Source organism: Labeo rohita, chromosome 8, assembly GCF_022985175.1.
Source record: "Labeo rohita strain BAU-BD-2019 chromosome 8, IGBB_LRoh.1.0, whole genome shotgun sequence".
Lineage (NCBI taxonomy): Eukaryota > Metazoa > Chordata > Actinopteri > Cypriniformes > Cyprinidae > Labeo > Labeo rohita.
Genome location: NC_066876.1, coordinates 2,041,995 through 2,165,500, shown reverse-complemented (window position 1 = coordinate 2,165,500; position 123,506 = coordinate 2,041,995). Strand labels below are relative to the sequence as shown.

Genomic DNA, 123,506 nt, shown 5'->3' with positions numbered 1-123,506 from the left:
GGAAGCAGTGGACTGAGTCTGGAGTAGAAACATCCAGAGCCACCGTGTACAGGCGTGTGCAGGAAATGGGCTACAGGTGCCGCATTCCCCAGGTCAAGCCACTTTTGAACCAGAAACAGCGGCAGAAGCGCCTGACCAGGGCTACAGAGAAGCAGCACTGGACTGTTGCTCAGTGGTCCAAAGTACTTTTTTCGGATGAAAGCAAATTTTGCATGTCATTCGGAAATCAAGGTGCCAGAGTCTGGAGGAAGACTGGGGAGAGGGAAATGCCAAAATGCCTGAAGTCCAGTGTCAAGTACCCACAGTCAGTGATGGTCTGGGGTGCCATGTCAGCTGCGGTCAATACAGCTAGCTATCAGGAGATTTTGGAGCACTTCATGCTTCCATATGCTGAAAAGCTTTATGGAGATGAAGATTTCATTTTTCAGCACGACCTGGCACCTGCTCACAGTGCCAAAACCACTGGTAAATGGTTTACTGACCATGGTATTACTGTGCTCAATTGGCCTGCCAACTCTCCTGACCTGAACCCCATAGAGAATCTGTGGGATATTGTGAAGAGAAAGTTGAGAGACGCAAGACCCAACACTCTGGGTGAGCTTAAGGCCGCTATCGAAGCATCCTGGGCCTCCATAACACCTCAGCAGTGCCACAGGCTGATTGCCTCCATGCCACGCCGCATTGAAGCAGTCATTTCTGCAAAAGGATTCCCGACCAAGTATTGAGTGCATAACTGAACATAATTATTTGAAGGTTGACTTTTTTTGTATTAAAAACACTTTTCTTTTATTGGTCGGATGAAATATGCTAATTTTTTGAGATAGGAATTTTGGGTTTTCATGAGCTGTATGCCAAAATCATCAATATTAAAACAATAAAAGGCTTGAACTACTTCAGTTGTGTGTAATGAATCTAAAATATATATAAGTCTAATGTTTATCAGTACATTACAGAAAATAATGAACTTTATCACAATATGCTAATTTTTTGAGAAGGACCTGTACATAGACAGATGTTGGGAGTAAAAGACGACCACTATGTTCATTATTACATCCACGACACAACACCTCAATCTGAGATATTCTTGTCGAACTTACATCCCTGCTACAGCATCGAACACACCTGTTTACTGTACAAACACAAAATTTTACTGTTTGCATTTCTAGTACAAACCTCTTTCTCTATCTTAAGTACACAAACCTTATTGCCACATGCACTGTGATATGTTTTATATTGAAAGCAAAATTTTCAAATGAAAATAGCAACATGATCGTTTTATCAAGCATGCATTCATACACGTTAAGGGCTACACAGGGGCCTAATGGTTAGTGAGTCGGGCTTGTAACCCAAAGATCGTTGGTTCGATTCCCGCACTGGCGGGAATTAAAGTTGGGGATTGTGAAGGAACAGTGCTCTTTCTGCCTTCAATCCCATGACTGAGGTGCCCTTGAGCAAGGCACCAAATCCCCAGTTGCTCCCCGGGTGCTGGAGCAATGGCTGCCCACTGCTCCGGGTGTGTGTTCAGAGTGTGTTTGTTCACTTCTCACTGCTGTGTGTGTGCACTTGTGATGGGTTAAATGCAGAGCACCAATTTCGAGTATGGGTCACCATACTTGACAATGCGTCATGACTTTCACTTTTCACTTTCATTTTCACTGGAGGAAACATCTGTGGTGTGATGAGGGATGAACGCAGTGAAAACTTTAGATGAAAACATTAGATGGGAAACGATTGTATTTATGTCAGAGATTATAACAATCTATCGATAAACACACCTTGTCCTCTTTCTCTGTGCCGCTGCGGTCTGCAGATGAAGAATGCACTAAAGGAGGAGTCGAAGTCTGTCACTGTTTCATATAAATTTAAAGGGGACTGAGGCGATCGCAAATTTGTGTACAGTTTATGGAGCTAATCCCAAAATGTAAAAAATGGCCTAGTGACGCCCATGGCCTCCAGATGAAACAGGGATGCCAGTTCTTCAGATAGGGACTGGCAATCTGTTTGAAGCTGATTTGTGTGTGTAGCAAATGGGTCCAGTACTTTCAGGAGATTTTCTAGCTTTGTTCATTCACTGGTCAGGAAAATGTCATGTTTGAGCCATTATCCATTTCAATGAGCAGTACCTTGCTCTCTGGAATATCCCATTCATTCAGGTGCTACTGATGCAATTAGCTATTGCTTCTCTGTTTTGTAAATGGCAAATGCGATGCAAATTTAGCAAAGCATGTTGTAACTGGTTCGATGGGCAATGGTAAAAGCATGCAGAGATACCCCCAAAAAAGTTGTCACACCTTTTTTGTTCCATCCGTCTACACATAGTGACTTTATGGGTGTCCATCAGTATTTCTTTCACACGCTGAGTTACAGTTTGCATTTTTAGTGCAATCAAGGAATTAATTTATGCAGTGCTGCGAGTGATGAATCTGTGGTCAAAAGCAGCAATAAGCACAATGTCAGAGTCTGCTGCTTGCCAAGTTGAATTTGAGAGCTAGCACTCTCACCGACTTTATCATTAGTAGTCTTCCTTTCCCAATCGTTTGCCACGAACAACTTGTACTCTTTGCGATGCTTGGTTTGGAGATTGTACTTTAAGGTTTCCCCCCTAATTTCAACACCGCAATGTGTATAATTGAGCAAAACAATGCATTTTCTTTTTCTAGTTTCAGAATTGAATCCGAAATAGTCCCAAACAGGGATCTCTCATTTACTACTGGCAGCCATCATTCATGTCCATCTTCTTTATCTATCAGTTAACTGATGTTTCTCGCTGTCAGCCTCAGCTGCATCATCTTTTGCCATTTACAGGTGACGCACGATTAAACAGCCTGTTGGTTTAAACCAAACAGACACATGTCAGATTTTCTGCAATTAATTACTAAAATTATTATTTATTTTTTTGCAAATATTATTTTCAGTTAGTTTGCTAGTTTCATTTAGTTTTATTTTTCATTCATTATTATTTTTTACATTTTATTTTAATTTATGAAAATGTTTTTAACCAAACGTTTTCATCTTAGTTTCAGTTTTTGTTTATGAAAATAGCCTTGCACAAAAACATCTGTGTGGAAATATGATTACTATTTACTAAATTAAACACTTGTACAATTATGCTGGAGGTACTGTATTTATTAACATTTTTATGCTTTTCTTTTTCATTTATAAAAGTTGTAACTTATTGAACTGTGCTTGAGACAGTCACACCATAGGACAATTTTGAGATTTTGAGAGGAGAACGATAGCAGCTATGACTGCTATTCTGTATTAGTTTTTCCACAACAGCTATATCACCTTGTCTTGTCATTAAAGTAATGGATATTTATATATGGAAAAAGCGTGAAATGCGAAATGTGAAGGCAAAAATAGTCTGTATTTGATCAAAACTCCAGAATCAACATCAAAACACTTAATGTGGGAGGACATTTCCAAAAGCACAATTTCCACATTTTTCAATAAAATCAGAAAGATCTAAATCATCCTTTATTACATGTTTTATTTATATTTGACATGCAAAATATAAACACCTATAGACTTGTAAATCCATCCAGCCCCACTGATGAGTTTTTAATTTAGGAAACTCTTCCTCAAGTAGAGTATGTTATTGGCTGTAGTCACTTATAAGATATGATATAAGTTACTGATATACTTCAAACATTCCTGCCATTATTACAGCTTCCCACTGTTACCCATTCAGTCCAATGAAAAAAAATCATTTTTTTTTTTCAAAGGTTTTTTTTTTTTTTTTTTTTTTTTACAGTACATATATATTTATGTAATTTATTTAAATACTTTAAAATAGTAACCATAAAAATAAACAAAACAGAACTGCTTGCTGAAAGAGCATTACTATCTATTTGTCTGCAGCAAACTCATTTTTACATCCCTCCTGGTTCCCACCTGTGCACACTCCACAGTCATCACACCTGAGTCTGCCATCAGCCCCATCAGATTTACACATCAGATTTACACATTTATGGTCCATGATAAACCTGCAAATTTTAAGCATTCAAAACTTTTGTGTGTGTGTGTAAAAACACAAAACTGCACATCTGTGAATTGTGTTTTGCGTTTGTAAATCATATTTTATGAATATATAATTTTGTGCATGTGAATGGGCTCTTATGATTTTTTTTTTTTTTTGTGTGTGTGTGCTTATGAATTAGATTTCATGCATGTGAATTTGACTGTGCATGTGTGCATTGCGTCTTTTGTGTGAATTATTACTGAGACTAATCTCACTCCACATGTTTGTGTTTGAGGAAGTGCTTAGACACGTTACATAACACTGCCATCTAGTGGCATATCTGGGTTTAGGAATGAGAAAAATCCAGTTTCATGATCAACAAATAATGCATTCTTTGTACAAATTAAGTACAGGGCTTTAAACAATAATAATAATAATAATAATAATATTTTTTATTGGAAGGAGTGCCTTCTTGATCTGACCATTCTTTACATGATCATTCTCACAACGTGGCATATTATTAAAGTAGGTATCCCATACCAAGTTAGAAAAAAAGTTATAAAAAATTGTGATAAAGCTGGATATTTAAATTGGATTAAATCTTTACATGTAACACAATGATGTTACAGGGGGGAGAAAATATAAATTATTATGTTTTTGTTTCTTTGTTAGTTTGTTTAAAACACAAGCGGAACGTTTCATTAAATATTTGGCCTGTTTCAAAGGATGTAAAGGAAAGCTGAAAAACAAACCTGTTTGCCCTGAAAGAGAAATTACGAGTATGTCAGCTTTATAACTGTCGATATGACTTGTGATAGCGGCGACAACAAAAATAGAAAGCGAAAGTGAAAGTGTAGTTAAAAAATCCTTCAGATGTTCGCGGAGCTCGTGTTTGTGTTATAATAACACTATATTCGATAAACTGACTGAGATAACTTAAGACAGGATGGACACGCGAACAGAGGATTCCGTTCGCTGCAGTAAAACGGTATGGATGATTTATTACGCACTGTAACACCAGTAGCACGTTGCAAGCTCTGTTGTATTCATCTGTTCTAGGGTTCAGAATGTGACTGCATAGTCTCTGAATTGGCAAAAAACGACACCACACAGAAACAGAACGTTAGTTAATGTTTTAGTAGTTTGTGTTATCTAAACTGTTTTATACTGACATACGAAGAGTTCAGATGCAAAACCAGCTAAAAGTCATCTCGGTCAAAAATGAGATAATGATACTGAGTGAATGCTCCTGACACATAGTACACGTCCATCAAATACTTTTACAAACTCGCTAAATTCCAGCCTCAGCCCAATCAGAAGTGACAGTACTTACATAGAAACCTATACAAAGTAGCCAGAAAGAAATGCTCATTTTAAAGAAATACGTCAGATGGATTTAGAGGCTTTTGCATCTGAACTCTTCATACGTTTTACATTTATGAGCGCTGCGCGTGGAAAGCAGATCTAATACACTTCAGTATTCCTTCCTGTTTATCTTCCAGCGAACAATAAAAATAAACATCAAAAGTGTGCTTAATGTCACTGCTTAAAAAACAAAATAGAGCCTGTTGTTATCAGGGTCATGACTAGACCATAGGCGGAGCCCACAAACGTGCTTTGAGTATCATGGCCCTGCAGCTGGTTTTAGGTCACAGTCCATAGTAATCTGCGCTCTGAGAACAGACTCCAGAAATACTGGATTAAAATACACCACCAGTCAAACGTTTTTGAACAGTACGATTTTTATTGTTTATTAAGAGGTCTTTTCTACTCACCAAGCCTGCATTTATTTGATTCAAAGTGCAGCAAACACAGTAAAATGTTTGAAATGTTGAAATATTTTTACTACTTAAAATAACTGTTCTCTAGAATATATTTTAAAATGTAATTTATTCCTGTGATTTTAAAACTTTTTTTTTAGCATCATTACTCCAGTCACATGATCCTTCAGAAATCATTCTAATATTCTGATCTGCTGCTAAAAAAAAATTAAAAAAATCCATAAGTACTGGAGCAATAAAGACAAAATTGCTCTGTTTGCTGTGGAGTCAAGAAATCTGTAAATATGATTAAAAGATGAATATGAGACAAAATTTTGAATGTCACATTTTATTATTGGGTGTTTCAACACACATGTTTTACCAACTAAGATGATTAGCACTTTTAGAGTTCATTCCACTATCCACTATGAAGTGAGCATAAGTTGCCTCACTGGTCGTTCTGAGTGATCAGCTGTGTCCTGTTGCATTATTTGTTCCGATATTAAAAGCAAGGAATGTGTCGTATCAGTTATATCCATTGCTTTTGCATTCTGAGTGTTGCATTCAATGACGACACACAAACCAGGATGAAGACGAGGGAGCTGACTCTGAGAGAAAAGCAAGAAATTTGATTGCTAAAAGAAAAGAGGATGTCAATTAGAGCTATAGAAAAAACAAAGGGCATGGAGAAATCAAGAGTTTGGAGACCACCAGCAGCCAACAACGACCTGATCAGCTGAGAAAAACAACAGGAGTTGATGACAGGCACATCACAAAAGCTGTGAAAATGAACCCTAAAATTCATGTCTGTAAAATCACCAACCACCTCCAGAAAGCTGGGCTGATGCTCTGACAATCTACTGTCCACAGGAGACTTTGACATAGAATTACTGAAGCTACACAGCAAGATACAAACCTTTGACCAGCACCAACAATAGAAAGGCAAGATTAGAGTTTGCAAAAGCCAGTAGAGTTTTGGAACAGAGTTCTATGGACAGATGAGACTAAGATGAACCTTTATCTAAGTGATGGAAAATCAAAAGTGTGGAGAGAAAAAGGGAAGTGCAAATGATTTTAAGCACACAACCTCATCTGTAAAGCATGGTGGAGGTGGTGTCATGGCGTGGGCATGCATGGCTGTCTCTGGAACAGGCCCTCTCAATTTTCATCATGAATTAATGTATGATGGCAGCAGCAGAATGAATTTGGAAGGGTACAAAACCATCTTGGCTACCAGTATTCAAGAAAATTAATATGTTTAATGTTTATCAGGGTAAAAAAATGTAAAGTCTTAGAATACCCAAATCAATCTCTAGATTTAAATCCAATTGAACATGAATCTCACCAGCTGAAGTGGAGACTAAAGGCAGAGACTCGCCAAAACAAGCAACAGTTGTAATTGGCTGCATTAAAGGCTGGGAAAAGCATTTCAAAGCCAAGAGTCTGCTGATGTCTATGGGTAGCAGACTCACTTCTGTGATTGCACTCAAGGGATCTGCAACTAAATAATAGCTTTTAATCTTTTACATCTGCCTTAAGTTCAGCTGTCCCAATACTTCTGGTCACATCAAATAGTGGGATTAACTCTAAAAGTGCTGTCCTTTTTATTTGCTAAAACATGTATGTGTTGAAACAGCTAATAATAAAATGTAAATTTTGCAATTTTGTCTTTACTGTTCCAATACTTATGGAGGGCACTGTGTGTGTGTGTGTATATATATATATATATATATAGAGAGAGAGAGAGAGAGAAGTCTTGGAAGAGACTTTTAAAAAAAAAAAAAAAAAAAAAACTTACTGTTCAAAAACTTTTGACTGGTAGTGTATTTATTACAAATGTGCGTATTAGACTGCAATTATGTTAAGTCAGATTTATTTGTATATATTATATGTATTATTTGTAAATTCTGCATTGGTTTTTATTTTGGTCTTTCTAACCTGTCAATGAAGTAAAGTAAATGGAAAGTGGAGGGGAAATGTCATTATGAAATAAATGTTTTTCTCTAGTTCAGACTGGCCACAATTATTGGCACCCAATTATTTTTATCATTGTTTGCACCAAACCTATGGTGGGTTTGCTACCAAATAACTCTTTTTTGTTTTGTTTTGTTTTCTTTTCTTTTTTTGTTGCTTCGTCTGACCATAGAAGCCAGTCTTGTTTGAAGTTTCAGTAATGTTTGACAACTGAATATGCTGGAGTTTCATTTTGGATGAGCGAACATGTGGTGCTGTAGGGGCTGTTTATATTTTAAATATAAAACATATTTAATATATATATCACAGCCCCAAGGAAAACTGATCTTACTTAAAAAAAAAGAAAAAAAAAAGAACATGTTAAACTTGTAATTGCAAACAATTACATAAAATTGTATGTATATTAAAGTGGGCAGCATACTCTGATGTGAATGATGCGGCCATGATCCCCTCTGTCCCACACATGCATAAGGTACAACGGGGCTGAAGGCGCCCCCGGGTAAAAGGTGCCTTTAATATCATTTTCCTCTAAACTACCAGATGGCACAAAACATGGCGTAGCACTTTTCAAAACATTTGCTTTTCAAAATGCATGTGCAAATTTGTCCCTAATGTGATTGCAGGCAGCAGCAATGCTGGGTGCACACTTATGCTGGGTACACACTGAAAGATTTTTAAAGTCTTCTAAGATCTTCAGAATATGAGAGACCACAAACATGAGGTCAAAAAATCCTAGATTTAACCATTTTGCTCTTATAGTGTGTGGTGTGCCATGATGTGACAAAGACAGCACACCACACACCAACAGATTTTCAACCAGAGTCCCGACTGTGAACACGGGAAATCTCTCAAAAATTTCTGACACTTGAGAATAAACATGGTGGTTTAAAATGCAATTATACATTTTAGGTGCAGTGAACAGCATATTTTTTCTTAAGGTGTGTGTTTAGCCCCGTTGTACACTATAACATGCTGTAGTGTAGTTTGCATGATCAAAGTAATCTTAACTTTAAGATATACATGTAAACCATAGTTTTAATCATTTAAAAGAGGCTTTGAAATTTGTGCAAAAAACAAAACAAAAACAAAAACAAAAAACAAAAAAATTGAGAAAATCACCTTTAAAGTTGTTCAAATGAAGTTTTTAGCAATGGTAATACTTTTACTGATACTGCTTATTGATCCAGTATATTTATCGGTTTTAGGTTTATATATATACATATATATATAGGGTGAAAATGTGCTTTTCACTGTGCCCAAAGTGTATTAAACATTTATGGAGCAACAGATTTTGAGTAAAAATATTACATAAAAAGTTGTTTATTTTGTTTAAAAATCTTATAAATGTATGAAGTGGCAAGGGGGGCCTTTTACCCCACAGACGGGGGGTGTTGACACAGACTTTCATGAGATTATGTTGACACATTGGATTTTATCCAAGACATAAACTGAGTTTAAGTGAATACTCTTCAAGACAGCCACTTTGACATATTTGTGTGTGTAATGTTTGGACGCACACTTAAATCCCAAAGTGTAATTTGCTTGTCCGTTTTGGAGCATGCATCCGTGCTACACAAGCCTGGGGAACAGCATCTTTCACCTGGATTATTATGATTCAACATTTTATCAAACATGTACTGGAATTCAGAAACAGTAAAGACTGAATTCTGAAACAGATTCTGAATTTTGTGCTGACTCTGGTATCAGGGAGGAATGATGTGAAGGCGAAGAAGTTGAAGGAATAGTTTTACCTCATATCTTCTATTTTATGATCCTTGGAAGCCAACATCGAAATCAACAGTAATATTGGCTTAATGCAGCCACAGGCCTAAAGTGTAAGCAGAAGTTTGATTGTTTAATTCTGTCCTCTGTCATCACAGTTAAACAGGGCTTTATGTTGTGCACTTTCTAGATGCCTAGATAGAAGTTTCCCTCTTGCATTTTTACAAAAAAATTCAAGTATACACAACTGCCAAAAAATGGAATAAGTGCAGCCTGGAGATCTCCAAATGGGGGCGGGAACTCCGAAACGGGGTGGGAGCTCTAAAATATGGTGTGGCTTCCTCCCATTGACGTACGGGCACATGACACGCATGCGCAAATATTCCCCCCATTCCACTTCAGCGCAAACTCTGCCCCACAGCTGATTCTAAAGGTTTTATTGGTTGTGTTGATTTCCTACACTATGCTACAAACAATGCTAACCACTAAACCTACCCCACACCTGACCCTAACCTTAACCAGTGAAATTGACTGCACAGTGGGATTGGGGCTGAATAGCGTGGTGGATAAACAGTTAATAAGATTATGCGATATAAGATTGACGGCTGTTCTGTAAACTCCACAAACGGACCTCACCGAACAATGGGACCTTTTTAGTTACACTCAGCATCACTACATCCTCACTACATCCTCCTACCCTGTGAATTTCAAGTCCCAGGTTGTCCCCGTTTCTTTAAACAAAGCGATAGAGTAAAACCTTTCCCCTGAGCTGCGCTGGGACAGCTCGTGGGTGATTCCCGTTTACATCATTAAGCAGAGGCTCTAACTCCAGTCCAAACACCACTGGCCACAAGCTTTGAGCTCTGCTCTCACTGAGCATATTTATTTATGTAGCATATTTAGCTTTATTTTAAAACAAACAGAAACAATGTTTAATTTATAAAGTTTTATTTTGAAATGTAAATCAATAACAACTGGCTGAAGCCAGAGCCAATGGTGAAAGTCTTTGCGCGACGAGACCCCGCCCCATTTTGAGGGTATGCCCACTTTTAGAGTTCCCACCCCCATTTGGAGATCTCCGGTCTGCAGTTATACATACTTGAAAAATGCTGTAACTGCCAAAAACGCTGTATTACGTATGCCAGGTGAGTAGTTGGCGCTGTCACCTTGTAAGTAAACAGTACCTGTAGGGAAGTAAAATTGACACATAGGCCCTTTCCCAAATGGAACACTTCATGTGCATTTGCGGTCTTACGGACTTACAATGTCTGTTAAGTCCACAAGACCATAGGGTGTCCCATTCATCATTTTAGCGCTCAGAAGGGTGCTCCTGAGTACCCCCTTTGTGGCCGCTATGCGCCCTCGATGCGCACTTCTGCTGAGCCCACACTTGTGCGAGCTCCGAGCAGACTTGTACCCGACAATCAAAGCGCCATTACATCACGAATGTGCAGACTCAGAGGAAGACCATGAGGGTTTAGGGTGCCATTTGGGACAGGGCCATACTCCGCATGTCTACATACCTAACATGTACTACGCATGCCCATGATGTCACTGTTTTCAAAGATTTCTGTATTGGGTGTTTAGACAGAAAGGATAACAATGGCATTTTCAAAAACTTGCACTTTGAAAATGATGTGTTTTCAGTCCACAAAACACACGTCATGTAAAGTAACAGGCAAAATGGATAAAAAGTTTCCAGTTTTTGGCTGAAAACGTTGTGTAGTAACGGCCCCTAAATGAACAAAATGCTGTCATTATATGCAATATACGCAAGTTCAGGCTATGTATGAAACTCATATACGTGAGCTGAAACCCAAGAGTTGATCGCAGCCACAGCTCATGTCCAGTTTCTTTAGGCACTTTATAGCAACCTGCGTAAGTGCCACTGGCCTAAATTCATTTAGTGCAGGGGTGCCCAACCCTGTTCCTGGAGATCGACTTCCCTGAAGACTTTAGTTCCGACCCCAATCAAACAAACCTGTCTTTAATTATCAAGTGCTCCTTGAGATCCTAATGAGCTGGTTCAGGTGTGTTGGTCAGGGTTGGAGCTGAACTCTGCAGGAAAGTCGATCTCCAGGACCAGGGTTGAGCACCCCTGTGATTTAGGGTCTGGTTTATTATGGAACGGTATGATAATGAAGGACTTAAATGAGTGTGGTACTATTGCTTGTGTAAGAGACACATTAAAGATGTGTGTATACACACCAGCCAGTTGTTCAGCGCAGGTCTTCAGGACTTTTGGGGAAACACCATCAGGTCCCACTTGCGGGGATTTACCTGTTTCAGTACTTGTATCACCTGCAGTGCCCCTGGTGTTACAGGGGGATTTTGAGACAGTGGCTCTTTTCAATCTGTTAAATCTAGCATAGACACTGTTGAGACTGTCTAGTAAGGCTGTGACTTGTGTGTGCTCTCCCCGTAGCTAGTGGCAGATTGTTATTTTGCAGATCAAAGATTTCAAGTTTGGGATATGCCCTTTTTTCATCTGATGGATGGATGTTTATAGCTCATATCAGGCCCACTTGTACTTTTTCCCTATTTCCTGACTTTTTTAATCTTTATGTGTATATTCGCATTAAACCAGGGATTTTGGTTTGGAAAAACACAAACTAGTCTGGAGGAATCACAGATAAAAGTGCACCAGTTGCTGTAATCTCTGACAGGCTCTGTGTAATCATTAATACTTTCTGTAGTGTCCTTAAAGATATTCATATCTGTGGCCTCCAAGGAACTCTGCAAGTTTGCTAGTGCACATCAGTCCATGTATTAACAGCTGTAATTGTGACTGGGTTAGCCTTCAGCTGTGTACTGTAGCAATGGTCCAGAGCAGGGGTGGTGAACTCCGGTCCTGGAGAGCCGCAGCTCTGCAGAGTTCAGCTCCAACCCTAATAAAAACTCACCTGCCTGTTGCTTTCTAGTAACCCTTCAGACCTTGATTAGCTTGTTCAGGTGCGTTTGATTAGGGTTAAAGCAAAACTATGCATGTTCGCCACCCCTGGTCCAGAGTACTGTTTACTCTGGTGGGAAAAGTCATGGACTGGTGAGTTGATTAATAAATAGAAATTATACAAATTGGAGGAGGTTTGTCAGTTTTTTTTTTTTTTTTTTTTGTCATGATTTGTGAGATATCAGATATGAGATAGCCTCTTTATTTTCTATTAATCAAAAATATAAAATAACATAACAAGAAAATAAATTAAATAAATATTTAAAATTTCAACCATAAATGATTAAAATGATTAAAAAATCATTTATGCATTTATTTTGTTTTCATTTAATCATTTGCAATGTGATGCTTCTCCATTCCAGTGCTGTGACTGGCTGCTGGCGACAAAATGGTCACACAGTGTGGCTCACCCTTCTTTTCCCCTGTCAATCTTATTTGCATAATCTAAAGCACACTGTTAATACCAGGGGTGCCCAAACTCTGTCCTGGAGGGCCAGTGTCCTGCAGAGTTTAGATTGCCTCAACACACCTGCCGGGGAGTTTCTAGTAAGAGCTTCATTAGCTGGTTCAGGTGTGTCTAATTGGGGTTGGAGCTAAACTCTGCAGGACACCGGCCCTCCAGGACCGAGTTTGAGCACCCCTGCTTACCCTGCTTTTTTTTTTTTCTCAGCAGGGTAATACTAATGCATTACTCAATTTCAAAACCATCACCAGAATACCTTTGGTAATGTTCTGAACACACATGGTCCAAACATGATGGAAATGTGTATTAAACTGCCGTGTATTTATTAATACCTATCAGTTGAATTTGTGTAAGATGCTGTACTACAAATGTCTCTGAGAATACTTATTTCTCTGAATAAATATGAAGTGTATGTGTTGTAGTTTTCCCATCAATCTTACGTTTCCAAACATAGTTATGAATGATTTGGATGGATTCTGGTGGCATCTCTTTGTTTCAGCCACTGATGCTGCATCCAGAGGCCCTACAGAATTTTTTATGATGATCACAGGCTTTAGGAATTAGAGTGCAAATCAATGCCAGATACTGTGTGAAATTACATTAAAACACATGTTCGTGAAATAAGTAGCAGAGTTTAATGTTAATGTCTTAATGTATCTACCTTAGTGTGGTTTTGTGCTTACTTGTTTATCCAACAATTATTTCAAACATATTATACTTTTTTTTTGTTTGTTTGTTTAGAGTGCTGACTTATCAGGTTAACTAAGGCTGCATTTTTGAAACTAGCATACTTCAGTTCATGATCATCAGTTGCATTTCTGATTCTGAATGTTATTTAAAACAGCTTTTTTTTATTTATTTATTTTATGTTTTTTAGAACAAGAAAAGACATATCCAGAGAATGAGAAGTCCCTTACGATACACCCGCCCATATCGGCCAAGGTTTGAGGGGAAAAACCTGCGTCCACGGTAAGATTATGTTCAAAAAAATAAGTAAATAAAAATCAAGGCTAAGGCTGAATACATGTCTGGGAATGTGCAAACCAGGGGTGTCCAAACCCTGCTGCTGCCCTCCAGAGTTTAGCTCAAACTCAAAAAAACTCAAACGACTTTTTGAACCAGGCTGTAAACATATTTTCTTCTGCTGTGAAGTTGGGCATTTTACCATGGGAAGTCTATGGGATTGACACCCTTTTGCAGCCAGTCTCTAGCGGCCAGTCGATGAATTGCAGTTTTAGTCACTTCCGTGTTGGCTTCAAGAGGGAGACCGGGAGGTTGCCGCTTGGTGGAAGTGGATTCTTCTTCACTCGTGTTTTGGAAATTCTGTACAGAAGATGTGAAATAGCGCCCCTAGCGTATAACAATGAAAACACGGATTCTCAGAGCACAAGTACATCTCAAATACTTTGACTTTTTCTAAGTATACATAAAGTATACATAAATGTCATTTTAAGTATATTTCTGAGAAGTATATAAAGCACATATCTGAAGTACATAAAAGTATACTGAAAGTATTTTTAGCTTAAAAGAAGTAAATAGCACACTTGAATAAACTTTTTCGTAAAGGTGGACCAGTTAAAGAAAGTCTTAACGATAACACAAAAATACATTAATAAATGACTCCTTGTCCGTTGGTGTTGTGCCAACAGCACTTAAAACTGCTGCAACTTTTGTCCAGTTCCATATCTTCCATTTACAGCTAAAATTTTAGGGTGTGTTGTTATGTCTCGATTGCATGAAGTTTAATAGTAATAATCTGTTTGAGCCCCTCCAATCTGGGTTTAAGAAACTGCTGAAACAGCTTTGGTTAAAGTCCTTAATGACTTATTATTAGCTTCTGATTCTGGCTCTCTGTCGATTCTCATCCTCTTCGATCTTAGTTCAGCCTTTGACACTGTTAACCATATGCTTGTACTTAACCGACTCAAAACTGTCTTTTGTCTATCTTCCATATTATTTTATGTTCTTATATAGGCTATTCCTTCAACAAATATTCATAATAAATTATTTAAATGTCATGCTGTCATGGAGAGGAACGCAGTATCAGTTATAATCTATTTTAGTTGTTATTCCTCATTCAAAATAAAATTTTAATATTGTAATAATTTTAGGGGATGAGTTAATATGTTGAATTTACAAGTTAAATGTCTCTTGGCCACAAGTAGCCAAACTGAACATGTCCACATCGTTCAGGGTTTAAGAAATGTGGCATGCAAAATTATTCACTGTAAAACTGTAGCTATTCAGATAAACACATATATGTGAATATAAGTGAATACTTTTTGTGCTTTAAACAAGTTCATAATGATCAGAGTTGATGGCTTGGTTTAGGAGCTATATGTGCGTTACCAAGCAGTAACCTGTCAGATATACAGTGCGTGAATTCATCCATTTCTTCTGAAAGACATGAAAGTGAGTGGCTGGTAAACCGGAAGAATAGAGTGAACTTTATATGTAGGCTACATACAAGCTTTTGATGAGAAAAAAAAAAATCTAATTATGTTTGAAAGATTTAGCCTATTATTAGGCTACTGCTGTTTCAGTATACATTCAGAGTTTCTTCTTAATCTTCTTCTTCTTCTTCTTATAATTGGTTTATAGTGATTATGTGCATTTTAAATGTCTAAAAGTTTAAATATTGTAAACACTATGTGGATGAAAACACTAAGAAGTGCTCACTTAGTGTCTTTGTCTCAGTGCCAAAAGCTGCGCTAATCATACCAGTGTGATCATATGCTTCAGTAACCAGCCTACTGATCAGAAACGTTTTTTTTTTAAATTATTATTATTAAATATAAGGTAAGTCATAAAGACTTGCTGAGTCACAGGGCTCAAGTCCAAGTCAAGTCTCGAGTCATTGTTGTCAAAGTCGAGTCACAAGTTTTTCTTTATTATGTCAAGTCAAGTCACAAGTCCTCAAATTTGGGACTCGAGTCTGAGTCGACATGTACAGTTTTTGGGGACAGGTATAAGAAGCTATACCTTAAGTGACGAATGTGTGATGAAAACACACAACACATTAATTTGGGGGCCCCCCCATAACAACCACTAAATTATTACCACTGCTACTGATTTTTTTGTAGCAGTCACAATTTAAACCTTAACAATGTGCTTCAAGAAGGCCAGTTTGGTCATAAGAAACCACATGTGGACCACTGAGTCTCTACTTTCCAGGAGACTTTTGGGGTATTCTTATTGCCCTCTAAGAGTTGCCTGGCAGTTGTCCGAGCAGACTTATCTGATGACATTTGTTTTTGATTGTCAACCAAGACACTGTCAAAATGTACCAAGCTTTTCTCCACTGTGACAGCCAGAGTGGGACCCCACCATTAAACTTTACAGCAGTCATCAAAAGTTAGCTATGAAAATGAATAAATGAATGAATGATTTGAACAAATAGACAAATCAACAAACAAATGGAGAACAGCTTTGTGCAAAGCAACATTCTAATGAACCCCTTAAGCTTAAACAGCAGGAATCATCTCATATCAAGTGTTAGGACACTGGAATGGGTTAAAGGAGAAATCCACTTCCAGAACAACAATTTACAAATAATGTACTCACCCCCTTGTCATCCAAGATGTTCATGTCTTTCTGTCTTCAGTCGTAAAAAATTATGGTTTTTGATGAAAACATATCAGGATTTCTCTCCATGTAGTGGACTTCATTGGTGCCCCGATTTTGAAAATGCAGTTTAAATGCAGCTTCAAAGGCTCTAAATGATCCCAGCTGAGGAAGAGGGTCTTATCTAGCGAAATGATCAGCCATTTTTTTTTTTTTTGAAAAATAAAAATTTGTATACTTTTTAAGCACAGGCTCTGGGATGCGTGTCCATGGAAAAAAAAAAAAAAAAAAAAAAAAAACCTGTGTAGATGGAAGGTAATAAATAGCTGTTAATATATAACTGTTAGCAACCTGAGTTTAAAACAATTCCAAAATGACTAGACATTGTGAGGAAGCCTAATTTGATTGCTAATTGGATTTGGTTAATTAAATAGGTACATTTATTTTGGTGCTTGTTAAGGTTCTGTATTAAAATGTTTAGTCAGACTTACTTGCATATAACTGTTACCTGCATGTAATCTAGTTGTGGTTTGTTATATTGTCTGTTCAGTTTCTTATGATTAAATGTATTATGACAAATTTCCTATTTTCTTAATTTCAGGTTTTTCAGGACTATGGAGGAACGTTTTTTACGGCGCCCAAATTTTGCACTGAGGTACCAGAGGCATCATACAGGTCAGTGGTCCAGCCTAAAGCTAAGTCGTAAGACCAGAGCCTCTTCTCCTCCCAACCAGCAGTTCGACAAAGGCCTGAACAAGAATAGCCCCACAGCACATACCAAACCCAGCAGCACAGGTTAGTTGTATTGTGCTATATCTGTATGTTAGCATTTTTGTTGCAGATTGGGTTGAACTGAATTTTTTGCAGTTCATGATTAGACTGCCTCTTAACACTAGGTGGCAGTGTCAGTTTACACATTTCACTGTCACTCCATGAGAATTCTGCATTTTCCTAATTGCACCTTTACAAAATTTCACTTAATGTTCACTCAGTAATCATTTAATCAAATAATCGTAGAAATTAAATAAAATAAAAATCCAAAATAATATTTTGTTCTCCTCCATTATTCAATTTCAAATGCATTTTCTGCTCCACAATAAAACTAATAAATTGTAATAATATTTCACATATTTTATGTATAGCATGTTTGGCATTTTCTGAGGGAACATTTTTCCTTGAATAATTAGATAATGATAACTGAAAAAGAATCCAGGGGGTCCATTTTGGTGCATAATATCTGAAAAGACAGTAATGCAAATTTTGCTATGCTATATATGGTTATATATAATTATTTGCATTTACCATTGTTTTCCCTGCTGTGCACAAAACAACCTGTTAGAACAGATATGTGGCCCAAAGACCTGTGTGCATGATTTATGACATTTATGGGTAATTCATACTGATTAATGAAATCTGCTTTTTAAAAATGCACATATAGCATATGAGTGTCTTTCAGTCTTGTTCTGCTGCCTTAAATCGTCACATTTAAATGACAATTCTGCATCCTGTTTATCACCTCAATTAAAATTCAGGAATTCTCATTTTAATTCTCAATTATGCATGTGCATGCAGATATGCGTGCGTGCGTGTTTTTTTTTTTTTTTTTTTTTTTTTTAGTTGGCTAAAAATCAGATGTGGCAAGTTGAAAAGATTTTCCTCCCCCTCCATCTCACAGTTATGTGCTTGGTGACTCACTGCTTTTGTGTATGTGTTGCTTAAAAGAGAGATATAATGAGAAATGTGTGTGTGTGTGTGTGTGTGTGTGCGTGTGTGTGTCAGAGAGCTGAAGGTGTTCTTGTATGTATGTGAGAGTGGAGAGAGAGTAAGAGAGACTGGTCATGTTTATATTCATGTAAGCATATAGGCACACCACCAGAAAATATCACGAAAACATAAATGTTGTGAGGCAGATTTTACAAATGACACTACACAGATTTTCTTAAAGAAACCTCACTCTAATTTCTGTGTCTGTTTCCTCTTTGTCTTGTCCTTTTTATAGACATTCCTAGGCTATCCTCTGGAGACAGATCATCACTGTCATTCACAGTAAGAGACCAGAAACTCCTTGCTTTGTATCATTATGATTATTCTCAAAGGAATGTTTTGGGTCAGTATAAGTTAAACTCTATTATAAAATATGTAATTTGTGTGTGTGTGTGTGTGTGTTTAATATGATTGATTGAGCAAAATGCCAAGAGTGCTGATGCTTAGTCCAATAGCCATAGAACCTTGTTTTTATCACACTGCTTGTCTGTGTTTGCTCGTTCCACACCATAACATAGAAGTAGCTGACAACTACAGTGCGGTCCATTTACAGCACTGAGTTTATTCAGGCAAAAGCAAAAACAGCATCATAACACAGGCAAAGCTGGATAGTAGGAACACTGTATCATACACGGACAAGACGGAGCAAGAATCAACGTGAAGGAACAATTGAATTTGAAACACCAAAAAAAAATTAACTATTGTGACACAATCACTGTTCTTGTCTGTGCAAAACTATAAATTCTGTCTTGAGTATATAAAGTCTGTAAACAACTTTAAGACTGATTGCAACTGTTAGAACATTACTGAGCATTACTTTTATTATTTTTTTTTTTTCAAATTTAAAGTTAAAGTTTTAGATTGAAAGATTGATTATGCCTTTTGTGGTGATCTCCACAGGTGTCACAGAACTCCAGCAACAGAGATGCTCTCTCATCTGTGACCTGTGCTGGGGCACGAAGCAGAGCTATACAGAAGAAACAAGAGCAGATAGAGGAGGTAAATTTGTCTCTGTTTGTTGTGTGAAGGATCAGTTTACACAGTATAATAATTAAAGGCAGATTGATATTGGATGTTACCAATAACAATAAGAAAAGCACACATGCAACAGAACACAGTTGCCAGTCCTGTTTTTGAGTACTTAGTATAATTAATTTCATAGACAGTTTGGTCCTTTAGAAAGGCTACCACATTGTTTCCAAGAGCCACTATAATGTGTACTGTGGGTTTTCATGTGTGGTTTTTGTAACTTACAGAGACATGAATGTATAATCTGAAGGTTTTTTGTGTGTGTGTTTGTTTGTTTGTTTGTTTGTTTGTTTGTTTGTTTGTTTGTTTGTTTTTTTGCTATTGATGAAGAAAACGATCAGTCCCATTCGAAGTATTCACTGTCCACACACTTTCTTCCTCACTCCCCCATACCATTCTCTGAAAGAGGCATATAATAATCATTCAGTGTTATTTCTGCCCAAACATAAATCATGTTTTACCACTATCAACAGAACTATTCTAGTGTTTTCTATTCTAGTCTGCTCACTGCAACACTTATTTAGTTTAACTGTAAAGTCCCCATTTCCTCGTTACCTGCAAAACTATTCAGGGAAACGATAGGAGTGGTTAAATTAGAATGGCACAGAGACAAAACAACTTATCTCCAAAAAATATAGGCATTTCATGCCTGGCAAAATGATGTGTAGCAAGGCCTAAAGGGCGGCTCACGCTAGACCCAAGGAGGATGTCCAGAGAAGGGAAAGAAGGTCCAGAGAGTTAAAGAACTCTTGGTGGACAGAAAAGGCTCTGGAAATCCAGAGACTTGCAGACTCAGCCTTTAGAGTCCCATCAGACATGAGGGAACCTCTAAAATTTTATATCAGAGAAACTAATTATTGTTAAGCACGTTATAATCATCGATGAGTGGAGTGCTTCTTTGTTTACAGGCGTTACAGGGGAAATCACTATATTTCTGATGTTCTAAATGTGCCTCCTACTGGCAGAGATTGAATGTGCATTTTCAATGATCCCATCTATACTTTTTGTTCAGACCAATTTAAAAATCCACCCACAGAACCCCATTTTAAATTATAATCATTTATACTTCTGGCTCATCCCATTACTTAAAAATGGTTTAAAGGCTGAATTGTAAGGTTTATCATTTAAGAATTTGTTTTTTGTGAAAACCTGTATCTCAACTGTTAATCAATTGCTATTTTGTGGTCTACAACATGAAAGAAAGAAAAATTATGAAATGTAAAATGAAAAATGTAGAAACACTGGACACAACTATGGGGCACCACACTCTATAAAAAAATAAAGGCGCTTTAAAAGGCTCTTCAAAGAGATGCCACTGAAGAACCATTTTTGGTTCCATAAAGAACCATTCACTTAAAGGCTCTTTAAAGAACCATCTCTTTTTTAAATCGAAAAAACCTTCTTTCTCCACAAAGAACCTTTTGTGAAACAGAAAGTTTCTTCAGATGTTAAGGATTCTTTATGGAACCATTTAGACAAAAAAAGGTTATTCTATGGCATAGTGATGCACCTTTATTTTTAAGAGTGCATTGTGCAGCAACCCAATCACAACAATAAGGAACCTCAAGGTTGCAAATGTGTGCAAATGTATAGGGCCCCATTCCTAATATTTTGCCTGGGGCCCCCAATTCACTAAATCTGCCCCTGATGTGGGCATTTACAGATTTGCATGGCTCACATGGATTATTACCATATGAATAGCATTTGCTGTGCGTAGGTGTACCCACATTACAGATAGTGAGCTCAGGCGGGAAAGACTGTACCTCATGTGTGGACTACTTTATCAGAGAACATCTCGGTTACGCATGTAACCCTCGTTCCCTGAAGGTCATGGGGTCTCACTTGGGAGCCCAATAACCTCTGAGCTTAAGAAGAAAAGGCCAATGAGAATTGGTGAGTGGAATTTTCATGCTAAGCCACTGCCCCGTACATACGGGTATATAAAATGGCGGCGTGCATCCACTCATTCAGGTTTGTGCTGAGGAGACCAAAGAGGCATCTCAGCATTCAGCGTGGTTCAAGATTGTGGCATGATAGACATAACATCTCCATTCCCTCCTTTAGGGAACGAGGGTTACATACGTAACCAAGATGTTTCCTTTCAGTCAGTCACATTCAACATTGCGTCAGCTGACATCATGGGGTCCCTATAGAAAACACCACAACCTGAACTGTGTTATGTAATTGAGGTACAAATGCTGACAGGAAAGCGTGTCAGGACAAATGAAGCTCAATACATAACCTTCCCAATGCCCTGTAAGCCAGATAATGGGCCCACCAGGGGTGTCAGGGTCAACAGAGAACCCAGAGTTCACCGAGAGAGAACAACTAGGAGAAAGCGCACGGATCCAAGGGGAATGCAAGCCGACACCGAGCCAGCCTCCCACAGATTACCTGATGTTACCCATCACACGGGAGGGCTCCACGCAAAGATTGTAAAGTTTTGCGAAGGTGTTAGGTGTCACCCAGCCCGCAGCTCTGCATATGTCTGCAAGAGTGGGTGCCGTGCGCTGACGCCCAGGAGGAGCCAACACTCCAAGCCCTCACTCCCAGGGGGCACAGCTCACCTTGGCACTGGTATGCCATGGTAATGGCATCCACCACCCAATGAGCCACTGTTTGGAGAGAGCATTCCCCTTCTACTGACCTCCAAAGCAGACAAAGAACTGCTCGGAGTGTCTGAAGCACTGGGTGTGTTCCACGTAAATGTGCAAGGTGCGAACGGAACATAACAACACAAAAGCCGGGTCTGCCTCCTCCAGGAGCAGCACTTGCAAGTTCACCACCTGATCTTGAAAAAGAGTGTTGGGAACCTAGGGCACATAACCTGGCCGGGGTCTCAAGAAAACATGAGAATCAGCCGGCCCAAACTCTAGGCATGATTAGTTGACCAAGAATGCGTGCAGGTCCCCCACCCTCTTGATGGAATTGAGCGCAATCACGAGTAAAGTCTTGAGAGACAGATATTTTAGCTTGACTGAATCAAGTGGCTCAAAGTGATCCCTCCATAGTCCTAAGAGTTCCACGGAAAAATACCAAGAAGGGATGAGGTGCGACCTGGGAGGATTTAATCTCCTCGCACCTCTCAGGAACCTGACAATCAGGTGATGCTTCCCCAGGGATGGACCATCCACTGCATCATGTTGGGCCGTGATGGCAGCGATGTACACCTTCAAAGTGGAGGGAGACAGCCTCTGCTCCAACTTTTCCTGCAGGAAGGAAAACACCACACCGACTGAGCATCTCTGAGGGTTGAACTACCAGATCCCACTTCAGTGTGTAGGCCTGCCTTGTAGAGGGGGCACTAGCAATCTACCATGGCCTGGGGAAGGCCATAGAGGTCTACTGTGTCCCGCCGAGAACCCAGACATGCAGGTTCCATAGACTGGGTCGCGGGGTGCCAGATTGTGCGTAGGGGAAGAGCTTGACCTTCTCCCAGTTGCCCTTAGGCCCCCGATGGCTGAGGTGCCAAAGCACCAAATCCCTGTGCTCGCACAACAGAACTTGTGAGTGAGCTAATATAAGCCAGTTGTTGAGATAGTTGAAGATCCGAATGCCCTTCTGCCAAAGTGGGGCCAGGGCACCCTCTCTGTTTGTTTTCTTCTACAAGAGACAAAAAGTAAGTAGATCTAGTGGTTTGTAAGGCTTTTTTGAAGGAGGAAGTACGTTGCCTCTATGCAATACAAAATACCTCTAGTTTTGTTTTCTAATTGTTGAGCATCAATTAAATTATTACCCTTCAACATTTTTTTTTGTTTGTTTTTGTTAGTTCATGGAACAGATACAGTCACTATATTATGAAAGCTAAGTGCATTAACCAGCACTTTTAAGTTTGCCAAGGTGTCAGGTGATATAGTCTATACTAAACATGTAGCAAGCAGTACAAGTGACAATAACACAAGAAGAAGCCATGACTATTTATTTAATGATTCCGAATTACCACAGTTGTTTGATAAATTTGTGAAAAGCAGAGCAAAAAAGAGAAAAGAAAGGGTAGGGGGCGAGTGACAAGCTAATGCAGGGGTGGTGAACGTCGGTCCTGGAAAGCCACGGCCCTGCAGAGTTTTGCTTCAACCCTAATCAAACACACCTGAACAAGCTAATCAAGGGTTACTAGAAAGCTACAGGCAGGTGAAGTTTTATTTGGGTTGGAGCTGAAATCTGCAGGGCTGTGGCTCTCCAGGACCGGAGTTCGCCACCCCTGGGCTAATGAAATGCTCTGCCCTGGGGATGTAGATTAAAACGTGAATGATGTCAATTTAGTTTGATAATCAATACCAGAAATATGGTGATATTAAGCTATATTTTAGTAATTTAAACAACAGAGAGTGATAGAGATTATAGCAGAAAAAAACAAAGCTACATGGAAATGTGCGTCCTGTGGCCTAAACCAGTGGTTTTCAAACTGGTCCTGGAAGCACCCTTGCCCTGCACATTTTGTAATAATTAGCAGAAATACAGTAAAACCATAGACTCAAATATAAATAGGTGAATCTGTAGCAGCAGAGTGATTTGATTAAAAATGCTTTTAGCATGGATTGGAATCCACTTTTCTCCACTCCAAACAAATACATTACTGGAAAGGGAAAAAGGGGCAGTGACTCAGACCACGTAGCCTCCCCCCGTACATGCCCGTTATGCATATGTTTAGGTTGTACATTCTAGCTATTGTAGAAAGTTAGCTGCATATTACATTCATACATAAATCTCATATACTTTACACAGCAAACATACAGTACAGCAGAAATCATAAGAGTAGTGTTATTTTGAATATTGTCTGTAAGTAAGTTAGTGTCTTTGGTGAGCTACACAAGGTGTCTAAGCTAAATCCACTTCTATTATAGTGTTTTCATTGCAATCATAGTCATTCCATCTATTTTCAAGAAACTGCACAGCAGAGCTCATGATGCGATGACTCAGATACATGCGGAGTGATAATTTAACCCCCCAGCGCACACACAGAGACACACCATCTCTATGGTTACCACGGATGAGGCAGTAGGTGCTATTTTGAAGTGATCTGGTAATAGCTAGCAGCTCAAACACACACATAGTTACCTATAGTAACTACAAGACAGACTGCAGTAATGATTTCAAGTCCTTTGATCACAGATGCCTGCTTCTCCACATATAAATAATAATAATAATGGTAATAATTTAAATTAGGGAACACTATTCACTATTAACTAGTTGCTTATTAGCATTCATGCCACTAGCATATTTTCTGTTTAATAGTCTTTATAAAGCAAATATTAATACTTCATTCTGCATGACCATATTCTAGATACATTAACCCTACACTGTAAAAAACAAAACAAAACAACCTAAACAAAATTACTACAACAACTACCTTACTTAGACCTACTGTCAGTGAATTCGGAGTTTACTGAAGAAAACTTAAAGAAGGAATAATTGACGACGGGGCGTTGTTAACACGCTTGTGAGAAATCTCAAGTAGTTATTAAGTTGTTAATCGTCAGAGCATCGCTAACACCATTTGTGCATATGTTAACGTGTGTGCAAACTGTATGTAAGGGAGAGAGAGTGGGAGAAACAGAGTATGTGCTTTCCATACATAATAAAACACTTTTCTTCAATCCATGAACGTTTGTCTCAGTTAATATAGGCAATCTCACAGTCTGAGGCGTCTCTCATAGCAAATCAACACACGCTGTCGTAAATAATTAGGCGAACTGTCTTCTCATAGGATAAGTACATGCAGCCTCAATAATTATGAGACACCAACGTGTCATCGATGTACTTTAGAGGGTATGCATTGACGTCACTTTCCCGACTGAGTGGCAAAAGAGCCTTCAGCGTGAATGGATTTAATAGGGAAGATGCGAAAACGCAAGTAAAACAATAATCAGTTTAAACTAAAGGGTACTGAACTCGATATGATGTTCCTAACAACTTCACAAATATCCAGTGGTCAATGCATATTGATGCAGCCAGAAATCGTGTTTTCTAACACTTATATGTGTCTGATTTTGACGCCGGGGAAAATAAATAAAGCGAATTTGCCTGTGAACTTGTTTTTTAAATACAAAATAGGTTGGTCTAAACCCCGGTGATCACTTATATCAATATTATATATATCGTCATATCGTCCAGCTGAAAAACGTATATAGGTTTTGTCAGTGTTTATTTAAAAACATCCAGTTATGCAGAATTTAAGATGGTAAATATTTAGTTGATGACTTGGCAATACGATATACTACAATACAATATATAGGATATGATTTGACTGCACAATTCAACATATTAATATGAAATGATAACTGCAAATCCATGTTTCGCTGCCTGGAGACCATTTGTTTCTTTGAATTGCAGCATTAATTTGCTTCTCTTTTCAGTAGCTTTCAGCAGTCTGTAAAAATATACGTCATGTTTCTTGTCAAATCTCTTTGTACAGTCAATTGCAAAGCTCGTTCTGGTTTTAGAGGTGTTTTGTGTGTTCTGTCGCAGCATTCGTGTTGAAACCAATGTTGCCACTCAGTCTTTTTGGCACTCAGTGAGCGGAGCCGCAGCCATTCCAGCTGACAGTGACGTCACATGCATACCCTCTATATGCCACGGTTGCCACGTCACAAACTGTGACGTCAGCACATTGTAGATTTTAAACCCCTAAAATGAAAATAGCGCAAAAAAGCTCAAAATTAACCAGTTTTCTCCAAAAATTAAAATTAACGGATGCTAACATTGTCATCTATGATGTGCAACACAAATACCTCTGCTAAAATCTTAGAAAAAGTACTCTGGGGTTTCATGAACCTTTTACAGTGTTTAGCACGAAAGGCTCAAATGACAAAATGGGATTAAAAATAACGCCCAGATTTTTTAAATTTACTTTGTAACTCCAGAGCAACTCCATCGAAAGATCTAGCTTTAGAGATCTAATTTATTTGGAAAGCAGAATAGTTCTGTTTTGGAACTATTGAAACACAAGAAATTTTCAGACATCCACAACTTAATCTCAGACAGTGTGAGAGATGAGAAATATTTACATCTTGGCCCGGATTAGAGTGGATGTAAATCTGTGTATCGTCATCTTAAAAAATGGTAGTTGAGTGCAAGAGATCTTAACAATTGCCCAAGAGGAAAAATCTAAATGCTAAAAAGCAAAGAACCAGATTTAAAATGCATTTATTTTCTACAAAGTATAGCTCTAGTCTATTAACATAATTACTGACATACCGCTCGAGACTTACTGATATAAAAATTGTAATTAAGCTTTATTTGGAGTACTACTTGTGCACAATGCACATTTGCTAATATTAAGCCTAAAATATGTTTTAATTTCACTATTGATGAGGATTGTGTGATCTTTAAATATTATCAGTCTTTAAATACAAAATATTTAAAGTGTACCTAAAGTATGTTTGCAATAATTTCACTTTAGCACAATTAAATATGCAGCTAAAGATAAATATGTCTTTAGTTGCACTTCAGCACTACTTCTGCACAATTAATGTGCAGTAAGTACAAAATTATTTGTTCCAATTTAGCAGACCAGTATATTAAGTATACCAGTTATTAAGTACATAATATGTAAATGTATATTTTCATACACAAAAGCACTGAATGCTAACAATATTTTATACTATTTGAACTGAACTGAGCTGGATGATGACACCATTGAATCCAATGATGAACTGCCTTTACCTGAAAACTGAGTGTTTACTGTTGCCCTTTTGCATTATTGATGCACCATTTCCTATCTAATACTGAACAGCCGCTTTGTCACAATTCTGTATTGTTAAATCGGTATATAAATAAAGGTGACTTGACTTGACTTGACTAACCATTAGGGTAACATACAGTAACACAGAAACTGGCACAGTTAAACAACCCTCCATTTCAGAAAGAACCTGGAAAGCTAGAGGATAAACGTTCAGAAAATAAAATCTGGCAAATGTGGGGAGATGTCAACCAGTGATGATCTTGTTAAGTTATAAACTTAAGATCTGGTTCACAGAAAACATCTGGAGTACTATAACATTTAGCATAGTTTTGGTATGTTGTACATTGAATTCTTTAAAGTGGCATGGAATACAGTGGAAATGCAGTGTATATATATATATATATATACATATATATATATATATATATGTATACTGTATGAAGAGTTCAGTTCAGACAGATGCAAAACCCCCTAAAAGCCATCTTGGTCAAAAATGAGATAATGATACTGAGTGAATGCTCTCGACACATATTATACGTCCATCAAAAACTTCAAACTCTCTAAAATCCCAGCCTCAGCCCATCAGAAATACCGGTACTTACATAAAAACCTATACATCTGAGCCTGATAAAAATGCATTTTTTAAAGAAAGACATCAGATGGCTTTTGCATCTGAACTCTTGGCTATATATATATATATATATATATATATATATATACACACACACTGCCCTCCAAAAGTTGCCCCCTGGCAAAGTGTGATTTTGGATGATATCAGCATGAATCCTTATCATTTTTTGGTGCAAATACATTAAAGTAACTTGATATTATCATTTAAAAACAGCAATAATAATTTTCATTTTGATCACATAATAATGGCAATATATACATGTCAAAGTCAGACATGCCCCTTTGCCAGCTGTGATGCCTGGTTACTGGTTTAAACTTGGCCCAGGTTTTTAAAAGATTTTTGGGTCAGCACACCTTAATAGCTTCAACAACTGATTGCCAATTAAGTTTAGAATACAATAAATTTAGGCCCAGATTATGCAGAGCTGTAATAGCTGCTAATGCTGGATTTTTTGATTAATCGAAAATTTAAGTTTTCTATGTAGAAACTGTTTATGTAATAAAATATGTCTTCATAGTTTGTGTTGTCCCTTATCAGTGCAAAATTATCACAAATTAAAAAGGATTCATGCCAATATTGTCCAAAACCCCACTTTTCAAGGGCGCTTCCAAACTTTTGGAGGCCAGTATATATACATACATATATATATATATATATATATATATATATATATATATATATATATACTTTAACAAACTTTAGTAGTATCACAGACAGTATTGTATATTTATGTATATATAGTCTACATGAATTAGACCATGTACCTTGTAGTGTGAAAAATATATTTCTATAAAGCAGGAAATTGAGAAAATGTACTATCCAAAAATGTTTTTTCTCATGAGCCATGAACTGCATGAAACTTTTTTTTTTTGAGTAGTTGTATATTTATATCTCTATAACAATGAGAATATTTCAGTTAGTTTGAAATTGCTCAAAAAATATATAAAATATTATATGTGTACTATATAATTACTGTACATTTAGTTTTTACATTACATGCATCAGTAGAAGAGTTTATCTGTGGTAGCATTTCTGTTATTATTGTTAATCCATTTTGTGTTATGTTTTGTGCATTTATTGTCAATAATCCATACAGGTTTATCGGCAGGACTGTGATACATTTGGCATGGTTGTGAAGATGTTGGTGGCCAAGGATCCATCTTTGGCGAAGCCAATTCAGCTGTCTCTGCGTGAAAACTTGAGAGACATTGGCCTGCGTTGCATCAAGGCCATGGAGCAGTTCATCCATGAGTATGATTCTCAAGAGCTAGACACTCCAGCCACCTCCCAGCTGCATTCCATCAAGTGAAGACTGCAAACACAAGGCTAATTCCAGCTACTTATTGGATAGCTACTTATTTACGCTATCCATTCAACTTTAACAGCTGTCCCACTTTATTAACACACATTTAGCTATATCAGTGTTTAAACAATTTGAAGCACCGACCATTTTCATATATAATTTTTTCATGATATCATTAACAAAATTACAAAATGTTTACAATTTTGTAAATCCAGAGTATGAATATAATATACATGTTTGCATTTTTATGTTTTCTGCCTGTATATTGCTTGCAGTCAGTAACTACGACATCTGTACCTTGTTGAGAAACGAATATTTATTCAATAAAAGTATTGGTGGTCATCAGGGTAAAGAACACTGATTTGTGTTGTGTATAAATCTAAAACACCGGTGACATTGTGAACTGTTAGTTATACTTGTTGTGATGCTGTCAATTTTATGTCTTGATAACACTTTATTTTGATAATCCACTTTCGACTGGCTATAATTAACTTTGCAACTACATGTCAACTAACTTTCATTATAGTAGATTGTTAGGTTACAGTTTGTATTAATAGAATAAGTTGACATACTTGCAAAGTTACTTATAGCCAGTATGTCTAATGTGGACAGTGAAAATAAAGTGTTGCCATAGTACATAAAGTGTATCTGTCTATATGTATTACAAATAAAATCTGTCTTTCATTAATCTGCAGAACTGCAATACATTTAAAATTAAGATGCCATACAAGATTGTCATTGAGGAGAATGTTATTCAAAACCTTATCCACAACCTTTTAAGGAAATATTAAGGAAAAGTTTATATTTAAAGGGATCATATAACATTGCTGAAAAATATTTTGTGTATTTGGTGTAATGCAAAACACATGAATTTCCACATACTGTACATTTTTGTTGCTCCTCTCTGCACCACCTTTCTGAAACGCGTAAATTTTTACAAAGCTCATTGTTTTGAAAAGCGCTGTGTGCTCTGATTAGTCAGCTATCCAGTGCGATGTCATTGACTGAATACCTCAAGCGCTTGACACGCTCCTTACTATGTTGTGAAGCCGTGACCTGACGCAATGACACAAAAACAATAAAAGCCATTATAAATGAGGCATTTGTTGCATCCAGTGGGGACATAATTACTGATTATAATGACTTATACTTTCTTTTAAGTGCTGTGTTGCATAAACATAAAACCATGCCTGCATTTGTGTTTGTAGAAATGGCAAACAAGAAGAGCTACTCTACGCTGCTCAAAACTCATGTTTGAATAATCAGTAGCAAATCCTTTAAATATGAAAACATACTTACAGGCTCTGAGTCAGAATCACCAGACTGTCCTTGCAAAGTTGGAATTGCCCCACTTTATAGAAACAGCCTTTGTGCACAGCCGGCATTGTGGGCTACTCTCCCAGGTTCAGGAAAAAATCCTCGGTAAAATGAGCTGTTGTAACCACTGATTTCTAGTTATGTATTCATTTGGAAGGTCAAAGTAGTAACACACAGCGTCTCCAAGATATGGCAGCAGCAACAACAATATTACAGTGACAATAAACGTTACGTTTCTTTGCATATACATTTGGGTGGTGTTATGCAAATCTTCCCACACAATGATGTAGATTAGAGGGGAGTGTTTGACCGAGCCATTTCAGGAAGGTGTGGCTAAATCTTAACTTTCTAAATAAGTATTTCTTTGGGTTTGATACTTTAATCTTTGCTACTTTATAGATATTGTATATGCACAACAGCTTGTAACACTCCAAAGACAAAGGAAAACATGAAATCGCATCATATGACCCCTTTAAAAAGGGGTCGTATTTCTGACTATATGTCCAGAAAATATAATATATAATATTCTTTTTAATGTATCACATCAATCTGAAACTTAATTAAAGGCGGTGTTTGTTTGTTGAAATAGTTATTTAATTCACATACAAGACATGAAACGGGGATACACATGCAGTCACCGTAGGTTTCTACACTCTACAATATGATACAAATAATGCATCTGAAGATACAAAATATAGAAATATTTAAGACAATATTTACAGAACTTTTACAATACTACATTATTTTTATATATAGTTTTTTATCATTAGGAAAACATTTAATTTTAAGATATTATTTGTAAATGGTATTTAAATGACTTTGGAAAAAAATACAGAATATTGCATTTAAAACCATAACCAACATTGCCCAACAAAATGATAAACATTTCAAAAAGTTTAATTTTAAAATGACATTAATAAAACAAGTTTAAAACCATGAAGAGCGTATACTAGGAATCTATTTAGAACAAATAACAGTAAGCAGCGTGGGGATTATAGTAAACTGTATTGCCACAAAATTCTACAAAAAATTAAAGGGGGGGGAGAGAAGACAATGTAACCTTGACTACAATTATAATTGCAACCAAAACAATCTGAATACAGATAAGATAATGGTTGTAATTATTATTATTATTATTTGAGTCATTTCTTGAGTGGTATACTCTGAGCAGTACTCCCAAATTCTTTTCAAGAGTAATGCAAATGAGCAATGATTTTAAGACATGTCAGTGTTAAAAATTCATATCCTAACTCTGAAGGTTAATTGCCCACTGTGTCTTCACTTCTTCTCCTGAAATGAAGTTATATCACAGATTGTTATTGCACAAATTTCTACACAAAAAAAAAAATAAAAAATCTTAGCAACAGATAAAATCCAATGTGCTGTTCAAATCAACAGAAGTTAATACTTTTGATCGTTGTGCAACCTCCAGTCACAGTAAACACATTATTTCAGATCAGAACACGATCTATTACATATGTAATGACTGAAACATGCTTGAATTGAATTTCAACCCATAGTTGGATATTTGAGAACAAACACATGCAGTACACAACAGAAATGAGCACACCCCTGTACAATATAAATGAAATGTCAAATGATTTAAAAAGAAAAAATTGTTAATGAATGCATTACTTTGACATTTAGCGTATTTCCTCTTATTATCAAAAAATATTACTTTAGAAAAGCTGTGTTAAAAACAGGCTCCTCAAAAACAAGTAAATAGGGTACAACAAGGCTAAAGGCACACCATATAGGGGTCATTGGATGCTAAGTTCACTTTTACATGTTGTTTGAACATTAATGTGTGTTGTCAGTGTATGTACACATCCACCCTATAATGATAAAAATCCATGCAGTGGTTTTTAATTAATCTGTAAAAATAATAATCCCCTTTTTCAAATCGAGCCATTCTCAGATGCCTGTCGTTGTGGCGTCACACCAACAGAGGCCACTCCCACAATCGTTGATTGACATGAGTGTTTTACCTCAGATCAGCTGTAACAGTCCGTCCTCTTTGTTTCGATGCTGGAGCAGGGATGTAAGTTAGACAAGAATATCTCCGATTGAGGTGTTGTGTTGCTGGATGTAATAATGAACGTAGTGGTCGTCATTTACTCCAGACATCTGAGCCGCTGAAGATGCAGTAGATTATGTTTGTTTATGAAGGGAATGCACCTCCCGATCTACATATATCCGTCTATGTTCGCGCGAATCATTCATGATCCAGCTTCACTTACAGCAGAAGTGAGTATAAGTGTTTTTTTATGAATCTTTGCGATCGCCTTTCTTAATAATGTGCTAGTTAGCAAGTTTAGCGGCTAAATGCGGCTAAAGTAAACAGGCTCGTCACTCCACAGAGAGAAGAGAGGGGCGGGGCGAGCAGAGCTCATTAACATTTAAAGCAGCCTCAACCAGAATGAGATAATTTTTGCAGAGCTGATTTTGACAAGGTAAAAAGAGCGTTCTTTTACACTACCATTGAGAATTTTTAACCAAAATATATTATAGACTTTTCATTAAGACCCTGAACAATCATATCAACTTGTGGAAAATGGGCATCCGATGACCCCTTTAAGACACACACACATCTACATATATAAAATAACACACACACACACACTATAAATGGATAGATAGATAGATAGATAGATAGATAAATAGATAGATAGATAGATAGATTGATAGATAGATATTTTTAAATATGTTTACATTATAAATGTGATTATCTCTAAGATGGACATCAAGCTTAATATATATTTATCATCTCTTGTTTTAATTATCTTTTACAAAACTGAAAAATACTTATCAAAATATAGTCAATGATTTAATTGATTACGATTTCATACATAAATTTACTAAATAAATAAATGAATTGATAAATAAATACATACATATATACACACATACATGCATACATACTTTTTTATTTATTTATTACATCAAAGTGGCCCAGAGTCAAATTGAAGGATCAGCCAAATTTTTATGTGCATAGTCAAACACAGTCGGTAAGGAAAGTGCTTAAGTGATTTTTTGTGCCATCTAGTGGTTAGGAGAATAAAGTCAAATGCACCTTTTACCCCAGTGTGCCTTTAGCCCTGCTGTGGAAAATATGTGGTCATTGAAACAAAACTGATTTTTCCAGTGAACCTAATCACTCGAACATGGTTATAAACTTTTCAGTTTTGGATCTATGGGTTGTGACCATCTGCATGTCTGTTTGTACTCACTTCTGTTGTATACTGTATGCCCACTCTCACATACACACACTCAGATACTCACTTTATCAATTGCTTATGATATGATGCAGTTCTTGCTCTTCCGCCGTTTGCGTGTATGTAGTTGACTGTGACCACCCATCACTGTAGGACTATAACGATGTCGCAATTCCTCATTGTCAAAGTATCGCAGCTGCACTGGCCGTGGAATGACTTCACCCAGAAGGTAACCGTCATCATCTGACCCCTCTGAAGAAGAGGAACAGGTGGAGCAAAACTGATCTTCATCCTCAACTGTTTCTCCAAACCTACCCATATACTGTCCAATTTGTGGACCTCCAGGATCCTGCAAGGTGAGGTCAGAGGTGGTTCGAGGGCAAGGCCTAAAGAATTGTTGACGATACCCATAATTTGCTCCAAAGAGATTCTGCGACACTCTTGATGAGGATGGTCGCTCAAAGTCATGGTGAAATCTGTGAATGGGATCCCCAGGGAAACTCTGATTATCTGTGGCTAAATGCAGGGCATTGTCTGAACGAGAGCGGCGGGAACGGTACTGATATTTGTGACCTTTGTGACCTTTGCGGTGGTGACGTTGACGCTGGCGCTGCTGTCTGGGTGAGTCTTGTGTCTGAGTGCGTCTTAGCCGCGGTGTCACTGCTTGGGCATTACCTTCCTGCATACAGGACATGCTTCCTGCAAGACCAATGCGACCTTTGACTGGATCCTCAAAACTTAGACCTCTAGGTGAATCCCAGTATAATGGAGGAGGGTACCTTACTCTGACAGGCATGCCAATATCAGCAAGAGGTCTTGGGACAGAGCTTAGGGATTCAGTGCTGCGGAACTGCATTGATGAGTTTAATGTACCCATGGTGCCTTTATCAGACACATTTACTCCAGAGTCTTTACTCAGGTCAGGCATAGAAAATCGAGAGAAGTGCTCCTGACGCCTGTTGGTCCCATCTAAAGAGTTTCCTGTTGAAAGCAAATAATGGACAGACATCAGAAATAGTTATACTATAAGAAATGTGTGACAGTTTGAATAATAGTTTCTTTTTTTGAACTTACCTGTAGTGTAGGAAAGAGCCAGTGAGTCAGCAGAACCTCTTGGCGTTTGTTCTAGTGGTGTAAGTTCACAAAAACTTGGTCCAAATTGGTGCCTGCTCCTCAGCAATGGAGGACGCATCTCTCTGGGGAAACCTTGCATGCTAATACTGCGCTTGTCCAAAAATCCAGAATTACGGCTTGATACCTCATTGAAGCTCATTTGTGTTTTGAGCTTAGGAGCATGAAATTCAGGTTCCTGGCCGTGGTGCATCCAGTTTTCATTGAAAGACTGCCCCCTCAGAGCAGCCATGACTGGAGGCTTTTTGGAATTACACCCAGGTTGTTCTTTGGACCAAGACTCTGCACTGCTCACTATCTTGGGTGGCTGATTGGGAGAAGTAGGGTAAGCGCTACGCATGCTACACTGGCTTCGTAGCTGATGGGGATTTGGAGATGTGGAGGAATCTCTTTGTTGAGACTCATAGGAATAAGGCTCATCCCTGTTCACCCAAACTGACTGCTCACGGCTTAGACTTGGAGACCGACTTGGGGTTCTGCTTGGGGTTCTCGTTGGTGTGCGGTGAGGTGTGCGGCTGGGAGCTGGGCTGGAAATGCTCAGCAAATCCATTTGAACAGCTAGAGGCTCTGCATCACCGACCAATGTTGTAGGGCCAGATGACGTTTGTCGTACGCATTCGCCTTTGCCTTTTGTCCCATCCTTGCCAATCTGAGCACTGTGGCGTGACTGACGGGAACGGGCACTCTGGAAAGCAGAGTCTGAGGAGTCTGACAACTCAGGTTCATCCCCTTGGCTGCAGAGACGGGAACAGTAGATCAAACCTTGTTTCGGCAAGAAGGGACGGCCCAGCAAAGACTGATTGCAGCGAGCACAGCTGAAGCACTCTTCAGTGGCATGCCAGTGTTGACCTTCATACGCCATCTGACCTTGGTCTATACCTAAAACATTACATAAAAATGACAGCAGACATCACATAACATTTTTGCATAAAGAACTGATTTTGCTGTTTAGTGTTACCTTCAAAGTAACATAGTTGTTCCTTAACTACCCATGAAAGGTGCATATTAGTACCTTAGAGTATTAATATGTATCCTTAAGGTACAAAGATGCCCCTTTAAGGGTACAGTTCCAGTGAGTCCCATCTGCTGTCCCTCTAAAAAAAATTTTGCAGTGTTGCAAAGCTTTGTGTGACAATGCATAAAATGAATTCAGTAAGTTTATTTCAACACATCCTTTATTACTGTAATGCTTAAAGGGACCATGTGGAGAATTCAGAAGCCCTTCTTATTTATGACACTGTTGGTCATTAAATGTACTGCAGCCAGCTACTTACTACTCATGCTGGTGCTTGTGCACACACTCTATAGTGATGTGAGTGAGCACTGTCAAAACTGTGATGTACTGTACGAAAGATGTAACATGATTCACCAGCCTCATGTCAACAGATAAGGTATAGCACTGTTACGATAGTTTGTCTATGCAAGGCTATAGCTTGAAATAATCTTTTTTTGAATGAGACATTGACTGCACTTATGTGATAACCTCTGCCAGTGTTAGCTAGTTAATAGGCTTTATTGGTAGATTCGATAGATGAGTTTGGTAGATGATAACACTGATTATTAGTCAAATTATAGTATTAACCTGATTCCATCACTTTAAATTGATGCACTAGAATATAGACTTTGTAATCATGTAACATTACAGTACACATTGACCCTAGTATTCCCTGAACTGAACATTGTTCATATTCCCACATGGCCAGACGGGATTCACTACATAAAACAAGCTGTTCATGTTCACACATTGCCAATAAAAACGCAATTCATATATGACAATTCTTACATATAGTAAATGTATTTCATAAATTAATTTAAATTATTACATGTATTGATATTATTTATATTTCAGCCCTATTTATATTACTAAATAAACCATTGTCCACATCCAGGTGCCAAATTGTGCTCTGCCCTTGAGAAAGAAGGTCATTCCTCAGGGAAATTCACCAACGAGGTCCTGTTACAAAGAGACAGTTGATATGCCAATGCAACTGGCAGTTGATATGCAATGCAACCGGGGCCCTATCCAGGGTCTAAAGGCTACATGCCCACTGCATTATTGTGACAAAAATACACTTGTTCTAAGGGAACCATTGAACCACGTTCTTGTGCAGGGCCCAATTCAACACTCACAGATCTATGGATCTAAGATCTAAGGGATGGATGGTACCTCTACCATTTCCATAGTAGCTCTCCTCCTCCTTGGGTCGCCCATTTGTTGGGATGGGAAGGAGGGTTCCACTCTAGCCCAAGTATGGCCGCCAACTCCTTACTGGCCTCAGTCTGAACAACCACACCAGATGGTCCTTGCATCAGAAGGCATAAGGCTGACCTCCAATGCTAAAATCAACAATTTATCTTCCTCTTGCAGTGAGCACATCCATGAATCCAGCTGGGGGAAACAAGTGTGGTGAGGAAATGGAGCTCTGCAGGGATTCACATGGTGGAAATGCTGCTATATTGCTGCATGTTCTCGTAATGAGAGCATGAGCCATCCACAAACCTTGCCTCGTATAAGCATCCTCAAGCATGTAAGCTAGAAGTTGTGGCCATCCAAAGAAGGAAGGTGTCGACCACATCCAGCATGGATGAAAACAAAAAGATGCTGTCTTACTATGCTTGCACTTTCAGAGGATCTTCTCTCTTTCAGCTGTTGAATTGCCTAGGGGAGGCCCCCAACTCACCACACTTATCTGTGCAAGAGCAGGAGAGGAAGCCACTGATTTTTTATTATTATTATTTTTTTTTTTCAGTCAAAAATTACAGAGAGCCAAGAGCTCTCCCTACTAAGGGGCTGTATGCATTCAAGTGGCAGCTACTTGCGTCATGGTGAAGAGAGTGCCATCTGGATTTGGTTCACTGCCCTGTTGGTTTAGTGCTGCCATTGCTTTAGGGGTGGGCGCTGCCCCAGTTACAGGCTAAGTGTATGTGGTGTTGATTGCTGCTGAACATGCACCAGTTTATAGGTTTATAAGTAGTCATGTTCATTTGCGAAGGGAATCGCTAAACAGGGACTTTTAAGTATGGCTCTCAGCAGTGGTACAGTCTACATGATATGCAGGTATATGCTGTATACCCACTAGGGATTAAGGATTTCTGTGTACCCACTTAAAAACGTGCAGCATTGAATTTGAATCACTGAAGGAGATGTGAAACGAAAGCAGATTCAAACTACAGTCTTTCGTTGTTTTCGTAAGCCTGCCCTAAAGCTGCTGCTGTTTCAGGTAACACTGCACTGTTGTGCTTGAATGGTTTGGGAGTTTGGTCAAACGATGGCAGTGATGCAGGGAATAGCTCTGCTAAATCAAAGACAGGGCTGTCCACGGAGCCATAGTGTATATGTGTACTAAAATTTTAGTGTCCTGGACCATGTCAGAAGCTGCAATTCTAAGAGAAAAAAAAAAAAAAATCAGCAGTTCTCCTCTTTCTCTCTCTCTCTTTTTTTCCCTTCTTATGTTAAAAGCTGTTAAATTATTAAGCACTGTCTAAAGTAGGTTTATTTCCTTGTATTTTATGTGGAGACCACTGGGGGAGCTCTGGATATATATTTTTTTCTTGGTTTTCTTCCCTGATGTGATGTATGTTGCAAAGGTAACATACGTTTGCTGCCTTTTAACAGGAAATACTTCCGTGTCTTTATTCAAAATAAACACTCATTTCATAAAGAACACAGCTTTCTCACATAATGCACTGAAGCAGACCCTGCATAGAGTGAATAATCCATTTTTGGATTAATAATCAACCAATTTTGCACCACCACCATGGACAGCACCTGGTAACATCACACGTAAGAAGGTATATCTTAAGCAGCCTCCTAAGGTATATTTTGAGGAAAACGCCTAGACAAGGTACACCTGTAGTTAAGATACACCTTTAGAGTCTTTGTAGCGCGCTAAGAGACAATGCTATCAGGAAACGCAGCCCTCGTCATGATTGAATATGTTAGCTTTGCTTGGCAGCATAAAGGAAAAGTATGCATTTATTTGTAAATTTAACTTTTTGAAAATGAAAGTAAATGAGGGGAGTTGAAATATTTCTTATCCTATGGCTCCATCTAGTGGACTGCAATTGTTCACTAGAAACTGCATTTTTGCTCAGCCAAAGCTAATCTACACTGTAAAAAATATTCACCAGTTTCAACTTAAAAACTTAAGTTCAGCAGCTGCCTTAAAATTTTAAGTTAGGGAATTTAAAAACAGGCACTCTTAAATGTGCATTAAAAATTGACAGTTAATAAAACCTGTGCTCCAGGAACGATATTCATATAACATCTAAGGATAAATGTACTGTAGCTCTAAGTGCAATTGGCTGAGTTAGATGATTAACACTACACACTAGAAAATCAGTCCAGTCTCCCCAGCTGTAAATGTCATTGGCTGGTAAAGTCTTGTGTTGCCTATAATAAATTGACATGTTTATATCACATAAGCAGTCTTTCAGAATGCTCTCAGTTACATGTAGATGCATACTGTATGCATTAGTAATGGTGGTGTTGCTTATGGGGTGTTGCTCTGGGAAGGTAAGCATGTCAGGTATAGTGTTCCAAAAGAGGAGGAATGATGGTGCATCCTTTTTTTTATTCACAAATAATGCCATGCCTCAGAGGGCAGCACTAGCGCCATCAGCGAATTGAATTGGCTTGATTCAGTACAGGCTTCAGACAATTATCACACCTGGAGAGTGTTAACATACCGTCAGGTTTTGACGCATGCATCCCTAACTCTACTCAGGGAACCAGGGTTTTATGCATAACCGAGATACTATGTTGTGGTACTTTTTGATTGTAGGAAATGTAACAGGATTCATTTGAAAATTCCCAGAAATTCCCAAAGATGAACAGTCTGATATATGAAATCTGTCACAAATGTTCTACTCAGAACAAGAGTGGTATGGTATGATGTTCCTAGTGAAAAATAAATGTACTTAATTGTATTTAAAATACATTTATTTAATGATAAGTATAATAAAATAGATTGACATGTCTATAGTAATTGAAAATACACTCTAAATGCAGTTATTTCATGCTTTTATCAAGCACAAACTTAGTGTACTGCAAATTAATTTGTAAAATAGTATACTTTTTACAAATGCATTTGGGGTAGGATGAAATATATATATATATATATTAAGAAAATGCACTGGCTAAGTTCTCAATTCCGTCTACAACATCTTTAAAACTTGTTAAAAGTTTCACGTGTTGCCTGAGCACAAAAAAAAAATACTTTAAATATGACCTACACACACATACCCATATAAATAACTGGATGAAACCTTTAAAAGAGAATGCCCACTTCATAACCCCAATGACATGTCCATGCTCACCCAGCCCAACAACTAGTCATGGTATGGGATGAATGAAGCAACTCATCTTATGATCCTGTGGATGTATGAAGGCCATATGAATGTATGTTAGAATTGTTTGTACTGTATGCTGTCATATCATTCTCACCGAAGACTATGGCACAAAAGACAATATCATATTGTGTGTATTGACATTTGTTTGTTCCTTTGCCTCTTTAAAGTGTCTTAAGTTTTTTAATAATGTGATTTTAACATCGGCCTAAATAGGCTACAGTATGTTCAGTGAAGGGGGCTTGATAAGTCAGTCTCTCCTCACCTTACTTTCATGAGCTGTGAAATTCACCAACAATTGGTTTTGCTAAACTTTTGCTAAACATCTGTACTCGGTAGAGTGCACACTATTGGGAATATCTGTTGCATATTTGGCACATTTTTCAGATAAATCCTTTAGAGTCTAGAAACTTATTGCAGCTAAAGACACAAGTCTCACCATGTATTTCAAATCTGTAAATGATGAAATTATTTTAACATGAGATTGATGATACCAATTTATAGTGTGCCACAAATATACTTAGTACATACAAATAAATTATACTGAAGTATACTATTTTTTAACTAGGGGTGTCAAAATGAAATAGAATTCATTTTAATAAGTGATAGTGTCTTGCAGACAGTAATCGGGTGCTCTGTTCTATTTCTGATGCACTTTGGCGGCTTGTGTCACTTCTGACAACAACACAAAAGGATTTGATGCATTCAGTGAGGACAGTCTCAAGCTATTGCAGCATGATGCCTTATGTGGTGCACCATTTGAAATGAGGCAGCCATTTTATAGTGGTGTTCAAAACTATATTGGACATTATCACGTTCATTCATTTCATCCCATACTGCATAGCAAAAACAAACATACAACTGATGTACACTAGCTGCTAGAGCAGGAGTCTCTAGTCCTGCTCCTGGAGAGGTGCATTCCTGCAGACTTCAGTTTCAACCCTGCATCAACACCTGCCTTTAATTTTTAAGTAACCCTCAACACCTTGATTAGCTGGTTCCAGTGTTGTGTGACCGGAGTTGGAGCTAAACTCTACAGAATAGTAGCTCTCCAGGAGCAGGGTTGATCACCCTGGGCTAGAAAACTCCTATGCACTGTGAAAATACACTACTTCCAGCACATTAAGTGACTACTGTCACTCACACATTTTCATTTACTCCATCAAGTGGACTTCATTAGTGGTCTAATGTATAGGGAATGTAGGGAACACTGATGAGAAGATAAGGGACTATGGTGATGGTAATATAATGCCACACCTATAATAATATTATTATAATATCAAATATTTATAATATACCACATGGATGCTGAATTCTGACAGTCTAGACAGTCTAAGGTGTGCTTGTTTTAAGTAAATGAATGTTTTTTTTAAATAAATGATTTAAAATTATTGTTAATTACTGTTTCTAGCACTTTTCAAACACACTCAAGCATGTGAGGTATCACATGTGGACCAAAATAGATCATTTTCACATAGTTAATTTTTTTTCACTGCCTTTAGACATCATGAACTAAACTACATTATATTTTTGTTAATGTTAAATAAATGTTAACAGGGTTTGTGTTGAATGTCGTAGACAACAATGTTAGCATCTGTTAATTTTAATTTTAATCTCTCCAGAAAGGGCAGGTCATCTGGGAAATTTTCACAGAATATTTTATGAATAGTGGACATTCAGACATAGTACTTATTTTACAGATCGCATTTACTCTTCTATATATTAGGGAGGTAGATGTATTCAGATGCAAGGTGACTCTCTGACACAAATGCAGTCCATCCATAGTGTAATTGGTAATTTTGAGAAAATTCTGTGTAATTTAGAGCTCTTTAAGTATAACTGATCAAACGGCTTATGTTTAATATAACAAAACAGTTTCACTATCATAAAGGCAAAAAGAAAAACAAGAGGAGGTCCTTCCTTACCTATGTGCTCTCCACAAGAGTCACAGTATTCTGCATAAAGTGACTCAAAGCAGTTGCAGCAATGAGGATGACCCTCACGCATGATGTAGCGCTGACCCCCTAGTGGGGCCTCACACTCATAACAGCAGAAATGTTTCATGTGCCAATGCTGCCCCTCTGCTTCTGTGCACTCATCTGCAAAGATAATCTAAAAAAAGAGAGACACAAAATATGTAAGGAATTTTACTGTACATTCTCAAGAAAATACTTTTTCAGTACTGACAACCCTTACCAAAAAGAAGTATACTTCAAGTTTATTTTAATTAAATTTAAGTAAGGTTCAAATATATTTTTAAGTATACTTTATGTAGTAAGTATCCAAATATCAGTGTATTATTAGTATACTTTTAAGTGTACTATTTCAATACTCCTTGGGACTAAATTGGCCCACTTTCTAGTATATAAACGAATACTTTTAAGTATACTTTAAGTATAACAGCAGTAAACTTTGTGTACACAACTAGTTTACATCTATGTTTTTAGTTTGTACTGCAAGTATACTGAAAGTAAACTTATAGGTACACTGATAGTTTACTAATTAAATACTTTTTAGTATAGTCTCGGTAAACTACTATTTTAGTAGTTTTACACTGGAAGTATACTCTGTATATAGATATACGAACAGACAAAACATCAATAAAAAGGACGGGGTATCTACTTTTAAACCAAAACATTTTATTCTATCTTCATGCATTCTTTTTATAAACACTTGAGTGTGGGTAAGTTTCATCAATAAAAAATAACTAAAAAACTTTTTTAAACAAAAAGCTAAAAAATATTATAATCAAAATGTAGATAAAGTTGATCAACACCCCAAAGCTTCATTATTGCCTCTTCATGGGTCAACATTTTATTCCATAACGTTACACAGTTTTACATATCTATGGTTTTGATGCTGTTTTATGTTTATGTCTGATGATCATGTTAGATTACAGGTGGAAGCATCTGTTGTTTCGGTTTCTTCTTCACTTGTGTTTTGGAAATTCAGTACAGAAGATGTGTAATAGCGCCTCCAACGTATAACAATGAAAACACCGATTTTCAGAGCACAAGTATAGCTCAAATACATTTAGGATTTTTCTAAGTATAAGTCAAGTATACTTAAATGTCATTTACTTCTATATAGAAGTATATAAAAAGTAGACTGAAAGTGTACTTTCCTATTTTTAGTTTAAAAGTATGCTAATAGCACACTTGAATAAACTTCTTTTTTGTAAGGGAGGCAACCTACAAGAAATGGTTAGGAATGTTAGGAATTTCAGGAGGTGGACAGAGCATTGGTCTTTACATTGTTGGCTTACCTCATCACATGCTGAGCAACGTGGCTTAAGTCGTTCAGCATGGTGGCGGCCACAGTAGATCTTGCCATCCAGGTGGAAGTAGATGAGATCTACCAGTAGCTCAGAACACACGCAGCACACAAAACAGTGAGGGTGCCAACACAGGCCATGGCCAACCCGTGAAGCAAACACTGCAATGTCACCACCGTTGATTTGGTCTCCACACTGTGTGAGAAGGACATGATGTCATTTGGCAGCCGATCTGCTTAATTTAACAATGCAATGTTTAATCATTACTAAGGTATAGTCTGAAACATTTTTACTGCATCTAGAGTTTGCATGGCTCTTTATTTTTACTAATCCAGCTCACTAGTCCAGAAAAGTAATTCACTGGTCGATCAATCAGTGTTTAACTTGACTGACAGTGGCCATGTAGAGATTATCAGTAAGATAAAGAGTGTGAGAAACAGAAGCTTGCATATCTCCACTAAAAGATTAATACTGCTTGCATTGTCATGAATTTGTGCTGGTTTCTAGGTTGGGGTAAAGCACAGGTGTACAGATATGTACCTGTTCACATATAGCTCCAGTTACAGTGAGTGGTAGAGGTCGGACAGTGCCTCTGCCTAGATTGTCTCGCTTTCGCTGGTTACTGAAGATCTTTAATTCCCGCTTTTCTTCTTCATCCAGTGAGGTACAGTACCGAACCTGACATCAGTTAGTATCATCAGTAAGTAAGCATCATCAACTACCGTAAATTCTGACTGGATGAGATTCATTCAATGGCATTATAAAATGCTGATGAACACACACCTGTGACTACACATTCAATATTAATACATCATAAACTAAAAATAAAGTCATAAACAGCTATATTAAGCATATATTAGTGCATTAAGCATTGCTACCTTTTTATAATACATATTTTTTTCTACTCCACTTGCCTAAGATTGCCCATAACTTGTGGTAAAATCATGCAGCCTTAACTGTTTTTTTGTTTGTTTGTTTTTTTTCTATGAAATAGCATAATTGTTACATGGATTTTGTTGTAGATCCTGGGATTACAGATGAATAAATCTGAAACCTGTAAATGGTTAAAACTGTACATTTAAAACTGCAAATGGAAATAATATGTTTAAAAAATCGAAAATATACAGTTAAATGTATGTAGTACGTACTATGTAGAGCAGGGAGCCTTAAATCTGGCCCAAGATCCATTTTTTGCAGGGTTTAGCTCTAAGCCTAATCAAACACACCTTAGCATGTTAATCAATATCTTCAGGATCATTAGAAACTCACAGATATTCACAGATATTAAAAAAGGTCCCATTCTCCTAAATCCACAAGTTATGAGCTACTTTTAGCCTTATGGTGTTCAGATGCAAAAGCCTCTAAATCCATCTGACGTATTTCTTTAAAACGAGCATTTCTTTCTGGCTACTTTGTATAGGTTTCTATGTAAGTACTGGTACTTCTGATTGGGCTGAGGCTGGAATTTAGCGAATTTGAAGTAAAAGTATTTGATGGACATATACTATGTGTCAGGAGCACTCACTCAGTATCATTATCTCATTTTTGACCGAGATGACTTTTAGCTGGTTTTACATCTGAATTCTTCATATATATATATATGAGACAAAAAAATTGTCTTGACAATATTCTGCCAACAATATATTATATAAACAGTTATGATGTATGACACGGTACGTAATTAAACATGGAGTCACTAGACTTCATTTTCACTTATACTCATACAAATGTTGAATTGCATATCGGTAGAGATTACTGAGTTCTGACCAGCAAATTTGTATATCAAACAAATAGTAATCTAACAGGGATCTAAACATCACTAATTGACCTTTTGATTTATTACGAAGAATGTGCGCTTCAAAGCTGCACAGTTTAAAGTGTTTGTGGAAAATTACTTTTCACTTCTAGTGTATGCAGAAAAAAAACTACATGGTTTTATTGAACACTGATGGAGCAACAGATTTTGTGTGAAAATAAATCATAAAAGTGGTTTGTTTTGTTTAAAAATTGTATAAATGTATGAAGTGGCAAGAGGAGACTTACCCCATGGGGCAAAAGGCACAAAAAAGGCACAAAATATTTATACAAATACTAACATAATATGTTTTGAATAAGTTAATTCTTGTTCAACCAAATCGCTTTAGCAAAGTTTGTACTACTTTCTTATTATTATCTTATATTATAAACAAATAAAACAATGTATTTTTGTTCAGTAAATATACTAAATTAAACTGTTAAATTAAAAAAATACATAAAATTATTTTTCGATTCTGAAAGTATTGAAGGAGATCCCATAATAATTTAATATATTCTAGCTTTAGAGCAGTAAAAATAAATGTGATATTTTATTTAGATTATTTATGACATATCATATTTTAATAGGCTTGTCAAAATCAATGGATTAATTGCACAATTTTCATTATTATTATTTTTTTTTAATAATTTAAAATATTTAGTGCAATTAATGCAGCAATCTTTTTTTTTTTCCTGGAATCATTTGACTAGTGTTGCAGTGGACTATATTAGCACGATATCAAGCATGATATGACTCAAAACATATGTTAATTTTGACACTGGCACGCTGTCTTTAAAGTGGCCTTCTGTGAGCACAGGCATCCGCAAGTGGCACCCAAGTGGCAAGTGACCTCGTAAACAGAAAAATGTGTAAAATGTTCCCAAAAATGTGGAATTAATTTGTTTGTTTTTAATCAGTTGATGGCACTAATTTTTAAATATGATGGTTTCATTATAAATATGTTGATTATCTCTAAGATGGACACCCAACTTAAATGATATTTTTCACCTGAATCTAACCATGTCAACTAATGGGAATCTCAGCCAGCTACTTATTATATTAATTATTGTGCCTTTAGCTCCAACAGCACATTCCTTGTGAAAAACTGCTGATTTAAATACCTTAAACAAAACTGAAAACATTAACAAGACATTTGTCTTAAAATATAGTCAGTAATTTGATCTGCTACATTAAATTGCTACATAAACCTACAACTTTAAATAATAATAATAATAATAATAATAGGTCAAAGTAGCACAGAATCAACTTCAGCATCAAGGATCAGTCAAACTTATGCATAGTCAAACGCAGTTGTTAAGGACAGTGCTGAGGTGAATTTATGTGCCGTCTAGTGGTTTAAAAGAGAATATAGTCAAATGGGGTTTTTACCAAGGTTTTGCCCGGTTGTACACTATATATAAGAATAGCATATCCTGTTGCCCAGTATTGATAAGAGTCTGAAATAATTGTGTATACCTGAATTTTTGTGTACAGGTCTTTAACCCTGCTCCTGGAGACCCACTTGCTAAGTTTAGTTTCAACCTGCTCTAAAGCTCCTGAGGAACTTGGTTAGCTAGTTCAGGCATGCTAGACTAGGGCTGGTGCTAAACTCTGCAGGACAGTGGGTTTTCTAGGACCAGGGTTGAATATCTTTGGTCTAGCGTTAAAATGCGTAGAGACAAGTTGAACTCAAGATGACATCAAAGAACATATCTATGTGTCTAGGACTGCTGCAGTTATCCATTTATGTATTAAAAACTTTGAGTCATGACCATACTAACAGACCTCATTGTCATGCGGTGGCAGCTGCTGAAGGAGTTGCTTGATCCGATGCTTTTCACCAATGCTGTTCACATAAGGAACCTTATCCTCTGGGAAAAAGCTGTAATACTGATGAACCTGTGATCACACAAACATAAATAGACAGATACAAATTGATGAAATAAACAAATTCATGTAAACAGCAAGGAACCATGTCAAAGTTTTGTCACAATAAAGACTACAGACATTGTGTATGTAGGGGAAGATGGGGGAAATGGCCATCTTAAGAACAATGTGGATTTACTTTTAAACTGTAACAAATTTTCATATAAATTTAGCATGCAAAATGTTTAGATTAAGTTTAGCATGTGCAGGATAATGCTTTAGCTAATGTGAAAATATTAAGTAACAGAAGATGAGATTAGATAAAATAAGTTTATATAAAGAAATATTTGCTAATTTAGTTATAGCAAAAATGCTAAAAGAGTGATAATAGCCCCTACTGGGTAAACCTTTAAAGAATGTATAAATAAAAGTTATGACTTTATACAGTGTCACATTTATGCTATTATGTGGACTCTTTTTTTGATATTCTGTTCCATTTCCATGAGTGCCTGTTTTTTTACGCTCAGTTTACTTTTGGTTTCCCGGGATTTAAATCATTGGTTTCTTTGGTTACATATGATTTACAGATGCTTCTCATTAAGTTCTACTATATACTCTTATAAAAACATGTGAATGTGGGTAAGTTGCATAAAAAAAAAAAAAAATTAAAAAAAAAAATTAAATAAACAACATTTTTAACAAAACGCAAAAAATACTAATTGTGATAATCAAAACGTAGATGGAGTTGATCAACGCCCCAAAGCTTGACAATCATTATTACCTCTTCATGGGTCGACATTTTATTTCATAACATTACACAGTTTTACATATCTATGGTTTTGATGCCCCTAACGTATAACAATGAAAACACAGATTCTCAGAGCACAAGTACATCTCAAATATACTTAGACTTTTTCTAAGTATAAATCAAGTATACTTAAATTTGATTTTAATGTATATTTCTGAGAAGCATATAAAGCACATATCTGAGAAGTACATAAAAGTATACTGAAAGTGTACTTTCCTATTTTTTAGTTTAAAAGAAGTATACTAATAGCGCACTTGAATAAACTTTTCTGTAAAGGATCACACAAGGAACTTTTTAGATCTGATGTGCCTTACTCATGACCCAAATCACTGATTTTCACTATGCTAGCCTCAGTAAGCAATCTAAGGCACACCTGCCAGGAGATGGTGTTCGGGGAAGTTTTACTGCATTTGTTGAGTGGGTGCTGATGTACAGTGCATCCCCATTCACTACTCCATTCACGGAGTGCAGATGGAAAGCCCCAGCCTGCCATGATGCATGAGGCAGAGCCTGAAAAGGCTTCCACTTTGAGTCTGACCAGGTGTGTGAGCCAGCAACATCACCCATTTCTGAGGGTGTCTTAGTGGAATTTGTGGGTATGGAAAGTACCCACTGGTCCTGTCCATCATGAAATCTCATGTGGTCCTGCTAGTCCCGTCCAGCATGAAATCTCGTGTCTCCACTGGTCCCGTCTACCACAAAAAAATTCCTTTCTCCAGAGATTCCTCCCAGTCTCTCTCTTCAGCCTCCTCTACTAAAATCAGCCAGTTCCTCAGCCCTGCCTCCGCTGGTTCCTGTCAGTCCTTCAGCTCACCCTTAGTCAGCTCCTTCCAGGTGTTCTTTGTTTTACCTTGGCCTTCCAGTTCGCAGCTTCGCCCTGGCATGAGGATCCTCTGTCTCCACCTCCAGCCACTAAGGCTACATGTGCCCCCATCTCATCTGTGACCTTCATTCCACCGGCTCCACCAGGATCCCTTGTCCCTCCAACTCTGCCTTGGTCAGCGTCACCCTGGTTCCACCTGGGTTCCTGGCCGCTGGCTGCACCTCTGCCCCCCATCCCTTTGACTCCCCGAGCTCAGCCTTCCCTCCAGCTCCAGCGTTGTCCTCAGTCACTCTGGCTCCACCGCTATCTTCCGGGTCCCCACTTTCTCCTTGGTTCCATGGGCCGTTCGCTCCACTATGGCCTTCCAGGGCTTTGATATTCTCATGAAATGACAAAATTAAAAATAGTAAAAAGTGATAAGATGGTATTTTGATCCATCCATGGTCAAGAGAAAAAGATGGGGGATCATCTAGTTCTGGAGGGCATCTTACTGCATCTTACCTTACTCAATGAGTGGTCTAATGATTGTTGCATAAACCACTTAAAAATTGGGCTTGATCCGTATGTAGGGCTTTAGGTCAATCATTAAACAACTTTCGTAAATTTGGCAAAGATGCATCAGTGCATTATTTAAAATGGTGGCCGTGAGTTAATATGTAAAAGCAAAAAAAATCAAATCAGAATTATATGCCATGTGCTTTTGCATTCTCTTGTCTATACTGATGTAGCGTTTGAATAGATTAAATTACCTACTCATGTAAATTTAATTTTTTAAATTAAGATTTTAAACTGTTATTTTCTCACTTTACTATATATATATATATATATATATATATGTCACGTTAGTCTTTGCAGCAGAACATAGCAGTCGTGGGGGCTTTCCTGGCTGGGTACTCAGTGACTGTGGCTTTCCTGGCCGGGGACTCAGTCGTTGCGGCCATCTTGGCTGGGAACGCAGGCATGGTGGCCATCTTGCCCTGGGACTCTGGCGTGGTGGCCATCTTGGCTGGGAACTCTGGCGAGATGATTCAGAGGATCCCTTCCATCCAGCTTATTCCTATGGTGTCTGGGAGGTCCACGGGGCCATTATAATTGGCCCCAATCTAGAACAGAGAACTGAGTATGGCATCGTCAGCTCTCTGTTTTGGATTGGTGCCAATTACAGTCGCCCTGTGGACCTCCCAGACAGGGTGGAGAAGCGAGCTGCGACTTCTATAGCCGTGGAGGGAGTTCTACAAAGAAGTGTCAGTTAATTTGTCTGTATGCATCTACATGGTGTCAGAAGTGAGCCTGTACTGACGATGGCACAAGGACTTTGCAAGATTGACCCCCTCGTCTTTGGCGAGAATATTGCGGACAACCGGACAAAGTTTAAGTGCGAGTGGCACAGCAACGCCGGTCTTTCAGCAGCAACTAAAAAAGTGCAAGCGTACACTTTCCTCAACCTCGCTGGTCCTGATGCCCAAGATAAATATGACACTTTCACTTTCGAGGAGGGTGAAGATCCGGAAAATAGAGATACTGGTAAAGAAGTTTGAGGAAATTTGCCTGCCTGTAAAGAATGTAATGATGGACAGACATGCATTTAATACAACGAATCAGAAGCAGCATGAAACAATCCAGTCATACGTTGCCACATTAAAAACACTAGCCAGAAAATGCGAGTTTGGCATGCTGCATGACAAACTGATAAGAGATTGATTGGTATGTGGCATTCACAATGACAATATCCGCACACAGATGCTAAAACAAAAAAATCTAACTCTAAACTCAGCTATATGCATGCTTCATGAGCAGTCTGAAAAGGAAAACAAATAAATAAAAAAAGAAGCTGGTACCAAAGAACTAAAGAACCAAAGTGAAGTTTGTGCTGTGCAGTATCCTCCATGCTCAAACTGTGGTGGCCAGCATTCATCTGACCACAGCAGCTGTCCAGCCTTCACCAAGCGCTGCAACGCGTGTGGAAAATGGAGCCACTTTTTTTTAAATGGTGCTGATCGAGCAAAACACGCACCTACAACAGACCGGGACAAGGTCCATCTCAGTCAAGCAGAGTACACCACACCATACGCAGGGGAGGACAGACACAAAGAATAAGTGAACTTGATGCACAGGTTGCATATGAACCAGCAGACCTGTTTTACTGTGAAAGTGTAGAGGTGCCAGCGGATGATAACATCATATCAGGAGAGATATTCACCATCCTGTCCATTTCCAACACAGGGAAGCAACTTAAGGTGAAGATTGACATTGGAGCCCGGTACAATGTACTCTCCAGAGGTGTTCTCCAGCAGGTCGACCCAGGCACTCATGTTGATCACAGCCATGTAGTCAACCTTGTGGCTTAGAGCGGTCAGATCATAAGGACTTTTAGGTGTTACTAATGTAAACTTCACATGCGGGACACGACAGTTCCATGTCGTTGACAGTGATGTAAAACCTCTATTGGGCCTCAGAGACAGTGTCAAACTAGGCATTGTTCAACTTGGCCCAAATGTGCAAGCTCTCCAGCAGGTAGCTTCTGAGCTCACAGAGTATAAAGATCTCTTTGACTGTAGCACTATAGGCAAACTGCCTGTAGTGTATAACATGCACCTTGACCCCTCTGTGCACCCAATATGTGCTCCCAGACGAGTGCCATTGGCAATGAAACACAAAATAATCGATGAACTGAACAGAATGACCAAACTGGGAGTCATTAAGCCAGTTCAGGAGCCCACTGAGTGGGTTTCTTCTATGGTGGCTGCATGCAAAAAAGATGGTGCCATAAGACTGTGTATTGACTCTGTCCACCTCAACAAAGCTCTCCTCAGACCGCATCATCCTATGAAAACAATAGAACAGGTGGTCGCTGACATGCCAGAAGCCAAGGTGTTCAGCATCCTTGATGCAAAGTGTGGATTCTGGCAGGTGCCACTCAGTGATGAGTCATCGAGGCTGACCACCTTCATGATCCCGGTGGGCCGATATGCCTTCCTCCGAATGCCCTATGGAATATCTACAGGAAGTGAAATCTTCCAAAGGTGTATGGAGCAGCTTTTTGAAGGGTAGCCATGTGCAATAGTTGTTGATGACATTCTCTTTTGGAGCAGCACAACAGAGGAGCATGATCTTTGCCTCCGGCAGGTCATGGACAGAATACGTGCTGTAAATCTTAAGCTGACCCTGACAATCTAAAGTGCCACTTTGCCACCCATGGAGCTCCTCAGCAGCTAATGACTGATAATGCAACATATTTCACAAGCAGGGAGTTCCAAGAATTTGCCCGCACATGGGACTTCTGCCATGTCACCAGCAGCCCCCACTACCCTCAATCAAATGGGCTAGCTGAGAGGGCTGTAAGCTCAGCCAAACACCTGCTAGAAAATGTGCACATAATGGAACAGATGTATATGCGGCACTGCTCAATCTACGCAGCATACCAAGAGATGGGCTGTCCTCACCAGCCCAGCGCTTGCTTTCTCGGTGCACCAAGACCCTTATTCCCATGTGCCAAAGGTAGAAACGCAGGTCCAGGCAGCTCTAACACGGACCAGACAGAGAGGAAAGGCACATCATGACAGGTCAGCCAAACGCTTGACCTCACTGCAAGCAGGGCAGACAGTGAGAATACAGACTGACAGAGGATATGATAGGAAGAGGGGAACAGTAATAGGAAGAGCACTACAGGGCGGAGATGCCACATATGTAAAAACAGGCACCACCTCCTACATACACCTGAAAAATACACCCTGCCTACAACAACAGAGGTCCCACTTAACACCAACAGTGAACTTCTGCCAGAACCCCAGCCCAATGTCGACCAGCCGCAGACAGAAAACAGACAGACCACCTGTGGTTGTCACCCGCCCAGGAAGAATATCAAAACCCAGCTCCCTATACAAAGACTATACTATATAAGCTCAGACTCTTCATACCACTCGCTTTGCAGCAGTCCTATTCTTTGTGATTGTTTAAAAAAAAAAAAAAAAAAAAAAAAAAAAGGTGGGAATAATGTTGCATTACGTTTTTGGTATGCATGTCCGGTTGTATGCTGTTGCTAGTTTCACTGTTCTTGTGCATTCACATAGCAGGTAAAGTTAAGTGTCAGCTTGTTATATGTATATATAGCTGTAAAAATGTTGTTGTTGTTGTTGATTCAACTTCAAGTTTATTTTTATGCTAAATATATTTAGGTATCCTATCCTTAAGAAGGGGGATATAGATTATATTGATGGTTGTTTGTTATCTCTCCTGTGCTGTCTATAAGAGATGACGTAGGAGGTCTGGGGGAGTTACGGGTGAGACAAGGAAATAGGATGCTGATGGTTGTGTGAATAAAAAAGCGATACCTCAGTTCTACAAAGAAGTGTCAGTTAATTTGTCTATACGCATCTACAGGAGACAAAGAAATCGCTTTGAACAGCATATATACACATAGGAGACATTGCATATAACATTGTAGACATGAGACCGGACAACACCCCAGGGAACAAACAGGAATTTATACACATAGGGTGATTAACAACAGGTGTGTGAAATCAATCAACTAAACAAGAACAGGAAACTGACCATATAAGGAAACTAAGGAACAAAGACAGGGGAAAACCCGGCAAACAAGTCCACAAAACTGACAATATAGGTATATTTAACTATTACATACATCTTAAAATTAATGCAATGCACCTATAGTGAACATGTGTTGTTCTTCTAAACTCTTACCAGATTCACATTTGCTGCTATTGAAGTTGTAAATTTAGGGGTGAGGTACCATCAACAGTGTAATATGAAATTATATGAAGGTACTTTAAATGTAAACACAATGTAACTGTCACAGTTGGGAGATTATCACATGCATGATGAAGAAGATGAAGAATAACAGTTTTCAATGATCTAACACAGAGCAACAGTCTATACACAACCTTATTGACGACACTAGACAACTGAACTGACAACACTGGACAGAACTAAACATTAATACACATGATAATGAGACACACACCTGAACTAAATGACTAATCAATTAATCAGTTAATCAAAGAGGCAAAAGACATTCCAAATCAGTTAATCAAAGAGGCAAAAGACATTCCAAACAGTAAATGAGTGTGACAGCAACAACATATTCGCTAGATGTAAACAACACTGGTCCAGAAGCACTTCCTGTTTTTTTTTTTTTTTATTTCATTTCACATATACAAATACATCTTAAAGGTGCTAATGTAACATTTTCATCCAGTCAAATGTTATGTTGGTTGTATTTTTTTGTGATGTTTGTGTAAAGTGTAAAGTAAAAAGTAAAAAAAAAAAAAAAACAGGAAGTGTATCGGGACCAGTATGTTTACATCTGACGAAATGGTCTATATATATATATATGTACACAATAATTAGCTTGTATGTTATCAAATAGGTGCATTGATTTCTTTAAATGTAGGTACACAGTAAAGTCAACAAATGTAAAATCGCTCCCATTATTATGTAAAACAAAAATAATCAGATTTACAGTATCTCACAATTGGGGAATATCCATCCCTTACTGTTGAATATCATTTTTTTGAATGGGTAAGCATGGGTACTGGAATATTTTTAACATTCACTCTGATTCACCTGAATACTGATCCATGAAAGACAAAGACAGAGGGACTTTGCATTAACTTATTACTAACAGTTAGTCATATGGCTAGTCAGCCTCTGCCTGAGATTAGCTCTCCCTATAAAACATAATTAATAGTATCTACTGATTATGTTTCCTGTACTGTTTCGGACCTTCTCAACTTTGGAGTGGTGGGGAACGTTGACTCTGGGCAACTCCATCACCGGTCCCGCCTCGAGACCATCCACTGTATCTTCAAACTTCCCATCCACTCCGTAGTTGAATGCCTCTTGGCAAGGGATTCAACACCCATCAAACCTCACCTATAAACTTTGAAATTGTTTGTACTCATAAAGAGCTAGGTTCATTTTTGGTTTGGGTGGGGTCTACCGCTGAAAACACCCTCGAACATTGCTGTTGGCAATAATATTCTACATGAATATCCTGGTCCACGGGGGAGATCCTAGCTGGGGGTGAGTGACATTTCATACATCGCCTTCTACTACACCAGCATCACCATTTGCAGACCACAGTGCATGTCTCCATCAACGCTACCACCATCATGAGTCCCACCTCCAGCAATTACGTTGACATACCAGCAGAATTACTACCTGGATATTTTCAGGCCAAAGAAGGCTTCACATCTTCCACTTCATTGACTGTGCTGCCACTAATATTCTGCTAGGTGCAACCTTGCCCAAGGGACAGAAGACCATGGAATAATATGTGGAGGAGGCCCTAAAACAGTTATATCCATCATTCAATTTCCCCTGTCCCTTTGAGCTTCTTCTTTGTGGCAAAAATAAGGAGGATTGAGGCCTTACATAGATTGCCATGCTCTAAATGACATCACAGTAAAGTTCAGATATCCCCTTCCCCTGGTTCCTTAGAGCAACTAAGAGGGGCTTAAGTCTTCTCAAAATGGGACGTACAAAGTGTGCACAGGTAAAATAATTATTTGCTTGCAGTGGCAGGCATACAAACCTTGGCAATTCTCTATTGAAAACCTTTTTTATTCTGAAAAAAAAAAAAAAAAAAAAAAACAAGCAGTGATGATGTTGTGCTTAACTGTAGTACAGGAATATCAGCTGCACACGCTGCTCACTCAGTTCTTACCTGTTCATCAGTCTCACAGGATGCAGCATTGTAAGAGGATATTAGTCACACTCTTGCACCAGTCCTGACAGCAACAGTGAATCACAACACAGCTTGAATCGGATGATGATTCCAAGTGATCTTTCTAGACCATCCATATCCATGTTACCAAGTGAGACATTTATTTAACCAAATTGTTACATGTTCTCTGTCTTGTCTAGGACTTCTATGTCATTTTTTGTTTCCCATGGGTTTTGCCTTTCCTTTTACGACCAAGGAGCCTGCTCTTCAACTCTCTGCCTCTGAAGTAATGATCACAAAGGTTGTCCATGAACTCTCTGTTTGTCTTGTTACAAACACTGAGGCTAGCACACCATGGTGGTCTCCAACCCCACCTTCACTGCCGTGGAGGTCACCAGCTCTGCCTGCCCTGCCTTGGTGGTCTTCTGCTCTGCCTACTTTGCCTTAGCCACGTGATCTGCCATCTCCACCCTGGTATCCTGCTGTGCCGGCCAAGCCCTGGTCTCCAGCTCTGCCCAGGCCACCTTATCCACTGGCTCCACCCTGGCTGCCTAACCCATTACACAAACCTCCTTCCCTATATTAATTGGTTCTTTGAGCCAGATCAGGTCATTAGATGGCAATCCCAGTGCCCAATATCTCATAGTCAGACCATGCTTCGTCTCACTGTCCATGCAGAGCAATTCAAAGGCCTGGTCACTTAGATGATTATGTGGTTAAGCTGGGAAACCATCAAGGCAGATTGTTAAATTTAAAGACAAGGAAATGGCGACCACCATTCAAGCACCATCCTCTTGAAACAACTGGTTAACCAGGTGAAACCATGCTATAAAGTGAGACTGCTGGTTAGAGTCAGGGCTTTCTGCCTGGCCACAGCCTGCTAAATTTCAACCCCCATTTGTCAAGGAGCTCCTAAGTACTGAGGAAAACCCAAATCAAAGACATTCATTTCCAATAGCCACCTCCTGTAAGCAGAGAGACTACCATGTGTAAAAAAAAAAAATGAGAAGAGGACGTAGAAGATCTCGATGACGATGTTTATTGCAGCACAGCAGTGGCAAAGCATATACAACAGAGTCGGAATGAACCCAGAACATCCTAAACTTAAACCTTTTATTATAATAAATAATATATAACTGTTGACTTTCTTTTTCTCTATAATAATTAAGCCATTTTGGGAAATGAGCATGATTAAACATATATTGTGGAGTGGAATCTGGGTCAAGGCAGACTATAGATTCTTACACCTGTCAACACACCAGCATGCTGCATCCCCTTGTCAGACATGAACTCAATTATACAAAAGAACAGAGCCCTAAAATAAACTATTGCCTCTTCTCCCCAAGCAGACCAAGCCAACCACGCAGCTCCCTTTCTAACAAGCTTAGCTGGGTTTATCCATCCCATATTTGGATCAGAGACTGAGCCACTCAGCCGTTACAGCCAGTTACAGCTAGTTACATCCTCTCAACTTAATGCTGATACTGGTACCCATCTTTCATCATATTGGTCCTCAACAGTAAGCCCATTTTAACAAAGAAAGAGCCCAGTGTGTGACCAGGCATTCAGTGCATTTCCCTCCAAGCTATAGTCAGCATGATCAATGCCCTAAAGAAGGATGGTGTTGAAGAAATACACAGTGGGTCATATGTAAAATGTATTATCAGTCAACTTCTCCATCCTCGTTTGCAGAGTGCACTGCAAAAAAATTAAACATAAAACAACAGTGAAATGCATGGCAGCACATGGTGCCAAACGCTTACCATTAATGGAAATAATGGTAAAAGACCATTTTTTAAAAAACAGTCAATGATTGGCAGAAGCAGCTTCACCTATATATTTTTTAAAATGTTATTCTACAGGTATCTTGAAACTTTCTCTATGAAATTAAAGCTCTTTTGCAATTAACCACTAACTAACAACAGCACACATGCAAAAATTAACTATCACTGCACCAGCCACTCCACAGTTACAGCCTTTAAATAAAATGACATGTAGCATAACATCAATATGTCAAGTCTTCTCCTGGACTAAAGCACACACTCTACTCTATAGCACAATGGTAACCCACAAAACTCAGACAACAGAAACCATTTAAATTCCAAAAAAAAAAACATTAACAGATCTCTCTAGGTCTCAGAATCTTCACTTAATACAAACCAGTCTGCCTTTGTTTCTTTCATACAAAACTTTGAGAATTATCTGAGGTTTAGATGTTGATGTTTAATTGAACTTAATAAAGTTTGAAGTCACCGTTGTGGAGATAAGCCTTTGCTTTAAATGGGCTCTTGACCCTTTTTTTTCCTTTTTTTTTTTTTTTTTTTTTTCTTGGTTGCTGTGACTGTTCGTTTCTAAAGCACATTTGTTACAGCAAAACCAACGAGAAAGGTTCTGAACAAATGAAGTTGGTTACATTCGTTGGATGATTTTGTTGTTGTATAGTGGATTGATTCACTAACCTCACTAGAAATATAATGCCTGAGCATGTTAATTAAAATTGCTAATTTTATTTTATTTAGTTTTAGATGTTCAACACACAAAATCTAAACCCGCTTTGGCATTTGGAAAGTTCGCATTTCATTTTGAAGAAACAGTTTAACAAAACCATATAGAGTAACAGACATCAAGATTCTGCATATGAATCTCAACAATGGTGACAATGGACAAACTTCATATTAGCCCTGATCATCACAAAACAAGCATTTGGTTGATTGTCACCATTGTTGAGATTCACGTGCTGATTCTTTGTTGTGCATCAAAAAACTTCCTTTCAAGACGCTTAATAATATGATAAACCATCATCAACAAATTAACAAGTTTAACTGATCAGATTTCTTCTACCAGTTTTTACTATAACAGAAACTCTTAACTATTGATGTCATAAAGTCAAGGGTCAAGATCCCAACTAAAGGAAATGTCTATCTCCACAATGGTGACTTCAAACTTTATTATTTTCAATAAAACATGAACATCTAAACATCTGTTAATTCTCAGTAAGAAGTTGGTATGAAAGAAATAAAGTCAGACTGGTTCGTAATAAGTGAAGATGTTGAGATCTAGAGAGAGATCTGTTAGTGTTTCATGTTCTGTTGCTGTCAGTCATGTGACATTTAAGTAATTAATTAATTAGTTAATGAGTTAATTTTACAGTGAAGGTGTTTGATTGTAATAATTTAGAAAATGCCTGTAAATTAACAGTGTTGTTAGCTTATTTATATAATTATATTGATTTGACTTTAATTTTAAAGTTTTTGATTGGCACCTTTTTTGCCTTTTGTTTTACAGTCAAGGTGCTTGATCATTAAATTCAGGAAATACCTGTAAAATAAGTGTTTGTCAGCTTATTTAAATAAGGAGATTTGTTGTTGTTGTTATTGTATTAATTACAGGGTTTGTAATTTGACATACATTTGTTTGTAATTTAAGAAAACAGAAAACATACTGTATAAAAATACAGTAGTTTTTCTGTACAAAAAATGTGAATTTCTGTAATTTGTCATTAATGTCATAATACTTAAAATAACAGCCAAGTAGTTAATTTAGAGATAATTTTACAGAGGTCTGACTGCAGTTCAAAATAAAAGAAAACAACCTGAATAAATCACAGTTATTTTCCGTAAAATTAAGTTTTTTTTTTTTTTTTTTTCACAGTGTGGATGTATGGAATTTGATCCGACTGACAAGGCAAGAACCACAAAGTAAGTTCAAAGTGCAGCGACTCCATTACAAACAAGGAAACCACTGTGTAGAAGACAGGAAGGTATAGAACCACAAACCAAATCCAGAGTAGTTCATGCCAAAGCACCTACCCAGCTAACAATTTTTTGTTTAACGAATGTTCAGAGAACATTATGCTATGTTCTGGTAATGTTTTCAGTGGCAAGTTTTATTTTAGTTCCCAGAATATTTTCATGGAAAGTAGGATAACATTCTCTAAAAACATTCTACAAATGTTTATTGATAACACTGTTAGAACATTATTCTCTAACATTCTAATAAAGATTTAATCAGGAAGCTTCCCATTGGACATTGGATGTGGACTCTAATGTTGCTCAGATGTCAAATTTTGATTGAAAGTAAAAACTCAGCCTTTGTTTGATGAAGCTTCAACTTCATTAAATAACTCCAAAAACAGCATTGCCAGCTACACTTATTGTAAAACAGACTATTTCTGTCATACATTTACGAAAGGTCTTATTGAGATTAACAGAGGTTTAGATGTTGATATCACCGTTATGGTGATAAGCGTTTGCTTTATTTGGGTAATTTGACTTATGTTTCAGATGTTTTTCTCTAGTTATTATGTCTGTTATAGTAAAAACAGCAAGAGAATGTGTCATCAAGTTGGCAACATGTTAATAGTTCAGATGTTATCATATAGTTATCTGTTTCCATTCAATCTAATCTATGCTGTTAATTTCTTATTATAGCAATGCTTCTATAGATAATTTCAAGGACTAAACAAAAAAAAAAAATGTTCATTTGGTTTTCACTCAGACATCAAGAATCAGTGTATGAATCTCAACAACTGTGACATGCTTCATGCTGCAATGTATTCTGGGTGCATCATACAAAACTCATCCAGGGCTTCCAGAATGCATTGCAGCATGAAGCATGTCAAATAAAATAAAACTTGCCGCTGAAAACATTCCCAGAATGTGAGCTTTGTTGCCAGCATGAGCTTTACTGCCAGGTATGTTTACACATACAAGGAATTTGTTGCAGTGATAGAAGCTCCACAGTGCAACAAAATGAGAGTGTAAAGACAAGACAAGACACAGATAATAAAATATAATATATTTTATGTATATATTATATACAAGACAAGCAATATACAAAATAAGCAATTTACAGGTATGTTAGGTGCAAATTTGAACGTAAGTAAGCAAATTAGATATAAGTATGTTTGAATAACTGAAAAAATGGATGTCACCAGTGCTGATTGCACAGGCTGTATGAGAATTTTCCCAGCCTCTCTAGCTGCTGCCTGTCTGTCAGGAAGCTGATGATTCACTGACAGACGGAGGTGGGCATGGAGAGTTAGTTTGGGCAGGAGGAGGTTTGGGATGATAGTGTTGAAGGCTGAACTGTTGAGTGTTGAGTCCACGAAGAGGATCCTCAAATAAGTCCCTGATTTTCCAGATTCTGTAGGATGAAGTACAGACCCATGTTTACTACATCATCCACGTACCTGTTTGCTTGGTAGAGAAACTGCAGGGGGTCCAGTAAGGCTCCAGTGATGCCCTTCAGATAAGATAAATCCAGTTTTTCAAATGACTTCATGACAACAGACGTTAGTCTATCTGCCACAGGTCTGTACTCATTCTGTCCTGTCCTGTAGTCCTGTTATCTTGGGTTTCTTTGGGACGGGGATGATGGTGGAGCATTTGAAGCAAGCAGGGACTTCACACAACTTCAGATATCTATTGAAGATATGTGAAAAGATGGGGGCCAGTTGGTCAGCACAGGTTTTCAGACACCATCACACCATCAGGGCCTGGTGCCTTTCTTCTTTTGTTCTTTCTGAAGACCTGGCGTACAGCATGTTCACTGATATGAAGTGCAGGAGGCGGGAGTTGTTGGAGGTGTTTGTAACCGCCTATAGTACAGTGACTGGGTTGTTGTCTTTTTTGATGTAGTTCCGCTACTGTGCTCCAAGGGGCACTGCGGCATATGTTCAGTTAGGGGATAAAATGGATATAGGGATACCCGTTTGGTTAAGGGAGAGCATGGCTTTCCCTTAATGTAATTTTACTGCAAATGGAGTTCAAGTTGAAAAACTACGGTTTTCTGCTCAGTCATAAGAACTCTTTTTGCATTTGTCTCTCTCTCCGTTTTTCATCTTAATTATGAATTACTCATCAATGGACTAAGGAACAGCTTCATCAAAACTGTCGCGGTACAAATCAACATCAAAGCATCAGTTGTTTGCGATTCTTTTTGATCCGCCCCCAAATTATTTTGAGATTTAGCCCTCTTGAGTGTTCTTTTGGTGATGGTTACAAATTGGCGCCTGAACAGGGACCCTCTCAACTGAAAACACACAGACATTCAGATTTGTGACATTCCTAAAACATTCAGATTTGTGAGCAGTCTAAGTTAATTACCACAGTCATCTGCTATGGATAGGGATGAGGGTGTCCCTAACATGGATTCTCATCAGAGACATTCACTACCAGAAGAGAACCGATGAGAGAACTGATAAACACATTTAGTGATTTATATATTGATTCTGATGAAGACAATGTACGAGTAGAAGATAACGTTCCTGTGGACGAATCACATCCCTCCTCTGCCACCACCAGTACAGGTGAATGAAGAAGTGGGCTCCACTCATGATACAACTTTGATGAAATGTCTTGCTGCAATGGAAAGCCAAGTAGCTAACATAGAGAGAAGGGTGAGTGGTCAAGTCTATTTTGATGTGTTTGATGTGCAGTGTTAAAAAAAATTGAAGAAAAGATTACTTTTCATGTCCAATGTGAATGTGAAAGAGTCAAGCAACAGATGGAGCTGATGATTAAGGACTTGGGTCAATCGATTGTTTATTGTTTAAAGAGAAGAGACCAGCAGTTAGAACAATGATTTCTGTTACTGAGCCCAAATTCATCAACCCCAAGAGTTCGTAAAACAAGTGCTCCAGTAAACATTTCCCAGTCTCCAATTCATAATACAACTAGTTGTGTTTCCATTCAAAATGGTCTTCCTACAGTTCAGTATAACCCACCAGTAAAGATGGAATTCCCCAGTTTTGCTAATGCTGTTGAGAATGATCCTGTTGTGTTTGTGGAACGCTGTGAAGAGTATTTCGCTGTTCGACCCCTCAGTGATGAAGAGGTAGTTGCGGCTCTCACTGCTAAGGATTGGTGGACGACAGAAAGGAAAAATGTAATGAGTTGGAAACAGTTCAAAGAGAAGTTTTTTATTTCATTTTTAAGTGAGGATTATTAGGATGTGGCTGCAAGAAAGCTTGCTGAAAGAAAACAAGGTCCAAAGGAATATTTGAGGGACATTATCGTGCCCTGTGTTTGAGGTGGAAAAAGGATACGACCAAGAAGGAATTGGTTCAAGCTATTTTAAGAAACTGCAATTCACATCTAGCTAGTCTGCTTCATAGGACTGTTAAAGATGTGGGAGGATTGGTGAAGCTTGGAACCCAAATTGAGAAGAATTTCGATGAGTCATAAAGGTACTGGAATCAAGTTAACAGTGAAGAGCAGAACAAGAAATCTCTTGTTGCTCCAGAGTTCCAACACAAATCTTCACAGGGTACCAGTCGAGTCATGCTGTTGGATCAGAGTTCAGACCCCCATGATTTTAAAAACATCACCATTCCTTTAATACTTTGGAACTGTTATATCATGGCCATAGTGGATACAGGCAGTACCTTTTCTTTAATCCAAAAGTCTTTGTGGAAGCAGCTAAGTGGCCATGAACGATATCAGCCTAGTGGAAATCAAACGTTCCTGTTAGCAAATGGACAGAGACAAAGTTTAGTGGGTAAGGTAAATTGGGATTGTGAAGTCCAAGGACAGAAAATGAATGTAGCTTTCTATATTATGCAAGAATATGCATAAGAAAGACAGAAGTTCTAGTTTTTGTGTTGATTATTGGGGTCTTAATGCTAAGACACATCTAGGCGCCTACCCAATGCCCCAAATTCAGGACATTTTGGAGTCTTCATATGGTGTCACTGTTTTTAGCACACTTTATTTAAAAAGTGGTTACTGGCAGATGGAAATAGAAGCGGACAGTATTGAGAAGTCAGCCTTCGTTACCTCCTCAGGGTTATATGAATTTCTTTGTGTTCCGTTTGGGCTAAAAACCTCAGCTGCACCATTCCAAAGACTCATGGAATATGTGCTAATTAAAGTCAAAGGAAAGTGCTGCATGGTTTATATTGACAACATTGTTGTTTGTTCTAGTAACATCACTGAACATTTCCAGCATCCAGCATTCCAGGTTTTCTGATGTCTTCAAGCAGGCCTCACCCTAAATCTTAAAAACTGTAACTTCATCCAAAGCTCACTTTCAATTCTTGGTCATATTGTGACACCAGAGGAAGTGAAAACTGATCCAGCCAAAGTCTCTGCCATTGAATCTTTTCCAGTACCTCAAAACATCAAAGATGCACAACGATTTTTAGGACTGGCCGGTTGGTATCATCGGTTTATCCCATGTTTCTCTGAAAGAGCAGCCCCATTATATGCGTTGAAACAAAAGAATGTCAAGTGGGAGTGGACTGAGCAATGTCAGCAAGCTTTTAATGATATTAAACATGCACTCATGCAAGCCCTCGTGTTGATCACTCCTGATTTTAGCCAGCCTTTCAGAGTTCAAACCGATGCAAGCGATATCGGCCACAGGATATTGAAGGGGAAGAGTGTGTTGTTGCTTTTGCATCACGTTTGTTAAGAGGCGCTGAAAGGTCCTATCAGAAAAAGAATGCTTGGCAGTTGTCTGGGGTTTAGAAAAATGGAGGCAGTATTTGGAAGGAAGAGAATTTAAAGTCGTCACTGACCACACCGCTTGACATGGGCATTCCAACACCCTAAGCCGCCTTCTTGTCTGATTCGTTGGACCATCAGGCTGCAAGGCTTCCATTTTACTGTAAGGTATCGAAAAGGACAGTGCAACATTGTTCCTGATGTTTTATGCACATAAGAGTCCTCTAAGTGGTCACTTAGAGAAGCTGACAACTTTACTTAGGCTACTGGAAATGGTATACTGGCCTAGTATTCGAAGTGATGTGTGGAAGTACTGTAAAGAATGCCAATTGTGTCAAAAGCACAAAGCTTCAACTGCCAAGGTTCCTGGACTTTTACAGAGCACTCCTGTTGTTAAACCAGGATATATGCTAGGTGTGGACATTATGGGACCTTTTCCCTGAAGCCCCAAGCAAAATGAATATCTACTTGTTGGTGGATTATTTTACCAAATGGCAATCATCGCAAGAATTCTGGTGGAGGAAGTTTTCATGAGATAGGGCACAGCAGCATATCTAGTTTCTGATAGAGGTACACAGCTCACCTCTCACCTTATAGACATTTCATGCAAACAATGGGGAGTAATGCAGAAACTTACCACTGCATATCATCCGCAGATAAACTTGACTGAGAGAGTCAACAGGAATTTAAAAATGATGGCTTCATACATAAAACAACACAAACAATGGGACAGAAGTATTACGACCAAAGACACAGATCATGTGAATTTCAAGTTGGAGACATAGTTTGGGTTCGTACCCATACTTTATCTAAAGCAGATGACGGCTTCATGGCAAAATTGTCACCTAAATGGAAAGGTCCAGCCGTAATTAAAAAGAAGTTAGGTCTGGTAAATTATAAAGTTTCTTATGGATGATCCTGACTCCGTAGACTCTTACCATGTGCAGAATTTTAAAATTTGTCATGGCTGGGACAAATTTTCCATCAAGGGCAGGAGTATGTAACCGGCTATAGTACGGTTACTGGGTTGTTGTCTTTTTTGATGTAGTTCCGCTATTGTGCTCCAGGGGACACTGCAAGATATGTTCGGTTAGGGGATAAAATGGAGATAGGCAGTAGAGTAAGAGATACCTGTTTGATTAAGGGAGAGCATGGCTTTCCCTTAATATAACTTTACTGCAAATGGAGTTCAGGTTGAGAAACTACAGTTTTCAGCTCAGTCATAAGAACTCTTTTTGTATCTCTCTCTCTTTCTGTTTTCACCTTAATTATGAATTACTTATCAATGGACTAAAGAACAGCTTCATTGAAACTATTGCAGTACAAATCAACATCAAAGAATTGCAATGCAAGCTATGTTTTGAGTAAACTCTGAGCATCGGTTGTTTGTGATACTTTTTGTTATGAGACTACTGGACTATTTTTCACCTTCTATCATCATCGAGAGTTTCAGTATTCAGAGTCAGTGTGGACTTTGGCTAAGAGATGAACGTTTATTCATACAGATAAGTTTTTTTTGTCTTTTATGTGGATTCTTTTTTCATATAGGCTGTGGTGAACTATAGATTGCCTTTATTTATATAAACACTTTGAAATGGCCTACTGTGTTCTGTGTTGTTTTCAGTGAGGGATCCTCCCCTAAATTATTTTGTGATTTAGCCCTCTTGAGTGTTATTTTGGGGATGGTTACATGTTAATGGTGTTTTTTCAAACCTGCATAAAACTCATTTAGATCGTCTGCCAGTTGTTAATTTTTCAGAGTGCTGGGGGATGGTGTCTTTTAGTTGGTGATGTCTTTCAGACCTTTCCACACTGATGAAGAGTCACTGGAAAAGAACTAATTCCTTAACTTTTCAGAATAATTCCTCTTTGCCACTTTGATCTCCTTTTCCAGTGTGTATTTGTCCTGTTTATACAAGACTTTGTCCCCATTCCGGTATAGCATCATTTAGCCAGGTTTCCTTGAAACACAGAGCAGCAGAGTGTGAAAAATCCAGGAGAGCAGAAGGAATTCGTCCGTGGGTAGAAAGCGGAGATTCGTCAGATGGATGCTAGGGAACGGCATTCGAAATCCACGCTGTCTAAGCGTGAGTACACCGGCTCGCTTTCTCCGTCTGCACGCCCTAACTACAACGTTCACCAAAACGTCCAAGTAATTGAAAACCGAAACCGAAGATTTTGTGGTGTGTTCTGCTGAATGTTCAGCAGTTCTTCCCTAGCAAAACTGATTGTGTTTAACAAAAACAATAAAACAACTAGAGAGCTTAGCACGAGGGCTGCCATGTGCGGCACCATCTTGACAGTAAAATAATGCACTTATTTAAATAAGAATTAATCTTTATATTCAGCCCAATATACATCACATATAGTATTAGATATAGTTGTTTAAAAGTAGCCTTCATTAAACCTCTTATCTAGAATGAACACCTAAATATTAACTAGACGCTTTATCTCTTGCGCAGTCGCACCCGTATTGCGTTGTTTCAGAGGTGAACAGCTTAAAAAGACAACAGACAAACATAGGTTGTGAATAAATGACTGTGTAGTGGACAGTACATTCCATGGCCCAGTTTATGGCAGGACCCCTCTCTGACCACAATAGTGGACAAAGGTTTGCTACATTTTGATTGGACCTCCATCAAAATTTTGGTACCAAGCCCAAGGACTATCTTAAAAATTCATATTTTCAAACTTTAAAAACTTTAAAACTGATGCACACTACAACATACACATATTATACTTATTCAAAGAAATTATTCTTAGTGACATAGAGAGATGTGTAGTGCACCATCTTACACAAACTCAGATGTTGATGGACAAATGAATGCATGCGTGGCATTTCAATCTTTTTCGATCATATTCGGACTTAATGCTAAATGTATTCTGGTTGTGGTTTGGAAAGTCGGAAATGCACCAGTAAAACTGTAGAGACACTTTTCTAACTTTGTGTTAGGACTTTGCAAATGAATTCCACAGAAGAAAAGAAGGGTGGGCCACACTGTGTTCCCTCACTCTGATAGAACCAGCCAAGAGAATAGAGAAATGCCATATTGCAATCTCCTCCTCATCAGAAAGGGATAAATGTACCCTTCCAAAAGACATTCCTTGTTCTGAGTCTCAGTCCTGTAAGGAGAAGACAGAAAAAGTTCAACCTTGTTCTGAGTCTGAGCCCTGCGAAGGAAGGGACACTGACAGATCAACAAAGTTCTGATCCTGCAGGCCACTACAGGGAAGGCAGAAACATCCATTTTAAGTCTTTCGTCCAGTGAGACTGTAACAGATACTTATTCTGAGTCTGAACCCCACAAGGGAGAGACAATAGCAGAAACACTGTCCCGGTGCTCTGTATGGTCTATACAGCCTTCTCTTGCTGAAAAGTCCTGAGACAGAACAGCAGAATCGCAATGGCGTGTGCCCAGTCCAGTCCTTTTCCTTGAAGCAAAGGCAATGTAAAGACAACAATGGAGCTGGAACTCTCAATAATGGCCAGATGAAATGTCAAGCTTTCTGAGAAGAACAAGATGCTGGTTTACTGTAACTAGAGAAGATAGGAGGGGTGCACAGATGGAGACAACTAAGCTGAAGAGGCCTACTGGTGCAGACGGCACAAGACCTCATCCATCACTACTGTTGGATCTGGTGGTGGTTTTCAGGTAAGATTGCAATGAGAAGAAATTCTTTTTTGGTTTTCAAAAATTGCAAGTAATATGCTCACCCATTTATCTGTTAAGTCAGATTGATTTCTTGCCACTAACAAACTGCTGAGTTCATTTTCACAGCCAAGACTGTGACTGTTTTTTTTTTTTTTTTTTTTTGACAGATCTTGTTTGAACTTAAGTTCAAAACCTAACAAACATACAAAACTGAGTAAGACAGCAATAATATCAAATTGAAATATATTCCAAATGTAAAAAAATAAATTAAAAACAATTAGATTATTTAGAAGTAGATAAACTCCTGTGCAGGTGTTAATCTTTCGATTTCATTATCTGTGCAGAAGGTGAGAACTTGGGAATAGCTTTGTACGGTAATATAAACATGTAACAATGCAGTGAATTCTGAAGAGTAGAGTATGTCATTCATGTTTTGTTAAAAAATTTTACAAAACAAAACATTTATAATACTATCTGTTGTTAGCATTTTTATGTAATCGTTTTATGAGTGACAAAGTGTGTTTGTTTTTTTTAGTTTATTAGGACAAGATGATATAGAATATGGTTATGGTGTCTATCAGTGCAAGTGAGTTTTAACTGTGATCATCAACAAAGTGGGACATTGTTAATTGAGATGAAAATCACCTCTGATTTTGAGAAAATTTGTGACAATAAAATATGATAGGTCTGTCTGCAAGGTTTGTCTGTTGGTTCCCCCGGTCCTTATGTTTTTGTCATGGTCACCACTGACACAAGCAAATCAAATGCCCTGTTGAAAAAACACTGTTGAAAAATCTCAATACAGCCAGCCTAAATTAGGAAACAGCCTTACATTAAGCATAACAACAAGCAGCTTAGTCTGGCGTTGACATGACATTCATTAAGTCTGTGGTCACTTGCTTTATTTATGAATGATGACAAATTTTGAAGTTGGTTTCAGAGAGATAGGTAGGTAGGTAGATAGATTTTTCTTTCGTTCACTGTTCCTAGCTGGTGAAATGACCTGCCTAACTCCATCTGGAGCTCTTAAGGACCTCTGGGTTATTGCTAAAGTGTTGTTATGTGGTTGCTAAGGTACCTGGGGTGGTTGCTAGGGTGTTGCTCTGCAGCTGTTAAGGTCCTTGGGGTTATTGCTAAGGTGCTGCTATGTGGTTACTAGGGTGTTGCTATACGGTTGCTAGGAAGCTTCTATGTGGCTGCTACTCGGAGTGGTTGCCAGGGAGTTTCTATGTGGTTGATAGGGTAGCTGGGGTGGCTACTACAGTGGTACTATGCAGTTGCTAGGGTTGCTCTGGGTGGTTGCTAGGTTGGTTTGGATGGTTGCTAGAGTGTTGGTATGAAGTTATACCAACTTCATACCAAGTTATAGTTTCAGATAGGTACTGTACTTTTTTTGTTTGTATAATTTTGTATTTCTTTTTTGTATTCTAACAAATAAGCTTATTATAACAACAGAATTGTAGATACCCATTTAATGTCACAAATAATCAAATTACAAACAATAGCACAAAAAGCAGGTTTCAGGTTTGTAGAGGTTAAGATGCAGAAACTGAAGAATCAAATGTAAAATAATGTTGCATAGTTGTCATTAAATATAAAAGCAACAAAAGTTATGCTGCCAAGAACTATTCTATTCATGTCTACTAACGTTCTTATTTTCTTTTTTTCTCTTGCTCCATTTGTTTTCCCCCCACTCCAATTTCTCAGTCAATCAATTAATCAATCAATCAATCAATCATTTATTTCTATAGCACATTTAAAAACAACACCAGTTGAACAAAGTGCTTTACAGACCCAAAATTAAGAAACACACACATACACCATAATGCACCACGAAACATTTAACAAACCCCATAAAAACTAAGAGCAATTAAAAGCAGCAGAGAACAGATGAGTCTTCAACATCGATATAAAACACTGAATCTATTTGCAGGGAGGCTATTCCGAAGATGTGGTGCTGCCACTGCAAATGCACAATCTCCCTTGGTTTTTAGCCAAGATTTTGGCACGTTTAAAAGGAAACCTGATGATTTAGGGGTCTTGAAGAACAATGATAGCAACCATCCAAACCAACCTAGCAACCACCCAGAGCAACCCTAGCAACTGCATAGTAGCACTGTAGTAGCCACCCCAGGTACTGGAGATACTGGTACTAGAGATACTGGAGCATTTCCTGGTGCCAAACAACAGTCTGGCCACTGCATTCTGCACCAGCTGTAACCATGAAAGCAAATTCTTAGACAACCCCAAATATAGAGAATTACAATAGTTCAATCTGGACTAAATAAATGCATGGATCACAGTTTCCATATCTTTAAAAGACAAAAAGCCTTTCAATTTGGCAATACCCCTAACTGAAAAAAGCTACCCTTTACCACAGCATTTTATTTGTTATTGGATTGCAATTCAAAATCGAAAATCACACAAGGTTCCTTACCTGAGTATTAAGATTGGAGGCTAAAGGGCCCAAAACATGTGACAGCTGTTTGGCTAAATTAGGCCAAAGATCACCACTTCAGATTTAGACTCGTTCAGCTGAAGGAAACTTGATACCATCCATGACTTTATTTTGTCCAAGCAAACCAGCAAAATTGACCATTCCGAGTTGTCTTTAGATGTCAGTGGATAATAGGGGGTGATATCAAGTGAACAATAAGCTGGTTTAAGCTGTTGGGTGATTTTCAAGTCAGAAGAAGTAATTGCTGCAAACAAACTTAACTGGCCAAAGGTAGGAGAGCCAAGAGGGGATTGAAGATGACTTTGAACCCAGGCAGAATTTGAGATGTTAGATCGAATAGCAGCTATAAGTTTGGATGGTTCCTAGGGTGTTGCTCTGATGTATCATCACCAGTGATGGAGTACTCGAGTCCTGGACTCGGACTCGAGTCCGACTCGAGTCACTATTCTTTGGACTCGAGTCCGACTCGAGAATCCACTCTCTGGACTTGTGACTCGACTTGGACTCGCGGATTGATGACTCGTACTTGGACTCGGACTCGAGGATATATACAATCGGACTTGAGCATTCATCACTTTGTTTTTGACTAAATATGTTATAAAAAAAACACTTTTCCTGTTTCGTGCCCAAGACCGGCCGCGATCTCCCTTCACAGACACTGCTACCTCTCGCTCTCTTTGCTTGACAACACACTCACTGACGTCACTCACTTTTACGCTCGTGCAATGCATGATGCATGATTTGCGGGCTAAATGTTCACATTTGTAAAATGCAGAAAGACGTACCCCGGATCGTGAAGTTCGGCTACGCGAATTTTGCTTCTAATGCTGGAAAGAGCAGCGCTAAATGTTGTGTGTGTAATCGCACAATTGAGGAAAAGACTGGGACAACCTCAAACTTTAACAGACACCTGTCACGGATCCACCCAGAAAAGTAAGTAAAAAGCTTTCCATTGCCTAACGTTAGCTTTTTTCAAAAAAATATTATTGACTAATGCATATATGATAACAAACAGAAGAAGCTAGGGTTAATGTATGTCTGGTTCAGATTACAGCATTTTTTTGTCTGTTGATAACTTAACGTTACTAGTCACTGTGCCAGATCAGATTTTTGCGATATTTGTCTGTTGCGATAGTCACTGTGTCAGATTAAACAGTCTCTCTCTCTCTCTCTGCATATCGTATTGATTTTTACGTTTTAAGTATCTTTAAAATACAGTGTCCTGTAAAATGCAGGTTTCTTTTTGATGAGGCCTCACCGTGCAAGATTGAGCAGTACCATGCTTTCAAATCTGATGCTTTTAAAATGCAACATGAAAATGCAGCATGATTAAACAAGCAATTTGTAAATTTTCTACGCTAGTTCTCAATCAGAAGTTCACAACAATGGAAGTAAACACATGCTTTTGATGGCGTCGTAAAGTTGCAAAGTGTGTTGCAAAGTGTATATGTCAAATCAGTAAATAAACTCCCTTTGCAATTGTGACAGTGGTGTCATTTTTGTTTAATGTAGAACCTCTTTAATACATTTTATCCGTTTTTTGAAGGTCCCAGAGTGGAGACATGTAGGCACTCTCAGACTCGAATACGGGACTCGAGACTCGACTCGGACTCGAACACTGGGGACTTGAGACTCGACTCGGACTCAAACTCTGGTAATGGTGACTCGACTTGGACTCGACTCGGACTCTTCTTTGGTGACTCGGACTTGGACTCGGATTCGAACACTGGGACTCGAGACTCGACTCGGACTTGACAGTTGGTGACTCGACTACAACACTGATCATCACATTGCTAGCATATTTCAGAAAGATAATACACTTTTTTGTTTTTATAATTTTGTATTCCTTTTTTGTATTCTAACAAATAAGCTTATTAAAACAACAAAATTGTAGATACCCATTAAATGTCACAAATAACCACATTAGAAGCAATAGCACAAAAAGCAGGTTTCAGGTTTGTAGGTGTTAATGTGCAGAAACTGAAGAATCAAATGTTGACTCTCCCAGAATTATTAAAAGCAGTGAGACAAGCAGTATTCAGAACTGTACTCAGAACAGGATTCAGACAAGCAGGTTTCAGAACTTAATCACACAAAATAAAACTTTAGGACTATGCTGATTATTTGAGAACTGAAAACTGAAAAATTCCAAGCCTTTTTTTGACACCATACAACCTTGAAGCATCCCATATGAGACCTGTAGTCTATCTTTTTTCCATTTCCTCTACGCCTGCCTCCATTTTTGTCTAAGCTGCCGACTGTTTTCATTAAGCAAGGACTGGGATACCATTTTTGATTTTAGCTGTCTCCAAGCATGACGGCCAGTTGACACAGGCCTCGAAGTGGGCCTGGAAAATGTAATATTAAACATAACAACAAAATGATCTGAGAGCCCCAAATTCTCAATAGTCAGCTCACCCACCGGGACACCCCAAGACAAAACCAAATCAAGAGTGTGACCCAGCTTGCGCACAGCGCCAACTACAGATTGCGTGAAAGAGTCCATCAATAACAAAAAAAATTGTACCAAGGGCTTCTCAGGAGAGCAAATGTGAATAGTAAAATCACCTAATATAACAAGTGGATCACAGCATGGAATCATAGATGATAAAAACTTATATTTAGGGGGTCTGTATATGAGTACAAAAATGACTGGGCTTGTAAAATCCACTTTAAATACTTGCACCTTAAAACTAACATACTTTTCAACAGATAACAATCTGCATTTTAAAACAATTCTTAAAAATAGTTGCAAAGCCCCCTGCCCCGAACCCCAGTCTTCAGAGAGTTCAGAGGCTTTAGTGAGGGAGTCCCGATTATAATCGCTGAGCCAAGTTTCAGTCATTAAGAAAAAGTCTAAATCTTGTGACGAGATAAGATCATTAATTAAAAATGACTTTTTACAGATGGAACTTATATTTAAGAAAGCCATCTTCGCAACAGTACAAGAAGCTGACTCACTTTGTATATATATGGTGACGGCACATACTCCGAGGGTTGAAGGTTATCAGGGTTAACACCCCTCTTCTTCAAACGGTGTCACAAAACTTTAATCCCACTTGACAACTCCCACAGCTGAGGAACAACCGTAACCATCCTGTTGATGCACTGCAACACAGCAGAGATATGGGTCGAAAACATCCACTGATGTGCTTACAAGCCTGGCCGGACCAGCAACTAGAGTATGTGTTTGTCTCTGTTTCACTAACACTTTCACTTGCCTCGTCTCCTGTTGCTCGACTCGAAAATGATGTTTGACTTTGCCAGTTGGAGATCAATAAAAATAATGTTAAAGAGGTGTGTGAACTTGCAAGTATGATATCAGAGACTAGGTGCGTTTCCATTACCCTTCAAGATGTGCAATTTTAAATTGCGAATTGAAAATACGCCTAATGGAAACGGGTCAACTTCGCAAAAACTCCCACATATTGCAAAAAAGTTTTTATGCTCGCATGTGGTGGTTTTTCAGGCAATTCGAAAAAGGAACATTTCGCAAAACTGCAATGGAAATGGCTTTTTCGTATTTACAGGTCACATGGCATATGTAAAAAGTCATGTGATCATTTTTTAATGTACTGATCCTTTTCCTATTTAGCGCCCAAGCTCTGGAACAATCTACCTAACATTGTTTGGAAGGCAGACACACTCAGCAGACACAGTTTAAATCTAGATTAAAGACCCATCTCTTTAACCTGTCTTACACATAACACACTTCTATTATTCAAATCCATTAAAGGATTGTTAGGCTTCATTAATTAGGTCAACCGGAACCGGGAACACTTCCCATAACACCCAATGTACTTGTTACATCGTAAAAAGACTGGCATCTACGCTAATATTAGTTTGTTTTCGTTTTTATTCCAAGATCACCGTAGCTACCCAGATCCAGTCTGTATCCAGATCAGATGGTCACTGCAGTCATCCGGTTCCAGTCCATATCCTGTCTAAGCATTAGATCAGGACCTAGAGATGACCTGCCCTGAATATCAGTGGAGACCACATCAACTATAGATGAGCACCAAAGACGAATCTCCAGTGAGGACTTCGTCATCTAGATGGCCACTGGCACAAGACCACAGGAACCAAATGAATCTTCTGCACAATCTGACTTTGCTGCAGCTTGGAATTAAACTGCTGGCCTGTCTGGCCAGAGAAGAACTGGCCCCCTGACTGAGCCCTGACGGAACCCAAGGTTTTTTTCTCCATTTCAGTCACCAATGTTTTTGGTTTTGGTTCCACCGAAGTTTTGGTTTCTTGCTGCTGTCGCCTCTGGCTTGCTTAGTTGGGGACAGTTCATTTCCAGCAATATCGTCGACTTGATTGCACAGACATTCTTTTAACTGAGCTGGATGATGACATCACTGAATTCAATGATGAGCTGGCTTTAACTGAAAATTTAATGTTTACTGTTGTCCTTTTTCATTATTGATACACTATTTTCCTATTTAATACTGCGAAGCTGCTTTAACACAATCTGTATTGTTAAAAACGCTATATAAATAAAGGTGACTTGACTTGACAAAAACAGATTCAGTATTCCTCAAAATGAATAAAAACAGTGAAATGTAAACTTAGAATAGGATGCAAACCTGCAATAATTCAATGTTAACACAAATATCCTTTATGTATTTAATCAATTACTTCATGAAATTAACCAATGTCTTTGCTGCCATCCTTCGATGATCTAATCAAACCATACTAATAAGCAAAAATGCCAAAACATGAAAAATATGACATTTGTTTCTTTTCTTTTTTTTTCTTTCTTTCTTTCTTTCTTTCTTTCAGAAAAGTGTTGGAATTTATTTTCCTGTATTCTATTCTTTATGCAATACGGAATGCCTGAGGCTTATTAATTTCATTTTTGGTGAAATGCCAAAAATATAACTTTTTTATATTAAAAATAAGCAAGTAAGCTCAGTTCAGATGAGAAAAAGTAACGCAAAAGTAACAGAACACATTACTTTTCATAAAAAGTATCAAAGTAATGCAATTAGATACTACTCAATGAAGAACCAAGAAACCAAAAAAAAACCAAGAAACCCAGAAAAAAATCAGTGAAGACACCAAACAGACTGACATGTTACAGTTCGCCCCCTCCCAGGAAGGCACATCCTCATGCCTCAAAAGGACAGTCCAACTGAGGTGGGTGGGGGCTCTGGAGGTAGGCGTGGAGCAGGAGAGAAGCATCCAAAAACAAAGTCCAAACATGGGGGAGTGGAGAGTGGGAGGTGCCAGGTGTTGAGCCAGAGGCCAGCCAGGATGAGGCCCCAGGGCGGATGGCCGATGGTTCCCGGTGGAGCCGAGGGAGGGAGGAGCCAAGGTGGAGCCAAAGTGTCGACAGGCCGAGGTGGAGCGGGGGCGCAGAGGCTGGAAGTGGAGACAGGGAATCCATGAGGCTGGATGAGGCTGCTGGCCTGCAGACACTTGGCACAACATTATTGATATGGGCTGCTGAGGGGCTGGAGGACAGCAGCTGACCTGGGGCTGAGGAACTGGCTGACTGAGGAGGTGGGAGAGGGAGGCTGTGCAGGCAGACAGGAGAAACAGGAGCTACTGGAGAGACAGGAGATGCTGGAGATACAGGGGCCATAGGAGTTATAAGGGGATTGGGCAAAGCCTCCTCAAAAATGTCCTTCAGTTCATCATAATAGCCAGTGACAGCAGCCATTACTACCACAGCGGTGGTATTGTGGGCGGGGCAGGGAAATTCTAACCAGTCCAACCACAAGTACTCCCTCAGTGACTATCTGTGGTGTAGCCGGCTCGTGTACCTGGTCAGACCCTTGATGTGAGGCGGGCTCTGGGGTGATGGTACCTTCCAACCTTATCCTTGGTCTAGATTCCTCCATCACGGCATGCTGACCTCCTCAGTCTGCGGTGGGCATGTGCAACACTCCCGTCGCGTCGATCACTGGTGGTGATTGGTTGGTCTCTGGCAGTGGAGTGGGACTCGTGGTGAAGGGCAGACGATTCATTGTGCACCAGCACCCACTCCATGTAAGCGGCGAAATTCTCTTTAGGACCGCCCGCTGGAACATGTGCCTTCAACACAGAGCGAGCGGTCCGGGTAATGAGTCCCATGTGTGGCTCTCCAGTGGACAGTCTCCCTGCTTCAGGCAGAGAAGTTGGACTAAGGGAAGGTCCATAAGGAAAGAGGGAGAAAAATCGAAAATAATCCAACCAAACAAGGAAAACGCTGCAAAACTATATCGGTCTTCTTCTGTCACAAGTAAGTGTATATCAGGAACAGGCAGGAGAATCAGAGTAGCATTTCAAACAAAGTAACTTTAATAATGAATTCACTGGAACATGGAGATGGACAAAACACACATTAGCTTAGATGAGAACTGACAAACACAAAGGGAGAACTGAGGACTTAAGTAACTGAGACAACAGATGCGAAGAATAAACATCACAACACATTCAAAACTAGGTCACAGGGAAGACTGACACAATGCAACTTTTTAGGGAGTAACGCAATATTGTAATGCATTACAGTAAAGTAACTTTCCCCAACACTGTCATAAACGAGTGATTTTTGCTTTTTCTATGGATTAACATTAATGACAGACAGCAGCTGGTAAATGCGGTCACTTTAATGTATGAATCCAATATAATGATCCACATCGATTTATTTCTCAATAGTTTATGTTTACTTGAAACATAATCGACTGTTTTGGATAATATTTGGCAAAATATCATGTATTTGACATGATCTTGTATTTATTTGTCTGTTTAAGCATGAAAGAGAACAGGCTTGAGGGTTCGTGCATTATCAGAGCCGCAACATGAGCCAAAACAGCTTTTGAGTACTGCATCCAGTTCTTTCCTGTCTTTTTGCACTTGAATGATGTAAAATTTTCAAATTGGCAAGGTGTATTTGTCCGTTCAGTGTCAGAAGAAGCGAAAGTGAACAAGCTTCAAGGACACGGCTCTCTGTGTCACACAAAACAGTTTGCAAGCAATGAAGCTCTTACATGTGATCTTGTGCTAGAATGGTGTTAAATCGCTTGAATGTTTTAACTGACAAAGACATAAAAACATGTGCAAATGGTAAACACAGCAGTGGCTGATCGGAGCAGTGATCTTTCACATTGGTCTCTGGCCATCAGGCAGTCATTATAGACTTAGTTTGCCAGTATAATTGAAATGTATGCATTTATTTGTAAATTCAACCGATTGAAAACGATGTAACATTCTTATCCTGAGGCTCCCTCTAGTGGATTGCAATTGTCCTCTAGAGGGGACATTTTTTCTGAGCCAATGTAAGTCTATGGGAAATTTTTGATTATTAATTACATGAAAGCCAGAAAGTTTTGTCTCAGAAGAACAACTAGTAGTAGTTCAATTAATATAACAGTATGTTGGCTTTTTCAAGCCAACATAAGTTTAAAACACATTTCAGTAGGTTGGTTTTCTCAAGCCAGTCTAATTAATTAATATTTTAATTTCACAGATTTACTTATTAAGATCCCCAATTTCATACTTCTATATTTAAACTGTAATTTACATTAATCTTATAGCATGATTTAGGCAGTTGAAATGGTATTGTAAATGTATTTTGATCAATGTTAAGATGGATTTTGTGATACTGATTTTATGTCATTCGTATAACTGTCCTATAGTGTAATTAAAGTCATTAAAACATGTTAATATGCAACTTTAATTTTTACAAATAATTATGAGAGGAGTGCCCTTTTTTTACTGGAGCACCTGCCCCCTAAAATGTGTGTGTGCGTGTGTGTGTGTGTGTGTGTGTGAGAGAGAGAGAGAGAGAGAGACTTACAGGTTCATTCTGTGACATGAGCCATTTCCCTTCCATCTGTTCAACCATGAAATGTTCATCAGCAAATCAGACATGCTCAGCGATCCTCGTCTATCTCTGTCTCTCTCACAAGCACAAATAATGATATCTAAAGCTCTATGAATGAATGTAATGAAACCTGTGGGAATATGGCATATTTCACTCTAAAATTTCAAGAGAAGCCTAATTACACTACACCAAAATAAACAAATAATGTAAAGCAAATAAATAATTATAGAATAATAATCAAATGTGATTACATCATTTTATATTATACTATAATTATAGTATAATAGTTATATATAATACCAAATTCATGATAGAACCAAAACCTGCCTTACATTTTTTTTGCCTTTAGGATTTTGCTTAAGGAATACCATCATCTTTCATTTGAAAAAGATACATACTGAGTAGCAAACACTGTTCTATGTTGACATGAACCTACCTGTTCAGGTTTAAGGCCAGGTGGCACCCAGGCGTACTCCTCTAGTGCACAGCCAGAGTCATCATCAGAAGTTGAGTTCCTCTGGAAGTCGAACATGATTTTAGAGACCGTCCTCTCCATATCCAAAGCCATATCACCACTTCATACCATTAATCACTGCAGAAAGTCACAGACACAGGATTGAGAAATGCAGATCTAGCACTTTACACACTTACAGATGCTGATATCACAGACACTTGCATGCATTTCATTTCACAAACACACATCACTGTTGATATTCAGTATGTGATGATTAAGTTGTTACAGTTTTGTTAAAGTTGTTGACCGATGCTCAATAAATGTGAGCACACTGTCAGAGTACTGAATTCAACACCCCAGCTGATAATACAATGTTGCTGTAAATGCAACAAAGTAACTCACTGAACGTAATTGAAACATAGCATTTAGACAGTTTAGACATAGTTTTAATTTAGACACATTATTTTGCTAAATAATGCTACTGATGGTCAGTTACCTCAATTCTATGTTAATGTAATTTATTCTAGATAAACTGCAAACATTTTTTTTTTTAATATTACAAAATTTCAAACTACACAGTGTTTGAAAAGACCATTTTGGGGAGTACTGAAGCTGTATACAAAACAAAGCCATCTGAATGCATCAAAATGTCTTTAAAAACATAAGCACACATTTGATGAATGGTGCTGAGAAAGTAAAAACAATGTTTTTAATACTGACATTATTATAAGCACATCTGCAGCAACATGTCAGCCATGCATAAAAATCAAATGTTAAATTCAAGATCATTAAAAATAACCCTTGATCATACAAGCGTCGGCAAGCTTTCTCGCACATTACTCTCACATTACACATTATACAATCTTATAACATACAAGACGTCATTATGACATCACACATCACTTGCACACAACATGAACCTTCATTTGGTCTTTAGAGTCAACAGGAAAAACAAGGAGAGAAAGAACGATTCTAAATATAATGATCAAAGAGGAGAAAACCAGACAGCTAAAATGATTTCCAATGTTGCTATTAGATCAAATCCATCAAAAGAATATCACTTCTTTACTAATCATACAGTAGAAACCATGTTTAAATAGGCATTGGAAACCTGTTTCGATAATATCACTGTAAAGATACAACACTCATCTGTTTGACAATTCAAATGAAAGACATACAGACCTGCATCTTCATATCTACATCCAAAAAATAACCCGAGGGCTGAGAGAACCAGAAATAGAGGGAAAAAAGAAAAGCGCAGTGCTAATGCAACGCGAAAATAAACGCTTTTCTCTTTTATGTGTCATGCCTCATCCTTCGCTCTCACTCTGCCTGTGGATTTGACTGTTTCTGTGTGGGTGTGTGAGAAAGAAAGAAAGAAAGGGAGGGAGGGAGGGAGAGAGAGAGAGAGAGGGAGGGAGGAACAAGAAAATTTCTTATTTGTGTAAAAGGCAACATTAAAGCAAGCTCTCAGCTGAAGAACTGATGTTGGCCTTCATGTCTTTTTATACTTTTTATTACAATACCGCAGTCATACAGCATATGTTTATTTTATATTTGTGTTATTAGCATGCATACATTTACCGTACGAGAAAAGATACAAACACACACGTACAGTAAACAGCAATCATGACCAAGAAGTGTATTTCTTGTCATATGAACATGGCGACACGCAGGGCAAGTTTGGTGAGCAATCAGGTTTAAGCAAATAAATTGCATCACTGTGTCAAAATTCCAACATTACATCAGAATAAACCTGTCTAGAGGTTTGAATATTTGCAGAGACACGCATGTAAAACATCTCTGCAAAGCAAATGGTATCCTTTCCATTTTTTATGTACCTCCTCTTCTGAGCATGGGAAAATGAAACACATTTCATTTTACATGTTAATGGGGACCTGTTATGCAAAAATCCCTTTTATAAGGTGCTTGAACACAGTTGTGTGGCCGCAATGTGTGAAAACAACCAGCCTATAATAAAAAAAAAACACTCACTCATTTTTTTTTATAATCACAATAAATCATAAGCAGGCTCTCAGTACAGGCAATTTTCTCCTTATGATGACATCGTCGTAGGGAAAAAGTCCCCCCCATTTGTGACGATCTCCGCCCTATTAGCATAGACATAGCCCTGAGTGAGAAGCAGCAGTCCCCCATTACTGTTTTCTCACAGTAGCTGCTGGAGATATACAATGTCAGTTACAAGTGTCGGTTGATGGGACGCACCAGCGAAATAGGAGTCTCCGTAAACTCCATCCAGCTGAGGACACTGTGGTTAAATTTAATTTTCGAAGGAAATGTCCCAGAAAAAAAGTCCCCTATACGTTTAGGGATCTTTACCAATGCTTTGTGCGCAAATGTCAGCTCCAGACATTCTAAGTATCATGTGTTTGTTTTCCAAATTGCCTTTCTGAAAGATGCCTTGCTGAAGATACCAGGATGATCGTAAACAAGAATGTGGTAGTTAAAAATTGCATACGAAAGCAACGTGAAGTTGACGGCATGGTCATAATCACAAGTGAGACTTATAAAGTTTGTGACAGCATAAGACCAGCTTTGTCATTATTTTTCATGCGCTGTGATTAACCGTGCATAAACACGCATTTATTATGCACAGTACAATCAGATGACTGACTTTTAAACGGATTCCAGTTTGAACATCTAAGACTGAACAATGCTGCTAAGAGTTGCTGACATTTTCAGTGCCTGAGATTGTCCTGTTTTGTTTTTGCTGGCTCCTGAAGCTCCGCCCTCTTCTGAAAAGTGGGCCGGGGACATCAGCTTATTTGCATTTTAGGGGACAAACACAAAAAGGGCGTGTTTGGGCCAATATCCTAAAAGTGGCCAATTTAACAAGCTAAAAACAAAATATCTGCTTGGTATTTTGAGCTAAACCTTATTTCACATACACACTCTGGGGACATCAGAGACTTATCTTAAAAGGGGGCATAATAGGTCACTCTTAAATCAATAAAACAATACAATACAAAAACAATACAAGGACTCACAATTATTGTAAATATACTGATTTCATAAAACAATTCAGTGAACTCCAGGGTCGATGACAAGGACACGAGCAAAACCATCTCTAAGCATTTCTGCCCTGAGCAAATAACTGTATATAGGCTTTCAGTGACGATGATGAAGATGAGAAAATAATTCAAACCCACACACTTGGCGTCAGTCAGTGACGGTGAGTGGGCTCTCGACACATGACAGCGCCTCATAATACAGCTGTAATTACTGCTGCTGCATTTGAGTTGATAATTAAGCCTCAGTGATGGCTACACGTCACTATGCGTTAATGACAAAATGATACGCACCGGGCTTACTTTATATGTGCCTGAAGGGTCCTTTTTTTCTGAAGATCACAGTTAATATTTAGCAGTCTTTAGTCCAATTAGTGGAAATACAGCTGAAATCTGGGATGTTCAGCTATGCTAAATACACCAATACTATTAAACAAGTTCATCTATGGAATATGTTGCTTTACAGTTGTAAGGTATTACTAATAAAGCAGAGCACAGTAGTTTCCCGTATGACCTCTAGTTTTAAGATATTTCAAATACGTGCACTGACAGAGGGTCTCAAACCATATCCACAGACAAAACATAGGGTTAGCATAATTTTAGACATCTTTTTATTGATTCTAAAGCACAAATAGCATTACAACAACCTTTACAGCCTCCTTGTCATTGTACAGGAACACACAAAGATGTTTGAGCATTTGGAGTGCTCTCACTGACCGTGAACACATTAATCATTCAAACTAACAGCAGGATGCTGGCTTTGTCTCTTTCCAGTGAACAGTGCTCGTGCTCTGGTCGCCATGGAGCTCTCTGCAGTGACAAGTCTCCGTGGAAACCTTGTGCAGATCCAAGAGCAAGAAAGCCATACCCGCAACAGATTTATGAGTGAGAGAGTGTAAACCCATGCACCTTAAATCATCACTCACAGTCCTCTTTCTTAGTCTTTCTGTTTTACCCACTTGCTTTCTTTGCATCAGATTTCAACTACTCTCTGTCTTATGCTTGTGGTCAAATCATTAATCCTAAACGAATCCTATTTTAGAACCATTAAGATTTTTGTGGCACTATGTAATATTTATTATGACATTATCATTATTTTTAGGCATTAATGGCAGGACAACCACAACCTTAAATAAATCGAGTCTGATTCTATAAATATGACCCTGGACCACAAAACCAGTCTTAAGTAGCACAGGTATATTTGTAGCAATAGACAAAAATACATTATATGGGTCAAAATGATCATTTTTTCTTTTATGGCAAAAATCATTAGGATATTAAGTAAAGATCATGTTCCATGAAGATATTTTGTACATTTCCTACTGTAAATATATCAAAACTTAATGTTTGATTAGTAATATGCATTGCTTTGAATTTCATTTGGACAAATTTAAAGGTGATTTAGAGATTTTTCTTTTTTTTTTTTTTTTTTTTCACTCAGATTCCAGGTTTCCAGGTCCAGATTCCTAACAAACCATACATCAATGGAAAGCTTATTTATTCAGCTTTTAGATGATGTATAAATCTCAATTTCAAAAATATGACTTTATGACTGGTTTTGTGGTCCAGGGTCACAAATAACTGATTAGAGAACATGGAGGCCAAAACAAGAAAAAAAAAAAAAAAAAAAAAAAAAAAAAACTTTTACTATGCATACAAAGAATATACTTGCATAAGTGCCATCCCATAAAGTAAGAGAAAGAGAAAAGAGAAAATATGCCTATCATACAAAGTTCAAAACATTGAAAGCAATAGAAAATGTATTGGGTAGAGTGGTAGAGTGGGGGGACACTGTTTTCCCCCAAATAACTACTAGATAAATCGAATGTTGTAACTATGGACTATGTTGATGAGAGTATTCACCACGAAACTTACACTGGTGATTTACTTGAAAGAAAATGGATTTCATAGTACATGATCTTATTTTCAGCAGTAAGAAAATGTAAGTGTTTTAAACCTTGCTGTTTTGTAGAACATCACAGTTATATATGATATGAGAATATTAAGGCCTGTAGATAGGGAGTACGTGTTTTTTAAGAACAATTTAATTCTATTTTCAGAAGTCTGTGGGGTAAAACGCCCCCAGGGGGCATGGCGTAATTACTGTAGTTACTCCATTCTAAACATCAAATCTTTTGTTTTTCAATCAAATGTATTGTAACTAGTTGATTGACTTAACATTTTTGGCCTTTATATTTAAAAATGACCTCAGTTAAGCATCAGCTAGCTAGTTAGCTAGCCAGTGAGAATTAACTATTTTTCAAATAGGCTATTATAATTTTGTAATTCATAATTCATAATATTATATATAAATTAAATTTTAAAATGAAACTTTTTTTTTTTTAAGCTAAGACTGGGGGGCATTTGTTCCCTGTGGGACAAATCTCTTCCTTAATATAAAATAAACTTTTTGTTAAAAATTGAATAACATGAAAACTCTGGTACTTGGTTTATAGTTTATGTTACAGTGTTTGTGCATATGTCATTCATTCATGTGTCATATCGTACAAGATTTAAATGATTTCAAAATACATATCAAATAGTAGAACGTGTATGATGTAGTATTTTAGTTGATTTACTCATGCCAAACTCTGATTTCTGAGAGAGACACGGACAGGCTATAGCAATGCGGCTAATTGATTTGCGCTTATTTCATTCTTGTTTACACTCATTCACTTCACACACTCACTATTGCGTAGTGATTTTAGAGGTTATGTCTAATATTGTGCTTTTCCCTAGATCACCTGTTATCCAGCAAACATGAGGAGTGACTGTGTCAGCCTCGGCCGAATATTATTTGGCATAATTATTCGTACATTGCAGAATAAGTGCTTTATAAGTACTAATGTATTAAGTATGTATTTGACAGGTTGTGTCAATTGTAGGTGTATGTGGAATTGTACTGTCATTGTTGCATGTAAGCGAGTCCAAAGATTAAGTATAACTAAACATAACTATAACTATAAAACTATAAAAATGCAACGTCAACTGATTTTTGTGCAATAATATCACTAATCAGAGTCACAGTGGCCATTCTCCTAAAACAACAACACAGACGGTGTGCTACTATTGTAGTTTAGCTCTAAAAAAAAAAAAGAAAGAAAAAAGAGGCTTAATGATTTGTTCAGATTAGAACCAATTTGTTCAGATCAAATAAGGTACAGCATGTTTTGCGTGAACGCGGCCAGGATTACCACAGTATATGCATAATCCCAACGGTGAAGCAAAGAGGTAGGAGTGTGATTACCTGTGGCCACATGAGTGCAAAAGTTGTGGAAGAGACAGCATTTATAGACTGCACCATGAATGCCTGTGGATGTACCAAAATACTGCTGACAAGATTACTTCCACTCTCTAGAAGCTTGGCAGAAGAAGAATATTCCATTATGATGATAATCCACAGCACACTGCCAAAACTGCACAAGAGTTTCTGAAGAGGAAAAGAAATTTGTAAACTATGACCTGGTGAAGAATCTTGCCTGACTTGATCTAACAGAACACATTTGGGGTATTAAAAGGAGGTAGAGCAAAAAATCTGTCTACAAATATCATGCAGAGGAGGACTGAGTCTACCATTAGATGTATGCTAAAGATTTTAATCTCACTGGCTGCATTCATACTGGCAAGTCTGATACATAAATCTGATCTTTAGACCATATCCGATTTTGTTTAATGATTTTTTTTTAAGTATGTTCATGCCATGCCAAGTCAAGTCTGTTTCAAGTCAAGTCATGTCTTTGTTTGTTTGGATTGCAGAGGAGAAACTGTGCAATCCCACAGCCCCCCCCATCCCCCCCGCACCAAAGCCTGTTCATGTCATGCCTGCTATTCCAGAGCCTACTCTGGTCATGTCTGCCAACCCAAAGCCTGCTCACACCATGCCTGTCATGCCAGAGTCTGCTCACCTCATGTCGGCTCAGCCACAGCCTGCTCACGTCATGCCTGCCAAGATAAAGTCTGCTAACTGATAACTGCTGATAACTGTTTGATAACAGTCTGATGGTGGTCATCTCTTCCACTGTGGGGATCTTTGCTCTGCCTGCTCAAAGACTATAGAATACCCAAGAACTGTCACTCGTATAGTTTTGAATGGGGAAAAATGCAACATTTACGAGGCAGTTCTTGTCACATTTCATTGGCGATTTCAAATATGAAATTTAATCGTAAGCTTGGTGAACAGTTTTGGAGAATTTGATGTTTGTCCATTCAAAGATAAAGGAGTTTCAAAAGTTTCAAAGATGGCCGCCGAGTGAAATGACTTGCCTTAAAGGGACTTTGGCCTGCTCCGCAATGGCTTCCTGCCCTGTCGGCTTCGCCATGGCTAAATACTCCTCTGGATCTGATCTGGTGGTCTGCTGCTCTTCTGTTCCACAGTCTGCCTCTGATCCATGGCCCAGGTCCTCCACCGTTCACAGTCTACCTCTGTTCTATGGCCCAGGACCTCCATTGTTCCACTGTCTGCCACTGCTCCAGGGCCTAGGTCCCCCAGTGCTTCACGGTCTAGGGCCACCTCTGCTTTATTGTCTAGACCTGCCTCTTCTCCAGTGTCCAGGTCTACCACTGCTCCATTCCATGACCCATCGTCTTGCCCATTCACAGTCCATGCCATGTTCCAAGTCCTGTTCCTCTTCATGGGCCTGGCCCTCCGTCCCACCCACTGTTTTGCCTCAGCTCCACCACCTTCCTGGACTTTGGGTTTTGGGTTTTGTTTGGGCATCTAAAGCCGCCCTTAGAGTGGGGACATTTAGCGTGGGGTTTGGGTTTATTTCATGTTCATGTATTGTTTTCATGTCTTTTATTTTTATATTTTGCCTTGTCATGGTTATTGTTCCTGTCATGTGATTTCCCTTATTCCTCTTGTATTCCTGCTATTGGCTCCTTGTCCTGCTATTGGTTCCTGTTTCAAGTCATGTCTTCCTTTGTTTGGATTTTGGATTACTTTTGAATAAAGCTGCAGTTGGGTTCATCACAACTCGCCTTTCAGTTGGACTGTTTGTTACACCCTGAATCATTTCATGGTAGTTTTTGATGGTTTACCGGTTATCTTTAAGTAATGAAACAGTCCATGATTAAGGAAATCATGGAATATTTCATTGATGAATGATTAGAAGACCATAGGTGCCAGTCCACATGGCATTACCTGTTACTCATAGCACCCCTTAGTTGTGATGAATGCTGTTCTCCATTCATCCACTTTTCTCATTCTAATGAGATTGTAAATCACTTCTTAAATTAAGCATGGTGTAAATGCATGCCTCCCAAAGCTGTTTACGAGCTGAAGTAATGAGTGGTAGTTGATACCCGTATTTTATGGTTACTGCATTTAATTCTGTAATGTATGCATGGTCGGAGGCCTCCATCCTTTTACTCAACAAAAAAGAAGTCTGGTATAGCTGGGAAGGTAGAGCACTTTGAATGTAGCTATTTTTGCTTGTTCTGACATACTAAACATGTATTTCCACTATAAATGAACATTTTTAACCATATTTAAAATTTACTGTTTATTGTCATAACTTAATAGATGTATCTGTTTTATTGTATTTTCCACTGTCCATTCAATTTTTAAAAAGAATTATATTTCTGTGAAATGACTAGCTAATACTGTAAATATATTATGGTATTAAAAGTAATTTTTTGCTTGGTCTTCATTTTCATTTTGTCAATTCAAAAACAAAAAAAAATAATATTTAACCAGCATTATTTAAAACAGGCTCAGGTATTATGCAATCTAATTTTAATAGAAAAAGTAGATATGTGTGTATGTGTGTGACAATTTGAAACACTAGTCCAGGTTAACAGACACAACTGTATTTTACCAAGCTTTCTTTTTTTTTTACTAGTCTCTACATGCTAGATGTCATGCCAAACTGCCTGCCAACTCTGTTCCCTATTGTGTTGATCTGAAAGCATGTTCCAGGTCGGATGACATTGAAGTGTGCCTTTGATTTCTTTTATGTCCCCTGGCAAATTAAAAACTGCGAAATTCATGACATTGAAGTCATACTGCCAGTAACGGCTAAACTGATAATCCAAAACTATTTTGTTCAATTTTATAATTCATTATAATTATTTATTTATTTATTTATTTATTTTTTATTTATTTTATTTTATTGTTATGTTTTTTAACATTTCATTATCATTATTGTACTTTCACATCTTGAAATACGTACTGGTTCTACTGGTTTAGCTTTCGAGAACATCCAATAATTCTGAATTATGTTAAGGGAGGTCTAATGATAATTCATGCATTCTGATTTATTTACACTGTAAAAGAGTTGAATTCTCATGCTAATTTAAAAAAACTCTGGACATATGACAGAGTATTTCTGTGCCAAATAAGGTTCTTGTAAAGTTTCTTTGAGTATGGCTCTGAGGGACCGAGCAGTCAAAGGCAAGGAATGCAGGATTTCCAAACAAAAAATTATTCATTAAATCCAAGGAAAGTTACAAATAAAATTGCTTAGAAAAATAAATGGAAATAAAGAAAATAAAGACAGGTCTGGGCCCATAATGGTCAACTGAACAAAACCAAACTTAACAATAATCAAAATGAGATGGAACACTTAAATACACTTATTTACACAAAGGACTAGTCCATTACACCTACACACACACTCTTAAAAATAAAGGTGCTTCACAATGCCACAGAAGAACTTTTAACATCTGAAGAACCTTTCTGTTTCACAAAAGGATCTTTGTGGGAAAGAAAGTTCTTCAGATTATAAAAAGGTAAGAAAGAGATGGTTCTTTAAAGAGCCTTTGACTGAATGGTTCTTTGTGGAACCAAAAATGGTTCCTCTATGGCATCACTGTGAAGAACCTTTTGAAGCACCTTTATTTTTAAAGTGCACAGACACACAGGGAATAATACAAATATTACTCAACACAATCAAGTAATTAACTTAAAAAAAGACTCTTTAGCTTTGCACTGCACGCCTCCAGGAGCTCGATTGTTTTTGAAGAGAAGCGTTATAGTTGTATCTGTCTTTTATAAATCTGATAAAACTAAAGACTTTGGATATATAAAGGATGCACTCCTACTGTCACGGTGTCATATGCGGGGAATGATCAGGATGAGCGAGGAGGTCCAAAACATAGAGTTTTATTTATAATATCCACAGGGAAACAGGAATAGACAGGAAACAGCAGGGAACCAGCAAACACAACGTAAACTGACGGAGTAACAATACATGAAGACAATATAATCACCGACACCAAACTTGAAACACAACCAAACTTATATACACTGACTAATCAGGGGAGGACAGGTGTAGATGATCAGACGATGACTTAACAAATTGAAAACGGAAACGGAAAGACCAAATAAGGGCATACGTTGGGGAAAAACACACAAAACAGTCCAAAAGGTCTGACATTAACCCCCCCCCTCCCATAAGGCGCCGTAACAAACACACTGGGGAGGGAGGGTGGGCGCCCTGGAGGCTCGTGCGGGGCAGACACAGGAGGGATAGGAGGTACGCCTCCAGGGCAGATCCGGGAGCTCAGGGAGCCAAGGTGGAGCACACAGTCCCGGGTGCCATGGCGGGTCAGGGAGCTCGGGGAGCCACAGCGGAGCACAGAGTCCATATGGCCATGGTGGGTCAGGGAGTTCAGGAAGCCATGGCTGAGTATACAGTCCATCTGGCCATGGCGGGTCAGGGAGCTCGGGGGAGCCACCCCCCCCCCAAAAGGCGCTGACACAGGAGGGCGATCGGGAGGCGCAGGCACAGGAGGGCGCTCGGGAGGTGCAGGCACAGGAGGGCGCTCGGGCGGCGCTGGCTCTGGAGGGTGCTCTGGAGAAAGCTCGGGCTCAGGAGAACGCTCTGGAGGGCGCGGTGTAAATGCATGCCTCCCAAAGCTGTTTACGAGCTGAAGTAACGAGTGGTAGTTGATACCCGTATTTTATGGTTACTGCATTTAATTCTGTAATGTATGCATGGTCGCTCTGGAGGGTGCACTGGAGGCAGCTCGGGCTCTGGAGGAATGAACGGGATTAGTGGAGGCTTTGGAGAGCTGGACGGGACCAGCGGAGAAGAAGGAGAGCTGGACGGAACCAGCGGAGACACAGGAGACAATAATTCATATAAATCCACATAATCCTTAATATATATTTGGCTTGCCATATTGCCAATAGTTAATCCAGAGCGCAGGGGTGTGGCAGGAGTCCGAGAGCTGGCCGCGGGCGCGGTGGGAGTCCGAGAGCTGGCCACAGGTGGCATCCGAGAGCTGGCCGCGGGCGGAGTCCGAGAGTGTACCGCGGGCGCGGCCGGAGTCCGAGAGCTGGCCGCAACTGCAGCTGGAGTCCGAGGGTCAGCCGCGGGCTCTGGGCTGAGGATGAGGGAGGAGCTATGGAGAACGGGGTAGAGCGAGGGAGGACCGGAGGGAGCGAGCTCGATGGAGCAGCACGTGGAGGACGCTGGCTGAGGGTGAGCTGGAGCGGCCGCGTGTTTACAAATGGGGGGGAAGATGAGAATCTTTCACATCGACAAAGAAATCAGAATGACAAAGGGAAAGGACATGGTTGATAAATTCCAATCGTCAGGAGTTATCGAATTGAACAATTTATCATTGTTTAGGCCCATCTGGAAACATGCGTTGATCGCGGCGTCGCTCCAACTCACCAGATGACAAACGCTCAGGAATTCCTCCACATATTGCTCCAACGGCCTCTCCGCCTGCTGGACGTTAGATAGAAAATCCTCTGCCCAGAGCATTTTGTTCGGTCGGTGATTCTGTCAAGGTGTCGTGTGCGGGGAATGATCAGGATGACAACTGACAACTACTCTATAGGTACTCAAGATTAACATGGAATTAGCAGAAACTGTGTGTGTTATGGCCATTTTAATATTTTTAATTAAAACAACAACAGCACAAAAAGATGTAGTATTTTGGCACAGAAGATGTGTAAGTCAATTTTTTCAGCAACCACAATCGCGAACAATATTGCAGTAAATAGCACAAGAAAGTTCCGTGAAAGCTTACACATTCATCTAAGCAGAATCTCAATATAGATCGTTAAACTCATGCATGTTAATCAGTGTTTTTAGATCATTATCTGCACCTTTACACCAGAAGGAGAGTGAATGCACATGGTTACCAGGTTTGGGAAGATTAAATAAAATTAAGGGCAGAAAAATGTATCCATTTAGAAGTATACTTCTGACTGGGGCATTTAAACTCCTGACCTCTGGCAACACCAAGCATGAAAGCTCTTGGAGTCTTGTTCCCAATGCAAGACAAAAGAAATATTAAATGAATTGTGACACTGTCACACAGGACACATTTTAATCTGCTCAATATATTATAATGATTTTATGTATATTTGAGTTTCAATAGGTTATCATGTTGCCTTAGCCTTTTTATTCCTCTTAACCATTTTAATGTATGTCTTTAAGTGACTTTGGGTCTGCCTGTCATGTGATCCATCAGCCCACCCTGGTTTGTTTATCATATTATCTGAGTCTGTGTTCCCTGACAGAAGACCAGAACAGGTAAGGAACACACAATAACATTAGCTCGACTGACACTAATTCATTCAAAGAACTGGATCGCATCCTCACCACTACACTCACCACCACACCTGGCTCTGCACCAGCCCTCACTCCTTCACAGGCTTATGCCAGTAATCCCATGACCAACGTGGCATCCTACTCTGGTAAAGCAGAGGAGCGCAACGGACACCTGCTACAATGTTCGCTGGCCCTCGAGATGCAACTGCACCGATTCCCCACTGAGAGATCAAAGAACTGCTTTATTATCTCTCCACTGACGGAAAAAGCACTGCAGTGGGCCAAGACCAGGGGTGTCAAACTCAGTTCCTGGAGGGACGCAGCCCTGCAGAGTTTTGTTCCAACCTTGCTCCAACACACATACTATGCAGTTTTCAATTAAGCCTGAAGGACTTGATCAGTTGGATCAGGTGTGTTTAAAAGGGTTGCATCTAAATTCTGCAGGGCTATGGCCCTCCAGGACCGGAGTTTGACACCCCTGGCCAAGACTATCTGGCAGCAGTCGGGACCGGTAACACAGTCTCTAGACAGTTTTGTTGCCCATTTCCACTTTTTTTTTTTTTTTTTTTTGGTAGACCCCTTGGTGACTCCTGCAAGTGGATGGAACAAGTGTTCTCTCCTCACAACATTTTGTCAAGGGTTGTCACTAGGGCTGTGCAGCGATGCCAATATCTGTATATGTATCTGTAACAATCTCAAAATTATTTGTATCTGTATTCAGATAAAACCAGAAGTTTGTACTTACTTAAGAGAACTGAAAACCATTACATCTTTTTCTTTATAGTTATCACTTTACAAATATGCCTTTTATAACTGATAAAATAATATTTTTTATGATTTTTATGATTAATACATTTATTTAAATAACCTTTATTTATTTAAATATCGCCGATAGCCTCGCGTGGACAGTGCTTTCAGGTGTAATACAGGGCTTCGGGAGACACCAGTTTGAGTCCCAGTGTCTGGACAGCACCCAGGGTCAGCCCACTCCCCACCATGTGAGTGGAGTGGAGTGGGAGCAGTGCGAGGAGTGTAGCAGCATGATTTTTGACTGGAGCGAGGAGTCTTTTTTTCAAAGTCAGAGCATCGTGGTTTTCACTCGCTCTGAGAGCACTCTACCACTCCTTCATGAGCACAATTAATGCCAACAGCCCATAATGTCACTGTATTTTAAAAAGAATTCAAGCATTAAACATCCTTAGCTAGCTTGACAGATATGTGGTTCAATCAAATTAAAAAGAAGGTGAAGGTTATAATGATGGCGATGGACAAGTGTGGGAGGTTATATCTCAAGCATGTTTGTTTGTTTGTAGCATGTGGATACTCAATATTCATGAGTTAGTCAGTTAACCCTCTGGAGTTTGAGGGAGTTTTGGGGCCTTGAAGAAGTTCTGACATTTGTGCTTTTTTCAGTATCTTCAGTAGGTCATATGTGAGGGAGTGACAATGCTCTTGAATATTTGGTGATTCACACCTACGAGACAGGCCATCAGTGTGACTGTGACAGTGAGGTAGGTAAGAAAGAATGTGAGGAGAATAAAATAATGGGGGTTTTGATTATTTGTAATTTATTTATGTATATATTTATCATAATAAAGGTCAAAGACGCATTATTGAGCACAATGATCTAAACACAGAAATGTAAATTGACTTTGTGTCATACCTGAAAACAGATCCTGTTCAAAAAGTGAAACAAATAAACCATACCTGATATTTCCAAAGTGTCTGCTGCTTCTTTCCCTGGATTTAAGAAAAAAAAATGTCCCATCATCAGTAGTCAAGGAGCAATATATTGCATGTATTCTGAAACCTTATTTCTGTGTTTTCTTGTTTTCCCTGTTCTCCTGTTTAGTTTAGTCTGTGACCTAGTCTCTGTTTCTCCTTGATTGCCTTAGTTCACCTGTGTCTAGTTAATTAAGTCACTAGTCCCTCTCTTGTGTTTTGTATAAAGTTCCGCCCATTCAGTTCTTTGAGTTGCCAGTTATTGCAATGATTTACACTTTGTTGGATTGCCTAGCCTTGCCTGTTTGGATTTTCTGTTGGTTCTCCTGTGGATTATTATTAAAGATTGTATGTTAGGACTGACCCTGCACACAGTAAAAATTGGTCAAAACATTCTTAGTGTTTACAGTGTAAACACTCATATTATTTTTGGATTTACTGCTTTATATTTTAAAGAACATTAAATTGTGAAAAATTTAGATGCAGTTAAATTAAACATTTCGAATGCTTCAAACTCAAATGAAACATTTCAAATGTGCTGCTTCTGAGGTAAATTCTGTCTTATTCCTCTCAGCGCGTAGCAGAGATGAACTTGAATCCTCATGCTTTGTTTACGGAGGAGATGTGGCCATTTGCATGTTCTTACATTATGAACAACACACATTACAAAGCTGAAGCGAAGTGATTATTAAATGCTTGAAGGGGATGAATGGAAAATTCTTTTATGACCCCCACTGGCCACACAGTATTACGTCATGCCATATGGCCTTTCAGTGCCCCTGCAGTCTTCTAGGTTTTTAATTACGAAATCCATTACGACGATATCCTAGTGTACTCCCGGAACATGGCTGAACATTGCCACCACATTTCAGAGGTCTTCCAAAAGTTGAGAGAGTTCCATCTATACCTCAAGGCAGAGAAATGTTAGTGTAACGTCCTGGGGTTTTGTGGTTTCTTAAAATAAAAACTTCTCAGTCTCCATGAATATCCAGTTGAAATGCGTCACTAAAATGAACTGAAACTCAGCGAATACATGACACACAGACATGAGAGATATATCTATAGAAAGTTTGAAATGTCTACTTTTATATGAAGCAAGTCTTATCGAACAAATTTTCTTTGTTAAAGTAATCCATATGAAATCAACGCAATGTCCTGTTTTTCCCTTCGGAGCTCATTACCTCTAATTAGATCACACCCACACACTTTTGCTGATATTGATATTACAAACATCCACATGAAAGATGTGTGACATGTAAACACCCACATCAACTCCTAAACAAAACAGCAACGTATTTATGGCAGATACATTAGTTTTTGGAAGAAGGTGCTGAGAGGAATAAGCCTCGTATTTATCCCAGAAGACGGCTCGCTGAGAGGAACAGGCTAAGCTTGTTAAGCTAAGCTGTAGCAGCAATATGCATAGCTATTTAGATGCAATGTTAGGAAATAGCAGCAGCATGCTTAGCAAGCCACATTTTCATTGATAATATAGCAGCGGTAGCAGGAAGTACTTTAGTTGCATAAAATTTTCAGGCTACAGTTCATTTTGTGAACTCTCAAGTGAAATAGGCATTATTTTGATCATTTGCTGTTTAGTAAAGAGGCTTATAGCAATTATAAGTACTTTGTGCAGCTGTAACAGCAGTATACTTAGCGATTTTTATAGCAGCAGCATGCATAGCAGATTCAGATGCAGTGTTAGAAATAATATTAGCAGTGTCATGCTTAGCAAATTAGTTATTATTTTGCTAATATAGCAGCAGTAGTTAAAAGTACTTAGATTAAATTTCAGCGATTTCGCATGGATGGTCAGTGAATTCTCTTATAGCTATTCTTAGTATTTGTGCATAGCGTTTAGATCGCAATGCTAGCTAATTTTAATAGCGGCAGCATGCAGAGCAGTTTCAGATGCAATGTTAAATAACCTTAGCAGCGGCATTCTTAGCAAGTTAGATTATTATTGTTTCTAATATAGCAGTGACAGCATATAGTACTTTTAGTTGCATGAAATTCCAGTTAATCACATGGGGTAAGTAATGTTAAATAGGTCATTTATTACTTTTGCTATCTAACAGGGCTACAGTACCTTTGCAAACTCTCCAAAGTGAAATGGGCATTATTGATTGCATTTGTTTGTTTAATAAAGAGGCTTATAGCAATTCTAAGTACTTTTGTGCAGTTGTATCAGCAGTGTGTTTAGCTATTTAGATCACATTTAGTGAATTTTAATCACAATCAGCATGTATAGCAATTTCAGATGTGATGTAACAAATAATATTAGCAGCATCTGCATAGCAAACCAATTATTATTTTGCCAATTTAGCAGCGGCGGTAGGAAGTACCTTAGTTGATCGAAATTTATTGACAAGATAACGCATGGATAGTAAGCAGGTGAATAGGCACTTTTGCTTATTTAACAAGGCTTACAGCAGATTTGTGAACTCTCCAAAGCGAAATAAGTATTATATGCACTGTTTATTTAATAAACAGGCTATAACAATTCTAAGTACTTTGTGCAGCTGTAGTAGCAGTACGCATAGCTATTCGGATTGCAATGTCTGCAAATTTTATAGAATGCCATATATAACAAATTCATATGCAAGGTTACAAATAATAATTTTAGCCGCAGCATGTGTAGCAAGTCAAATTGTTATTGCTAATATGCTGTAGCAACAGCAGCAGAAAGCGCTTTAGTGATAACTCATGGAGGGTAAATTAACTCTTTAAAGTGCAGTAAGCATCTTATTGCTTTTGATTATTCAACAGGGTTTACAGCAGATTTCATACAGCAGCGTGGATTATGCTTAGCAGATTCTGATTAAATATCGTAACTGCAGTAGCTTGCACAATAATAATACTACAACATTGTGAATAGCATTAACAGCTCACGTTGGCGTCGACACTGTATTAGTGTAAAATAGAACTTGCATAGCTACTTGTATGCCTAACTAACAGAGTTTACAGCAGTTTAGTTTTCTTTGTACAGTAGCCGCAGCCTGCATAGGCATTCAGTCATCGAGAATAATAATTTTGTCAGCATATTTTATAGCATTTTGAGGTCACAAATTTTATTTGGTCACAATTAATATAAATAGCAGCTGTAACGGAGTGAGGGAGACGTGAAGCGGGCAGATCCAAATGCAAAGCTTTATTAGTGTCAGACAAAAACATGGTCGAAAACAGGCAGGGTCGGACAATAGCAAACAGGTACAGCGAAGGCCAGATGAAAGAATAGTCTGTGAAGTAGGTGAGAGTCGATCAGTGGTGAACGTAATCCAAAGGGAGAGGCAAAGGGGTATTCTGAATAGACAGGCGAGAATTCCAAAAGGCTGGCAGCGAAACAGACAAGACGAGGAGACAAGGCGAGAAAGCTAAACTAGGGAACACGGGAACTAGGAAATGACTACGTAAAGGGCTGCAAACACTAGGAAAGTGCTAAGCGCAACATACATAGTCCACAATACAATACTCCAATACACAACTCCAATACTCGGCGACCCGTGAGAGGAAGTCCACGGCTTAAATAGTCTCTCATTCGACACAGGTGATCAGTGCAATGGCTGATGAGGAATGTAGTCAGGGGTGTGGTGCAACAGTCAGTGTAATGTGAACATGTGAGGGCGACATCTGGTGGTGAGCAGACCGAAGGTCACCGGCCAGATTCATGACAACTGAAACATGGGATGTTTTGTCAAAAGTAAAAGATACTGAATCATCATCTAAGATGTTATAATAGTTTTTGGTTAAATGTATATTCAAACTAATGAATTCTTAACTTCGAAATCATTATGATCAACTGTTTGCTGTTTACAAAAATATTTCAAAATACAACAAATCTCATAAACTACACTTGTAATATTGTTAATTTAATTGTTATGGATTTACCTCTGAAAAAAATGTTAATAAAATAGCAAAAAATATATATTTACAATCTAGATGTAAGCAAAATCTTAATAGGTCAATATAACCCTTATTACTGTGTTTCGATAGTGACAAATTTGGGGAGAGGACAAATATTCCAAAACTTTCTGAAAATACAACATGAGAACTGACTGCACAATTACTAGAAATGTGTAATGTTATCATACATTTTTGGTAAAAAGACTTTTTTTTCCAAGATGTTTCCAACTGTAGAATGGCCCATATCAGAAGTTTAAACTAATATGGTTTAAAACACATTAATTTCAGCACGATACAATTGTAACGTGGGGAGGGAGGCGAGAGGCGAGCGGATCCATTTGCAAAGCTTTATTTATAGAACAAGACAAAGACATGGTCGAACAGGCAGGGTCAAACAATAGCAAACAGGTATGTAGGGGCGAGACACAAGAATAGTCCGTGAAGCAGGCGAGGGTCGATCAGCGGCGAACGTAATCCGAAGTGGGGCACGGCAAACAGGTAATCCACAGAGACAGGTGAGATATCCACAAGGCAGGCGGCGAGACTGACGAAACGAGAAGACCAGGCGAGAAGGCTAAACACGGGAACTCGGGAACTAGGGAACAAACGCGAAATGAAGTTCCAAACGTAGGTTTGGGAGGAGCCTAATCATTCAGTCCTGTCAATCATCATTACAAGCCTATATAAGCAGCTCTCATTGCACCATCCCAGCCTCCCATCTTCCGGCATACGACCCCGCCCTGTCCGTGAATCCCAGCCCGACGAACTCCCACACTTCTCCAACTAACAACGCTCTGCAAAGTCACGCTTAATCCGGCTCCAGTTTTAGCTTTCCACAAGGGTAATACAGCTCATCAACGATGTCCCGCAGATTTGCCCAGCCGCCTTCATCAAATGCCAAACGCGCTTCTCCCGCCCGGGTATCGTAAGTTAGGCATCTGCGCACTACAGCCGCTACAGTTCCTAACGTTATCCAACTTACAGCTAAACCGCTTTCATCCGTAAAATCTACCTCTCTTAAAATAGGAACGCATACAGCTGAATGTTTGAGGCATGCTCGCCGCATCAAACATTCATTTCCCACGAAAACAATCAGAAATTCCGCTCTGTTTACCTTATCCTTCGCTCCTTCCGGCCCACTCACTGAGCGATTTCACTTTACATCCCGAAAGCGTTTATAATGATCTCATTCTTAAGCGGTATTCCTAAATGTATAATCTTATCGCATAACTTACAAATCGTTAGTGTGTAATAGCTCAGTGTCGTGCGCTCCTATTCTACAGTGTACGGTAATGATAGACACGTCAATCTGATCAAACGATCCAATCCAACGCGCTCCAGCTGTTAAACAGTGTACGATTGGTATCCACATATATTCCCCACTCACTGCGTCATAGATCGAGCTCTTATATTGTGAATAGGCTCGTTTGATTTGAGATGAACCACTTTAAAATTGCGATTATTGTACCTTTATATTTTGTGTTTTGTGAAGTTATAATCTACATCTATAATTTATAATGTAATGTTTTGTGAAGATATATCTAAAACATTGCACAAAGAATACTGGGTTTACCGTTTACATTCATGTACATGGCATTTTTGTAAACTCTTCGATCTAAATCAAATTTACTGGGTGCATTTCACTTATTGAGATTTTAATATTGTTTATCCTGACTATCCATTATCATGCCTTTTCAGATCCCCATCAACTAAAGTGGTAATTCACATTTCTTCACCCAAAACACACCCATGTTCGCTCGTCTCCATTTTCTTTCTCCTCAGATGTCTCCAAGGTGGCCCCTAGCGTTAGACTGCCTCCACAACAAGGATTCGCTCTGGCTGTTTCTTGGTATATCTCTCTCTCTTTTCTTCCTAGAACCTTTCTTCCAGAAGTGCCCTAGCGTGAGGCTGCCTCCGCAACAGGAACTGCTCTGCCTTCTCCTTGGTATATATCTCTCTTTTCTTCCCAGAACCTTTCTTCCAGAAGTGCCCTAGCGTGAGGCTGCCTCCGCAAAAGAACCGCTCTGGCTGCTGCTTTGCATACCTATTTCTTTTCCTTTTACAACCTTTCTTCCACAGGTGCCCTAGCGTGAGACTGCCTCTGCAACAAGGAACCGCTCCGGCTTCTCCTTGGTATATATCTCCCTTCTCTTCCCAGAACCTTTCTTCCAGAAGTGACCTAGCGTGAGGCTGCCTCCGCAAAAAGAACCGCTCTGGCTGCTGCTTTGCATACCTATTTCCTTCTTTCTACAACCTTTCTTTCACAGGTGTCCTAGCGTGAGGCTGCCTCTGCAAAGAACTTTACAGCCTCTCACATAGCAGCCCCAACCCATACTGCTGCTGTGGAACCTCTGCCTTTCTGGGTGTTTTCTATCCTTTTCTAACATGTCCCACTGGATTCGGCCCATATGTCAGCACTAAAAATATTGCAGAACTTTGTAAACCAAGCCCATCTTGGAGGTGGTCCAAGTATGATTCAGTTTCAGCCATCAATATGGTTCTTTAACCTGTGCATCGTGAACACAAATGGCTCCAAGCTTACTTCATGTACGCAAAATCCAATTTAGCAGGTCATCAGATGCTTCTGTTTCAAAGCGATTATTCCTCATGGCTGCCTTTTCTGGCAGATTTCTTCAAACTACGTTGAGAACTTACATTTTCGTGTCAAGCCCACAGCAAGATATTTAACAATTTTACTAAACCACTGTATGAATATTTGCATGTGAATGTCTCAATTGCTTTCATCCCTTAGTAAATAAGCAAGTTGAATCAGCGCTACCACAGTTCTCTGTCGTGTTTAAACCATCTTCTTTTGCATGTTTCTGAAGATAGTCCGCTCAGTTCAGGCTAACTAGAAGTCAGCCATGTGCCCTGATGCTTTGGCTTATGAAGTAGAATACTTTAAATGGCTTGTATCATCAGTACTTGATGTCTCACCCGTGTCATTAGCACATTACATTTTTTATTACTCAGTTTTATAGCAGGTTCATGATTACATTTTGTTACTTGTCTGCCTCAGCAGTGATTTCTCCCGGGGCTTCTCGTGTCCACTACCCTGTGGTCAAAGAATGGCTTCCTAAGCATTTCCTTCCATTGGGACAATTCAATGGAGTGCACCGTAATCTATTGTCCCAACAAATGCAGATCAAGTTCTGCCGAACTAATACAGTTAAACTAAACTTTGGTCAGCAGTGCCCTGCTATTAATTAATTAATAACCCATACACCGTCCTCCTTTTAATACATCCAAAAATTTCTACCCAGTCATTTGGTTTCTCATTTGCCATTTCTCAGCAACCACAAGATTCCCATTGGGCTGTTGCAATCATCGCAATACCACGTTATTGACGAACCAACCGCAGAGGATTGCAAAAAAACGCAGCAACCGCTATATTTACATGTTTTTTTCCTTTTTCTGTAAGTTCATGCCCTTCTCGTTCTGTGCCTATACATAAGTTAATGATAATGTGTACCATGCTGATTTCTACAGAGGCTGCGTAGATTTATTCCTAACAAGCCCAAACAGACAGCGAAGGAAAGAGAAATTGACTGAGCGTGGATGATTACCCGCTTCTGACCTTCAGGCCGAGTCATGTATTCGTGAAAATAGCTTGTTATGCTCAAAGAAACCCTGTCTTGGCATTGTCGCATTGCTGGCCAGCTGAGCTTTCTAAAGTCGTACTTAAACTTAAAATGATTTCAACAGCACCGTGAGCCATCCACCTTGAGATTTCTTTCAGGAAACTGTACGTCTTGGACCCTCGCTTCCCTCTCATTGGGTCTGTCTTCCAGAAATTCTTCAATATGTCTCTGCCGCAGCAGTGACATTTCCCACCATTTTCAAATCAGCTCTGTTATCTCATAGTGACACTGCAGTGATTTACCCTAACAAATCACTTATTACTTCACTGCCGCAGCAGTGAATTCCCCCCTACAAAATTTACAATTTTACTCCCACAACAGCGATTTCTAACCCATCAACTATGACCCCACTTGCTTTTACTGTCTACAGTAGAGCTGCTCATAGCTAAACTAAACTTGGTAAAACTTGGTCATTACATGCAATTGAGTCCTCACTGATCAGAATTGAACTGAATAGTCACTATTTTTTGCTTCAGTTGACTTACAGCAGAACTCAAATTCATCTCCTTGACAAACTGACATCATTAATTCTGTTACTTTACTATCAGTCCTGCAATCCACTTCAGGCAATTTCTATCATTTAAAGCTCTGTTAAAATGTAGGGGGGCACTTGATTTGACCTGAAATCACTGCCGCAGCAGTGATTTCTTTTTACCACTCTTGCAGCAGACAGTCACCATACTAAGCTCTAATTCTCACTGCCGCAGCAGTGATTTCTTCCACCATTCCCAGAGAAGATACGATACCAAACTCTATTACTCCCCCTCCTCGGCAACGACGTCTCCTACCTTCTTGCAGCAGACGTCATACCAACTCCTATTTCTCACTGCCACAGCAGTGATTTCTACCACTGGCCTCAGCAGATGTCGTACTAAACTTTTTTGTTCACTGCAGCAGCAGTGAATTCTCCCACTGGCCTCAGCAGACGTCACACCAAACTCTATTGCTCACTGCCGCAGCAGTGAATTCTCCCACAGGCCTCAGCAGACGTCACACCAAACTCGTTTGTTCACTGCCGCAGCAGTGAATTCTTCCACCGGTCTCAGCAGATGTGTAGAGGTCAGTATTTCTTCCACGAGTCTTGGAGGAGTTTCCATTCTAAATCACTATTTCTCACCTCCGCAGCAATGACATCCCCACCTTTCTTGCAGCAGACGTCATACTAACCTCCATTTCTCACTGCCGCAGCAGTGATTTCCTCCACCGGTCTAAGAGCAGGTATACTAAAACTCTTTCTCGCCTCCACAGCAATAACCTCTCCCACTTCCCTTGCAGCTGATGTCATGCTAAATTCCAGTTCTGCACAGCACCCTTGCAGCACCCTGACTAATTTTCATATATTCATTTTCTTCCAGTTTTGCAAGAGCAGAGATTTCTCCTCAGATGATGTTTCTTTACGTCACTGCCACAGGAGTGCTTTCCTACCCCTCGCCTACAGGAGCGATCTCGTTTGTTAGCCCTTTAACTGCCTTATATTGCCCTAATGCGGCAACAGGGAAATGTATTCTGCACATTCTTGGGGGGGGGAGAGATAAAATCAAAGGTTTTCTCTACTCGTATCACAAAAACTACTCGCAGTTGATTGCCCGGCTTGCTGTCCCTTATAAGCACTTTTTGGGGGGTTCGAACTCTGCGCTCAAGCCGAGCCTCGGGTTTGAGCCTCCATTAAGGACAGCAAGCCAAGTTTGTTTACCATTGCCCATTAGGACTGGATGGGCAGGCAAACTTGTGAAATGAAGTTCCAAACGTAGGTTCAGGAGGAGCCTAATCATTCAGTCCTGTCAATCATCATTACAAGCCTATATAAGCAGCTCTCATTGCACCGTCCCAGCCTCCGTTCTTCCGGCATCCCTCCACCTCCCCTTCTCCTCCTCTGTTTCTGTTATTCTCCCTCTAGGTAATATCGCATTGGGGGGGGGGTTCGAACTCGATGCCTCGGGTTTGAGCCTCCATTGAGGACAGCAAGCCAAGTTTATTTACCATTGCCCATTAGGACTGGACAACAATAATCAAAACCAAACAGATGTTTTTTTGGCAGAATATCTGAGGTATGGCCTATAATAGCACAGCTCTATTCTGGAAAAGGGGGTGGGGAGCAACAGCTTACTTGCATTTAAAGAGACATGCACAAAACAGCTTGTTTCTGCTTCCAATCAAAATAGGCATTTTCAAAGTGATATAATAAATGATCTGTGGAGTATTTTGAGCTGATGGGTAAGTCTGTGATAAAATCTGCTCCTAGGTGTGACCATGGACCATGTTTGCCAGATGGTAGGTGGCGAGTGCTTTTTTGAGATGGCACAGTCAGAACAACCCTGGAATAACCTTCTCACATCCCTGGCCATATTGGGCCACCAGAAGTGGTCTTTCAGCAGTGAGAGGGTGCTGTTGGCCCCTGGGTGGCCAGTGCCCAGAGAGAAGTGAGCGGAGTGAATAAGAAGAGTGCGTTGTGCTCTGGAGACATACTGCAGTCCAGGTGGACAGCCCTGCGGAGTAGCGGAAAAGGCACTGGAGGAGGTCTCAGGATTGGGATTCCACTGAATGGACCTTACAATGAGTTCCTTAGAGATAATGGGCTTTGGTTCCTCATTAACTTCCTTTGGCATGACTGGTTTCTGAAGTATCCAAATGTGTCTGAATGTTTTTTCTGAAGAAGACATGCACAGAAATAACTGAAGCATGACAAGGGGACACAGTGTCTCATTCTCTTTATAAGGGATTTTTAGCACATTTAGTAGTAGAATTAGGAGTAGTATTTTATTAGTATTTTTTTAATAAAACACTGAATGACCAGCAATGTCTCAAGCACCACCAGCCCAAGTTCTTTAAAATGTTAAACATGCATTCATACTTTTTCATTCATACATGGTTACCACGTTTAAATTTTAATTACTTAAAATACTTAATTGACTGATGTTAAAAGTCTACTTGCTTTGCTTTCAGATCATATCATATGGCCATCTTACATTTCATACAGTTGACTGGTGACACACATGATGCAGGACAATAACCCACTGTTTGATATAGCTTATAGAATGCAATTACATGTCCCTATCATACAAGGTCCTGAATAGCACAAACGCAATTGTGATATTGTGTCCGACAGTTATTTGTAGATGTTACAATTGTTAAAATTGGGTCAGTACAGGTTTGTGCATTGGGTACAGTGTGTGTGCTAACAGTTGTATCAACAAATATGTACATGTATTTACATGATATCTAATTATCGCCTTGCTCTCAAGTACTGAGAATGAATTATAAGAACACATGGTAATTGATGTGCGGATTAAGGTGGAGATAGCATGAGGGAAAACTGTTTTTGTGCCTAGATGTTCTAGTGCACAAAGATCTGTAAAATGTGCCTGAGGGGAGAAGTGCAAACAGGTTGTGGCCTGGGGAGAGGGGTCTGTGATGGTGTTACCTGTCCGTTTCTTCACTCTGGAGTTGTAGAAGTCCTGAAGGTTGGGCAGGTGCACACCAATTATCATTTTAGCTGTCCTAACACTCTGTTGCAGTCTTCTTATATCTGTTTGCTGCATGACCCAAACCAGACAGTTATAGAAGTGTACAGAACCAACTCACTAACAGCAGAGTAAAACGGTGTCATCTACGCCTGTGGCAGGTTGAACTTTTCCAGATGAAAGAAGTACAGCTTCTGCTGTTTTTGTTTTTTCTTCCACAACAGAGTCTCTGGAGTTCACAATACAGAACTCCCAAGATGGTGGTACCCAGAAACCTGAATAACCTGAATGAAACCTGTTTGCTCGATAAGACTTTGCATACATCATCTTTACAAATCGTAGGTGCAAGCTGAGAAGCAGTTCGGTGGAGGGTATTGATGGCTGTGTGGTGAGATGGTCAGAGTGGGTGTAGGGTGTGAGACGAGGCTTTTAAAACCTGCAGTAAAACTCATTCAAATTGTTGGCTAAAAGTTGATTCTTTACAGTGCTGGGGGATGGTGTCTTGTACCTGGTGATGGCTTTCAGGCCCTTCCAAACATATACAGGGTTATTGATAGAAAACTTTTTTTTCAGCTTTTCAGAGTAGCTTATCTTAGCTACACTTATCTCCCTATTCACTGTGCATTTGTCCAGTTTGTACAAGGCTTTGTCCCCACTCATGTAGGTATTCTCTTTGGCCTGGCAAAGCTGTTTGAGTTTTGCAGTGAACCAGGGTTTATCATTGTTATATGTTAAATAAGTCCGGGTAGGAACACACATATCCTCAGAAACTGGTGCTGGATGTCACTGTGTCAGAGAGCTCATCCAGATCAGTAGCTACAACCTCAATCAATCACTCCAATCAGTCCAGTCGAAGCAGGCAGAACCTAAAGAGACACCCACCATCTCATCTGATTACATGGCATTCCAGGACGTATTCAGCAAGCATATATATTATTACCTCATTCGGATCCGGGACGGCAACAAGTGGAAGACGGCATTCATCACACCATCTGGCCATTACGAATATCGGGTCATGCCGTATGGCCTGGCCAACTCACCATCCGTCTTCCAAGGTTTCATGAACGAAGTGTTCTGAGAGTATCTCCACCGCTTCATAATCATCTATATAGATGACATCCTCATCTACTCCCAGAACCTGGCCGAACATCGCCAACATGTGAGCAGGTCCTCCAGAAACTTCGGGAACACCATCTTTACCTCAAGTTGGAGAAATGCGAGTTCCATCACTCCACCGTGTAGTTCCTCGTGTATGTTATTGGCCCCAATTGAATCCAGATGGAACAGGGGAAGGTAAAAGCCTTTAAGGAGTGGCCCCTGCCACAAACTGTTTCTCCAGTGCTGCTGGCTGCAGAGATTCCTGGGATTCACCAATCAATCTCCGTGCTCTGAGGTAAACCCAAGTTCCTGTACTGGAGCACTACAATCCACAAAGCCTTTGAGAGGCTCAAGGAGCCCCGTCAGGCACGCTGAGCTCTGTTTTTTACCCGATTTAACTTCATCATCACCCACCAACGCAGAAACCGCAACTGCAAAGCTGATGCTTTATTATGACTACACTCTCCAGACACACCAACAGAACCAGAGCCCATTCTCCCTCCAGACCTTATTAGCCTTATTAGCCTTCTGGGCTCAGTTCATAATGTACCGGGCTATGGCCATGAGGTTCCAGCTATGGACCACTGGTCCCAAGCAAGCGAGAGAGTGTGGGAGTCAGATCACATACATCTCCAACGTGCAGTGCGAAGGCATAAGACCTTTGGAGATTCCCGACGGGCCTCTCCTCCTCATACCAACCTGGAGAGAAGGTCTGGCTGTCCACCCAGGGTCTGCGTCTCTGCCTCCCCGCTATATTGGTCTGTTCAAGATACAGAGGCAGATAAATTAAGTCACCTACGAACTCCAACTGCCACCCAGGTACCGAATTCACCCCACCTTTTTTACGTCTCCCTCCTTAAACGATTTTCTCTCTCTGCACCAGGACCCACTGAGCCGGAAGAACCTCCTCTTCCAGAGATCCTCGACCAGCCATCCATCTACCAGGTGTGGGACATTCTGGATTCGCGGTGACGGGGCGAATAAGTACCTGGTAGACTGGGAGGGACGTGGTCCAGAGATACTGTGTGGCCCGGGACGATGTACTCGAACCCCACTTTACTGGAGGAGTTCCATCGCAACCATCCTGATCGTCCCTGGATTCCACACAGTCACACACTCACCAGATCACAATCACCTGATTACTGATCACCCACACCTGCAGCCATCAATCAGCACTCCTACAAATACACGCTTCACTCAGTCTCTCATCGTCCGGTCCATCGTTCACATTGTTGGACTAAACCTGACTCCTTACCTGTTACTTGCCTATGTTTGCTTCAGCTCCTCTGACGTTCCAACGATCCAGTTCTCCTCCGTCCACACAAATCTGCCAACCTGCGAAGAAACAAGAATCAAGCAAACCAGCTAAGAACCCAAGAACTGTTTACATTGCTCATTACTTACCTGCCATCTGCCCTTCACGATCTGGCCACTGCATCTGTCAATAAACTTACCTGTTTGACCGTTTACCTCTTGTCTCTGGCCTGTTCTGTGACATCCAGAATCAGCAGGGAAAATCACTAAGCGGTGGAACATGCCTCTACCTTAACAAAAGGTGGTGTACAGATGCATGGGTGACATTTGACTCTTGAGTCAAGGGGGCAAGAAAAAAATGGGAAAAAAAAGGAAAGAAAATCTTTTTCGGATGTAAGCATCAAAAGAATGGCTTACTGTATTGCAACGCATTAAAGCAGTCAATACAGCACAGTCAAGAATAACTTTAAGGGGTTGCCAACGTTTACTAAACTGTGGACAAGCTTTTGACTCTTGCTGCTGGTTTGAATCTGGCATGCTTCCCATTTTAAGTATCAATTGATGGCTTTTCATTTTTTACCAGAAATGTGCATGCTGCTTTTCTGATTTACATTAAAGTTTTCTGTGTCTTTTTCCCTTGTCTCTTGAAATGTATCCATTTTGATTCGTTATTACTGAAGGTGAAACAAGTCAGGAAAAAATGAACGGTCAGTTGTGGGACTATTCTGTCAAAAATCACCAACCATTCATTCCTGAACTTTCTACCGTCCGTTACTAGAAATGAAATGAGGCTGCTGGTTGATATGTCCCGATCTGGCAACTGGGGCAAATGTTTTGTGATCGAAAGGGAATGTGCGAGGGAGTGACAATGCCCATGAATATTTAATGATTCACACCAGAGAGACAAAAGGCCCTCCCCTAATGGCCCATCAATGAGACTGACTGTCAGGTAAGAAACAATGTGAGAAGATTCAAAAAATGGGGTTTTATTACACATTATTAAGCACACTGATCTCACCACAGAGATGTGAACAGACTTTGTGTAATTCCTGAAAACTGTTTTCTGAATTCTGTTCAACAAGTGAAACAAGTAAATCATACCCGATATTTAAGTGCTTGCAAAACTCATCATCAGTAGTCAAGGAACTTGTTTTACCATAGAATATCAGTGTAGCTGAACATCAGATATTGATACAGCACTCTCAGAGGAAAACAGTTTGGAGAGACTCAAGTGAAAGTCAGCAGGATTCATCTGTTATGCAGGTATCAGTTCACAAACAACAAAAACAATACAAAAAAAAACATCTGTTAGCATGTTAATATTAGGAGCAATTTAAAGCATCCTTGTTACATAAAAAGATTATTTCTATAATTTATATTCCAAAAAATATTCATACAGGTATCTGGTCACATAAATGAATAAATCAGTGAGCATGTTGATAGGCCTGGAGTAACTATATTGTTACATCAGCAATCACTAATATTGCCCATGTGATTTCTATCATATCCACACATGCTTTGTATTTATTATTATACAGTACAAAAACAACATCTGAGAAACTAAATTATTATTAAGCACATTAACACGTTTGAGCAGATATATGCAGACAGAGTATTTCACAGTAAAGATTGGTCTAAGCATTCTTAGACATTACTTTTATATTGTCTAAACATTAGACCTACTGTACTTTTATGTTGTATTGTTTATGAATAAAACAAAAATACAGCATTGAAAGGTTGTCATATTTCAAAATGTTGCACTCAATTTTACACATTTTAGTCAGGAAATTATAGTTTTGGAAAAGTCCAACAAGTAAATGTGTTCCAAGATTATGTCACAACAATACATTATAAGAAACATTACTTACACTGTATAAAAGATCTCCTCTGCTGGCTCCAGCCGCGCTTGTGTTCTGTTTGTGAGATAAACAAGCTTAGCCTGTTCCTCTCAGCGCATCTTCTTCTGAAGTAAATACAAGGAGGCTTATTCCTTTCAGCGTTTTCTTCCAAAAACTAAAAGTATCCGAGATGAACATGTTGCTGCTTTGTTTACAGCGATGTGGGCATTTACTCAATTCGCAATTCGCGAGCAGATGCGGGTTACGGTCACCGCAGTTTCTCCAGCGCTGCTGGCTGCACAAGCTTTGATGATGACAGCTAATTCACTATTTAGCGGACTCACTCACTATTTACCAGCCTCACTCACTGTATTTCATCATTTAATAGGGCTACAAACTCATTTCATGTTATATTAATGCTATAGCATACTGTGCCATGTTTTTCAAAATAAAACTGATAAAAAAAAGTGAAATTACACACAAAAAAATTGTTCTACATTGTTCTAAATTTCTACATTGTTCCATGGCCGGCGTCAAGGCGTCATTTGTGGTCCTTGCCACCGTGCCCCCTTTTACAACTTCGCCCCTGCTTGCTGAACATGTTCTTTCGAAAGTGAAAGTAAAATTGGAAAAAAACAGTACGCAAACACTAGCCATTGCACGCTTTCAACTTCTGCACATGATCACAGATTGCATTAACCCACACAGCTTTTTGTTTTCAATATGTTTTTATTTCGTTACGTGTTAATAATGCTTTCTATAGATATATTCATCATGCCTGTAAGTAGGGATGTGACGAGATCTCGTGGCACGATATCTCGCGAGATCCAATGTGTCCATCGGATGTGATCTCGTGACCATATCCTCCCAAAACATTTTGCAGTCTTTACATTAGAGCTGCACGATTAATCCTTAAAATATGAGATCTCCATTCAAACACCCACGCGATCTTATTCCTGAATGACAACGATTTAGCTAAGTGTATCAGGACTGTTTCACATCGCGAGTGTCAGTGGAGCATGAGAAGCACATTTTGTCGCTGCCCATGTTAATGAATCAGAGGGTCGGGGTAAATGTGAACGCAGAAAGAGCAACACAAACAGTCTTTTCAACCACATTATAATCATTATTTCTGTGTTACAGACATTTAAATAATAGAAGTACAGGGATAAAAGTTTATATTTTGGGTAAACTCTTATTGTCTACAGTAGCGATCAAAACGAAAGTATCTTAACACTTGTATGTATAGTAACGCTTATCCTCTTCCGCCAGGAGGTGGCAACAACTGCCTGTTTAAAAAAAGTATGTCACTGCATCATTCATTCAGGAGATTTCAATAGTCAAACAAGTCTTAATGAAGTGAGACACTGACTCCTTCACTGAATGTTTTTTTTATTTTTATTTTATTTTGTTTAAATTAATATATGTTTTTAAAAGACTTAAGGAATGAACAGTTTGCCAGAACCACTAGTAAATTACGTTATTTTGTTTAGTTTTTAATCTTTTTTTGAGAGAATCATGCTCTCCAATTTATTAAAAACAACCGGCATTCTCAGTTTATCCAGAATCGTGAAGCTCTTGTTTAAATGTTGTTTATTACTGCATATAATTAATTAAAATGGAAGTTTAAGTTCATAAAGTTCAAAATGCACCTACATTTTTTTTACATTTGGTCTTTTTCAGTTGAACAAAAGACCATCATTGAGTCATCATTGAGGATTTCTTGAGAAAAGTTTAAAAATCTCGTCTCGTCTCGTTCTCGTGAACCCAGTCTCGTGTCTCGTCTCGTGGGATAAGTGTCTTGTCACACCCCTACCTGTAAGGCATGTATTTGCTGAGTTTCGGTTAATTTTTGTGAAGCGTTCCAGTTGATCAAACAGGCTATGATGCTATGGTGTCTGCTGCTGGCCACTTGGTCATTACTTAAAAAAAAAACTTATATTAACAAACAGAAATGTATTACTTTTGTGTGTCCAATTAAAATTTTAAGTTTAAGTTCTTTTCACTGTCATCGGGAAAATATGCAAGTGCTCTTGCCGGCGCCTTAGCCGACCCCAGCAAATCTCTCCCGTGAACTGCAAAATACAGACAGCAAGTTACATGTCCTACCAGAGACTGTAATATACTGGACCACTGTTGCCCCACAATAAAGGATGCATATCTCTGGGCTCTCTGTTCACTGCCTGGTTCATCTTATATTGACCTACAGGCAGAAACTAAAATCAGCTAAACCTGTAATAACGAATTTAAAAAGATGGACTAATGACACATAACAACCATTGTTTTACTTCATGTGTCAAATCATTCCTGTTCCTTTTCTCACATGAGTTTCCATGACAAAACATGGTTTGGAAACCAGATAGAGTCATTGGTTGACAGAATTATTGGCAGCTTGTGTAGTGTATGACCCCCTGTTGTGGATCATTTACGTAGTGTCACGTAGTGTGAACACCACAATGACTTCGAAACAGACAACAAGTCATGTACTCTGAACAGGACAGTGATCTGCCAAAGTTGAAGTAGTGTAGTGTGAACTTGGCTTAAGAAATAATATTCGGAAAAGCTGAGAAACCTGCTAGTTTTCTGCAAGTGACCCTACATCAGTGTGGAAAGGACTGAAAGACATCACCAATTACAAGATATCATATATCCTACAACATCTGGACAAACCAGGGACTAATGTGAGAATCCTGTTTGTGGACTTGCTCGGACATCAACACTATCATGCCAAACCTCCTCCTGTCCAAATTAACTCCGCTCTCTTTGTCCAGTATCATCTGTCAGTGGATGACAACTTCCTGACAGACAAGCAGCAACTAGTGAGGCTGGGAAAATTCTCATCTAGCACCTGCACCTACCCCCCATGGATGCATTCTCTCCCCACTGCTTTTCTTGTTGTTCAAGCTCCTGAAATTTAAAGATGACACCACAGTCATCAGCCTCATCCAGGACAGTGATGAGTCTGCATAAAGGTTGAGCAGTGGGCTGTCTGGTGAAGTTATAACAACCTGGAGCTTAACAGGCTCAGAACAGTGAAGATGACAGTGGATTTCAGGAAAAACCCCTGCACTACCCCCTACTCATTATTCCTGGGCACCACCATCTCTCAGGACTTGAAGTGAGAGTTCCACATTGTCAAGAAGGCTCAGCAGAGGATGTGCTTTTTCCAGCTGAGAAAGTTCAACCTGCCACAAAAGCTGCTGATAAGGTTTTACTCTGCATTCATTGAATCCATCCTTTGCACTTCTATAACTGTGTTCTTGTTTAGTTCAGCTACAAAATCAGACCTTAGAAGATTGCAGCGAATACTCCAAACTGCTAAGCGAATCACTGGTACAACCCTCCCCACTTTCTAAAACCTGTACTCATCCAAAGTAAGTAACAGAGCTGGCAAAATTATTCTGGACCCCTCAAACCCAGGCCACTTCCTCTTTAAGCAAACAGAGTCCGAAACGGCAAGACAAAGGGTCAAATCCATGACAGGCAATAATAAATCCAGGGCAGTCTGTTGACAAGACAAGACGACATAACAGACTAGAATACAAAACTCGAATGACAAAAACTAGGAAAACAAGAAATAACTAGACTTGGCAAACTCGGAAGTGGCTCCGTAAAGATGCTAACACTAGGTGAGTGCTAAAGGTGTTGCACTCCTCGGCCCTAGAATAGTGGGAAGGGCCTCGTATTTATACGTTCATGATTGGCTGCAGCTGTGAGTGTGGTGAGTGAGGTGGAGCGTGAGAAATGTAGTCCGGGGTGTAGTGTAACAGTCTGTGCAATGGCAAGACGACCTCTGGTGGCGAGCGGACTGAGAATCAGGACCAGATGGAGGGCGGAGCAGACGGAGCCGGGGCCCGCCAGGGCGGAGCAGAAGGAACAGGAGCCCTCCAGGGCGGAGCAGATGGAGCAGGAGCCCACCAGGGCGAAGGAGATGGAGCAGAAGACCTCCACGGCAGAGCAGATGGGGCAAGAGCCCACCAGGCTTGGGCAGACCAGCACAGGACAGCAGACGGCCACCAGGATAAAGTAGTCGGAGCAGAGTCCCACGGCAGAGAATGGGACCTGAGGAAAACAGAGACAGAAGAGACAGACAGAGCAGCAAGAACAGAGGCAGAGAACGCAATGGGCTTATTAGCAGTCTCTATGGGCACTGAACAGGCAGACAGTTCATAAATAGGCTGAGGACAGGACAAGAGTTTGTAGATGACCTCTTTGTTCAGCTCAGAACGGGCCTTGAGTTCATAACTGGCCTCCATGACTGTGACAGGAAGGGCAGAGAGTTCAATGATGGCCTCCATAGCCGAGACAGGATGGGCAGAGTTCAATGACGGCCTCCATAGCCGTGACAGGATGGACAGAGGGTTCATAGATTGCCTCCTTGGCCATGACAGGAAAGACAGGGCATTCACAGCCAGCCTCCATGGCCAGAGCAGGACAAGAGGATAGTTCATGTATGGGTGCCACTACCGTAACCAGAGCTGAAGTAAAAGACATCACTTCAGGAGGTTCTGCAGCATATGTCGCCACCTCCATAGGGTCGGGAAAGGGCACCGCCGCCTCTGGAGATTCTGGAGTGGGTACTGCCACTACTGGAGGTTCTGCAGCTTCAGACGCCACCTCTGGGAAACCTCCCGTGGACGTCGCTGTCTCTGGAACTTCAGTGGTAGTGAATGCAGTCCATAGACACCAGAAAGCAATCCCCCATATGGGAAGTGCTGCAGACAAGGGGATTACTTCTGGGACAGGAGGGTTGGTGAGTGCTGGTTTAGGGATACCAGCAGCATGCGAAGACACCAGCAGAGGATCCCTCACACTGTATACCAGACTGGAATTACGTATGACTGACCTTGATGATCTGGGTGCAGCAGACAGGACATGGCGTTACTCTAGATGATCAGACGTGATGTGTCGTGACTCTGGACAATCAGACGTGACGTGTCGAGGCTCTGGGAGATCAGCTGAGATGTGACGAGGCTCTGGGAGATCAGCTGAGATGTGACGAGGCTCTGGGAGGTCAGACAGGACGTGTCGAGCTCTGACTTGACTTGACTCAGGAACATCAGCTGTAACTTGACTTGACTCAGGAAGAGCAGCTCTGACTTCACTTGACTCAGCAACAACAGCTGTACCTTGGCTTGACTTAGGACGAGCAGCTCTGACTTGACTCTGGACAGCTGTGACATTACATGACTCAGGGATGGCAGCAGTGACATGACGGAACATTGTTGTCACCACCATTTTGTGAACGGGCTCAACTGTCACCGCCATCATGTGAGCGCGCTCCGGTGCGGCCGCCATTTCACGAGCAGGTTTAATCACTGGAGTAGCGATCAATATACTTGATTGTCCCGGGGCTTTTGGATGACTAAACTTCGCGGCCGCCATTACCGCGTTGTTGCATTCCTCCTCCATGACACCCATAGTGAATAATGAGCCCACACACAGCAAAGCATAGTCAATAAACTGACAGAGAAACAACTGCGGACCCTTGTGTATGAGCCGTGATTTCAAAGGCTGATTAATGCCCTCGCAGAAAAAGTCGATCAAAACACAGTCTGGCAGATCAGAAAAATAAGACAGATCTAAATACTCTTGTACACAGTCCTCGAGCAACCGTGTGCCCTGCTCGAGGGCTAATAACAGTCTTGCAGTGTCCATACCTGGCCAATGTCCACGTGAAAAGCTGCTGGATGCTTGTGCGGCCGGGTATTCTGTTACGAAGTGACAGAAGCGAGAAGCGGACGGATCAGACAATGGCAAACAGGTATATGAGGGCTAGAAACAAGAGTAATCCGTGAAACAGGCGAGGGTTGATCAACGGCGAACGTAATCCAGGGGGGCTAGGCAAAAGGGTAATTCGATAAACATGCAAGAGATCATAGGAGGAGCAAACAGAGTCCGAAATGGCAAGACAAAGGGTCAAATCCATGACAGGCGATAATAAATCCAGGGCAGGCTGCTGACGAGACAAGACGACATAACCAGACTAGAAAACAAGACTCGAATGACAAAAACTAGGAAAACAAGAAATAAGTAGACTTGGCAAATTGGGAAGTGGCTCCGTAAAGACGCTAACACCAGGTTAGTGCTAAAAACGTTGCAATACTCAGCCCAGAATAGTGGGAAAGGCCTCGTATTTATACCGTTTGTGATTGGTTGCAGCTGTGAGCGTGGTGAGTGACGTGGAGCATGGGAAATGTAGTCCGGGGTGTAGTGCAACAGTCTGTGTAATGGCAAGGCAACCTCTGGTGGCGAGCGGACTGAGAATCAGAACCAGATTTGTGACACTATGTATTTAGACTAGTGTTTTTCATACGAATACCTAGGAACCATATTACATTTTTATCATGGTGTTAAGGTGCTATATTTGTGGTTTTTAACTGTTATTATCATAATCTATGGATGATACTATGGAATGAGCAAACAGCAAGAATAATTAAATTTCACCATATAAAAATGAGGTTGCTACATTTTTTACAGATATTAATGATTTTGATAATGAACATAAATCTACATCTGCATCCTAACTCAAGCTACTATCAAATGTGTATTTCTAAGGGACAAAAAAAATGCTATCTTATTATTATTATCAGGTAACATAAACCTGTGTCTTGATTTGAAAATATATTACTCATTAAAACATGCAAAACTAACAAATAATTTTTTTCTATTAAGATATTTATTTTGTTAAGGAAAAATGACTGGAAAAAGTGTGAAGAATTTAAAAAACATGAATTATTTGTCATGTTCTGACCATAAAGAATATTTTAAAGCCATATTTAACCGTCTGGTTTTTACAACTTTCACAATGAAGCAAAAATCTGCCTTTAAACTTAAAAGAAATAAAAGTTTGACATTTATTGTGATAATTATCAATATCAACTAATACAAAAAAAAGATTATTGTAATAATTTTTGGGCCATATCGCCCAGCCCTATACACAACACTATTTATACATTTATTTAATTAACACACATACTTCTTATCTACATTTCTTATTGAATTTGTACAAAACATACATGTACCCACAAATACCATCTGCTGTATTTCGCATATTGTGTATTTTTAAAAATGTTTCTGTATATTTACACTGACCAAAATTATAAAAACAACACAAAATGTTTTTGCCCCCATTTTTCATGAGCTGAACTCAAAGATCTAAGACTTTTTCTATGTACACAACAGGCGTATTTCTCTCAAATATTGTTCACAAATCTGTCTAAATCTGTGTTAGTGAGCACTTCTCCTTTGCCGAGATAATCCATCCACCTCACAGGTGTGGCACATCAAGACGCTGTTTAGACAACTTGATTATTGCACAGGTGTGCCTTAGGCTTAGGAACTGTATGTAGGATATGTGCATTCAGTCACTTAATGTCATCTTCCCATTCATTAAACTGTGACAGGTGAGTTACTGCACAAAGACAGTCATTGCAACACTGTAAAGTGATGAAACTATGGAGCCATGTGAATTTTAAAACCAGCCGGTTGCCAATCGTATGTTTGGAGCAAAAAGTCAGTTTACGATTTATGGCCGGTCAACAAGGTGATGTAGACAGTGCAGTGTTGTCATGGTAACACAAAGTTAAGATAAAAAGGAAATTACACCATCCTTAATTATTCTTCTCACCAAGTACAGTATGTTTGGCCACATTACAAAACACATTTGCCCTGCTCTCTCCACAATTCCTACATCAAGGCAACTGCTCATTAGAGCTAGTAGGTCTTAAGAATACACACCTTTTATTCTTAAATTCACCCTAACCTATTAATTCTAATATAACTTGGTGCAAACATAGGCTTCCTTATTGATGTTATACATGTTAATTTGGGAATAAGGGTTGGCCCATAGTTTACCCACAACATGCACTTTATATGCAGATGTATAGATCTGAAGGAGAAACAAAATACTGCATCTCCTTCAAATACCTTTTGTCCCTAAAGTAAGTGCCCCAGCAACAGTGTTTTACCATATTAAATTCTTCAAAATTATACTGAAAATTATCTAAACTTGCAAGGTTTCACAGATTTAGAGAGGATCAAATGCTTGTCTTATAATACGGTGGATAGCAACAACCAGTGAGGCAGGATTGGTCAGTAATGTTTTTCACTCACTTGTTAACTTATCAAATAATTATTAATTTTGCACATTGAATATAGTATTTGCACATTGTCAAATACCTGGTTACTAGAAATAACACTTTACACATAACACTGAATGCACCAAACTGAAAAGTTACATAAGAACTTATGATTTCATCCAGCAGCTCTCCATCCAAACGTTTGACCCCCCCTTGACAAATCCAGAAATGTCTAACCAATGTGTCTATGATCATCTAAGAAAACTGTAAAGCAGGTAGAAGTAATGATTACAGAAGACACAAAGATCTTTCCTTTCTAGATAAAAGATACTGAGGATATGAGGAGGAGGGTAACATGCTAAATTCACATCAGCTCATTTAACACTCGCTGTGTGTCGTTTTCACAGCATCTCTCCCTTATGTGCTTCTCACACAAACACACACTCACACTAACATTCTGCTCTTGCACAAGCTGAACCATCTCTCACTTGCCACCCACTCTATTACTGAGCTGTGCAGGCATGAACACACACACACACACACACACACACACACACACACAATACACATACACAAACCCTTTGCATGCACAAGTATCTCGGTGCTCAAAGGCAAAGACTTGCACCTTACGCACCATTTGTACAAAGTGTGTAGCATACACATGCAAGTACAATGTGTAGTTACACACACACTTAAAAAGAATACATTTGTATACATCATATTACATTTTCACACACACAACGCACCCCAATTAATCAAACTGCTTTAAATCAATATGCATTAATAACATTTGGGCTATTTTAATGCCCAATTGCATTAAACCACACCTAAACTTTAACCATCGCAAACTAATAAACAAATATCAAACTCACACAGTCATGTCACATTATGGTCACAGTGATGCATATGAAATCCTAAAATATATAGCGAGATAAAAACAACTGCTGGCACATTCAAAGCGCATGTCCACTCACATGGGGAGGCATGCCCTCTCTCTCTCTCTCTCTCTCTCCCTCACACACACACACACTCACTACACACACACAAACATATTCTCCATTAAAAGCATTTATAACTGCGCAATATGTTCTGCAAACACCTCTGAGGTATGTAAATCACAGAAATATGCAGAATTTTTTTAACAACCAGCTGCAGTTCACACTCACACTAATAACACAAATACATGTTTTTAAAACATCACATATATTGCATAGCATACATATATAACGTATTATTTCGTAACGCGTTTTTATCTCTTTCCATACACATACAGTACAGTATTATAGGATTATAAGCACAGTTTTTTTTTTTTTTTTTTTTTTTTTCATTTATTTCTGAAATACTTTACGTATCATTAAGTATACCGGGTTTTTACACTTACCTTGATTTTTTTCTCCCTTTATCTTGCTTGTTGGTGTTTTCTCGTCTCTATGTTGCAGGTTTATGATTGTTAAATGGGCGGTAGCAGGTTGCAGTATTTCTTTGTCTCAGAAAGGGAATGCGCCTGACGTTCTGTATATGTTTTCCCTTCTTCTGTTCTTTTCTGTTATTACGTTTGTGTAGAATTCAGCGATATGCAGGTTGTTTGCGGTGAGGAAGATGCTTTCATTTTCCTCTGGGTGCACTGCCCTCCCTCCCAATAGCCTGTAGGAGTGAGTCATCAGCTCTCAACCAATTAGACGCCGAGAATCTGAATCTAATTAGAATCTCAAGAAGGCTTGCTGAGAGATAGTGGGCCGGGCAGACTATAAAAGGAGACCAGATGTGCAAATAATAATAATAATAATAATAATAATAATAATAAATAATAATAATAAATAGTAAAATAAAATAAATAATAATATTTAACGTATACATATATATATATCCTATAGTTATGCCTTTGTATTGAAGGTCCAAATTATAGAGCACAAGTTTAACACAACCGTAGTTGATCCAAAGTGCTTTACAATAAAAAATAAATCTGAATTTAAAAGAATAAAAGAAAAAGAGGGGAAAAAAGACAAAAGAAAACAAGTATCAAAAACAATTAAAATGTAAATACATAAAACACAAATTTAACACCAAAAACTATTCAGTGTACATACACAGCATCACTCAGATGCTAGAGAGTAATAATCTTTAAACTGGATTTAAAAGCATCCAGTGATGGAGAATCTCTGATGTTGAAAAGGTAGACTGTTCCACAGCTTTGGGGCTTATGAGGTGCTTTCCAATTGACAGGGTCCTTACGCAGTCTTTTCTACTCCGTGAGCACGGAGTGTCTGCTGAAGTGGACTTTTGCCGACAGCAATAGCTCATTTGCAAGGTCATCAAAGAAAGGCAATGACAGGGTCATGCGGATCATATACATGCATATAAGCACATTATGTTTCTAATAAATATTTTTCTTTAAAAATACTAAAACAGCCAATATGCTAGTAATATGAATGCTAATACACAACCAGTGAATAGTGAACACAGTATTCTATAATCTAAAGTGTTACAGAAAATACATTTTGAGCTGGTAAACTTTGTATGTGTGTGTTCTTAATTCATCGTCTAATTGAAATGCAGTGGTCTCATCTTTCTTTGCCACTCTCAGATGCATAGTAAACACTCCTGTGATAAATAAAGTAAAATAAAAACTTTTACTTTGCCATACCTATTCATACAATAGAATGTCCTAACATTCATCACTATAACCATTCATAAATACCATAGTTCTGTCAGGACCACTGTTGTCAAAATGTGGACAGTTAGCATACAGTTTGGTTTGGCGGGATGGTTCTGTTCTGGGCAAAAAAAACTCCCTGCCCATCCATGCAGCATATCATGAATGAGCAGGGAGAACAGCAATAATAAACCCCCAGGGTAAACAGAACAGAACAAAGCAGATATCATTAATGTACTTAATGATATTTAAGTGTAAGACATTATTCAGATAAAAAGTCTGATTCACTGAGGAATATCAGAAGCCAAGTCCTGACTTTGGCAAAAGGAGGAGTTGGGGATGTAGGAGGGTGTTTTGCTGCTGAGCAAGCGACAAAGCTGCCAAGTAATACTGAATAGAGCGTATATAGGAATGCTGTGATAGGTGTCGTATTCCTATAGGTAGATGTGATCAGCTGAGTATCAGCTGATGCAAGCTTGACTCACATGACCTGCCAGAACTAACGCTATATGCTTAATTTTGTAACCACCTTTTTCCTAAGTAACCAATAAACAGCGGCATGATGGATTCTAACTTCCGTTTGGGTGCTCTCGTCTTCTATTCTCCATAGAAAAAAAAAAAAAAGGTTGAAGTGAAACTTTTTCTATTTAATGAAATAAAAAAATGCACGCAGGGTTAAGCTGTGCTATTGTTGGCTGGCAAAGCAACAGTAAAGGAATTACTGTAAAGTACTTGTTTTGCAAAACTTACCAGTAAACCTGTCCATGTCCGGCACTGTATGCATGGCTTGCAGCATTTAAGTTAAAATACTGTTCGTGAAATAATAAAATAATGTGTTTTCAATCTGGTTTCAATGCAGCAAACCGCAGGCAGGCATTAAACTATGGCAGGCATGTTACTGCAAAAAGACGTTATTGAGACACTGTAAAGTGATGAAACTATGATCTCTCGTGCTTTTTAAAACCAGTTTCATAGGTGTAACGTCATGTTATTGGCTCAGAAAATGTTAATTTGATTAGAAACACCAGACACCGTAAATGTAAAACACCATTCCAGTCTGTCGAGACTTCTGCATTTAGAAAAAGGTGGATAAAAACAATATTTATCAATACATGAATAACCCATCTTCTACGACAGTACATAGATTGTGTACAGTTTGTACAGTAGAAAAACCATTACACCTATAGAATGAACCCATAAAACATGGAGACCCAATGTGTGTGTGCTGTATATGTGCTCTCTTCTTTTGTATTTGACCCAGAGTTAAATCAGCCTTGCTGGTGAATGGTGGAAAAATGCACTAGGAGTATAAGTATGAAGGCATCCTTAAGACCTCTGGGGGGAGCTCTCTGAGCACTGGTGTTTCCTATGATGTGTGTTTTGTTTGCAAAATGGTGCTGTGCATCTGATCACCTTGTGGTCTACTAATTGCAGTACACATAGTGTAATGTCAAACATATGGTGTAAATACTATATATTTCTGTAAATAATAACTTCTTGGGAAGCTGTACATGGTGGGTGCCATTTTCTTTATATATAATAGCTTTTTCTTGTGTTTTGAGTAGATGCAGTATTTTGTTGTAATTTTTTATTTTATTTATTTATTTATTATTTCTTGTCCAGGTAATGTAGTTTTCCTTGTGGAAACCTGGTTCTTTCTGATTGTTGTTTTTGGCAGTGAAAGCCTTGCCTCCATTTTATTTTTTCAGTTTATTTTATGTTCAGTTTATTCGGGCTGCAGGTCCAGCAGGGGTTTTAGGTAGGGGGAGTGATTTACCAACACTCTCTCAACCCTCAATGCCATCACTGAGGTGAACATCACTGAGGTCTTGAGCAAGGCACTGAACCTCCAACTGCTCCCAGGACAGGTGAAATGCAGAGCACAATTCAAGTCACAACCTTTCCTTTCCTTGTTTAGGCAGAAAAGTGAAAGCATAAAAAGAATTACTGTGTGACCTGTCTTTTTTGTTTCACCTTACATACACTCAGTAATATATAGAAATAAAAATTTGTACAATAGGGCATAATGGTTCTCTCTTATGTAACACACCTAAACTAAATCATGAGAGAGACAAATAATACAAAGAATTAGTGATAAAAGAGCATTAAACTCACAATTTTAAAAGAAAAAACATACAAGCATACATGTGGGCAGACTTTATAAAATGCATGTATCTTTGCCCAATGATCTTTTTTCATAAGTTTAATGGAGGGATAGGCAAAGTTGGTCCTGGAGTGCCGATGATCTGCAGAGTTTAGTTCCAACTCTAATCAAACACACCTGAACAAGCTAATCAAGGTCTTCAGGATTAAAACGGCTACAGGCAGGTGACGTTTTTTTTCAGGGTTGGAACTAAACTCTGCAGGACATCGGCACTCCAGGACCAGCGTTGTCTATCCCTGGTTTAATGCATTGTAATAGTTATATATCAGGGGTGGCGAACTCCGGTCCTGGAGAGCCGCAGCCCTGCAGGGTTCATCTCCAACCCTAATTAAAACTCACCTGTCTGTTGCTTTCTAGTGACCCTTCAGACCTTGATTAGCTTGTTCAGGTGCATTTGATTAGGGTTGAAGCAAAACTATGCAGGGCTGCGGCTCTCTAGGACCGACGTTTGCCACCCCTGGAATATACTATTGTTTCTTTTTGACATGTGGTCTGTCTGAGGTGTGATGATGGCGCCGCTGATGGCTGCCTCCGTGTCTCCGCAGTTGTTTTTATGTTTTTGTTAGTTTGTCCTGTTTTCAGTTATATTCCTACAATTAATTTTACCAGGGACGAACTGCTGGACATTCAGATTCAGATTACGACTATTCTGATGTTTTGCTGGACAGTGTAGTTGGCAGAGCGGTGGCGCTGATTAAACAATCTAGGACACGCAGGCGGGAGAAGCGAGCCAGTGTTGTGCCCAATTCTGACCCCCGCCAGATTACTACCCCCCCTAGTATTGGTAGGTTTAGGCTTTGGTGTGGGGGAGGGGTTAGGTTTAGAGGTGGGGTTAGGATTAGGCAATCAGGTAACGATTTCAACTAGAGGGGGTAATAATTTGGCAGGGGTCGAAAATGGGCACAACACCAGCACTCGTTAAGCTTTGACAGTGTGGATTTCGAATGCCACTGCCTAGCATACAACAAAACGGACAAACTTCTGCTCTCCTGGACAAATAAGATTTTTTCAAATTCTGCTGCTCTGTGTTTCACAGAAACCTGGCTAAATGACGTGATACCGGACAGCACGCCTTATCTGCCAGGCTACCAAAGCGGATCGCGACGCAGAAATTATGTTTTTTGAGGAAAACATTTCATCATTTTTCTCCAAATAATGGACTGATATGGTGGCCCTATTTTGAACTTTAAAAATGCAGTTTAAATGCGACTTCAAACGATCCCAAATGTGGTTGTAAATGATCCCGGCCAAGGAAGAAGGGTCTTATCTAGCAAAATGATCTTATATAATGATGAAAAAAAATACAATTAAAAACTTTTTTATTCTTAAACACTCATCTTGCCTTGCAGTCCTTGAACTCTGTATACTCTGGCTCAAGACAGTTAGGGTATGTCGATATGGTAGGATATGTTCTGACCCAGTCTTTGCAAAGTGAACATGCAAAAAAAAACAAAGGTAAAACAGCGATATAGGATGATTTTGAAGTTTAGGGAGAACAGGAGATGGGAGTTTTTCGACATACCCTAACTGTCACAAACAGGAACAGAAACAGTCCAGGCAGAGTAAGACAGGCGTTCGGCATTAAAAAGTATATAAATTGTATTATTTATAATAAAATAACCAATTGTTACGCTAGATAAGACCCTTCTTCCTTGGCTGGTATAGTTTACAACCGCATTTGGGATTGTTTGAAGCCGTATTTCAGCTGCATTTTGGAAGTTCAAAATCGGGGCACCATATCAGTACATTATATGGGGAAAAATGCTGAAATGTTTTCCTCAAAAAACATAATTTCTTTATAACTGAAGAAAGAAAGACATCGTGGATGACAATTAGTGAGTGAATTATTTGTAAATTGTTGTTCTGGAAGTGGCGTTCTCCTTTAAGGACTGTAAAGAGATGGATTAATGAAACACAGAGTTTTACAAGCCTGTTTCCAATGCACCGATTGGAGTGTTTTTGAAGCTGCTGCAAACGATCTGGACGAGCTCACAGAAACTGTAACTTCATATATCAGTTTCTGTAAAGATATGTGCATCCCTACCAGAACTCATTAATCTTACACTGGTGACAAACCATGGTTCACTGCAAAACTCAGACAGCTTCGTCATGCCAAAGAAGATGCTAACAGGAATGGGGATAGAGTCTTTTATAAACAGGCCAAATACACACTGGAAAAGGAGAACAGACTGGCAAAGAGGAATTATTCTGAAAAGTTAAGGATGCAGTTCTCTTCTAGTGACTCAGCATCAGTGTGGAAAGGTCTGAAATACATCACCAACTACAAGACACCATCCCCCAGCACTGTGGAGAATCAACAACTGGCAGACGATCTGAAGGAGTTTTATTGCAGGTTTGAAAAAACACCCCACACCTGCTCTGAACACCTCTCCACACAATCATTAACACCTCTAGCATCCCCCCTCTCCCCCACACCTGCACTTCAGATCAGCAAAGATAATGTGCACCAGGTCTTCCAGAAGCAGAAGAGGAAAAAAGCACCAGGCCCAGATTGTGTGACACCAGCCTGTCTGAGATCCTGTGCTGACCAGCAGGCCCCCATCTTCACACAGATTTTCAACAGATCATTGGAGCTGTGTGAAGTCCCTTCATGCTTCAAACACTCCTCCATCATCCCCATCCCAAAGAAACCCAAAATCACAGGACTAAGTGACTACGGACCTGTGGCTCTAACGTCTGTGGTCATGAAGGCACTTGAAAAACTAATGCTGGCCCACCTGAAGCACATTACTTAACCCTTGCTGGATGCTCTCCAGTTTGCCTACAGAGCAAACAGGTCTGTGGATGATGCAGTCAACATGGGACTGCAGTATGTTCTGCAACATCTAGACAGACCAGGGACTTATGTAAGGATCCTGTTTGTGGACTTCAGCTCAGCTTTTAACACTATCATCCCAAACACTTCTCCTGCCCAAATTAACTCAGCTCTCCATGCCCACCTCAGTGTCAGTGGATCACCAGCTTCCTGACTGATAGGCAGCAGCTAGTAAAGCTGGGAAACTTGTCATCCAGCACCCGCCCAATCAGCACTGGCACCCCCCAGGTTTGCGTCCTCTCACCACTGCTCTTCTACCTCTATATGAATGACTGCACTTCAAAGGATACCTCTGTCAAGCTCCTCAAGTTTGCAGATGACACCACACTTATCAGCCTCATTCAAGATGGTGACAAGTCTGCCTACAGACAGGAGGTTAAAGAGCTGGCTGTCTGGTGCAGTCTTAACAACCTGGAGCTCAACA

General features: G+C 39.2%; 2 protein-coding genes across 8 annotated transcripts; one reads left to right on the top strand and one right to left on the bottom strand.

The window, feature by feature from the left end:
- The first annotated feature begins 4,782 nt into the window (after positions 1-4,782).
- Positions 4,783-29,160, top strand: LOC127169219 (uncharacterized). Of its 4 annotated transcripts, none has more exons than XM_051116437.1 (6): positions 4,783-4,949; positions 13,708-13,799; positions 16,996-17,189; positions 18,394-18,440; positions 19,059-19,157; positions 28,599-29,160. In XM_051116437.1, exons 1-6 carry the CDS (start codon positions 4,908-4,910, stop codon positions 28,809-28,811), a joined length of 687 nt encoding a protein of 228 aa, XP_050972394.1. In that variant the 5' UTR covers positions 4,783-4,907; the 3' UTR covers positions 28,812-29,160. The 4 variants fall into 4 exon arrangements, with proteins under 4 accessions (XP_050972394.1, XP_050972396.1, XP_050972393.1 ...); XM_051116439.1 differs by having other exon boundaries at positions 18,394-18,501; positions 28,599-28,760; XM_051116436.1 differs by lacking the exon at positions 28,599-29,160 and adding an exon at positions 19,518-28,577.
- A 2,003-nt stretch (positions 29,161-31,163) lies between these two features.
- prickle2a (prickle homolog 2a) lies at positions 31,164-117,053 on the bottom strand. Of its 4 annotated transcripts, XM_051117762.1 has the most exons (9): positions 116,811-117,053; positions 77,876-78,031; positions 46,672-46,785; positions 43,632-43,769; positions 43,083-43,286; positions 41,743-41,929; positions 34,412-35,347; positions 33,405-34,318; positions 31,164-31,412 (listed from the first exon to the last, which is right to left on the bottom strand). In XM_051117762.1, the coding sequence occupies exons 2-8, from the start codon at positions 78,005-78,007 to the stop codon at positions 33,417-33,419; spliced, it is 2,613 nt and encodes an 870-aa protein (XP_050973719.1). In that variant the 5' UTR covers positions 78,008-78,031; positions 116,811-117,053; the 3' UTR covers positions 31,164-31,412; positions 33,405-33,416. The 4 variants fall into 4 exon arrangements, with proteins under 4 accessions (XP_050973719.1, XP_050973717.1, XP_050973718.1 ...); XM_051117760.1 differs by lacking the exon at positions 31,164-31,412 and having other exon boundaries at positions 32,493-34,318; XM_051117761.1 differs by lacking the exons at positions 31,164-31,412; positions 116,811-117,053 and adding an exon at positions 79,076-79,240 and having other exon boundaries at positions 32,493-34,318.
- Between the last annotated feature and the right edge of the window lie 6,453 nt (positions 117,054-123,506).

Coding starts and splice junctions, on each gene's coding strand:
- LOC127169219 (XM_051116436.1), top strand. CDS start 4,908: ATGGACACGCGAACAGAGGATTCCGTTCGCTGCAGTAAAACG. Junction 17,190..18,393: donor TACCAAACCCAGCAGCACAG/GTTAGTTGTATT, acceptor TCCTTTTTATAG/ACATTCCTAGGCTATCCTCT. Junction 19,158..19,517: donor AACAAGAGCAGATAGAGGAG/GTAAATTTGTCT, acceptor CTATTGATGAAG/AAAACGATCAGTCCCATTCG.
- prickle2a (XM_051117762.1), bottom strand. CDS start 78,007: ATGGCTTTGGATATGGAGAGGACGGTCTCTAAAATCATGTTCGACTTC. Junction 46,786..77,875: donor CTGGCCTTAAACCTGAACAG/GTAGGTTCATGT, acceptor GTGTGATCACAG/GTTCATCAGTATTACAGCTT. Junction 43,287..43,631: donor CTGGAGCTATATGTGAACAG/GTACATATCTGT, acceptor CTTCTCACACAG/TGTGGAGACCAAATCAACGG.